The 143,326-nt window shown below is 39.8% G+C and overlaps 9 protein-coding genes across 16 annotated transcripts; 5 read left to right on the top strand and 4 right to left on the bottom strand.

Moving 5' to 3' along the window:
- Positions 1 to 3,925: 3,925 nt before the first annotated feature.
- On the bottom strand, positions 3,926 to 10,600 carry LOC127369639 (inositol monophosphatase 1). The gene is made up of 9 exons (XM_051411196.1): positions 10,546 to 10,600; positions 10,126 to 10,237; positions 8,283 to 8,416; positions 7,570 to 7,674; positions 7,269 to 7,314; positions 6,948 to 7,056; positions 6,691 to 6,799; positions 5,642 to 5,793; positions 3,926 to 4,709 (listed from the first exon to the last, which is right to left on the bottom strand). The coding sequence occupies exons 2-9, from the start codon at positions 10,186 to 10,188 to the stop codon at positions 4,591 to 4,593; spliced, it is 837 nt and encodes a 278-aa protein (XP_051267156.1). The 5' UTR covers positions 10,189 to 10,237; positions 10,546 to 10,600; the 3' UTR covers positions 3,926 to 4,590.
- A 109-nt stretch (positions 10,601 to 10,709) lies between these two features.
- On the top strand, positions 10,710 to 19,335 carry LOC127369672 (ADP-ribosyl cyclase/cyclic ADP-ribose hydrolase 1-like). Its single transcript, XM_051411240.1, has 12 exons — positions 10,710 to 10,800; positions 11,112 to 11,307; positions 13,330 to 13,665; positions 14,048 to 14,172; positions 14,286 to 14,409; positions 15,251 to 15,377; positions 15,479 to 15,614; positions 17,035 to 17,117; positions 17,238 to 17,311; positions 17,400 to 17,492; positions 18,374 to 18,460; positions 18,665 to 19,335. The coding sequence occupies exons 4-12, from the start codon at positions 14,064 to 14,066 to the stop codon at positions 18,762 to 18,764; spliced, it is 933 nt and encodes a 310-aa protein (XP_051267200.1). The 5' UTR covers positions 10,710 to 10,800; positions 11,112 to 11,307; positions 13,330 to 13,665; positions 14,048 to 14,063; the 3' UTR covers positions 18,765 to 19,335.
- A 2,844-nt stretch (positions 19,336 to 22,179) lies between these two features.
- Positions 22,180 to 29,992, top strand: LOC127369633 (ADP-ribosyl cyclase/cyclic ADP-ribose hydrolase 1). Its single transcript, XM_051411188.1, has 8 exons — positions 22,180 to 22,435; positions 23,461 to 23,587; positions 23,690 to 23,825; positions 25,039 to 25,121; positions 28,417 to 28,490; positions 29,166 to 29,252; positions 29,368 to 29,451; positions 29,544 to 29,992. Exons 1-8 carry the CDS (start codon positions 22,257 to 22,259, stop codon positions 29,599 to 29,601), a joined length of 828 nt encoding a protein of 275 aa, XP_051267148.1. The 5' UTR covers positions 22,180 to 22,256; the 3' UTR covers positions 29,602 to 29,992.
- Positions 29,993 to 39,560: 9,568 nt separating this feature from the next.
- LOC127369661 (TNFAIP3-interacting protein 3-like) lies at positions 39,561 to 43,842 on the top strand. Its single transcript, XM_051411229.1, has 10 exons — positions 39,561 to 39,766; positions 40,626 to 40,744; positions 40,881 to 40,959; positions 41,194 to 41,268; positions 41,355 to 41,420; positions 41,527 to 41,640; positions 41,751 to 41,879; positions 42,011 to 42,079; positions 42,450 to 42,575; positions 42,682 to 43,842. Exons 1-10 carry the CDS (start codon positions 39,764 to 39,766, stop codon positions 42,820 to 42,822), a joined length of 921 nt encoding a protein of 306 aa, XP_051267189.1. The 5' UTR covers positions 39,561 to 39,763; the 3' UTR covers positions 42,823 to 43,842.
- A 660-nt stretch (positions 43,843 to 44,502) lies between these two features.
- Positions 44,503 to 47,411, bottom strand: LOC127369815 (cocaine esterase-like). Its single transcript, XM_051411550.1, is given in 8 exon segments — positions 44,503 to 44,704; positions 45,486 to 45,619; positions 45,828 to 45,966; positions 46,807 to 46,862; positions 46,864 to 46,951; positions 47,072 to 47,094; positions 47,183 to 47,199; positions 47,399 to 47,411. Coding segments are annotated over 8 exon segments (672 nt in total).
- Positions 47,412 to 47,583: 172 nt separating this feature from the next.
- Positions 47,584 to 73,509, bottom strand: LOC127369658 (F-box/LRR-repeat protein 7-like). Its single transcript, XM_051411223.1, has 4 exons — positions 73,021 to 73,509; positions 68,270 to 68,359; positions 50,517 to 51,134; positions 47,584 to 49,071 (listed from the first exon to the last, which is right to left on the bottom strand). Exons 1-4 carry the CDS (start codon positions 73,055 to 73,057, stop codon positions 48,335 to 48,337), a joined length of 1,482 nt encoding a protein of 493 aa, XP_051267183.1. The 5' UTR covers positions 73,058 to 73,509; the 3' UTR covers positions 47,584 to 48,334.
- Positions 73,510 to 75,084: 1,575 nt separating this feature from the next.
- zgc:111976 (uncharacterized protein LOC553663 homolog) lies at positions 75,085 to 81,594 on the bottom strand. Of its 7 annotated transcripts, none has more exons than XM_051410689.1 (18): positions 81,444 to 81,594; positions 80,588 to 80,633; positions 80,292 to 80,383; positions 79,068 to 79,143; positions 78,933 to 78,987; positions 78,715 to 78,841; positions 78,616 to 78,644; positions 78,373 to 78,444; positions 78,201 to 78,275; positions 77,849 to 77,925; positions 77,709 to 77,771; positions 76,970 to 77,084; positions 76,733 to 76,857; positions 76,488 to 76,609; positions 76,165 to 76,363; positions 75,963 to 76,058; positions 75,607 to 75,709; positions 75,085 to 75,530 (listed from the first exon to the last, which is right to left on the bottom strand). In XM_051410689.1, exons 3-18 carry the CDS (start codon positions 80,373 to 80,375, stop codon positions 75,173 to 75,175), a joined length of 1,776 nt encoding a protein of 591 aa, XP_051266649.1. In that variant the 5' UTR covers positions 80,376 to 80,383; positions 80,588 to 80,633; positions 81,444 to 81,594; the 3' UTR covers positions 75,085 to 75,172. The 7 variants fall into 7 exon arrangements, with proteins under 7 accessions (XP_051266649.1, XP_051266647.1, XP_051266648.1 ...); XM_051410687.1 differs by having other exon boundaries at positions 81,319 to 81,594; XM_051410688.1 differs by lacking the exon at positions 81,444 to 81,594 and adding an exon at positions 80,837 to 80,939.
- On the top strand, positions 80,929 to 87,167 carry ralaa (v-ral simian leukemia viral oncogene homolog Aa (ras related)). 2 transcript variants are annotated; one of them, XM_051410695.1, is made up of 5 exons: positions 80,929 to 81,078; positions 82,899 to 83,145; positions 83,285 to 83,493; positions 83,732 to 83,906; positions 83,988 to 87,167. In XM_051410695.1, the coding sequence occupies exons 2-5, from the start codon at positions 83,032 to 83,034 to the stop codon at positions 84,108 to 84,110; spliced, it is 621 nt and encodes a 206-aa protein (XP_051266655.1). In that variant the 5' UTR covers positions 80,929 to 81,078; positions 82,899 to 83,031; the 3' UTR covers positions 84,111 to 87,167. The 2 variants fall into 2 exon arrangements, with proteins under 2 accessions (XP_051266655.1, XP_051266656.1); XM_051410696.1 differs by lacking the exon at positions 80,929 to 81,078 and adding an exon at positions 81,190 to 81,282.
- Positions 87,168 to 87,869: 702 nt separating this feature from the next.
- cdk13 (cyclin-dependent kinase 13) lies at positions 87,870 to 97,422 on the top strand. The gene is made up of 14 exons (XM_051410686.1): positions 87,870 to 90,018; positions 90,469 to 91,032; positions 91,141 to 91,299; positions 91,420 to 91,559; positions 91,735 to 91,905; positions 92,000 to 92,189; positions 92,266 to 92,322; positions 92,436 to 92,537; positions 92,655 to 92,732; positions 93,279 to 93,395; positions 93,489 to 93,620; positions 93,716 to 93,912; positions 95,019 to 95,519; positions 95,877 to 97,422. Exons 1-14 carry the CDS (start codon positions 88,895 to 88,897, stop codon positions 96,575 to 96,577), a joined length of 4,233 nt encoding a protein of 1,410 aa, XP_051266646.1. The 5' UTR covers positions 87,870 to 88,894; the 3' UTR covers positions 96,578 to 97,422.
- Positions 97,423 to 143,326: the final 45,904 nt, after the last annotated feature.

Consider the following 143,326-nt stretch of genomic DNA (forward strand, 5'->3'; position numbering starts at 1 on the left):
CATGTTTGAAAAAGGGGGGTAGCAAACGTAATAATAATGACCCCCTGTCCAGTTTTGTGTATTACTGAAGAGATAAACACTTTAAGACACAGAATTAAAATTACACAATAAAACATGGATTAGGTTACACTGTCTGATACCCTCGTCTGTGTTAGTAAAAATGCAGAACTGGTCTTTGTGTGTGTTTTACCAAGGCTCGTCCAGACATGATGTTCATCATCACCACACCTTGCATAACTCAAGTTTATGAGTGTTGAAATACCCTGAACCTGTTTTGGCTGTTTGCTATTGCACTAGCAGTGACAGGATGAGTGCAAAAGCAAATGTTTAAGGAGTACATATTATCCTCTTCAAGCAAGTTAGTGATCTGATGGTCATCATCACATGATTTGACTTTATTAAATATGACAAAAAACACTGTCATCGTACTACACAAGTTACTGCATTCACAAGCTGTGCATTTAAAACAAACAGACCTCTGTTGAACTGAACACATCAGTTCGAAGGGAGGATTTGTTGAAAGTTTTGTTTGACCGGGAGCAGCAGGCGAGCAGTTGTCACCCTGTCCCTGTTGTGCACTAAATATAAGACGGTCTTCTAAAATGCTGGGAGAGGCTGAGGGAAGTGATAGGACAAGCAAAACAAATACATCAGTCCTGCCGTCTCCCTGGCAGGTCCGTTATGAATAATTTATCCAGGATGACGGATGTTTTGGATGTTTGGTTCCCTGGAATCACAGCTGTAACTGAGGCCCGCCATGATCCTGAAGTTTCTGAAGGTCAATGGTGCACCATGAAAGATGAGCAGGAGCTTCAGACAGGTTGTTTCCTGTCTGCTTTATCATCTTGCCACCAAGCCTCCTTTGCCACCAAGCCTACATCCATACTAGGGGGTCCGTACTACAAATGGAGGTTTGAGCTCAGACCTTTCTCACAGCAGCCATTTTCGACATGGCATAGTAGGGTAAACACAGGCGTTAGCATCTGATGCTAATTAAGGCTCCATTCCATTCAGTGCACCAGAGCCTTTCCAGTGAGACAACATGCACAACAGTAGGAAGGGAACCTTAATGACTATAGCTGCTAACACCTGGGTTTCCCCTAAAAGGTCTGTGGTCACAAATAATATGTTAACATGCTGATGTTTAGCAGGTTATGTTTAATGTGTTAGCTGCATTTGCTAATTAGCACTAAACACAATGTATTGCAGAGTATGACGGTAAAGTCATTATTTTTGCAGGTAATTGGTCATAAATCAAAGTTTGGACAAAGTTTTGACCTGATAATGGCGCTAGATGAAAAGACAGAAGATCAACGTTATTACAATTCTTCCTAAGGAGGGCACGGATATCAGTACCAAATGTGATATGAATCTATCCAATAGTTGTTGGGATAGTTTACTAAAATCCCAAAATGTCAAGTTGCTGGTGGCGCTAGAGGATACCTCTGGGGATCACCAAAGTCTGATGAATGTCTGTACCAGATTTCATGGCAATCCATCCATTAGTTGTTGAGATATTTCAGTCTGAACCAATGTGGAACTTACACCTAGAGCAATGCTGCTAAAAATAAAAGGGTCTCTGAAGAGCCAAAATTAATCAACAAGAATTTAATAATTTAAGCATGGGTTAGGTTGGCTATTGAATAAGCTTGGGAGGATGATCACTTTATAGATGAAAATGTGAGACTTGATGGATGATCTAAGACTTATTTGAAGCTGTCAGCTCCAACCTTTCTTAGAATTGTTAATTACTTGCTGTGAACCGGCGAGATGCAAACACAGTAAGCATTGAATGGAAATTTGGATTCAAGTCAGGATCTACATTCTGCAACAACAATACGTTTATTAGAATTGTTTGGCCAGTAGGGAGGCTACCTTCAGCTTCCCTTGAGGTCTGTGACATGTAGTCAGTAATCTGCAAAGAGGGCTTGCATTACTATCATACAAACATGCAACTGAAGTCATGCAAGGGAAAGTGTGTCACATGCCCAAACCATATCTCACTAAGTGAACAAGTCTAGCAGGTTAACCATCTTAGTTTAGTGTGTAAGCATGCTAACATTTGATATGTTGCACTAAAACACAAACAACAGGCGAGGCTGATGGGAATTCCATAATTTTACAGGTATATGGTCGTAAATTAAGGTACTGAAAAAAGACCTGATGTTGGTGCTATATGGAAATCAAAGGGGTCACCAAATGTATTTCAATTCATCTTGAGGGGAACATGAACGTCTAATGTCACGGAAACTCATACAAAATCAGGGGATTGTGCTAGTCCACCTAGTAGCTGTTGAGCCATTTCATTGGATGAAAGTCAGTAGGCTTCACGCTCTGGGCACCACAAATGTATGTACAAAATTCTACAGAAGTCCATTCAATAAAGGGGCATTTCACTGAAAATGAAAAAATGTCAACCTCATGGTGGGGCTGTAGGAAAGGTCAGAGGATCAGCGTAGTCGGTAGAGCTTCGTCATCTGAGAACGGCGAATAAATGTGAATGCAACTTTCATGACAATCTATTATCTATTGAAATAAATAGTAATAAATATAGAACATGCATGATATTATGGCAGCTCAAGCCAAAGACAGAAAACAAAATGGCACACTGAGGTATAGAAACTAAACTGAAAAAGTAAATGAAACCAACATTGTAATGAATGTCCTCAGACTGTGACTCTATTGTCTCAGGGGCCACATTTTGGGATGTAGCAGGAAAACACGGCCTCGCCAGCTTCTCAAAGAACAATGGTTGGTACTTCCTCTAACAGCAACCAGGACAGGATGGTTGACTGGCCCATTAATAATGTTAAGAATCATAATAATCTTGTTTAGGAGCTGTTGGTGGAGTTGACAGAGGAGGTCTTCAGCTGCCTGACTCTGGAAATCATTCCCAACACTGGTGATTATGTCTGAACCCCCCTGCTGCAGACTAACATGGACCATTGATTTCTGTGGACGGTGGGGGGGGGGGCTGCAGTTTAAGACCTGAGTTTGCTCAAGTGAAGTGTTTTAAAACCATTTGTTAGTCATCAGCAAACACAAGCTGAAAAATAGAGACAACAGTCTGTGGAGAGCAAAACTCAGAGCTATTTCATAGAGCACATCCGCCCAGGGGGCAGCCCGCCGCTCTGCATGTGCAGTATCTGAGGCAGTGAATGAAAGGGCAGAGGAAATGCAGCAGAGAATTTTACATGGTGTAATAGCTGAGAAAGCTTTTATCTCTCTACTAAATCACAACGGTAGCAGTCGGTGTGTTTTTTTTCTTCCTTCTGTTTTATGGAGTTTCAGAGGCCTGTTTTCTGTTTATTTGGTTTCCTGTTTGTCGCCAGAGACGCTTTTCTTTCTTCATATTTTTACTTTATGGGTTTTATAAGGAGAAAAGACCGTTCATCATTTATCTAGGTCAAAGCAAATACGGACATTTATTCACGGTCTGATTCAGGTCCCTGTTAGGATGTCAAGAAGATGTTTAGGAGCCTTGCTGGTGATTGAATACAGAGGGATTTCCCATTCTCCATTGTAGTTCTAGATAAAATCAGACTTCAGAACCTTTTGGCTTGTATAGCAGCTTTTTTTCCTCACAGGGAAGGAGCTATAATTGCAAAATAAAGATTTTATTTTGCATATTGGTCTCTTTCTCTTCTCGTCTTTGTTGTTGTGGATAGTTTATTTGCGCATTTCAGAGGGAAAAAGTCACGACACTTAACTCCAATATTTTATCAAAGACAAAATGGAATTGCTATGCCAGCATTTTTCTGCACAAATGTTCGTACTCAGGGCTTTACTTCCGTTGCCAATTATTGTCTTGGGTTTATGAGTTAAGCAACATGTGGATGCATGCTGACGCCTGTCCCTGCAGGGCTTTAATGGCATGGATTTATCCATCTGTAGTGTGTCAGAAAGAGGCTGGGCAGGAGCTGGAGATATTTATAGTGCTTTTTATTTGCTGCCTTCATTACATACTTACAAAAACACATTTAATATTTAAACACTTTCAACATACTGCAACATGCTAACCATAGTGCAAACTAGAGATGGCACTGCATTTTTTTAAACATATAAACTACAACCACCGTGTCTTTAAACTAAATACAAAATCTTAAGAATAAAGCCCCAAAATCCTATATGGAAAAGCAATATTACTGATCAAAACTTGAGTACTTTAGCACAATTATTGTGCTGTGTGGAGGTATTTTATCTGTGAAATTGCTCAGACGGCACCGTAATAAATAAATAATAAAAAAACGATGTCTGATTATAAACAAGACCATAAGAACAGGCGTGTATTAAGACACAAAGACTTAATTCCATCATCACTAATCACATTATTACTGTTCAAATAAGTCACAGCAGAATAGAAAGTCTGAATCTGTGGATGTCTGAGTGCAAAAATATAACGATGACTTAAAAGCAAATAAAACAGAAAGAAGGCTGAAAGTCTAAGCGCAGAATACTTAACAAACCCACTCAGCTGCTCTCCAGAGGTAAGTGTATCATTTTGGTTCTTAAGGCAAGGATGGAATTGGACCTGCTGAGTTACATGTTCTAAATAACCGTTAAGTTGGCTGAAGAGATGATGGAAGTCTACTAGCCGTCTGTGTCGTCCCTGCCGACGTGGAACTCCGTTATCTCCTTAGCAATGCGTTCTGCTATGGCTCTGCTGCTGGCGACGATCAGCCTCCGAGACATCAGATCAAACGGCCCACCTGGACCGAAGAGAAAATAATAAGTGAGTATTGCTGTAATAAATTTGAAGATCTTTTCACGTTGCATGTGATAACCTGGATACAAGACTGTTACATTTATGAATATTATTGCTGCTGATGTTTTTTAGAGCTGGAAGTTTTCTTGTTTCCTTATAAAATAAACTTTCACTTTTTTTTTTTAGGTGTAAATGTGAAAAATTCATTAGGTTTTCACAATGTTAAACCCCAGCAGAGATGAAGCACGTAGTGTGGCATTTGAAAAAGTTGTTTCACCTCACTAGTGTTAGTATACACCGTCAGTGTCATCGACCAAATATATTATTTAGTCAAGAAGCCTGATAGTTCCTACACTCTTGAGTAATAACACCTTATTTATTTACTTGATGCATTCATTTTGAGATGCTCCTTTGTAATGTACTGTTTAATTAGCACAGAGAAAATGAAGACGCTGTTCTCACTCTTTTACCAGCACTAATTTTTTTGTCATTACTATGCGACACTGGTGGTTTGACTTGACAAACAGCGTCCTTAGCATCTTGAATCTCAAGACAGCCGTTATGTCAGTGGCGTCAAATTTCTCAAAGCCCTCTGCTTCCCCTTTTTTTCAAACACAAAACCACTAGCTGCCCTGCTCTCCTTCTTTCACAAACTGTGTTTCACAGGCATTTGTGGGGAGAGAAAAAACCAATAACAATGAAAATTAGCAACAATAAATAATTCATAAACATTAATAACTTCTGTTGTGTTTGCGCTGAAAGGACAGCAGCCCGTTCTCACTGCTTGATTCTGTAAAGCAATCTCCCTCAGCCATCCTGCAGTTGCTCCATAAGTCAATCATCCTGTTGCCCCGTTTCCTTCATTTCATCCAGTGACTCAGCAGCCCTCTGAAAAGTTGGTGTTTGAAGAGCTAACGTTTTTTCTCAGTAACTCACCTGAAATGTCCATGATAACTCCTCCAGCTTCAGTAACAACCGCTGCCCCTCCAGCCATGTCCCAACAGTGGATGCCCATGTGGTAGTAAGCATCAGCCGACCCGCACGCCACCAGACACATGTTGACAGCTGCACTGCCCGGGGAGCGGACACTGTGGATGCAAATGGGATGTCGGCTCTGAATTTGACTGCACATGACACACTGTTAACCTCCAGATGGTGCAGTAAAAGTTTAGTGCGTGTTTGTGAATGTTTAAAGTTGTAATTCTTTAATATTTTAAAATCAGAAGCAGTTTGCCTATTTAAATGGTGCCATATGTGAGCATGTGTGCTCACATATGGCACCATACATACAAATACATATTATTTGTATGTATTAATCACTTTTATTGCCAATTTGTGACCGGTTTGTAACATAGCTTAGAAAAGAGACCTTCCCCAACCTTCTCAGTTGCCTATAACAGCCTGATTTCTATGTTAAAACTATTGGGATGCATTTTCCAGGAAAAGGATGTGACATTTTGCATGCTGCAGAGTGCCTGCTTACCTACAATGTCAACAGTGTGTAACACTACCTAATGTTAACATAATAATGGAGTTTCTTAAGATCTACAAACGACCAACACCCCCCACAACACAAAGTCATATTCTGTTTCTGTTTAGTTAAGCGTTGCTTTAGGTAAACTTTATAATATAAATAACATAGCCATCGGCAAACACAAAAACAGCACCATCTTACTCCTCCTCTTCCTCCTCCTCCTCCTCCTCCAACTACTACTACTAGCTTTTCTCACTTGCAGTCGCCTCCTCAGCTCAGCAGCCTCCTGCATATTGGTAAAATATACTGACGGTAGCTGCTGATATTACCCGGTCCAGCTTTGATTTTAATATTTACCTTAATTCTTTAAATCAAACGCCTTTAGCAAATATACACGTGGGTGTGATTATTCAGGATACTTAATCCTTCATTTAGTAGGCAACAGCAGTGAAAGCACTCAACCAGGACTGAAATGTTAAGTATTACAACTTGTGCCTAAATGTTTATTTACCCATGTACAGGGATGGTGAGGATGGTCTTGACGTTCGCCAACATTGTTTTGAAATGCTCGGCGTCCTTCTTGAAGCCCATTTCTGTCAGCACCAGAGACTGGGTGATATCTTGGATGAAAAACACAAAAGCAATAATGATCACATCTGAAAACTGAGCTGCTGGCTGTTGTTGAGACTCTTGCTGTGATAATGCCTCCACCTGGTGGATTTGTTTAAAACTGCAACACAGAAGCAGGGTTGAATTCTCAATATTTACCCTCCTGTCCAGACACTTTGATGGGGACTCCATTGCAGAAGGCTCCTTTGCCTTTCCGTGCTGTGTAGAGTTTGTCCTCGATGCAGCTGTAGACGATCCCAAACTCTATCTGAAACCAAGAAGCAGCACAGAAGACAGCAGGGATTAATGTGGAATGGGAGGAGGGCTAAAAATAGAACAACAGCCACATAAGAAGAGAAAGCTATTGTACTCATAATACATTCACTAGGTTACTGGGGCAATTACTATGTTGATGTTTCCTGTAATTAAGACGTTACAGTGTCAAAAACATAAGTGATCTTACAAACAATAAAAACCTACCTCTTTCTTCACAGTGAAGCCAATTGACACAGACACAAACGGGAACCTGCATAAAAGAACATTTTAAATATAAAAACATTAATGTAATGAACTCCCTCTAGGTTTAAACTCAGAGGAATCAATTTCTATTATCAGTTCAGTTTCATCTACATTGTCTAATTATCCCTGACAGAGAGGACAATCCAAGAGAGAAGCTAATTAAAAGATAAAAATAGTTAAGGAGCGACAGAGATAAAACGAATCCAGTGCCGTATCAGGTTCCTCAGCGGTTTCTGCAGTGTTTCTATAGCGCGGGCAGTACCTGTGAACGAAGTTGGTGGTGCCGTCAATAGGGTCGATGATCCACGTGGGATCGTCTGTGAGAACACTGGGAGCACCTGCTGCTACCGACTCCTCGCCTATGAAGCTTCCAAATCACACACAGAAAAAAACAAAAAACAAAACAGAAGATAAACAAATTTTTATGCATCATACAACTGTTACCTCAACTGTAAAATGAAAGATGCTATTCTCTGCCTGCTGTGCCCCTTCACTTTTCTATTAGAGTCTATAATAAAATAATGTGATGTGAATGTGTGTTTCTTTTTTTTTTGCCTGGATGAAGACATGAGGTCATGTACTCACTAGCTTTTCCTTCAATTTCCTGGAGGAAGTTTGCGACAGCATTACAGATAGCTGAATAGATTAAATGTTTAAAATCCAGATTATTATCGTAACATTTGGATGTTTTTTTTGTGGCTCGTGACATTAGTATTTATGAATTCTTAGCCACAGCCCTACAAGGACTGGCGATAACACATCCAAGTTACAGAAAACTATCATCCATATTGCAATTAAAATAAGCAAAGATAAGTGAAGCATTAAATACTGTGAAACAGTTACAAATAAAAGAATAAAAAATAGCATAAATAAAGACTAAACTTTGGGAGAATACACTGACAAAATGTTAAGTCCTACAGCATTACCAAGCAGTTCATATACCACCTCTCACGTCCACATTTGCTTGTAAATTACCTATGAGTTGGGTACTTTTCCTTGATGGAGGATATAATGAGCTGTTCCACTTTCTGATCCGTCTCGGTCACCAGGTCAACCGGTGAGCTCTTCTGCATGACGGCGATATCCTTCTGGAGCGCCTCGCGGATCATCTGGCAGGAACACAACAGTGACGAAGTCAGCGAGAGGGATTTCTTGGATGACTGACTACATCTACTTTAATTAGCCTAACGTATGTTATGGTTACATCTTGTTGGCAATGACGGGTCAGAGTCGATTGGGTGAAAGCTCCAGAGCCCAAATACGATTATCTGCTGTGTTTATTACACATTACTGAAACTTTCTCCTGAAATCATGCCCATTTTGTACAAGTAGATAAACCAAATTCAAACCACAGATGAATATGAATTAGTCTCAAACACAATTACCTTGGAATATAACTGCAGGACAATCTAACTTTCTATACTCATATTGAAAACTTACTGTAGACCCAATTTAGGTTCTTAGTTTTAGTTATTTTGATCTGCATCTAACCATTACCCTGCTTACTTTCTGTGATCATTACTGTTAACTTATTTACTTTGGCATTGTGTATATAGTTTGTATTTGCACCTTACTGTTAACCAGTTTATATTTATGTTATGCATACTTTGCAATGTGTACACCTTGTAATAATCTGTATTTTTTATATATTTGCACTCTTTTCTACTTCGTACTGCAACTGCTGCACAGTAATCTCCCTCAGGATAAATAAAGTTCTACCTTATCTTTCTCTGTGCGGCAAGAAAGATTCAGTGTACTTTTTCTCTGTTCTTGATTATGGTGACATCCGGTGGATGCATGTATCAGGCACACTACTGCACAGACATGATCCTGTCCATCATTCAGTGCTACGTTTTAATTTAAATGCAACTGGACTGACCTAACTAAACGTAAAAAAGAAGGCTCATATGTACCTTCTCATATTTAAAGCTTTTATTTTGGGGTAAATGTCTTTTCTGTTGTACTTTAGGGCTGTGTATTGGCAAAAAATTGGCAATACAATACAAATCACAATACGGGATTTCAATTCAGTATATTGCAATTTTTTAAAATCTAACCACCATATGCATAAAATTGTAAAAGAGTGAAAAAAGTACTATGGGGCGCTCTGTTAGCTCACCTGTTAGAGCCTGCAACCCATATACTAAGACTGAAGTCCTTACTACAGCAGCGCAGGTTTGATTCCAACCTGTGGGCCTTTTCTACATGCTTTCTCTAACCCCTTTCCTTGCTGTCAAGCTGTCACAGTAAAAAAAAAAAAAAAAAAAAGCTGAATAAAGTTTACTGTTTAATGCAACCAGAAGAGTGGGATCTGCTGTTGTATTTATCACAATCCCTATAAACATCCAACATCACAGCACTCAGATTACGCTGCTGGTTGGGGGTTTAAATACGAATACCGGTAGTAGATTTTTGAGAATCAATACAATATTTCTGAGAAAATGGATAACCTTCGGTGTTGCCAGTCTGCTTGGAAATTGGCAAAACTGCACACATAACTTAGAATAATTACCAAGACAAACTTAATTGGGAACTACCTTTATTTAAAGAACTCAAACCTAACTTTTGATATATGTTTTACCAGGAAAATAGCTGTTTGAAAATGTCAAACCCTATCCCATTTACACCTGTCAGGTCCTTCGGCATTGTGCTATATATATGTGAATGTTGTAAATACATCTCTTTACACAATGTGACTGAATGCAAAACGTCACATAAGCTCATGTTTCCACCCAAAATAAAGGGATTTTCTGACCACAGCATTAAAGAATAAAACAACCCCATAAGAGTAGCATTTACAGTACTAATACTTCCTCACCTTCCCAGCCTTTTTGGTGACCTCCACACAGTGATCCATACACTCCTGCCAAGCATCACTCATGTTGTCAGGCAGCAGCAGTGAATGTATTATCGGACAGATTATGTTCCTGCTGCAGGGGGAAGGAAAGAGACACAGATTCATTCACAGTGGCTTTCCCTTCGTGTAGCGACAGATACAGATACAGATACAACACAACTAGCTTTTATAGTTAGTACATGTGTTTAATAAACGTCGTCTCTTTAGCTGACTTAGCTCCCTGTGCTAGTTAGCTTTCCCAGGGGGGGTAAAGCACGAATAAGCGGCCGCTGAGCGTAACGACAACTACGGGTAAATGCCTAAAATGAACGGCGTAAATCTGGATTTAATTAAAATAAACAGCACAAAGAGTTTCAATGAGCTATTGCTGATTCAACCCACCTCCAAACGGACTGACTTCTTAGTGTTCACTTTTAGCTTATGGAAGGGTGGGACTAAAGAGGCAAGGCTCGCTCTCATTGGTCAATAAATGCCGTCGGATGTGATCTCGCCGCTCTCATTGGCTAGAAGGTCATTTCTAGCCAATAGGAAGCTGATGAGCAAGTGCCATGGCTGTCACTGAATGAATACAGGAGAGGACAGCTTCTACTTGTTGACATCCACAAGAGGAAGGAATAAAGGATGGTTTCTGTAAATGTGAGATTTTTTTATTTCTCCTTTTATTTGTATATATGTTTATAAAGCTGTAGATGCATATCTGTCACATTCAGGCGTTAAATCTTTGCCTTTTTACAAACTGCAAGCTGTGTTTGAAATTACATTATAGTCTAGTTAACAGGGATTTTTATATATATATATTTAAACACAAAAAGAACATAAATGTATTGGTGGCAACACACAAAATGTATTTTATGTGTGTGCATCTGAAGATATGGGGGGGGGGCATGAGTGGGTAAAAGAAAAAGAAATCAACAAACTTGTAACTTTTATTCCTCTTTTTGTCTCAGATTGGAAAGATCTCACTCTGGATCCAGACGCAGCCCACCCTGAGCTCTGCCTCTCTGCACTAAGGGCCACATACATCGAGCACCCCTTCGCCAGTCCCCGAACCACGCAGGGAGCTTTGACTACTGGGAGGAAGTGCTGTGCAGCCAGGGCCTGATGGGACGTTGTTACTGGGAGTTGGAGTGGAGAGGGCAGCAGGTTTGCATAGCAGTGTCATACACAGGTATAGGCAGGGAAGTAGGAACTCTGTCCTTTTACAGCATCTCTGACTCAGTGGTTCTCATGCACAGAGTCCAAACCACATTCACACAGCTTCTTGTTCCAGGCTTTGAGTTTTATAATCATGGAGACCATGTTAAATGTTGCCATCTGAAAGGTCATTATGAATGGTTTCAAGACATTTTAACTTTTAACTCTTACAACTGCAGATAAGTCCAAAGTGGTGCCCCAGAGGACGAGTCAAGGGTGCCACTGAATTTGTGGGTGAACACATTTTAAAGTACATTTTTAATGTTTGATGACAAAAAAAAAAAAAAATCCCTGAGAAGCTATCAGTAGTAAAGATACAAACACATACCTCTCTAGACCAGAAGGTGGCAGCAGCACTACTGTATGTGACAATGCATGTATGTCGGCTGCCTCTGTTGTTGTTGTTGTTGTTGTTGTTGTTGTGTAGAGGCTTTTATTTCTGCAGGCGACTTCAGGTATTGTTTTAATATTGACCCGTAAAGCTCAATATGCAAATACTAATATGTGCCACTGTTTATTTTAAGACTTTGCATGTAATTTCATAACTTGAGTCAAGTTAACCAAAAAAACATTTGTAAGTTATAGCTTCACAAATGTTGAAATGTGTTCTGCATTTCTGTTTTTGTTTTTGGCTCCTTGTGTTTCTCAACACTTTTAGGACTCATCAAGTAAGGCTTATGATCCGAATTCAATTGAAAAATGCTGTCATGAGTTAGAGTTTGGAACTGATGTTGCTAAGCAGCAACACTTTAGTTGTCAGTTTGTGCGAAATTAAGGTCAAAGAAGAATACACTGTGACTTGACTGCCATGCTTAGTTGCACTTCAGCTCGACAAGTTAGCCTCAAAGCTAATTTGTTTCCCCTGTTTAATATCTTTTTCGACTACGTCTCCTGAGCGGGAAACAACAAATAAAAGCCCAAAGACCCAAGAACAAATTTCAAAGCAATTGTCAATGACAGGGAGAAGACGGAAAGAGGGAACACATAACACATTTGTGTCTAAGCATGATCACTCCTGTTGTGTCATTTTTAATGTTTTCCCTTCATGTTTTCAACTGATGATGGTTAGAGAATTATTGCTGTATAAATATACTAAATTCTTTACTTTTTCTTATTATTATCGTATTATGTGAGATAGTTAAGTGTCTTAATATCTTAACAGAAAACAGAATTGTCAATGTCATGATACGTTTGAGATTTAGAATGATTTCCTCCACTTTACATGTGTATATGGACATTATTTCTATTTTTTGAATTTGTCTCACAGGCATGAAATAGTTAAATGGAAAAAAGGAAATGGGGTTTAGATAATGAACGTTAATAAGCTTCCTTCTACTTGAGTATATTTTTCATAAACTACCTATATTGGCAAGATGTTGGTTCTGCTTCCTCGAAAAAAATGTACACAGACTTTACATGGAAGTCATTACAAAAACAGATTTGCTGTGTTCAGCTCGTGCTTTACAGTTTATTTTTTTGCTTCCTTCTCTTCGAGGCTATATTTGGCAGCTTAACCTCAGAGCATTTCATGTCAATAAGCTCGGGCAGACCTGTGGAGAAGCTCTGCCCTCCTTTGCTAACAGCGCAATTAGCCTTAAAATCACAAGGGCACCGTCTCATCCATACAGATTTACCCTCAGACGGCCTTTATCTTACAAATGAGGTGGCAGAAATCCAAAATGATAATTTTCCTTCAGCAGTTTAATGAGGAGTCTGGCAGAAATTAGGCATACATTAAATCTATTTCTTCCAAACCCAATTGTTTCTTGTAGTATGTCTTAAGACAAGGAAGTATAATAAAAAAAAAGACTAGATTAAGATCTCTATATACCTGTCACACGGACTTGTATGAACAGTTTTATTTACGTTTTACCGGTAAAACCTGATTCACAAAACAACATCTACTATCTTCATCATAATACTGCAGAACTCCTTTTGTCCAATAACACAAACATATATGTCTCCCTTCAGCCCACCATGGCACCATATCCCAGAGAACAGTGCTCACTCTATGTGGGGAGATTCTTAATGGCACCATAATGGGAGTCATGCGGATCTACTCTTTGCAAGAGGAGGCTGGAAAATCATCCGTCCTTTAAGAATGTCTCTGTGGGTTGGAAAGAAGCTGTGTTTGTCGACATATGAAGGCGAGCCTCTCGGGCATGACAACCATTAGCCCCGAGAGGAGGTTACACATCAGATCACACCACAACGGGGCTCAATTTGTGCAGAAGCCTGACCTGAGCAACGCATAACATCACAACCATGGAGCCATTTCTTGCACTTTGACCTTCTGCATTGAAAATGGTGAGCATCTACTTAAAATATTGCATTTTAACACTGAATTACAAAACTGGGCATTTGTACGAATTTGTCTATTCACACGATATTTTATATTTGCATGTGGTAACCACTGTCATTTAAAAGAAATGTGTATCTTTTGTGTCTCCTTTAAATGCTATGAGAGGTATTGTTTTCTAAAGGTCATGTTTTTTTTTTATCTGCCATGCTTGAAAGCTCGAGACAAAAAAAAAAAAAAGACGTGGGAGGAAGTTTTGTACATGCCACAACAAAATTACATTTCAGTCAATCACGCAGTAACACACTCCCTGTGACCTTCCAGGAAGTACCTGTTTCCCTGTAATGGTTGATTGATTGATTGAGAATGTTCTTTGCTGTTGATCTACAGTAAGGCAGATTAAGTCATGTACACACACGCATCTTTTCTGAGGCGCAATGAAGCGGATCAGGGTCTTACTATCATCAGCGCCCCTAAAACATCTGCGTCCTTTGTAATGATCAACGTGACATTATGTAAGTAATTCCTCCTGACATTCCCACAGTTATTCCTTCTTCCTTTTCTTTTGATGTGCCCCTCCCAAATGCAATAATGCAATAATTTCTCCTTTCTTCTGTCCGTTTCAAAGGGTTTATTATGCTCCTGCTCTGCCCTGGTCAACTGAAAGCCCAGTTCGGGACTACCCCCAACATTAAACACATAGTGGTTGGAAGGTGTTACAATTACATCACACTAGTTAACCCCAGCTTGAGGTAATGTACTGTCCCGCAATCTTGAGTGAAAATCAATTTGCAAATTAAATTTACCTTTTGACTTTAACAGCAGTGACTAGAGCTGCAGAACTTGAAGACTTGATTTCCTCCTACAGCCCAAAGTAGAAGTAGTATTTTGTCTGGCCAAGCAAATTATCAATCCGGTGTTGTACCACTTGTATTGATGTGGTGTTAAATAAGTTTTCTTCTTTTCTGTGCTTCAGTAGAAAAAAAGAAGACAAAGATGGTTTTGGTGGAAAAGAGGGCATGTACCGATACCCTTTGTATGAAAAGATGTTTTATCTCGTGGGAACTTTTAGCTTTTATTTACATAACTTGATTTGTAATTGTTAAGTTCAGTGATATTTACTTAGCCCTTATTTGACAAGGGGTTATTATCTAGTTTCATGTGTAGTTATAGTTAGGGTTATCACTACCAACTATTATCCAGTGTTTACATTTTCAAATGCCATTCGGTTTAGTAAAAAAACATATTAGGACTTTATTTCTTGATCTGATTTGTTTGAAATGTAATGGCAATTTGCAAAACAATGACTATTCCAAACTTTATCAATTAATTATTAATTAATTTTTGAATCACTTGGTCTAGAAAATGTTTGAAAATGGTGACAAGTGTCCATCCCAGCTGGTGAGGTCTTTAAATACATAATTATACAATTGTATTAAACTAAGTAAACCAGCAGCTATTCACGTAAGAAGCTGAAACAAACAGAGAATTGTGGCATATTGAACGATTAATCAACAAATTTTCCGTCAATCGACCCATCGACTACTCGCTGCGTCCCTAGAAGATATAAAGATATTTCATCTTTACGTGTAGGTATGACTGTGAGGACATCTGGAGACAGTTTGAGGAGGCGGTGGCACGTCAGTCCTCATGTAACGTGACGGTGGAGGATTATCGTCAGATGTTTTACGCGATGCCGCAAACCTGGCCTTGTGATAGGGTGAGCAAGAGATCCATTATTAGATACATGTTCACTGTTTTTCACTGATACCTCATTAAACGGAGTTAAAGTACTTTGTATTTCCCTTCTCATTCGTTTAGTTCCTCTTCTGGAGTAAAACCAGGACACTGATGCACAGCTATGCAGCTGTTGTACGTCACTTCTGGACTCTGGAGGACACACTGGTTGGCTACATGTTCAACGACCTCATCTGGTGTGGACAAGAGGAAGACTCTGGTAGGTATTTTCTGGTTATAACAAGGCAGAGGCAATCAAAATAACTCAAAACACTGATACATAATTCTTGTCCTAGTAAATGCTAGTAAAGAATGCCCCTAAAACAAAGACAGGAGTAACCCAGTGGTTTCCAAGCTCTTTAGCTTTTGAAAAAATGAAGCAGCAGAACAACATTTTTTTGTTCTTTCCTGTCCAAATAATTAGCACACAAACACTCCAATTTATCTCATTACAGGGTCATGAACTCCAGGTTGGGAAACACTGCAGTAACTCAATCATGATCCAACATTTCCAGTAACTGGATTTGTTTTTGGTGACTAAATTGGGTGACATGGTGTACCAAAAGTGACACAATCAAGTTTACTTACTTACATACAACTAAACAAATACAATAAAGTACAATGTTATAGAAAAGAAATGGTTTATTTACTAATGAGTATGAAATTGTTTTGTATTGGCTCATTTGAGATATGACTGATATACCCTGCTAACAACATTTAGCAGCTTAATATTCAAATCGTTCCAGGTAGAGACCAAAACCAGAGATAAAACAGAGTGAATATTGGACCTAATTTGTCAGGTGGCCAGAAATACAACTCCAAATCAATGCTAAGCAGTTTGCTCACTAGGCATGGGACGATATGAAGATTTCATGTCACGATTATCCTGCCCAAAATAATTGCAATATTATCCAGATAATCATCTGGTACTAAAACTAATACTGGAATTCCTTTATCTCCCTCTTGTTTAGTTTGGAAACCATAGTATTTCTGTCTGGTTTAACTTTTTTATGTGGGATACAAGGAGCAAGCCCAGCCTTCAGCCACAGTGACAGGTTTAGGATTTTAGAATGACTAGAAAGATGGGAGTTCCCCCTTGAGGCAATTCAACATGAATCAGGAAATCAATATAGAGCTGTACATTAGTGACCTAGACAGCTTTTTCACCACACTCATCAGGATATTCACGATAATACCGAAAAATAAAAGTTCACCGTGATATGACTGTTTTTTATTGTGATACGTGATAATATTGTATATTATATATTATATTATACCATTACTACAAGTTTACCATGTCATCTTAAATGTCAGAAATATGTCAGTGTGTTTCTAAACTACCAATAACCCTTAATATCTAACAACAAACAGTGTATTCAACTGCAAAGACGTTTTGCTTTTATTCATGTATTTGTACTGTGAAGAAACTTGGTAGCATTGGGATTCAAATGAAACCTCAACACTCAGGCAGCTGCAGCTGTTCTCCCAAATGCCTTTAGGGTTTTTTTTATTACAGTCATACTGCTGAGTGATTAACCTGCCAACACATCACTTTGTTTTTACTATCCATTCTCATGTCTCATTTGAATATCATCAAAGTGACGATTCCTTTAACTGATAGCTGTGAATTTGACACACAGGTTTTGATTTCAGTTCTTGTCCGGAATGGTCAGCATGCCGAAACCATCCAGTGTATTCCTTGTGGAGGCAAGCCTCACAGAATGTGAGTCTAATGTCCTAACTGCGGAACCAGCTGCATTGTTTATCATTCATATGCCAAATACTCTTCCAAAGCCAGCAGTGAATTATTGCTCTCATGTGACTTTCTTCACCCATTCGTTAGTTTGCAGAAATGGCATGCGGCAACATCACTGTATTACTAAATGGGTCTATTGTCAATGCCTTCAGTAGGAAAAGGTAAAAAAAAAAAGATGAATGAATCAAGCAAATATTTTAATAATGGTGTTTACTATGTGTCTATAAAATAATCTCTTTTATCTCACAGCATGTTTGGAAGTGTTGAACTGGATGGTCTGAACCCACGCAGGGTGGATTATGTCAACATAAAGGTGGTGACCAATCTAGAGGGACCCTTTATGTGAGGATTAAAACAGCTGATACTTTGTGTTACAGTAAAATATTCAAATGTACCAAATAGCACAAGGGTTTTTTTAAGTTAAGTTTTCATGTCAATGCTTGATAGATGAGTTATAAGCAATGAGTAAGAACAACTTTTGGGTGGCCAGATTGTGAACAAAATCCTCTGTCAGGTTCCTCTATCAGAAAACTTCGCTTTAGCTCTTTAATTCATCAGGAAGACTCTTTAATGGACAACCTCTCGAAAAAAAAGGGAGGATCTGGACTGAAATCCATTTATTACCATTTAGTAACATTCAGGCATCATACATGAAATAGATTACCAAGTTTCATTGTATGCATGAATTATAGATTATTACCAAATAGAAAAGATAAACACCTACCAGATGGATTTTTCAGAACCTGTAACCAAAGTTCTTATTAAAGGACCAGTGTGTAGAATTTAGCGGCATCTAGAGGTGTAATTGCAGATTGCGACCAACTTGCCACACCCTCCCTTTCCAAGTGCAAGGGAAAAACTAATTCGCAAAAAAATTGGAGCAGTCCTATCTAGAGCCAGTTTTTGGAATGTCTGTTTTGAGCTACTGTAGACACATGACGGTTCAACATGGCAATCACCATGGTAGTTTACACGTGGCGTCGGTAGATAAAAACAGCTCATTCTACGGTGATTATACTAATGAAAACATACCTATGAATATTAAATTCCCTTTCTGCCAATGGATCCTCTTAAATGTTACACACTGGACCTTTGATGTCTTATGATCAACCACTGATATTGCCATTTATTGCAGCTCATATGCCCATTATAAATGGTGACTTATCAGAAAGTGATAAACATTTTTATCTACGAATCAAGTCCCTTGTTTTTCTCTTCTACAGAGAATCATGTAGTGAAGGATCCATTGTGGACCTGCTCCAAATCCTCCAGTCCAGAGGTTTCCGCTGGACCTGCACAGACAACGACCAGTAAGTGACTTCCAACAAGTCCTCCAAAACTGAACGCCAAAATACGTTGTTTGTCCGTGTCTCTCTAAAATGGCGCGTAGAAGCATTTCCTGACCTGACACAGACAGACAGATGACTTGTGAGACTTGTTGCTGATAATGTTTATGACTTAATTATGAACTTCCTGATGAATCCTGGACTAACAGATATCATATTTTTCCACAGGACTCTGATGATCCTTCAGTGTATCCAGAACCCCAAACAGTCCTCCTGCCAAACATGTGCAAACAGCCTGTTACACAGAAGGAGCCTCGTGTTTAACTGAATCGCCCACTATTGTGGTTTGTTTCTTTGCCTCACTACACCTTGAGTAATATCTAACTGACTTTAAACTTTTGGCTATCTTACTATCGTGACAGACCACAGTAATTACCACACAGAAATTGTGACACAGACTCACAGATTACAAATAGAACTGAGTTTCACTCCATGTGTAAGGTGTATTTGCATCAAACAGGATACAAGAAAACTAACCTGACAAAAATCAACTGACATGAACAGAGTCATCATTCTCTTTTATACCGTTTACTGATGATGACTAAACAGTGTCATAGCACACCCAATATTTCACCCATAGTTGACAAGGATCTTCCTGGCCATCCTAATTGTCTTCAAGTACTTCCTACAAAATTCCTACATCCCCTTATTGTACTGTACCTACCCGTGTTATTTCCGAGGCCTGATTTACATCTGCTGCGTGCTCTCCTTAGAGTTACACTGTACCATAGTTTCTTACCTCAGTCTCATCTCTTTTATTTGTTTTTCACCTTACATAACATGTGCATATGAATTTGTATGAATGTATAAATGTGAATAAACATAAGCATGGAATATCAGTACTGTTACATAACACAACAGAATATTGTTTACTTAATGTTCACGTTACCTCTTGTTTTTTTCCCCAGTAACATGGTACATGAACAATATCAGGAATTGGTTACATCAGTGCTTTAAAATCACGTCCCCCTTGTTACTTCGCGAGCCACTTAAGATGACTACGTAGCATTACAGAATATGCAGTTTTATCGGTTTTACAAACTGGTAATCAAGCAAGCATATATCATATAACAATGGTAAGGAGATATAATTAAGACTGGGTACATTACAATCTATGTGAGTATCAGTCGTCTTCCGCCTGATCTATCTGTGATCATGCAACTGCATGCCAACCAGTCACGACTCATACTGGGACTAACCTTGGAAAAGTCAGTTCAGAAGGAGATGAACTACCACACGAGACATTGCGAGAACTACAGCAAGGAAAACAACTGTGGCATGATCAAGTGACACACTGATTGCGACAGATGGGGCGAAAGAAGGTCTATATACAGGTCCTGTCTAGAAGAGAGACAACTTCTGGAGGGAATGAGGGACAAGGCAGCAAGGAGACCGTTATCCAGTATGAGAACATGGAACCACCAATTTCAGGACCCAGACTGCTGTGCAGCAGAGACAGGTAGCACTTGATTGATGAATGGAGCTGTGGTCTAAAGTCCCAATAGCAAAGCTGCTGACCTCCTGATCAGACACAGAATCATTAAAAACTGGCTGCTCAAAAGAGTTCCTACATTAAAGCAGAGTGTTTTCTTTATACCCAGTACTTGTCACTGATCCCAGTCCATTAGCAGATTAGGTCAGAATGCCTTTTGGACTGCCAAATGTATCGGTTACTCAAAGCCAAAAACTCCTACTTTACTAGAGTATGCTCATTTTGAAGCTCTGGTCTTGTTTGAAGACTTTTTTTCAGCTTTTTATGCATTTTTCTAAACCAGTGTGTTTAAATAAAAAAAATTACCACACAGCTAATCTGGGGCAACTCTAGCACTGAAAACCTGTACACATTTCACAGAGGGTTGAATGAACAGGGGTTAATTGAAGTCCAGCAGCTAATTTTCGCCTCGGGCCTCATAGCAGGTTTATCACCTGTGTGTGTTTATGGGACCAAATGTCACAAAGGAAACACTGCAGGCCCTGAATGTGTAATCTAGTTAAGAGTTGTAATAAAAATGAAATATTATGTAATAGTTTTAAAAGTCTGACATAAGTATGATTCTGTTTTTGTGCAAACCCTCAGGCTCTAAAACACCCATACGACATACTGACCTATTTTCCTTTATTTGTTTCACAACAGGTAGATGCCAATAGTATCAAAGCTACAGTCTGGAGTTTGATTTGAACTTGCAACCATAGCTTACTTATCAATAAACATGTCATATATTTATGGTACAAGATCATTAAAGCAGGACACATCAGCAATTTAGAAATATACAAGCATGATTTCTAGGAGACAGGGTTGGCAAATGATATGTTATTGGATCATTCAGTCATTAAACAGAGTTGGAGAACTTGTTTACAGGAGTGGATAACCTTTAGTTAGATGCATGTTGCTTGCATGTTTGTACTTACATGTCTTCAGTATTTCTCAACATGTTCACCATTGATTGACATTGATGGCCATGACCTTTGAATTACAGCGCACAACCACCACCATCTCACAGCTTTTAGTAGCCGATTAGTGTTTAATTGCATGAACTTCACCCAGCTACTGTAACAGTTTCTTGGTTTTAAATTCTATCATTGACCTACTTACCATATACTGAAAGATTCAGAGCCGCCAACTGTAAAACCCCCACAGTGGGGTTATGTTTTGGGTTGTACAATGAGGGGGCCAGACTCTGTATTTAGTTCATTTATTCATATTTCTTTATTTTTAATATGGATATGGCCCTGTTTACACCAAACTATTGAAGCTAATTTCTAGGGAGTGAAATTAAAGTCAAACAGTTAAATAGTGTATAGTTTGTTAGAGATTTCTGAAGCACAGTGGTGGAAGAAGTATTCTGATTATTTACTTACTCCATTACAAGTTCTGTTACAAGTGCATTAGTAAAAGTACAGATGCATTTGCAACTAAATGCATTTAGATGATTAAAAATAAATGTATTCACTATGTAGAATTGACATTTTTAATATACTCTTGGGTAGGTTAATTTAAAAGAAAAATCATCATATTTGATACATTAACATGTTCTGTATGTACATTTTGTATCTGAATAGTACAATGACGTATATATAGTAGCGTAACATGTTAACAGAGATGGTAGAAAGTAATTAAGTGCATTTACTTAAGCACAATTCAGACATTCAGATTAATAATACGAAATATGATCAACATATAAATTATGATGTAGCCTTATGGTTAAAGATAATGCTTTATTGACCCCTTGGTGATATTCACAAGGTAGCCTCATAAGATTTTACCAGCTGCAACATTAAAGTGATGTACACTATAATGCATCAATAGTTATAATTCATCAATACAATAGGCCTATATATTATACCAAAATGGGCCATTCTGAATGATAAGTGCTTACTTTTTTTAGTTTCAGTATATTGATGCTAAAGTTCTTAAACAGAGTATTTTTTACACTGTAGTGATATTCATTTTAGAAGTAAAATATCTGAGTTCTTCTTCTTACACCTCTGGTTAATACCCAAGTACAAGTGTCACTTCCCGCCACTGCTGAACGGTCTTGTTGTGATCCTCGGACCACAGTTTGGGCAGCTCCACGGTGACAGATAAGATTCCTGATTGGACCAGACCTTAAATGGCCACGAGCCAGCGCACGTAAGCACGCACACGCGCCGTGATTGCGCTCCTCCATAAATAGAGGTCGGAGAGCGAGCGCCGTCTCAGTGACAGCAGTTTGACGGCCAAACTTTCCGGTGACATTTTAAATCTGTGAGGTTATTTTAAATGGAGCAGGGAGAGCCTCGACTTCGGAAGAAGAGTTGGAGGAGACGCTACATTTGTATTGGTGTCCTCGGCGTCCTGGTTCTCATTGTTGTCATCGCCGTTGTGGTGGGACTGGTACTCCGTAACAATACACAGCAACTTAAAGGAACATTTATTGACAGGTGTAAGAAGTTCAACGTGTAAGTCTTTTTATTTTTAAACCGTCTGTGTAAAAGAATATAAAATGAGTCTCAGCCGACGATAAGCTGCTTCTTCACACAACTTGGAGAGTGAAAATAATTCAATTTAGAATAGAATTTAAGATATGTTGAGTATAGGTCGCAGTAAGTTAGCATTTATCCTCAGTACAGCCAGCAAAAACAAATGCAGTCTAATAATAGTGTGAGAACACAATGTGCCATTTTTGGGTTTTTCTCTAATAATAAGAAATAATAATAATGAAAAAAAATAAAAAATAATAATCAGTTTATAACTTACCCACATCAATAATAACCTTATATCAAACATGTTACATGATTATAAAAAGACAAAAAAATCTAGAAATGCATGGCAAACATAGCATATTTTCAATATTTTAGAGAGCCCCCCCCAAGATTTCACAAATCATGTTTCCAGGGGAGCTCATGTGCTTTATATTAGAAAACAATCCTTTTAGCTAAGTGCACCTAATAAACTGGTAACAGAGTGACTGTTAACACACACGCTCTATGGAACAGACTGAAATTCAGAAGTTGTGATTTCATGAATGGGATATAGCGTGCATGCATGCTGCTACGCTTTAGCAATATCAGTGTGATTCATCAGGGATTGTATTGATAAAGTGGGAGTGTAATAACAAGTGGGCCACCCAGAAAGAGTGAAAACCTGTAAGTACATTCAGTGTTAAAGTTTGAGTCAGTTTGGCACTCCAGTTAATGATTAAGTGGCTGGCCTCCTTTCTGCACTTTCTGCAAGTTTGCACATTGTTAGTGTCTATCCATTCTACTTACACTGTAATGACAGTGCTGTTTTCTGTATTATTTATTGTATCTATATTGACTGGACATACAGTGTAGGGTGTTTTTCAACCATGACACGGTTTCTTTTTAATGAAAACTGTGATCATAACTGCTAACAAATCTGGTCCTACACTTAAGCTTTTCCCATCAGAATGAGTCGGATCCATATTCCTGAGACTAAGCAGTACTGTTGTCTATTTTTTCAGATCCGACTGTCAAAAGGTCTGGGATGCATTCGAACAAGCCTATGTAGGGCGGGACCCTTGTGAAGTTCCCATGGAAGCCTATGATCCTTTCATTGCCGCAGCGCCCTTCGAACCTGCATGCAACAGAGTAAACACCACCCATCACAAGACTTTCTGTGAGCACATTATCCACTCATGGCTTCTTTTATAATGCGAAATAATACATTTGACAATATGATGTTTGGGTTAGATGATGTTCTGGAGCAAAACGAAGGATGTGGTCCATGAGTTCACTGCGAAGAGTGATTGTTTTGTCACCCTGGAGGACACTGTGTTGGGAGCTGTGGCAGATGGTCTGACCTGGTGTGGAAAGAAGGGCAGCAGTGGTAAGACTCTACCTAATTATGAGGTTATCTATTTCCTGGAGAGTTAAGTTAATTGTTGTAGAAAAATTGATTAAAGGGACACAAAAAGAATTTAAAAGCATGTTTTAAATTATCTGTGGCAACAACTTCATCTCTTTTTTTAAACCTGTTATTAAGACCTTACAGGCCCTTTGTGTGTGTGTGTGTGTGTGTGTGTGTGTGTGTGTGTGTGTGTGTGCCTCTTTAGACATGTGAGGGAATAAGAACCAATATCATAATAGCTGATGTCAAATGCCAGAGGTGTTATTTCAATATCTGAAGTTACTTTTACATAAAGCGTGTCAAGTCACGTCAAAGAGGCAATTATCAACAGATCCCAGACTGGCTCATGGAAGGAAAAAGGTCAAACAAAATTGGCACGTATGGAAGGTACAATGCAATTTGATCTTGCTGGGATTGTAAGCACCCACGCCTCTGCAGTAATTCTACACAATACCTTATCTCGAGAATTATCATCATTGTCCAGGAGCTACCTTTGCTTGCTAAATACCATTAGGCCACAGAAAATGGGACTCAAGATTAAACAAGAGTCCTCTCTCCCTGCCAAACATCTTTTCAACCTCCTTCATTCCTTTAAAAGACTAAAAGGTATTGAAACACTCAGGTTCTTTGACAGCAAATATCCGGAGGCTCTTCTTAAAGTAATAGTTTGACACTTTGGGAAATAGACATTCGCTTTCATGCAGAGAGTTGGATGAGAAGATCGATGTACTCCCCTGTCTTAACCAGCAGCTGGTTAGCTTAGCTTTTAATTGAACCCATATGATGTGTTTATTAGCGATAGAGGTGCTGGTATGGAAATTTAGTTACCTTTGCTGTAACCAGGCTAGCTATTTCCCTCTGTTTCCAGTCTGTGCTCTAAGCTAACCACCTGCAGGCTGTAGCGTTTCATTTATTAAACAGACATGGGAGTGGCGTAGATCAGCTCATCTAATTCTCTGTAACAAAGTGAGTAAGTGCATTTCCCAAAAATGTTGAACTCTTCCTTTAACTCCCAAAACATCAGAGGTGTTATTATTCTCATCCATAAGGTAATGTCATTGTATCTATTTTTACCACTTATTTTCTGTCTCACTTTGGGTTTGTGATGTCCTGAGATTATTGTTTTGCTTCATGTGAGCAGCTCACCGGAGCAAATACTTATCAACACTGAAATGTGTGTGTGTCGTTCTAGAAACATTCACTACCGACTGCCCAGGATGGGTGGACTGTGTGAACAACCCTGTTCGCTCATTTTGGAAAAGAGTCTCAGCTGCTGTAAGTGAAAAACTAGAATTCACTAGTTTTGCCAAAAATACAACAGTCCTGGGATCAAGCAGTGGTTAAAATAACAAATATGTGGAGCATAAGGTCTCTCCTGAAATCTCTCCTGAATATTACTGATTATGATGGAGAAGAGGAGAAGAAAGGTCACTCGGCCGGGTTCTTCATCAATGAGGCTTTGTGCTGGTCTCCATGGAGCCACATTGCGTAGCTCTCTCCTGAGCGAGCAGTGGCAACCCACACATTCAGAGGGGAGCCCCGGTTTGGTTTGGCTGGGAGCAGATGCAGAAACACAAGATGAGCAGAATAAAGCAAACCATAAAAGCATGTAAAGTAAAACAAAAGGAAGGAAGAAAATTGACACAGGATAAAAAATAAAAAAGATAAAAGTTAAAATAACAGACAGATTCACAGTACAGCAGCTATAGTCGGTGTGATAGGTTGACAAATCTAACCTTACATCACCTTAAAAGGTTTGAAGACTTTTATTTTATTTTCTCCTCAGCAAGCTGTGCAGCAGCTTAAAGTGGCTATAACTAATATTTTTACCATAGCGACAATGTGAAAGGAGTCGGGAATCTCAGAACACACACTTGTTTGAGGGGGAGAAGGTGGTTGTCACGGTTTTGGTTTCGATCAGCAAAACATCATAGCAACCTGCTTGGACTTTTTGGTTGGCACAATTTAGACTTGGCACCGCCAGAAGTACCCTGAAACTAGATTACAAATGAATGCACATTTCATATCTGTCAAACAGCTGCGTGCAGGGGCGCTGTATGGGAAGTTAGGACAATTCCAAGGGCCCATGACTGACAGGGGCCCCAAAAAATAGGTAAAAACTAATATAAAATTATTAAACCATCATCATTATAGTATCAGTATATGTGTTTCAAATATAATAATACATAAATTATCTTTTTGTTTTTACTTGTTTTTGGCAGTAAAAGTTAAATATCCCCATTGACCAAAAAGTAAACATCCATATTGACCGACCACCCCCCTGTATCTGCATGAAATGGATTGGTCCTGCCTTAGCGCACTTCATCAGTGACGGGGATTAGTTGCGGTCAGTAGAACTACAGTGATCAAAATGTTAACTAGTAAATCAAAATCTGCTTTTCAAAAAAGGAAAGAGAGAAAAGAGAGAGAGAGGAAAGACAAAGGAAAGGATGTCAATCTGTAACCCAGTGTTTCACCAAGAAAGGAGCCTATAGTCTGTGAGTGCTATTAACCTGTTGGCTTAATGTCCATAGGGAAATAAGATAGCCAGCTACAGACTAGTGTTTGCCTACATTTAATCACCATTTAATCAGTTCAGGGAAACGTTTAGCAACATATTCATATTAAATCATTGTCCCTGCCCCTTTTAGCAGACTTAACAACAGACGAGTCAGCAGCACCCCTGTCTCCCCATCATTGTACCCCTCCCTGTCCCAGTGAAGAAGGTGAGCAACATTGTGTTCAATGACAGGCCAGTTAGCATCATTGCAGGGAGTCTGTGGGGATTTCTGTCTCTCTTGCTCTTTTTACCATTACAAAAAAGAAAATGAAATATTTATTAATGACAGAAATTCAAACACATTAATAACAATCATTTTCTCACATAATGCTCATTATGAAATAAAATAAAAAAACAACAACCTACTGTCAGCACTGAATGCTGGACAATAATAATTAATAATAATAATTAATTTCGTTAAAAGAATTTTCCATTTTGAAATTTTACAATAAAAATACATTGAGACTGTAAAAGATGGCCTTTAGCACATTGTTTATGGTTGCTTTTAATCTTGCATCAAATAGTGAACTGCATAGTGTATGCAGTACTGTATGCATGCATGTACAAATCACCAGCAGTAAATATTGTGCTAGTACTAGTATTGAACTACAAGAAGCAAGACAGTTGCAAGCCTTTAATTAGAGTTATGTAAAGCTTTTGATGGGACAGTTAGGTCCTAGAGATGTGGTGACAACAGCTGCGCAGAGGGGGCCCAATTTGATATTTTTGTCATGGGGCCCAAAATTCCTGGCGGCGGCCCTGGCTGCGTGATCTGTTATTTCCACCAAATAAGAAGTGAGGCATTATCTGACGGTTGTCACACAGTCACACAACTCTCCAGTCACAGGAATAATCTTCTTGAATGTTGCTTGCTAGTTTCACACAGACGTGGTTAATGACAGGAAAATATAAAAAATATTATTTTAATTGAAGTCTGTACCGGATTAGATTAAGGGTTTACCTCGCCTGACCTCCGCAGCTCTCTGTAGGATGAATGACAGCCTTATCTTATGGTTAATTTTCTACAGCTATCTGTAGATACAGTTGCACCGTTATTGTGCATAGACACTTGGTTAGTACCTGCACTGTTCTTACCTCACCGTGGGTAAATCATTATCCCGACACATGAGCTTTGTTATCGAGCTGTGTTGATTTCGCTTTCGTGACCAGATTACATAAAAAGGAGAGATGAAGGACTTTAATCTGAAATACAACAGGTTGCAGGTCTCTGGCCAACAATCTGTGTCTGACCTTAGGTCCCAGAATACCGGGGGCAACAAAAAAGACTATTGTCATTTTAATAAGGTAGTCTGGCAATAATTCACCTCTATGTAGCATGGCTTACTACGAGCTGAACATGCATTTTAAATGTCAATATTGTAAAGATCAAGTTAATTTAATCATGAAAAGTCAAAATCGTGATTGCAATTAACATTCGATTCATTGTGCAGCCTTAAAAGGCAGCAGGGCCGCTATGTCATTCTATGTTCAGTAGAAAGTGCTCTCACCCCCTTGTAGCACTTTGTGTATAGTACCTTTCTATAGTCGTGGTACTGCACATAGAAAAGGTCTGTTTTTATATATACTATATCTACCTCCGTTTCTTCTCCCCTACAATCGTTTTTTTATTTGCCCCTAAAAAACTGGAAGAAACCACAGAACTGGTTTTAACAACTGAACAATGAATGAATTTCATTAAAGCTTGTCAGATCGATGGTTTCTTCAAAGAATGAAGTGTCTGAATATGGCATGTTATGTGTCATTTGGCAGTTTGGTAACATCGGCTGGGGAGTACAGAATTTGTAGGTGGGGTGGGTGCCCTTTTTTTTCTTGAACCCCCCTGCTCCCCAAAATGTCAGTGCACGTCCCTGTTGGTTAAAGCATTCATTCTGAGAATACTGTAGTCCCACAAAGTTATAGAAAGATATACTTAAAAAATATATACAGGAAATAATGTAAATTAAATCTTGAAGTGAGACTGTAGTCTAAAGTGCAATTTCTTGTCTTTAGTTTGCAGATGCTGCCTGTGGCAATGTCACAGCAATGCTAAATGGATCCATCACAACCCCATTCAGTTCTCAAAGGTAAGTTGCACTTGTTGCAGAAATATCCCTTTTCTGATGTTATTTCATGCAACCAAACAGATCACACACCACAGAAGCTAAAGACATACTAATAGTTTCAGGTATGGCTTCATAATATTCATAGTATCTGATCTTTTACTAAGTGAGTGAGTGAACAACAATCTTGTATCAAATCAGCCTTAAGTCATGTTTCTCATGTTAGACGTGTACAGATTTTTGGGGGATTCAGCTCTCTGACCAACTTCCCTTTGAAATTATGTGAGTGGAAAAAAATATTAAGGTGCTCTTAAGCAAGAAAATAATTGTCTGAACTTACCACACATCTTTTAATTAGCACCTAATGAGCAGTTTACAGCAGAGGTTTGTGCACTGCAGAATTCAAACATGGACAAACTGAAATGAAACGTGCAGTGTTAGTTAAGACTGTATGTGGTGATTTTACCTCAAGTAATTTAGTCTGTGAATAAAATAAAAGGTCATATTATGAGAATAAGGTATAAGAAACATCTCTGTAGAAAAGGCCCCAAAGTTGGGACATATTATGTTTAGTGTGTGAGTTTGTGTTCTTTTATATCAAGTTATATCACATCCTGTTATATTATTTTATATATTTTACTTTAGGTTTGTACATGTCACAACTTGTGAACTTTAGAACTTTATTTTTTCGGTTGTCAGTATTTTTGGGAGCATCGAGTTGAAGAGGTTCAACTCCACCAGGATGGAAAGCCTGAATGTTGTAATGGTCACACAGAAGAACCCTGTGTAAGATTTTCTCCTTATGCACATGATATCTGCAACATTATTCATTTTGAATGTGATTAGTTCATTAATGATCTGTACGTTCCTCCTAAATTCATGTTTTCTGCCTCCTCTTCAGGGCAAACTGCACAAATGCATCTCTAAAGATGTTAAAGGCAGAGCTGGACAATGGAATTCAATATTACTGCAAGGAGGTGTCTGAGTGAGTACAGCGTGTTTGTATGAGAGGATGTGACCACATGTTTCTGTCCTCACGCGGTCTGTTGACTGCCTGTCCTCTGTCTGTCTCTGCAGAGCTCAGCTCAAGGAGTGCAGCAACAATCCACAGATAACCTGTGGAGCCTGTTGGTGAAGATGTGTGAACTAAACAAGACTAACAATAACATGCTATAAAATATATTTTTATAGAGTTCAGTACTGTCTTTGTTAATGAACTAATGTTTTGTTATACTGCACATTGGAAATTGTAATTGTTCTTGTAACTGTGGGCCAGTTTGACTTTTTTATATAAATGTCATTGATACATTTTTACAATATGACAATGCACCTTTGTATCTTTAATTGAAAAAGTTTTTGGGTGTGATGGGGCAGCTTTTTATCAAATGTTAAAGAGTTGAGGCAATTGTCATGTACTGTAGAGTGAAATATATGTGCTGCTTTCTAATCACATTCAATTGACAATCTCATTCCTACCTTGTGGGAGAATTTTATTTTTATTTTTGAAATAAAAGGTTCAACTATGAGGTGAAGTGGTCTTTGGGTTGTTAAACCTTTGACCTCAAATCAAGGAAAATGTTTGTGGGGGGGGGGGGCTTGACACTGTCACAATAACTGTTCCTGTTCGCCAAGGTTACCGCAAGGGCAGGACCCTGCTGGTTTTGGGGGGCCATGGGAGAACCTCAAAACAGTGAAATAGTAAAACAGCATAGGAGTGATCATATATGGTGCACATAAGAAACAAAGGTCATACAGAGGTCAGAGGGTGCCTTGACAGAGAGACTGCGTGTGTGTGTGTGTGTGTGTGTGTGTGTGTGTGTGTGTGTGTGTGTGTGTGTGTGTGTGTGTGTGTGTGGGAGCAGGGGGGGTGAGGTTAATAAGATTATAAAAGGTACCAGAGCTGCCCTTTCAGTGGTAGAGGTACAGAGGTCATGGCAGCAAGACTCACTCTTCAAGAGGTCCTTGATCAGAGTGTGTCAGAGCAACAAGAAGATAACATAGAGGAAAACTCTGATTACAGCCAATTTGATGAAGATGCCTCTAAGGGAGAGGAGCAGGCAGCAAGAGAGATGTTTATGACGAAAAACAATGCCATCTGTTGGTCAAGTTTCAGGCAGGATGGCAGCGGAAAATGTCATTCGAATGACTCAAGGACCCACAAGATTGGCCATCTCTTATGCATCACTATTAATAAAATATATTTAAATCATTGTGGCTGTTACGTTTTCATGTCTTAGGTAAAACAGGACATGACATAGTGTGGTATAGCTGTTTTTTTCTCCAAAACGAGTGGTCTAGAACCTAAAAGATACACTCATGCTATCTAAAATCCTAAATTAAGGATTAATAATGAATGTATTAATGTAAAATAGGCTATTTACATATTCTAAATGGATCTGTAGTTCAGAATATGGTATAGACACTTTTTATGAGGACGACCATACTGTGAAGCCATTGGATATGAACAGTTTGTAAGGGTTAATAAAGTATAATACTTTGATGGTTACTCCATGACCTTACAGCTCTGAATGTATTGCAGCAACAAGCCACACAGTCAGTGTGAGATAACACCCAATGGAATTCCCCAAACCTTTTGGACGTTTAATGGAGATTAATTACAGTTAAATTACCGGGATTTTGGGGGAAATGCGGATTATATTATTAGTGTAGGTTTTAAAGATACTTTTATGTGAACATTTGGTGTTGGCAGTGACTAGTTTGAACAGTTTCACACTGCTTTAATAAAAATATAACGTGATCTTGGCACCAGTATGTTTACTATTCAATTCAATTTTCAATTCAATTTTATTTGTATAGCGCCAATTCATAACAGAAGTTATCTCAGGACACTTTTCAAATAGAGCAGGTCTAGACCGAACTCTTTAACATTAATTACAGAGACCCAACAGTACCACCATGAGCAAGCACTTGGCGACAAGGGCAAGGAAAAACTGCCTGTTAAAAGGCAGAAACCTAGGACAGATCCTCCGGCTCTAGGTGGGTGGTCGTCTGTCTCGACCAGTTGGGGTGAGAGAGAGAGAGAGAGAGAGAGAGAGAGAGGCAGAGAGAGAGAGAGCGAGAGGGAGAGGCAGAGAGAGCGAGAGACAGACAGACAGACAGGTGCACAGCAACAACAGTATTGGCAATGGCAGTCAAGCAGGACCATGGCAGGAGGCTCCACCAGGATCCATGAGAACCTGCGAGACGAGAAAGCACAAGAACTCCGGGGAAGAAGTGGAGTTAGTAACATGCATTAATGGGACATGAATGAGTGCATAAAGAGAGAGGAAGGGAGGAGCTCAGTGCACCATGGGAAATCCCCCGATAGTCTAGGCCTATAGCAGCATAACTAAGGGATGGTTCAGGACTCACCTGATCCAGCCCTAACTATAAGCTTTATCAAAGAGGAATGTCTTAAGCCTACTCTTGAATATGGTGAGGGTGTCTGCCTCCCGAACCACAACTGGAAGCTGGTTCCACAGGAGAGGAGCTTGGTAACTGAAGGCTCTGGCTCCTGTTCTACTTTTAGAGACTATAGGAACCACAAGTAGCCCAGCATTCAGAGAACGTAGTGTTCTAGTGGGGTAATAGGGTACTATGAGCTCTTTAAGATATGAAGGGGCCTGACCATGCAGAGCTTTATAGGTGAGGAGGAGGATTTTAAATTCAATTCTACATTTTACAGGGAGCCAATGCAGAGAAGCTAGTACAGGAGAGATGTGATCTCTTTTTCTAGTTCCTGTCAGTACTCGTGCTGCAGCGTTCTGAATTAATTGGAGCGTTTTAATGGACTTATTGGGGCAACCTGATAATAAAGAGTTGCAGTAATCCAGCCTTGAAGTAACAAATGCATGGATTAGTTTTTCTGCATCTGTCTGTGATAGTATGTGTCTATTTTTTCTAATATTACGTAAATGAAAGAAGGCAGTCCTAGAGGTCTGCTTTATGTGGGAGTTAAATGACAAATCCTGATCAAAGATAACTCCAAGATTCCTGACAGTGGTGCTAGAGGCCAAGTTAATGCCATCTAGAGTGACTATATCTTTAGACAATGAGTCTCTAAGGTATTTGGGGCCAAGAACAAGAATTTCGTTTTTTTCTGAGTTTAACATCAGAAAATTGCAGGTCATCCAGGATTTTATGTCCGTAAGACATGTTTGTAATTTAGATAATTGATTAATTTCATTGGGTTTGATTGATAGATATAACTGCGTATCATCTGCATAACAGTGAAAGTTAATGGAGTGATTCCTAATAATGTTGCCTAAAGGGAGCATATATAAAGTAAATAGTATTGGTCCAAGTACAGAACCTTGTGGAACTCCATGACTAACTGTAGTATTTATTGAAGATTCATCGTTAACATGTACAAACTGCGAGCGATCTGATAAATATGACTTAAACCAGCTTAGTGCGGTTCCTTTAATGCCAATTTGATGCTCAAGTCTCCCCAAAAGAATATTATGGTCAATGGTGTCAAATGCAGCACTAAGATCTAATAATGCAAGTACAGAGACAAGTCCATTGTCAGAAGCAGTCAGAAGGTCATTATTAACTTTAACCAGAGCTGTCTCTGTGCTATGATGAACTCTAAATCCTGACTGAAAATCCTCAAATAAACTATTGTTATGTAGAAAGTCACACAACTCTTTGGCGACTACTTTCTCCAGAATCTTAGAGAGGAAGGGGAGGTTAGAAATCGGTCTATAGTTGGCTAAAACCCCTGGGTCAAGAGTGGACTTTTTAAGAAGGGGTTTAATTACAGCTACTTTAAAGGACTGTGGTACATATCCTGATAATAAAGAAAGATTAATCATATCCAGTAAAGAAGTGCCAATTAAGGGAACAACTTCTTTAAGCAGCCTAGTTGGGATCGGGTCTAATAGACAGGTTGATGGCTTCGATGAAGAAATGATTGAAGTTAACTGATGAAGATCGATAGCAGAAAAACAGTCTAAATATATATCTAAGTTTACATTGACAGAAGTCCCTGAACTTGGAGAGCCACTGATAACTGTTGATCGCAGTTGGTGATAAATTTTTTCTCTAATAGTAATAATTTTATTATAGAAGAAGCTCATGAAGTCATTGCTACTTAAGTTTATGGGGATATGTGGCTCAATAGAGGTGTGACTCTCTGTCAGCCTGGCTACAGTGCTGAAGAGGAACCTAGGGTTGTTCTTATTTTCTTCTATTAGTGCTGAGTAATAGGCTCCTCTTAAGATTATTTTGCCAATTTGAGCGATATTCTGATAATTTGGAAGAGCGCCATTTCCTTTCAGATTTTCTAGCTATTTGTTTTAACTGGCGGGTTTGGTGGTTATACCAAGGTGCTAGTCTCCTATGTTTTAATAATTTCCTTTTTATAGGAGCGATAGAGTCTAATGTTGATCGTAGTGAGCCTGTAGCACTATCGACAAGATTATCAATTTCAGAGGGACTAAAGTCGTTATAGGACTCTGTTAAATTCAGACATGGCATTGAATTAAACACTGAAGGAATCTCCTCCTTAAATTTAGCTACAGCACCGTCAGATAGACATCTGCTGTAGGAAGTTTTGCCTAATGGCTTATAATCTAACAACATGAATTCAAAAGTTATTAAATAATGGTCAGATAGGAAAGGATTATGTGGGAAGACTGTTAAATGTTCAATATCAATGCCATATGATAAAACAAGGTCAAGAGTGTGATTAAAACAATGAGTTGGTTTATTTACACTCTGACAGAAGCCAATTGAGTCTATTAATGATATAAATGCATTACTAAGGCTGTCATTGTTAACATCCACATGAATATTAAAATCACCTACAATAATTACTTTATCTGATTTAAGGACTAAACTTGATAGAAACTCTGAAAATTCAGATATAAAATCAGAGTACGGTCCAGGAGCGCGGTACACTATAACAAATAGAACTGGCTGCAGTGTTTTCCAGTTTGGGTGAGAAAGACTAAGAACAAGGCTTTCAAATGAATTATAATTTAGTTTAGGTTTAGGGTCCATTAAAACGCTCGAATCATATATGGCTGCTACTACAAAACTATAACATACAAAATCACCCTAGAAAGTATAAAAGCATGCATGAGAAGTGTTGCCCTATTAGGGCAACACTAGAAAGGTCAGACACAGATTGTTGGCCAGAGACCTGAAACCTGTTGTATTTCAGATTAAAGTCCTTCATCTGTCCTTTTTATGTAATCTGGTCACGAAAGCGAAATCAACACAGCTCGATAACAAAGCTCATGTGTCGGGATAATGATTTACCCACGGTGAGGTAAGAACAGTGATACCCTCTTCTTTGTTTTGGCTCTATACTCACAGTGTATTATATTTAAAATTAAACCCTGAAGTTACACTAATGACCCAAATAGAGGCCTCTCATTTACCACCTGCCTCTCGTCAGTGACTACATCAGTTACTGAGTTCAGAAGCTCACCATACGTATAGACATACTAACTCAGTGACAGGCAGATAAAGATAATAAATTGTTAGTAAGACTAAAGAATATTATGGAATAAATACATTATACTGTATTTACATTTGGGAAGGCTATTCTTGGGTAATCTCAAACAAGACGTGAATGTATATTACAAAATGAATGCTTATGAGATTAACTATTGCTTTTATTATGTAAGTAAATTATTTGATATAATCCTTCTAAATTGTGTTATTTTATGTCTGCTGGCAGCCAGTTGCAAAGATTGAGATAGAGAGACTCAGATACCCTCTAGTGATGAGCCTGAATGTAATTCTGGTCACAAGAAACAGGTATGTGTAAGATTTCCGCTTAATTTTTATGTAACTTGATTTTATGTATATGACACACATTTTCCCCGTTCAGTGAATGCGATGTTGAAACGTGGGATAAAACACAGTAGTTAGTTTTCGGCTGGTACAAAGAAGGAAGACAAACTGGGTAAGTAGAAACTAAAGCTTCCCCCCCTGACTCATTGTACCGCTGAGAATTTACAGGTGGACCTAGGGAAAGAACTGGATTCAAGAATTGGTTTTACTTGCAAGGAAGTCTGTGCAGTGTGTGTGTGTGTGTGTGTGAGACTGTAAAAACAGCAGCATTGGTCATTTATTTAAACTCTTACAGCAACCACTGTTTAGGTTTTTGCTAATAAATGACTTAGTCTTAGTCCTAGGATAATCTGGGTAACAGAGCACATGACTTTGACACGAGAAACCAGGTGTCCATCAGTAAACACTGGTTTCTTATAACCATGATGGCAAAACGTTTCCTTAACCTTGACCACGAGCATGATCTTTCCCTGACCATCACCGAGCATTTATAGTTGCTTAAAATGAAGACCTTAACGATAAAGGAGGCACATCGGATAATATACGTGTGCTGTATGTTTATGTGACACAGTACATTAACTAGAGATCTCAGACTGAGGAGTGCTCCTCAAATACAAACATGTGGAATGTAAAATGCCATATGACGCCAATAAACAAATAAAACACAACGGAACGCAGCTGTTCAATTATCCGTCTCGAGTTTCCTTTTGTTTTCCTTTTGTGCCTGTGTAATATGTTTTCAATGAAATGTAAAAAAAAATAATCTTGAGGTAACAGTTTTGGTGAGCAAAAAGAATAGATCCCAGAGCTTTTAGCATTACTGTCGATGAAGTTTACTGAAATTAGTTTTGTGGCCGCTTCTGTTAAACCACACCGAAACATTTAATATGTGACCATTTAAGCAAAACGTGCTAGGTTGATTTTCATATCTCCATTCTTTTTTCAACGCCAAACACAATTTTTGCTTTCGTTTTTGCTTCACGTGAAACTGGAACCTGCTGCCTAAGGTTAGACTAAGGTGTATGCAAATGCAAAATCCCTTTAACCACTGAGAAGAATAGAAAGTGCTCATAAAAATTCACACCTGCTTATGGTTTTTTTTTTATATATATTTGTAGGTGTGGGCCGCAAAATGTCTTATCTATCATCTGTGTGAACCGAGGGCGTGTGCATGGAGACAGGAACTTCAGAGAGCTTGTCTGTGTCTAAACCTTAGAGTGAGATTGTTGTGGCAGGAAGAAGGAGGCCCGTCGAGCGCAGTAATAACCTCCTTTTTCCTTTCGAGTGACTTGCTGCTGTGTCACACGTACCGTAAATGTGTCTGTGCTGGGAAGCGATGTCAGGGGTTCTCTCTTTACAGGTGTTACATAAAGAAGGCCCCCCTCTGTAAAACCACAACATGGGGTACTGTGACAAGTACAGTAATGTCGGTAAACACTGTCACAGTTTTAGTCACCGCCGCTGCCGTTGTACTAATAATACTCTTTATGGCAATGTGTTAATGTGGTTGCAGTGTTTTTTCACATTTACATGTTTAATGGACTTTGAATTGAAGGGAATTTGATGTGTCAAGAATAATAAAAAGCGGAAATTATTGACATTGTTTTTGTCTGTCTGCTTGGCCAAGGAAGCTTTATAGCACACTGTAAAAATGTTAGGTATCATATTGGATATGGGGCTGTAAATAAATGTGTGTAATACAATATCTGTGTTTTTTGGGAAGAGCATTGTTCAGGTACTAAAGGCACATTTTTCTAAGCCTGGATGGGGCCTGACAACATGTTAAATTAAGCAAACAGGTTCCAAACATACATAGTTTTAGGGATTAAACTCTTAAAACAAAAGTATGCCGACACTTGAGAGAAGTAGGCTACCGTATGTGGAATATAAATCTCTAGCCAACAGCTTAGCTTAGCATAAAGACTTGAAACAGGGTAAAACGCTTCAGCCTGACCAAATGTAAAACTAATCTGCCTAAAAACAAGACATTATGGGCCAGACTTTTTGTCTTGGAGAGCTGTAACTTCCTGAATTCTTGTTGTCACGGTGAGGTTGCCGTGTTTGTCGTGTGTGTAGCGCCCCCTACAGGATAAAAAAACAGCAGCCCCGGCGCCACGTTTCACCGATATGTACGAAACTCGGTAGGCACGTGTAACATGCCGGGACGTACAAAAAAGCCTCTTAGACCCATACCCGAAACCCCACAGGAAGTCGGCCGTTTTGATCTAAAGTTTCACTTTCGGCCAACTTTTCGCGTTGTATTTGAACGAACTCCTCCTAGGGAATTTATCGGATCTGCTTCAAAATTTGTGACTACAGTCAAAAAATGGTTCTGATTAAAAGTTGTGCTATTTGTGCCTGTTGCTAGCTCTCAGCCGCTTGTTTCAGTGTAAGCAAACCGGCTGCCGGTGGTGACTTTATGTTTAATGTAAAGACGATGGTATCAGTGAGAAGACGAAGCCCTTAATTGTCCGTCAAGTTAGGGCTTATAGTATATCCAGCTTAGCTTAGCATAATAACGGCAACAGGGGGAAAAGCTACCCTGGCTCTGTCCAAAGGGTTGAAAAGATCGGCCAGTGCATTAAACACATAATATCTTATATTTATCACCTCCTCTCTTATTCTCGGAAAGAAAGGGAATAAGCACGGGCTATTTCCCAAAATGTCGAACTTCATTCTTGAATATTTTACTATACAGGCCACAAAAAACTGCCACAGACTAAATATAGCTACACAAAAGTACTGAAACCATTGGAATCACCACCAAGACCCGGAGTTAAATGAGCGACTCAGACAGACCATGTAGGCTATTTAACTTAAATAAATGTTTCTTTATTTATTTATTTCTACATGGATGCAGTGATTTGCATTGAATACAGAAATATAAATAGACATCCTTATTGGGGAGGATTGTGTCTTTTATTTTTGACTTGAAAAGAAGATAACAGTTGTGGGATATCCCAGAATACACAGCCCAAAAACCTTGCTGGCATCAGCTAAAGAGAATGGAAGTGGAAGCTCCCACTTCCATTCACTTTACAACAACAAACAACAACAAAAAAAATCCATGCTCTCAACTTTAAAAAATTGTAATACAATTAATTATTCTAGTGTGAAATGTCAAACGGAAAATCACATTCAGGAATTTTTTTTAATTTATTCTGGCATTGGTTGGTACTTTTTTTTTTTTTTTTTAAACAAAAAAAAAAAAAAAAAAAAAAAGGGTGGTCTTGGTGTGTGAACAATTAGCCAGGTTTCTGTGAGAAAGAACTGGCTATGAGCAGCAACGGGGTCGAGCCCTCTGCACTCAGTGCCGGTTACTGGAGGAGGAGCGGCGGCGTATTTTCCCCTCTCCTCCTTCCCTGAAACAAGTCCGCTCTGAGTCAACACCCCTGAGAACAGCCTGTCAGAAGATTGAGTAACATGATAAGCCTGCCAGATGTGTGATTTTCCCGCAGTTTAAGATTTTTTTTTTTTTTTTTCTTGTTTGGACAGTTTGAGCTTGATAGTATTAAAAATGTTTTCCGGCTTTTTGAGTGCGTTTATTTCCGCAGGTTCACGCACACTGCCGGCGGTCCGCTGTAAAAAGTGACGGGCTCTTAAAACTCCGCCCAGGCTACCATATAATCTCACTTCACTGCTATTATATTATGTTATGTCTGACTTTATTTCACTCATTTTTAATAGATTTTTGTCATTTTGAAAAATCTCCAATCAAAAAAAAAAAAAATTTATAATATATATATAATTATACTGCAGGTTAATAAAGATTATGCTTAATATTTTTTATTTCCTGACACTAAAATAATATTTTAAAATATTGCCCATATTAATGACAAAGTTAATAGTTAGTAAGTAAGTTTATTTCATTTTAAAAATATTTCTTATTTCAGTAATCTGGACATTATTGTTTTTTATTTATTCAAACGACATTTATTAATTATTTTTGTCTATATTAGGTATGTATGTATATGTTTGTATTGTGTTAATATTATTGGAATGTATTGTTTTTAAATAATGAATGTGAATTAAAAGGCGAGTTTCCCTTTAAAACAACACAATCTAGTACAGAGAAGCAACGTATCAGAAGGAAACTAATACAAATCTGAATCAGCATTATTTCATTTAAGAAAATTATACATGCTGGATTTAAAAAACAAAAACGTCAGTGAAACGTAAGCCCTTTCGCCGTGTGTCACTTCTTACAGTGCGGGGTCAAATTTTTCTCTTAGTCATCGATCCGTACCATAAACACATCGTTAATTACCGCTCGTGCTGCTGATCAACTACTTGTACTTTCCTTTCCTTCGATATGGGCTCAGCACTTGCGACCGCACGGGGCCCGCGAGGGAATCCCGGCAGCTGATTGGATAATAGCGGTTTTGCCACGTCACATGGGATCCTTATAACTATAACTATAACACAACACGCGAGCGAGAGTCACCGCTTCAAACCTGTAGATCCGCCGAGGACTCCCAGAGGAGAGTAATATGGTGAGTGAGTTTGCTTCTTTAAACTCTTCATCATTTTCTGTGTGTCTTTAGTTGTTTTTAAAGCTTTTTATGGTGTTTAGAGGAATCCCACTCCTCCTTTCCCATGTCACTTTATTGTGAAGGTGCGTGCTCCTCCATGTGCAGCCTGTGAGCTTTGGCTGATCTCGTGACAGTGTGGAGATAATTCACATGCTCCGTGGGTTTGAGTCACCTGTCACGTTGTGCCATTTTCAGCCCTTTTATACAGCCTGCAACATGTTCAAAATCAGACAGCAAATGAGTATTTTTTTAAATTTTTTTAGTGACTCTATCTGTTATTGCTTGTTTTGATCTGTGAACAGTGCATTTAATTTATGGTGGTGTAAAATAGAAGCATCACATCCACATGAGACTGAAGCAGTGGGTTTGTCATTTTGCTAAGAATAAATAATAATTAACTGATTATTTATTGTTGTTTTTGGGGGCATTTTATGACTTTATCAGATAGGGACTGTGTACAGGAGGGACTGTAATGACAGGAGGGGGAAGAGAGGTAAAGGTCCAGAACTGAGGACCTTGTGGCTCATTGTCAGCACCATAACCCCTATAGACCACCAGGAGACCCCTATATTACTTGTTGTATCCATAGTCTAATGTATAATGCATGTTTTGACTTTATACTAAAGTTTATTTATGTTGTTTTTTTATGTATTTTATGTTATTTTCTAAGGTCCTTCTTGAAGTTTGTTTTGTTGCTAGTTTTGGTAGTTGTGCTTTTTTTTTGTTTATGAATTTATATGAATATTTATGGATTTGTTGTATTATTAATGATTAATGATTTTTAAATGCCTAATGTGTTTCCTCCTGTGTGTTTCGACAGTCCCTACATAAAAACACAACAGACAGGCCGTCTGTGGAGAGTTCACAGGGCGGTGAAACCGTCACCACAGACATAAAGAAGACTCACAGACTCTATCCATCACTGCCAAACATGGACAGGTGAGGCACATCACATCATCTTCATCAGATACATAACCGCATGCATGCATATGACCGCCACGTCCTATGAGCCGGTGCTATTAATAAAAAGGCCGTTCATTCAAGTCTTTTTTGTCACGTGATCAAATGTTTTCAGGTACGAGATCCACTCCGTTGGAGAGAAGCTTCACACGGGAGCAGGTCATCATCCTCACAGCCTGCTGGGAGACACGCAGGTAATTTTAACAGATGCAACATGGGAAGATACGTCTGACAGAACTATAGTCATTGCCATGCTGTCACCGTCTGATTACCAGACCGCAAATAAAATGACCGTGTTCTTTGTGTTACTGGAAACACTCCCAAACAAAAATTCCAAAAATGTGTAAAAGGAAGTTAGTGGATACAGTCATATTGCATAAATGCCCATGTGCCACATTTGAATAGTTCCTCTTTTTTGTTTGCCTCAGTCAGAAGCGTTGGCTGCCTGCTCTGATGTCAGAATGAAAGCACAGATACTTATCTTGGAGGAGCAAAGGCAAGAGGTGAGTACATTTCAGAACCGAGATTGATGTTCATCCCACAACACATGTACCTTTCAGTGTTTAAATGTTCTTTCTCTTTTACTCAGCTTCTTTCTATTAATGAGAAATGGTCTAAAGAGTACCGAACCATGAAACAGTACTACAGAGAGAAGGTACGAAAAGGAACAAATTCATCCAACTCGTTGTTTGATTACTTTACTTATACGTAATTTCGCTGCTTTCCGCCTCGTGTCACATGTTCTTTCGTGTTTTCCTCAGGTCCAAGATTTAAAAGCACTACTGCAACACGATTACAGTCACTTTGAAGAGGAGACGTGTGAGGAAGGAGAAAAGAACATGACATTATATAAGAAAGATAAGGAGAGAACACGGGTAAGTAAACGCAGCCATATTTTAAATCCATATACAAACTAAGGCATTTTAATGGCTTCAATCTATAAAACGTGTATAATAATTTGATCCTCGTGGGGAAATTCACACAGACTGGAGACCGTGATGTCAGCTCTGAGTTACTAAAAGCTCAGAAGGAGGCAAAAGAGCTGCAAGCGCAGAACAGCACTCTGGTCCGAAAAGGGCAGCATCAACAAGAGGAGATCAGACGACTGAACAAGGTGAGTCCTGACATGTGCTCTTGTTTTAGATCGAGGGAGCAAAAACTGTTCCACATCGAGGTGTTTCGAGTGTTTGTTCCCTGCAGCATCAGTGGTATTATAGTTTCATATACTTCCATGTGTTTGTGCAGGCTCTAGAGGAGGCACTGCAACCTCTGGACGTGAGCAAGGAAACACTACAGGATCTCTGGAAACATCAGGTGAGCTTTGTTCACCATCATAAATGTTTGGTTATTTCTTGCAGGGAGTTAGAGGATAAGATCGATACCACTCTCATGTCTGTACGGAAAATATGAAGCTTAGCTTAGCATAAAGACTAGAAATGGGGAAACAGCTAGCAGCTGTATGTTGTTTGCTTGATCCCTTCAGGAAATGCAAAAAATGTGGTTTTATGGGGTTAGATGCTTCATAATTAGCATACAGACATGAGAGTGGTGTCAATCTTATCATCTAGAAGCAAAAAAGAGAATATGGGTATTTTTCTCAAATTGTCAAACAATTTATTTAATGCGTTAGCCCAAAATTCCCATTCAAATCCTCATATCATGTTTCCTTGTCATCCATTTCTAGGCTGAGGTCTACAAGGAAGACTTCTTGAAGGAGCGGAAGGACAGGGAGAAGCTAAAGGAGAAGTATCTGGAACTAGAGAAGAAGTTTAGAAAAGTTTACAGTGAGCTGCGTGTCCTCAAACCTCAGGTACAACATAGCATGTGGAGTTTGTGCTTGTATTCGGCGATGTTCACTGCGTTAAATAGAGAATTAAGGCAAAAAGACTTTAATATAGTGTCTCTTTTTTCCCCAGGTGGATCGGACTCAGCCACCAAAGCCTGCACTTGAATGCACCTGCACAAATCGAGCCAAATCTCCAGACTGGGAGGTCCGTCCCCTTAACCAGCACCACGTGCAGTCACAAAGACGTTACACTCTTGATAACAAATTGTGAAATTCGAACGACCTCCTCGTTATTTGTGTGATAATGTACGTTGCACTTTATGAAAAGTCTCAGGTCAGTGTTTATCATTAGCAGGGTGCGACTTTGCTAGTTTATCGGGCAGGACCACATCCCGTATGTGAGCCCTGTTCTGTTTCAGCCCTCGGCCAACCGTCTGCTGAAGGTTCAGCTTCAGGTAGCTCTTGTTTTGGTCGTACAGAGGCCATTCCACCAGCCCGTGCCTGTTAGGCGACCTACGTGGAGGAAGCAAACACACACACAAAAAAAAACAAAACACTTTTAACAGCCTGTGACATAAAAACGAGAACCTCTGGTTTAAACACTTCCCAAGAGGAGAGAAGCAGCTAAGAGTGAAATCAAATACTCTACCCATTGTGTGCAAAGTTCGCTAGGTAAGCCATGGTGAGCTTGCTCAGCCCCTCCTCTTCTCGTGACACAGGTCCTTCGGGAAATATCAATTATTGCACAGCCCAAACACTATTGACGTGGATAATGTTTATGAAAAGGTACAAAATGAACGAGGGGTCTTCCGGTTTCAAGTACCTGTAACCACGGTGTGCCTGGTACAAAAGGGAGATCTATCATCACAGCGGTCTGCTTTGACAAAAGCGGGTCTCATTCCATTGTACATACATACACAGGCACACCTGCATCTGTCAGGGGGAAGTAAAACTTAAGCCATATTGCGAATGTAAGGGCTGTAATTCTTACTTCTTATAAAGCATGTTCACCTCGGTGGTATGCAGACACTTTAAATATGGGAAGAACAAGGACCAAGCATCCCGTATGTTCCCCGGAGAGTCATTCTGTTGCAGGTGTTCATTCAGTATCAGTTCTATTGCACCTGAGGCCTGCCAGAGAGGAAATATAAAGGGTTATGGGGGCGAAGAGGATAAAGTATATTGGAACATTTATTTTTACAGCATATTTATTAATGGTTGATGTAATTCTTTGGTACATATTCTTCCTGTTTCTTGTTTATTTATCATAAAAAATAAAGCATTGCATGTGCGCGTGTGTTGACTTTTTTACAGTTAGAATAATAGAGATATAATGGCGGGGCTGTCACTTAAACGAGAGGGAAGGAACATGTCCATCACTGATATCACATCTTCCCTTTTCATACCTTGATGCCATCCAGTAGGTCCTAACAACTAATCACAAGTACATTTCAACTCAAAACAAATTAGTTTTAAGGCACATAAATACTACATTATTATTATAATTATTATTATTATTAAGTAGTATACTATAACACTAGAAACATTATATTATCAAGGTTTCACCTATGATACACACAGTGACCAAAAACCACATATTTCATGCTCAAATGCATGTAAATGTCCATGGTACTACCACTGCCAGTCCTCATAAGTTAGTGCTAGAGTCCTGCAGTAACATGTAAACAAATCAATATCAGTGTATAAAAGGTTTTGAGAGTTTACCTCCGGGTATATTTGAATGGGTTGTAAACCAATCTAAATATAATGTTTTTGAAATATAAGCTTGTTTTTGCAGTGTAGTACTTAAGTTTCTCATTGCTGTTGCTCTCACAGTCAAATTGGCAATCATCTGCAGGAAGAATGCTTGAAATTAAACATCAGCTGTAAAGAAACTGATTCTGATGATTTATTTATTTATTTATTTATTATTATCATTAATGTATCAGTATCATAGGTTGGCACCTGGGCCATAGGCAGTGGGTTGCCGGTGTAGTACCAACATAGAGACACTGATGCCACCTGCAGATTGTCCAAAGACAGTGACTGAATTTGGGTCTCCATTAAAGGCTGCTATATTGTCACGAACCCACTGGAGGCCGGCTATTTGATCCAGGAAGCCCCGGTTTCCAGGTGCATGTTCATCTCCAGTGCTTATTTAAAAAAACAGGAAATAATCATTAGTTGAGTAGTAGGAATTTCGCACCAGTACACAATTACTCACAGCAGCACTGAGAAAACTTGGACCTCTAGGGACCTCTACTGGTAGACAGAAAGAAGTGCAGCAATTGGTTTTTTTTTTCTGCTACACAATTCTCTGGTATTTCCACCGCAGCTTGACACTTCAGTTTCCTTGAATTATAAAAATTGTAATCATAAATATGTAATTAAACCCTCCATACATCCAAAACATAATAATAGGAGATACTAGATAATGTTATGATGTCCCATATTGGTAACACTTTATCTTAATCCCCACTATTTTCCACTCATAAGCAGTAAACATATGTAAACAATGAATAAATGGTCCATAATGCTCTATACAACACTATAGCAGTTGTAAACAGATATAAAGATTAGTGTTAATTAATATAAAGCATTTAAAACACATATATAAATTGTTGTAAATCTTCTTTACATGTGTGGGTTCATACAACTGTCCATGAATGCTTTATAACACTCTTGTTATCAGCCAATATACAAATACATTTCAATTGATATTCTTTATAAATAAACCATAAATATTTCTACATGTGTATAAAAACTAAATACGTTTATTATACACTATAAAAATCTAGTAAGCTATCTTTAATTTGAATATTCATATTATGTATCCATCCATCCATTCATTCCAATCCTTCCATTTTTAAATAAGCTCTCAAAGTCCAGGACAATAAACCTAAAACATAAAATGAATTTCAGTCTGGTTCGAACCTTAGGAATCCCAAAATACTGAGACGATACTGAACAACCACCACCACCACGTTCTGATAAGCTGCCAGTGGTGAACCATCGTACTGGAAGGCCCCTCCTGAAGCCAGGCCTCCCCCATGGATCCACACCATCACCTGGACAACACACCAAACAAACACTGACTCAGCTGAAACGCTTTTCCTTGTGCTCTTTTTAAGCTTGTATGTCTCTGTTCCCAAAGCCTGTTTTCCATTTATACGGTTACAGTTATTCACTCCTTGCAGTTAATTAAGTTACTACCTTTTTTTTTTTTTTTTTTTTTAGCTGAATCATTATGCATGTGTGCACGCTCAGCCTACTAACTGGTAGATTGTCTCCAGAGGCAGTCCCAGTGGGTCTGTACACATTAAGGTAAAGACAATCCTCAGACATTTCCACTGACGGATACTGAACAGGGAACGTTTTCCAGACTTCCTCCACAGGTGCCGTATCCTGTAGGCACCTTCCCAGAGGAGACAGAGTGTGATTTAAACAAGACTAAGAGTCTACAGCCATCCTGCAGTTATCTTGAATAACAGCACGCTCTTATTTTGAAATAAAGCCGAAGATGAGTAGTGAGTTGAAACCATTATCATCCTTCATCTGACTGATCAGTGCTGATCATATGAGTTATATGACGTAGGTGTGCATGCTAGGCTCCCCAGTCTATCATCCTCTGTGGGTTCCTGTGCTGTTAGGTGTTATTTCTTATTTATTTTACTTTAATCACTGTTAAACATTAGCTATTACCAGTGTGATCAGACTGCGAGTGATAGTGGTACATGATTGTTGAAGTTCTCCACCAATGGACATGTTATGAAAAATAAATCTTACTAAAATCTCTTAAAAAAGCAGCTTCAATTGCACACAGCTTGACAAATTCACATTTTAATCTCAAATTGAATGCTTTATCTCACGGCTTCATGGGTCTTCAGTCAGAATCTTTAAGTTGAGGTTATTTCTTTTTGCTCAAACTATATTGTATTGTATATTTTACCATGTATATGTATAGGTAACTCATCATTTGTCAATTCAATTGTGATAAATACACCAACAGATCTTCACTTTTACGGGTTGGAGCAGTTCCAGATACATTTTAAACAGACTTTTTGTCAATAACTTTTGTCAATATTTATGGATATTATACATAGTTTTCCCCATTAGTAACTGCACTGTATCCAAATATGTTTATCAATTTTAACCATGTATAACCATGACAACCATTATGAGCTGGAACAAGTTCAGTCCATTGTTAAACGCAAAGCTCTGCAGCAACCTTCTACAGGAACCAGTGTATACTCACATTTTAGGCATTTTGGTGGCATCCCTCACTCCTTTCCAGGGCCCACCTGGCTGGGGGGGCAGCAAACCGCAAGGGACCCAAAGGTGGGTGAGCAAATGGGATGCCTAAATACTCCACCATCTGCTGCACGGCACCTCTCAGCTCTCTACCACACAGGAGCACAGACTGTTTTTGCCACAAACAAAACTACATTTAAAATCTGGATCCACTCATTAGCAGTTCAGATGGGTTTGGAGATTTTTCTCGGTTGCGATTGTGAATATACTCGCCAGCTTGAGCCGAGGAACGCTGCGGAAGCACAACAATCGAGAACAGAAGGAGGAGGTTTCCCATTGCTGATAGAAGCCTGATTCTACTAAAGACGAACCCAACTCACGTTCACCAGTAGCAATTCTTTTATACAGAAACAGGAAATATGACTTACAGACAATCTTACAACTCTGTCCCAAACCTCATCAATCTTACAACCAAAGTGCAAAGTATATATATTTACAAATATATATGTGTGGATGACACTTTTGGGCTGGACAGACAGGTGCACATCGAGTTACAAGATTTAATTCAGCCAATGGTCCGAAAGCAGAAAGCAGACCTGTTCCAACCATTCGCGCACTGCCATTTGAACCCACACGATTCAGTCCTTAAAGGGGAATAAAACATTTTACAAATCCATATATGGCATTCCTAGATATTCCTCAGTTACCATAATGACTCACAAACATGTGCAGGCTTAAATCCTTTAAGACCGTAATGAGGGTTTGAGTAAAACACTCGCAGTTGTGGAGGCGGATTTTGAAGAAATTTATTGGCACAGTTATAGCAGCAATGTGTTCTTGTTTATTTTCAACACTGTTCCCATAACAGTTTGTTTCTATTGGGCAGTAAAAAGAAAACAACCTCTGGCTAATAGTAACGTTTAATTTACAGCAAATCAGTTGACATAATGATGACACTTTGAGCTCAGTTGAAGTGATTGTCAGCACAGTTGCGTAAAGTGCATATGCACACAACATAAAGAAAGTGAAACTGAGAAATATTCTAAATCACCAGATTTGCTTTAGTTGCTGCTTTATAGCTACATTCTTAGTGGTTTAGTCTGAAGATACTTGCTGTTTATAAATAGATGTAGTAATGTATGGTAATGGTTATGTTTCAGGGCCTTAAGGTGATGACCCAATAAAATATATAACAATGCTTTTTAAATGGTAACACAACTGTACCCAGTGCTCAGTGTTGTAGCATGTTGTTACATTGTGATGTTGAAAAAAAAGTACTAAACTGAAATACTGCACTTCTCTGCTTTTTTACAGATAAATATGTTAAATACATTCTACGGAAGTATTTTTTTTTCTTTTTCAAAGGACAGCATTAACAGCCACCAAGCGGATTTAAAGAGACAAATTCTGGCCAGTATTGCACACCAGTTTTCAACCAGTTCTGACACATCGGCCGCTGAACTCTGCCAACTCCACTGCAGGAATATTAGAACATCCACTTGTCAGAGGACCAGTCCAAGAACTCCCCCGTCTCAGTAGAAAGCGGGGTTTGTGTGCTCGATGACACAGCGCCGGCAGTGGCGTCTGACAAACCGCAGAGCCTCTGGCGACACCTCGCAGTCCTGCACGTTGAGAAGCTGCAGCTCGCAGCAGTTGGCTGCCAGAGCTTTGAGCCCTCTGCCCGTCACACTCTCGCAGGCTCGGAGACTCACTCGCCTCAGGCCTTGGCAGTACATAGCCAGCTGCTCCAGCCCACTGTCCGACACAAGCGGGCACTTACCCACATCCAGAGACTTAAGTTTGGGGCAGCTCCTGGCCAAGTGGCTCAGACCGTGATCTGTCAGCCCCTCGCAACCCCTCGCGTTCAAGTAGCGCAGTCTCGGGCAGTAGCGAGCCACGTAGCGCATGCCCACGTCAGTTATGCGGGTGCAGTGGGCCACGCTCAAGTAGCGCAGGCAGCCCTCCAGGCGGGCGACTTCGCGCAGGCCGAAATCCCCTACCAAGCGGCAGTCACTGAGACTAAGCTCCCGTATTGATGGGCAGTGGAGAGCCAGGTGGCGCAAGGCTTCATCCGTCAGTCTGGTGCAGCGGCGCAAATACAGATGTGTTAGGCGGGGGCAGTGGGAGGCGATAGTTCGCAAGCCTTCATCCTCGAGGGAAAAACAATCGGTCATGTCCAGGTAGTGAATGGAGATCTGCTGGCCGTGAAGGGGGGACAGCTGGAGCGAGGCCTCCTGGGTGAGGCTGATACATGTCACCTTGGAACAGCCTGGAGGAAGAGGAAGCAGAGGTTACTATCCTAAAGTAGACGTTCTTATTTAGAGGATAAGGTTAAAAGTTTTCAAGTCTGTCTTAAAACAACCCATATTCTGCTTGCCGTCATCTATAAAATTGAGAGCTGGCCAAGTTAATTCTGATTTTGTCTGAGGGATATTACAGTAGCTGCAGTGCATAGACCTTTCATTACAAAGATGGATGCATATTTGAGAGTTCAGTGGTACAAAAACCATAGGCTCTGGTCTACAGAGATGTGGAAAAAAGTGATATGATCAGATGAGTCATCCTTCACCATATTCTCAACCAGTGGGAGAGTGCACCAAGAGAAGGCCCGAATGCTTGACCCCGACAGTGAGGGTGGCTCTGTTTGGCTGTGGGGGCCTGACTTCGTGTTGGTTTTTCCTTTAATTTGTCACCAGTCTGTACATTCCATGGTTTAACTGAAACTAAGTTGAGGCTTTAGCAGTCTGAGTTAGCTGAAGGAAGTATTTTTTTCCCTCTTTGGATCAGTCACTCCACCACAGCTCAGGAAAGACAAAAAAGACAGCCAGCTTCAGCCCCATGAAAACATTTTTCATTAAACACGGACAGTGGATTTTCTTTCCCATCACTTTTAAAAGCACATTAAGAAGGGATCTCTTGGTGGCTGGTATGAACAGGAGGAATGATGAGAGCAAGCAAAAACAGTTTCATTTCATTGTCCATACGGGCATGTGTGTATTGTTTTAAGACGAACATGAAAAAATGTGGTATACAAGGCAATTTCACTTCTGAAGGCTAAGAGCAACTGTGAGTTACCACTCGAGGGCGCCAGAGTAAAACCTGCTGCACCTGACTACATGCATGCAACTAGAAGCAATGAAAATGTTTGAGTGCAAACAACTCCATGAAAACCAAATTGTGATCAGTTTTCAGGGGGGAAAAATCTTAACCGCTAACAACCGATGTTCTTAGCGGTTAAGAGACTCGATTTGATTATTCTGTGCCTTTCAAATTAAACCCAGCAGATTTTTAAAAGGCTATTTTTACAACAAAGGGCTTATTTCCTGATGCTAATGGTACAGACCTTGCTCTGCCACCAGAGTTCTGTCCAACTCTATGTTATTTGTGTCACTTCCTTAATGAAAGCAGCAGACCGCTCTCCTTACTCACGTTGAGGTAAGTTCTGCTTTCAGCTAAAGAAAGCCTTTCTTCTCCCACATGGGAGCTTAAGGTTGGCAGAGCTTCTCCTGCTCCTCTAATGATTTTCCCAGCTTTACTAGAAATGACTGAGAGCGACTGAGGAGAGGAATTCTTTGAGGTAAAGCCACACATGTGCGTGATGTAGGGTAGCAGACACTCCTCAATAAAACCGAATGAGCCTACCATTAGCCACCAATCGAGGGAAGATGGCTTTGATTTCTTGTTATAATGTATGACAAGTGTATTTCTTTTTACCTGAGAGGTTCAGGTGTTCCAGGTTGGGACAGCGAGACACCACCTCAAACACAGCATCGTTAGAGATGTTATAACAGCCGGCGACCTCCAGGCGACGTAGCTCCGGGCAGCACTGAGCCACCACATGCAGCCCTCGGTCGGTGAGCCTTTTGCAGCCATTCACCATCACCGTCTCCAGGGTCAGACACACATTCGGGGTGTCCTGGCACAGCCGGTGGGTCAGAACCCTGATGGCGCGGTCGGCATGGAGCAGCTCCCCCGTTAGCCGGACGGTGCTCCACAGCCTCGGGTCCCATGCCAGGTTGTACCAGCGGCGGCACACGCGTGCGCAGCGGCACAGCTGATTGGTGGGGAGATGTGAGAAGATCTGCAGAAGGGTGTGGTCGGGGAGGAGGTCGATGGGTGCGTGGTGGTGGCTCTTCGACTGGCGGGAGCGTGTGTGAGTGCCAGGTTGAGGGTGGACCACGGCGACGGTCTCGGCGGGGGCGGAGGAGGAGGAAGAGGAGTTGGACTCATGGCCGTTACTGGAGAGGGCTGGTGAGGAGAGGGAGGAGGACTTGGATGGTAGGATAAGACCAGGGCTGGGGGTGCTCAGAGTCCGTGTGCTGGAGTCTAAACCTGAATAAAAGATGGGACAGAATTAGTGTTTGAAGACCAAAAAAAAAAAAGGTTCTAGAAAATCTCGCCCTTTTAGGTTCAGTTAAATCCCTTTTTTTAGAAGCTCTAATTACAGTCACTCCCAATTTTTTGGGCTTATTTCAAATGTCCATGAGCTCTGAAGAGATAAAACTACGTTGGTCTGGGTTCTTTTGTTTTAGTTTTCTTATTTCCAACCATGTTAATCATCTCGGGACCCATCAGTTTTATCTTCTGGGAGGTCCCAAAACCTCTTCTCACACAGAACACGCCTTTAACATGGTTTAACAGTTTTAGGTGTCATGTTGACCTGGTCATTTGGGGGACAAAAAGCAGTTTCTGATCATGTTTTCACAAAAAGAATAAAGGTCTCTCAAATGTAAAACTTTTAAACTTAGATTCGGACCTTCATTTTCAGCGACGTCCTTGAATGTGGAGTAGACTGCAGCTTCAATTAAAAGACAAATCCACCTTAAGAAATATTTTTTTAATATCATCGTGAGGTTCAGTGCTTTCCAGGAATAACTTTGCAATGAAAACTGTGATTTAACGCTATACTTAAATGTGACTCATGCACTTTTAATTTCCAATATTTCCCAGAATGACTTTTTCACAATATAAAAAAAAAAAAAAAACATGCCCTCAATGACCATTCTGTCATGGAGAGAGCAGCTAATGGTGATCCCGTTAGTGAGCTACCGCGAAGCAGAGAGTTTCCATGCAATAACAAACTAGCATAGCATTTTAAAAGGGTACTGCAGTATTTTAGTGTTTTAGCACTTCCATAAGGTCGGGGAATTCACATGAGATAGACGGAAAACAAAATGGTCAAAACTGAAGCATGAGAGGCTGACATATACAGGCAATCTTATTTGTTAAGTACATTTCATTCACAGGGAAGACTATTATAATAAATACTCTAGCCTTAGTGGGGTCAGATACCAAAAACATAAGCTCCTACAGTTCCAATAATGCAACCTATAACATCTTTTTTATTAGATCCTCCCTGTCTGGTAGATGCCAACATCTTCTGAACTCCATGCTCCCAGTTTTTAATGCAAGCTTTTTGTGAAGACACCATAGTCTCCGAGCCCAAGCTGAGATAACCCCGGGGTTGTTTTCTCAAGACTCGTCAAATCTCCCTTCAGAGCCAAAGAAGACATTATACAGCTGTTTTCTCAAGCTGAGTAGGACTCTCCTCAGAAGAGTACTTTTTAGCATTTAGCATAGCACAGATTCAGCAGCCTACGCCACCCACATTGCAATTGAACCAACAACTCGCAGATTGAGATGTGTTATGCTAGTAGCGGCTGCTTCGAGACACTAGCCTCAAGCAGAGATGAGGAGTGGGCTTCAGAGGTCTGGGAAGCTCACTTTTCCACATCCCCGATTTTTTGTCATCCTCAAACTTGTAGTCTTTAAACCCAACCGTCGATGACTCAGGTGACATCACATGAGGACATTTGTCAGACTTCACACAGCTCCCCTGGAGCCACAAAGGGCTGTATACAACTTCTTTTCTAAATATGCCGTAGTGCTTCCCAAGAACGGTAAACAGACTTTGATGTGTAAAATTGGTGGAGTTCCCCTTTATCCAGTAAACCGATGCTGATGTGTTAGATTGGTGGAATGGCCCCTTTAAAACATAATATGCTTTGTGGCTACAGGGCACTCTGGACACTAGTCTCACTTCCTCTATTAGTATGACTCCACAGTGTTGTGTTTCATACCAAATCCTGATCTTTACCGTTGCTGTTTTAGATCACTGAAATTCATTTCTTCCATTAATCTTCACTGCATCCATGCTGGAAATGACATAATACCACATTATATTTGTGGGAACAAGAGAAATAGACAGAAAGCCAAGAAAATGGGTCAAAAAGTGCAGGTTTCATCGCGATGGGGCCATAACCACACCGGCTTTTATCATCAATGGAAAGGACTTTCCATGGATCTTGTTATCATGTTCTTGGATGTTGGGGAAAAAATGTGTCACATTTATCTTCCCGGCATTCGCGCCGCAGTCACAGGGACTGTACATCAGATGAACTCTGTGGCTTCAAAGCGACCAGCTGAGGATTTTGGTGCTGGAGCTGTGAATGTACAGTTAGCCCTGTGTAAACACTGAGGCCCTCCTGACAGATGTGCACTGATTGCCGCCACGCCTGAAGCCGCAGCTGTGAGAAGTGGTGGCTGGATCCCATCACCGTGGCGTGAGACGGCGGAGCCCCTCGGCCTCGCGAGCCGGGGCATCGGATCTGATTCCCGGGACCGACCCATCACACTGGGACACTTGAGCGCTCTTTTTCTGATCCTATCTGTGGCTCCCCACCCGCCCTCCAATTTGTCTTGTCCAATCTCGAGGAGTTCAGTTGGATTGATAGTCATCGCTAAAAGCATTTCAAGTAGTCACGAGTATGATGTCACTTACAGCTGTCCAACTACGAGTCTGCAGGCTTTATGTGCATGAAATGAGGCGTTATCATCTTTCAAAATAAAGATCAGTCTGTTTGAGACCAGAGCTGTGTAATGATAAGGGCACGTCTAGAATTAATTCATTTCTAGTTTTCAATTTTCTCCAGTGAGTTGTCTTAACAAAACATTTACAAAGTGCTGAAACTGTTCTTGAGTTAAGACTATTATTCCGCAAGGCAATATATTCTGATGTCCTGATTTAAGGCTTTTACTTATGTGCCTAATATTATTTTACTCCAACAAATGTTCCAAGAACTCAGAAACTTTTTTGGGAACATACCTCAAAAGATAAAATTTATGTTGTTAGTATTAAAATGCAGTGAACATAACAACAAAACACCAACTGGCCCTTTTCCACTAAACTAGTGTTTCTGGGCTGTAGTTCCTCAAAGTTCCTGATCTTGTAGAATTTATGGCTGTTGTTGACTTGTTGACAGAACGGTAGAGAGTGATGACGCAATTAGCGCCACATGGGGGGAAAAAGACAATTAATCCATTTTGGTCAGTTATTTCACTTTAGTTCTTACCATTAAAATGTGTTGGACACAATAACAAGAACACCACATGGTCCTTTAGCAGCACAAGAACTTTTCCAGAGATCGAAAAATGTTCCTGCATTTTAACTTACCCTGGTTTGTAGATCTCCAAAACCCCTAAAACAGTCCATGTTTAAGTACTTTCTGATGATCTGGGAACTATTGGAGAGGAATTAGGTGGGGAAAGACAAGCCCTAAGTGTATTAAAGTAATTCAGACTGTAAGCAAGGCGTGGCTGTCACTAGTATCGAAATGAGTTGAGTTATGGAGCTGAATTCCCAATAAGGCTAACTAAGAGCCAGATAAAGAGAGACAAACAGAGAAAGCTAGTGGGAGTAGCTAAACGTAATTGGCTAATTATTTCAATGTGGTTATGTACAAAACAATGGAAAAAAAGCCACTCATCAGATCCTCGATATTTTGCAGGAGAGGCCACAATTACTCTTGTATTGTTGTCTCGACGTGTGCCAAAACTGAGAGAAACTCAACTCAACTCAAACAAAGCCGTCACTTTTTAATCCTTCAGCAGTCTAATTTCTCTAATCTTAGTTTTTCAGATGGTGTGGAATTATAAACAGGAATGGCTGAAATGGACTTTTGGCACTTGATTTTGTTTCTGAGTTGAGATCCTGTGGCTCCTTATATTCAGGGTCCAATTGTGGTCAAGAATAGTCCAAGTCTTGAGTCACCTTTAGGTATTTATCGATATCCACCTATGATTCCTGTACACTGCTAAAACTTTATCAACACTGTGATAACTTTGTAATAACTTTTTTCATTTCTAGTCCTGCTCATGTAGATTGAACCGTGTTGGTTAATGGAAGCTTCAGGACCGACAGTCAGCTGCTTCTACACAGTGTATGTCAGCATCTTCATGACAAATGGACAGCATCCTGCTTGTCATGTGGATTTGTGTGCATGGACAGACAACTGGGCAGTGACACCGTCCTTATGACTGTCCTGCAGATCTGTATTCCAGACCTTGGCCCAGTTTGCCTCCCCGCCCGGCCTCTGATGACATCCACAGACTCGTCCTCTCGGGAACATGTCCACCGATTCACGACTACTTTAAAAAATCCCTCTCGTGTGCCTTAAAATTCTCACTCGCGTCCAGGTTCGAGCAATCGCTGCTGCCTAACCGGCGCTGCGTGTTAATCAAACTAATTTCATTCAGCTTATAGGAGGACGTTGGGATTTAATCATTCTTGTGGGATACAGTTGACCTCAGTTTGGGGTTTAATCCATCACATTCTGGTGGGTGGTCTGCCTATTATTAGTTAAACTTTAAATTTGTAGGATTATTTCCTTGAGGTCATCTAGCTTATCTTGGCCCGGGTTCATTAGCTTAATACAAAGGATTTAATGGTCTGAGGTCATTATAAACACCTCATCTATTTCAAATTTCACACACCTGTCCAAATATGTCATGACAATAGTGGTGCAGGGTTTTTTTTCCTGTTTATTCAAGTACACTGCAAATATTGCAAGATTCCTAAGGTAATACCTAGTGATTGTGGATTTATCCAGCATGCCTGGAACCACACACTATGCAACACAGAGTTAGACAAACAAGTGGAAATCTGTATATTTTTTGCCAACTGTTCTATTCAATTGTTTTCATTAAATAATAAGAATAGTAATGATATAATCTCATCTATTTAGGGTTACGAATCTGGATTCCAATATCAGTCCTGTGACATCAGAACAAAAAGATCTAGTCTTTCTGATGCAAAAATCGCATCAACATCCAGCAGATCAGACTTTCCACAGGGCCGTGTGCAGACGCATTTCTTGAGTCATTAGTTTTGATGGATGAATGAGGCTTTTTTTTATTTTTTTATTGTCCAAATCCAAACTATTGTGATGGATTCTGCACGCAGGAGACAAACTCTTCTGCCACTGGCTAATGAGCAACTTCCAAATTGCGTAATTACATGTGTCACTGATCATAAGAGTGCTCCAATCCCGGGGAGAAACACAGTGCTACTAATTAGACTACACCCACCCCATCCCCCCACCCCCCCCTTACCCTTTCCTCAGTCACACTTCCACACACAGCTGGTGAGAGAAGTTAAATGAAGACAGATTCACAGTTTCTTGGTGGATTTTGGATAGATAGCACCTGGGTCTCTTTAAGGACACCCAGGTGTTATCTATCTGTTTTTTTTATTTCTAGCTTAGCACGGCATCTGTTTATCCAATCACCATTAGCCATCGATGCTGTACACACAATAAGAACTGTTCAAGTTGCTGACAATGATCTTATGACCAAAATATTCACTTTTCATTCACTTTTTCATGCATGTGTCACTTCTGGATATGAAATATTTTTTTTCCTTTTAGCATCTGAAGAACCTCTACTAGTTTTTTTTTTTTTTTTTTTTTTTGGTGTGTGAACCTTTTTGCTGATGCATTTGCAATCCACATTTTCCCATATTCTCACACAACAGACATTTGCAAGGACATTCAATCTTAGCAATTAGACACACAGTCCCGGCTCTATAGTAAGAAAACATATTGTTTCAAAGCAAGCCATGCAGACAATGTCTAAATGAAGAGCCGTGGAGGCTAAATGCAAAACAATTTAAAAATAAGGAACAAACACAGTTAATCAAACACAAAAAATATAATATAATTTCTTTTAAAAAATGAAACACTACTATTTCGGGTGTGACTACTAATATCGTTGTACTGTATATTATTTAAAAAGTCAAACTAATTTTGTCAAATAAAAACTATAAACTATAACTACCCACTGTGTTAAGCAGAGCTGTTACTGTAATATTGTTTTATAGAGCTTTCAACTGTATCGCATGTGAGTGGCCCTTGAGTTAATCCCACTACAGTTTCCAAGGACAAAAATGAACTTCATGCTTAAATTCCAAGGCAACAGACATGAGAAGTCCTTGACGTGCTATGGCTGATAACCATAACAGCTGATGAGCTTGCGTGTCAACGAAAACTCTATCCGTTAATAAAGACCACCTGATACAACCGAAAGCTCCGGATAAAGCCAGTAAGTCGACCATGAGTTAGGAGTGTGCAGAGCATAGCCTACAACTTGCAGCTCCAAACTCTACGCATGTAAGAATAAACGTTCTTGTAACTCTCCGTTACAGCTGAAATCTGTATAAATCAAGCAGTGGTGTTGTGTTTTATATCTCTGTATCAGTGCAAACCTATCATTAACAGAACAAATACCATGCAGCTGTTAAAGTGCTCTTGAAGGGAGTGTAAGTGCACATGGTGGAAGATTCAGTTTGGTTTAGGAAATCAAAGGAGAAACAGTGGAACATCTGGTCTTTACCCTGGACAAAGAACAACGGAACAGTGGTGAAATGAAAGAGAAACTCATGCATTTTGAATGTGCATATAGCCACAGCAAGGCATACTTGGCTGAAATCATTTGCCACTAATACCCAAATCTATGCTGATCCACAGCAGTGCTGCAGCAGGATCCTATTAACATCAACTTAGCCTTACTTCTGAGACACATCTGGATCGTGCTTTGAAACCAGAAGTTTAATGTAAATCAATCGAAGTGATCACTGAAAAGACAAAAAAACGCCTGCGTGATGAAGAGGACGCAGCTGGATGTTCGGAGTGATGTCGCCTTAATGACAAAAACCTGATGAACTTTTGAAAAAAAAGAATCGCACAAAAACAGATTTCAGGGAGTCATTTGAGGGCCTCTAAAAGAAAATAGGGGCAAGAGGGAAAGAAAGAGGGAAGATAAATTGGCAAAAGAGTCTGCAGACTTTACCAGAGACAGAGACAAGTGCACAGGCAGGGTCAACCCAGACTTTGACGCAGTCTGGTCATAAACTAAAGCTATAGGGATTCTTTTCAGGATCTTGCAGTGCTGTGAAGCTCTGCTAAGACCCTGTCTGGAGCTTGCAGGATTATTACTGCTGCATCTGGCAGAACAGACCAATCCATTACCTCAATGCCATTAGCCCTGTGACATGTTCCTGCTCTGCAAGCTTCACTGTGCTCCTCCCTGCCAAGACCGTGACAGGGTGGTGTTGTGCATCTGAGAGAATCAAGAGATTCTCATTTTCTTCTATTAAGTGATGAAATCAAATCCATATCGATACAAGAGGGGTGAAGTGTAAGAAAAAATGAAGTATCGGCTAATAAAAAACAACCAGGCAGTAAAAGAAAGAGAATCAAAAGCACAATTGATTTATCAGCACTAAACGGTTACATGCTCCAGTTTTTTAAAGGGAAACATCCGACTGAGAGAGAGAGAGAGAGAGAACTCCTGGGATAAAAAACATCTGTCTGTCTTGGGTTTTATTGAATACATGGAAGTTGATATTAGCGTACAGTGTGGCGGCCGGGCTATCAGCAAAGCCTTCACTACAGGAAGGTCTTACGTCACTGGACAACCTGAAAGACAATAGGGCCTGCTGGTTCCTTTACAATGTGCACACTTGGACAGGAAACAGACTCCTTCTCTCCACACAACCCCCACAACTCCAGTACTTCTGGACTGCAGCTATTCTCACACTCACTCAGTCTCGAGATTCATTTTCGGAGCTCGCGCAGCAGCAGATTCGGCCATACATACGCCAACAATCTTTCCCCACAACACGACTAATTTCCTCAAGGGAGTTTTCCGCCTCTTAAAGCTCTTCTGTCAGTTCAAAAGACACAAACGTCTCCCCACTCTGCCCTCGTCACTTTATAAATCCTCAGCTGAGGAGGACAGCAGACGCTCGGATATCTTAAAGCCACATTTAAAGACGTGATCTGCTCAAAGGCACTCCTTCAGAAAATGAGCACTTGTGTCGGTCTATTCATCACAGCACAGATTTTTCCAGAATAGAGATGACAGTTCAGATCCAAAAGCAATTTGGCACCATGCAAAATGGATCTGGCCTTTGGCAAATCACTGAAATTCAAGATGATGTAATTTTTTGTTTTTTTACAGGTTGTTAAATCAGGATGTCAAAGATTGGGCGAATATGAGAATCATGTGCATGACATGCCTTTCTGTACAGTTTATCTGGTTTGGCAGCAGTGTGAGAGGAGGGTTAGAGTGTGGAGTGACAGTCATGTTAAATAGCAGAGGAGGGTAACGTTGGCCACGCACAGCACCAAGAAGAAGTGCACATCAGACAGGAATGGAAAAAAAGCGAGCGCTGGCCTAAACGGTTGATTTGGTTGTGATGAGGAGCAAATGTAATGATCTCATGTGGTTGAAGCAACAGAACAAGGGAAGTGCTGGAACTTTTGCGGTCATAAACGCCTGACAAAAAAAAAAAAGAGTTCACTTTAACTCCAGAAAGACGTTATTTTGTATCAAATGGTAGAAGAGTCTTTATTGAAAGAGAAAATTTCTTCTATTTTTGAAGAAAAGGGTATAGTCTCACAAAAATCTTTTTATTTTATGTGTTTAAATGAACTAAAAGAAATAGTTTGAGATATGTGGAATACGCTTATTCTTGCCAAGAGTTTGATGAGAAGATTGATTTCACGCTCATTTCTGTAGTAATATAAATATATATAAATATGAACCTATTGCCATCAGGTGATAAGCTTACATTGTACAACTGGAAGCAGGGAGAAACGGCTAGCCTGGCTCTGTCCAAAGTTAAAAAAAGTGACTCATAATTCCACAATTTGCCCTTTTAAAATTTCTGTAAACAACATACAACTTGTTTATTTGTGCAATGTAGAGCTTCTAGTAGGCAGGTTGCAACCTAGCCTGTTTAACTAGACTAACTAGTCTAGCCCTCTGCTTAATTATGCTAAGCTAATTTGCTGCTGGCTGTACCTCCATATTAAAATGGTATGAAATTCTTATCTCACTTTTGGCAAGAAAGCTAAATTTACTAAATGTGAAAAAAACGATGAATTTGCCTCCCTGTGTCAGAATAAATCATGTTTCTTTATTACTGTCTGAAAGTTACCGGTCACATCTGCATTTAAAAAAATATGCATGCATTTTAAACCATATGAACTTATTGTCCCGGTAACAAATACTATATATTATGCTAACAAGCTCTGCTAGCTTGGAGAGATTTTTTCCATCCTAAGTAACTTATGTTGACAAAATGCTAAGTGGGAGTAAATGGTAGAAAATAAATAGAGAGAAGCTCAGAGAGCTAGCATGTTCCAGTTCCAGTTCGGCTGTCAGCTATAGTTCACCACCGACACGCAGAATAATTCTGCTAGGCCACTTTCAGGCCTCAAAAGCCCTTAAAGGAAGTTTGCCTACCATCCAGGAAGCCTGTATTTTAAACATTGTCCCCGTAGTGTCCAGGGTCTGTGATGGCTATCAAGGACCTGACACGTATGATGTTCCAGGCCTAAGATGGAACCTGAGTCATGAAAAAGGACAACCTGGACAACCAAAATGAATGTTTTTTCCATCAACAAAAGCTTTCGAGTGATCTTTTTCCTTCGTATGAAAGTTCAAAGTAATTCAGTTGCTCTGGTTGTTCAAAAAACATGGTTCAATTTATCCAACCAAGACACCTTCAAGAGCTGTGTAGATTTTCCCCTCATTTTTGTGCCATTGCAGCTTCAGCCACAACTGACACTTCCATGCTTACGTAATGAAACAAACCACAGGATGAAAAGAGGGGAGGGGAAGTCCAATGTGTCAGTTCAGCTGGTTCACAACTGTAGCCGTACTGCCACATTAAAGCCCGAAGACCCAGGTGTATCACAGTAAAAACATTGCTCGCGAGCCAAAATCTTACAGGAAGCAAGCGTGCGTTTCGGCCAGGTGGCGTCTTTCCCAACTCCTGTCAAACATCCTCCTGTAGTAGAACTGAAAAATGTGACCCTGTTGAAGAAAATGGCAAACGCATTCAAAACAACAGGGCCAGCTCTTCCTCCCTGAGACAGAGAATGAGAAGACGGAGCAGTAATCAGAGAAGAGTTATGAGATGGAGCCCACTGAACTGCCTTTCCTTCGCTTCACCCCCACCCTCCTCTTCCAACTAAACTGCTTTCACTTGTTTTCTTTTTCTTTTCGCCGCCTTGTTCTGTGCTTTTTCGCTCAGATTTCCTGGCCCTTGGAGCGGTAAAAAGGAAGGGGGAGGAGCGAGGACAGCTGATGGAGAAAATCTGGGGAAAACAGCTTTGGCATTCTTTGCCTCTCTGTGTTCTCTCTCTTCACGTAGACAATTTCCAATGAGGATGAGAAGTAAAGCACTGATATTTCACATTGCAATTGCTATAGGCTTGTTGAAAAGGTCCTAAAATAACTGCAGGCGGCTGCTTTGTGTCCTAAGTCAAAATGGTGAAAAAGGCTTTTCCTTCCACCAGCACGGCCTGCATTTACAAACTTCTCCAGGCTGCGGATTTATGTGCATAAAGCAAATCTACAAAACAATTTCCTCTAATCCTCAACAAGATAGTCAATTACCTGGCAAACATTTCCCTTGAAAAACATCGAAACAAACTTCTCTGCCTGTGAGAGAACTTCCAACACAGCAGAACAAATGCAGGATTGAGTTGTTAGAAAAAAAAGATACATTTGTCACAGCAGCTCAAAAGATGTTTGGCTTAAAAGATATACTGCAGTAAAGACTACTGACGAATGATAGAAATTACTTTTACAACATAAGTGGGGGACAACAACTTAAATCTTCTCCCTGCAGTTAAAATGTCCCAACGGCAACAACACACACAAACACCTCACTGCAGCCTCTTTCGTATCTGGCAGGGCAAAAATCAACAGTGAAACACTATATATCTGCTTGGGTTTACACAAGTAAATGGGTCATCAGCGTGTAAGGTTAGTATACAGATGGAGTGTGAGGAATCTGTTGCCTTTGGGAGGGCAAAAATATTAACATGTTGGAGACAGGAGGTTTCTGGAGGGGCTGTTTAGACTGCGCAGCTGACCCTTGCACCGCCGGCGCCTTCACAACAGCTAGGGAATACTGTTAACTATGACTGATCAATACTAGGAGTGTGTATTGCGATAATGTTATTATATTAGAGTGTGATTCCATCATTGTCTTCTTAAAGTCAAATAAAAAAACATTAGGTCAAAAGTCACATTGAAAACACCTGTGTGGGTGTAGTAAGCAAGTAACTATAGCTGTCAAATACATGTAGTGCAATAAAAACTACAATATTTCCCACTGAAATGGTAAAGTATAAAGCTGCGTAATGGTAAAGTATAAAGCTGCGTAATGGTAAAGTATAAAGCTGCATTATATGGAAATACAAATACAAGTACCTCAAAGTTATAGCTTTAAAGATTTCACTACATATACTCACGAAAACGCCTTAGTGAACAACAAATAGGTCAAATTCAAAAAGTCCGTCAGCACCCACCTCCGGAGGGCTGAGCTGGGGGGGCCGGGTGAGCCCTGGGGTGCCAGGAGCCAAACCAGGCAAGAAAACCCCCTTGGTGATGTTGGACTGAAGGCAGACTGGAAACTACAGTGACTCACAACCGTCTCTTGAGGTACAAAGAGGTATTATGAGACAGGACAGGCCGAAGCTAGCTGATTAGCATGCTAACTTCAAAAGTTTTCTCTGCAATGCAACACATAGATGTCTTTGACATAATGACACAACTGTTATTTCTTCACATTCTGTCGATCATTATTGTTTTAAACTTTTAAACAACTAAGTTGAGTAGGGGGTCCTGCGTACAAGACCTCCGAATGTTGTCTAAGCGGTTGAATCTCAATGCGTCCCAACGCATTCTCACCTGAACTTAGAGCTGTTCACTTGTGATCGGATCACCTAGGTGTAAACAGGGCCATGGCTTGAGTTAAAATGATTGATTTTGCAACCAGCTTGACATGCAAAGTTGAATGGGTATATATATCGTATATGTTTGTATTTGTGCACTGAAGACACGGAACACCTTGTAGATGTTTTAAAAGAATTTCAAATATGCTAATCTTTATGTCAGGGACTTGTAAAGCATCCTGCAGAATTTGATGTTTTGCACTATGACAAATACAAATTGTCATGTTTGACTGGTCCATAATTGGCCTGATATTGAGTCCTCTAATCTTGGCATTAGGTGCTTGTACAGTAGGGTTGTATATATTGACTTTAAACAGGAAACAAAGATCTGTGAATCGTGACATTTGCAGTGTAATCTTCTACTACAGTGTTTTCTGGTGTGAAACCGACAGAGTAAGATTTTCCCCCCTCACTGTTATCACTGTTTCTTTGGTCCTTGGCAGACAGAAAGGAAGCCAGGACGTTCATTGTTCCCACCATTCCCTTTTCCCAGCTACCTTCCTGGTGCCATTATAAATGGGTGAAGGAGCTGACCCCTATAAGCATGGCTGCTTTGACATGATCAACACCCCTGAGTCTGCGTTGCATCAGTAGCTAGAGCTTGGCACAGGGTCCAGCAGATACAGGAGGATCAAACCGGTCTTTTAGAGTAACAGCAAGCGGGCCGAACATCTCGGGGTGTTGTCAGTTGAGCTCCTGCCATGTCTGAGCCACATTCCTAAGGTACCCTGAGTTCGGCGGTGCCAAAGCAAACCCTTGAGGCCCAGACAGGGTCACAGTGTAACCCCTGCTGGGAGATACTCAGTTTCATCCCACAGGAAGGATTTACTGTCCAAGAACTGTGCCTCTCAGTCTGCAGCTAATAAGAAACTCAACTGGGTCAGGCCACCACAAGCCCGTCTAAATAATAAATGAAAACAGAGACGCGTCGCAAAAACTTGCCAGATGACTGCCCGCCTCGGTTTGTTTTCGGGAGTAGAATGAGTGTAACTTCCTAATGTTGATTTTGTGGGAATACATATTGGACCAGTGAAGGAGGATAGGCCTACTTTCCATCTGTATGCTGATATTAGTGTTGGACAATATTTCAATATTATGATTTATTGACTTTAAAGTCACTACATGAAGAGTTTGGAGATGATTATGGCATCTTTCAGATTCTTCTGGTGGCATAAATTTTGATTTGTAGAAAAATGAAACAATTTTGGTTAGAACTGGTGTAGTTTCCAGCCATTCATTCTCAGTGGTGCTGGTTTGGAAGGCTTTAAAGGAACATTGGGCATCTTTTGAAAGAGGGATTAATCTTTCTTTTACAAATGAAAAGTTGAATCTATAAGCATTAAAGTGTGCTCTTTCTCAATTCAGTACACTTTTGCAGGGGTTTTGCAGATACAACCGTACTTGTTCTGGTATGACCAGCAGCTTATGGTGGATAATGTCATTGTTAGTTAACTTATAGATAGATATTGCTGTGAAACTAACATGACTTGATGACTCTTCTCTGCTATTACACTGTGTTTTAACATTTGCCATTATCAAGTAATTGATATTTATGGGCACCAGGTCAAAAGTTATATTGTGGCTTTAAGTGGGATTGTATGGTTCAGTTGTCCAAAATATAATTTCAAGCAAGCCGTAATTAAAAAGAAAAGGAGAATGATGTTATACATAACAGTGGAGCACAGTTCACTGCATTAAATATCAGTTTGACTACTTTACATGTAAAAAGTATTTTCATAACCTGAAGTGTAACAATTTTAAGAAACTGTGTGGTATCGGTTTTAACTATATTCCTCTGCTCTATGTAGAAAAAAGTCTTATTTATTTAGGCAAAAATTACTCAAAACTGCATCGCCTTACATGAATAATGCTGAAACTGCGTGGTATGTCAGTCTGGATTTGTTCAATGTGTCAGTGATATAGAAAATGACTTTGTTTTCTTTTGTCAATTTTACTGGGAACCACAACATACGTTTTTTAATAAGATAAAAATGGACACAATGTTAGATGTTCATGGACAAACCAGTTACCTTAGCCAGTTACTTAATACATTTTCTGCTTGTTTCATTGATTGTTCTTTCTTCTGTCATTCAGTAAACAATTTGTTTAGAAATGTGCATAAAAGCATGTTAGCTCAAATAATGTAGATGTATAATACTGTGACTGCTACTAGAAAATATTTGTCATTATATATAGTTATATTTGGATGTTTGATATTGCAGTGAACTCACTAACTAACTTAGTAACTAACTTTATTAATGCAGCAGCAGTGACAATGCTGCAGCATGAGGATGCTGTGTAAGACCCTAATATGAATACTCCCAGTGTGTGGTGGGGAAACAGCCCAGACTGCTTCCTGATTAGTTTAGTGGACCACAGGACGAGGTGGGCAAAGACTGTGTGATCTGCCACTGTGTGTGTGTGTGTGTAAGTACATGAACTCACACACGGTATGCATGTGTGTGTATTTGTGTATGTGCATGTGTGTGTGTCTTTTAAAGGAGGGGGGATTTGCCTGTGGCCGTGGCGGTTCCAGACCATGTAATTACTCCCACTTAGCATGGAGAAAAAAATAACAATTTCAGTCATAACACAGGAGGGAAATTATGGTTGGGAAGCCACTGGCCATGGTCTATACTATATATTCCTATCTGCACAGGTTGTTCTCCAAACAGACACATTCAGGACAATTATCAATTTCCCCAAAATACTCTGGGTGAACTTCCAGCAGCTCCTCAATGGACGGATCCGAGTGAGTCAGCATTTCCAGTGGAGTTGAATGAGTAACAGCAATCTGCCTCGTCCTAATGCACACTCGCAGGAGGACGGTACATCTTACCCTACATTTAGTGAGGTTAATCAGTGAATTAACCTCACTAAAACAAACTAATTGACACACATCTTGCGTGAAACCAAAAAGCACATCGGATGTCTCGTGAGGAGCTGCTCCCCCTGCTCCTTTTTTCCTCCTCTCTCTCAGAACACCTTGAAATCTTCAGATGAGTGGCAGTTATAAACACAGGCTGTAGCTGGTATTTGTTTTCTTGTGGGCAGCTCCAAACCACAAGAATACTACATTCATCATGCCAGAGCAAATTTAAGATTGGTGATGACAATGCATGAGAGGAACGGGGTGAGTACATATGTGTATGAGCGTGCAAAACCGGTCGGTGAGTCACTGGTCAACTCGGAGAAAGACAAGAGACCACAGAACAAAGGGAGAGAGACCTAACATAATGTGTCTGTGGAGGGTTTGATAAGGTTTTTGATCAAAATCAATGAGTCATGATTACTTCACTGGGTTCTGAGATTTAATTTTCACTACTGACTTCTGACCCATATTCCTTTAACATTTCCTGCTCAGTGGAAGTTTAACACACTCAGCGAACCTGTACAGCATTGTGAGACATGCAGTGAATGAGCTGTAGGATGCTATATATTCATTTTACTGATAACTGCAAGGACATATTTAAAAAGTGCTGTATAACTAATAAAAATGAGTCTGCTATACTAAATGCTTAAAGGTAACATTTAGGAGGATCTATTAACAGAAATGGAAAATAATATGTATAACTGTTTTAGTGATTTAGTGCATAGAATTGTGTTTTTGTTACCTTAGGATGAGCCTACAAATGAAACGGACTGTCTTCAGGGAGGCCACCATGTTGAACTGCCATGTTCCTATAGTAGCCTTCGCGCTTGGAAGGGGAGGGTGAAGTGAGGGAGTTGCAGTCTGCAACTATACCACTAGATGCCACTAAATCATACACACTGGTCCTTTAAAGTTTAAATTCCCACACCCAATTCTGCAGTTCACCTCAGCGCGACGCAGCATTAGTGTCCCTCAGCTCATTGCTTTGTTTATCATCTTGTTTCTCATCAACCTCGCATCCAGCAGCAGCAGCAGCAGCAGTAGTAGGCGGTTTTCTGTGTAAACACACTTTTAAAAGCTCAGTGTACACTATCGACAGCTGCCGGTCAAACTTAGCGTCTAGCTGGTGAACACAATTGAGCATTTAGCAGCTACAGAGCCAGACATTTACCTCGGGATGTGGTGGCGAACAAAAACAGAGCTAAAATTCGGAAACATGACATGCCAATGAATGCTAACGCTGCTCTGTGTCTGCTGGATGTGAAAATGAGCAACTGTTTGCTAACTATATACCAACTATAAGCTTATAGTATGTCCATGTTGTGTTTCTAGCTTGTTGCCCTACCAAACCTGTGGTCAAAAGATTGAATTAATTCAGGTTTAAATGGTGAATATCTCCTTACAGTGATATCCTACAATAAGTTCAAATGTTTGTACCCTGCAGAGTTTTCTTGTAAACAAACAAACAACAAAAAACAGAAACACATGGGGACTATGTCATAGAAACTCTGACTCATAGCACTAGTAGTAGTAAACTGGTTAGGGTAAACCAAAGGTTGGATTGGTTTTGCTCAAGATTTTGCTCATGTAAGCAAGTTTATTGTAGAAGTGAATTAAAAAGGCATTTGGTTGAGAACTTGTGGTCTGAAATATATATATATTTTTATGAAAATACAAATGTTTTTTATAACCAACTATGATTTCCTAGAGAGAACAAGCTCAAATTGAAGTTTTTTTTACAGTGGGGATATACAGTAGCACTTGGCACTGCAGTACCTTCAAGCTTCAACTACGGGATTTTGTTTTGTTCTTTCGAAATAAAAGAAGTTTGTGCTTTGACAGACTGGTTAAAATGTATCAGAAAGATCCACATTCAAGACAACTGCTGACAGGAGGATTCAAAAAGCATTAAACTGCTGCAAATTATTTTTGAACTATTACAGCGAGCATACAGTTTACATTCGAAACACATACACTCCTGACAAAGAGGAGTGTTTCCTACAGTCGGTCTGCCAGGGTTGAAAGATTGCCTGGCAGGCAGGAGGCTGGGGAGGTAAGAGGGAGCCAGAGAGCTGCATGGAGAGGAGTAACAACAACGTCCGAGCAGAAGGTCTCTTTTCCCATTTTCACTCCCCACACCTTCTCCAGCAAAATCCCTCTCACCCTCCTCTCTCTCTCTCGAGCACACGTACCTCCCTCCCTGGCAACGCTTTGAGCCTGATACGACCACAGTTTAGATAAGCATTCTTCCACAATGAGAAGCCAGAAGTGTTTTTTTTCTTCTCAAACAAAGCCCAAGAAATGCCTTTGGTTTCTGGGTTCTGATGGGAGCTGTGAGTTTGTTTTCAATTTAGGGTTATCCCAGGAACACGCAGGTTTCTCTCCAAAAATAGGCAGTACATAATAGTGGATGAGGAGGAAAGAGAGGGGTGGGAGGGGGGAAGAAGAAGAAGAGGGAAAGAAGAAGGGAGGGGAGTTTGGTTAATGAGCACCAGATGCCTTACCTTCGGTGGTAGCCACATTCTTTGGGGCTTTAGTTGGTGTGTGATCTGTGCTCGAACTTATGTCAGAAGAGATGCTTGAGCTCCCTTTACCTGCAGGGGGAATGGGAAGAAAAACAAAATTTGCTGGGACACAGAAACTTCAAGATGACAAACTGCAGTCCAGATTTATAGGTTCTGCCCTTTTGATTTGAGAAAACACTTTTTATGCTTAAATCCCCAAGAGTGTCTGTCTTGAGATAAGGTGGAATTGAACTGTGATGATGTATTCAATATGGTAAGGAGGTATTAAGTGTAAGGAAATATAAAGCCCATCACTCTCTGCTTTCATGACTTTTATGTTCCTCAATTTTGGATGAATGGTTAGCCCTGGCACACGCACAAAGTCTCTGCTGGTTAGTGTCCGTTTTCTGATGTTTTGGACGAAGAATAATGTCTCCTGAAATCCCATTCAGCCTTCGCATCCACAGAGGTCGAGTTTGGAAACACTCCTGCCGCTAGATACAAGCATCAGTTAATGAATGATTACAAATAAATGTCATCAGCAGCATACGTCTTAGGTCATACAGACACATGAAAGTGCTTTTTATTAGGTTTACATTAATTTACAACTCTTACTTTATGAGCTATCCTTGTATTATTGGATTTAGGATTTGGATTTCTATACAGGCACACAGGAGAGCTGAGTTTCAAAGAGATATTCTCTGAATGTGTGCCCCTGTTGCCAGAGTACGACAGGCTCGACTGCCATGGTGACTGCAGGCTGCCTGTGGAGTAGTTGTTTATGGCATTTCATTCCTCTGTCAGATCATAAATGCAGCTTTGTGGCTTTCCTGAGACTGAGTATGCGTCTTTCACCCAGCACGACAGGCCGAAGAGGTATTCCCAAACAGTCACAGCCACATGCACATCAAGCGCAGCCACCTAAACAGACTAGACAGTTCCCGAAATAAGTCGTAAATATGAAAGCTTGTGTAGGGAGGAAAAATGCAACCTGTGACTCCAAACCCAGGCCGCGCAAAAGGCACACGATCACACGGATACGTATGAAATTATTTTAAACCAACGCAGCTCGTATGGTAAGAGTGTGAATGACATTTTGTGGTGACATCACTGAGCCGGCACATCTGTTAAGGCTCCTTCAATCCCCAGAAATGACTCAGAAATTCATGAGGAGCTTGCAGATGTCAACCTAACGCCACTTTTCTAATATTTAAGCAGAGCAGAAAGCATAAGGGTAACTCGGTAAACACAAGCAAATATATTTTAGTATGTAGCTGGTTGGAGAATTCTTTTCCTCAGCATGAGGAACTCTGCAGGGCTGTTTGTTTGACGCATGTGGATCTGTGCAAAGTGGATTGTTTTCTGTCTTTCGTGGAAAAACAACTTGCAGAAAAGCTCCTGCTTCCTGTCTTATGCTTATATAATGTGTTGGTGGAGTTTCTGCATATTTGCGACCAGTGTAATTAATTGTGGAGTCACACTTGAAAACAGATGTGGACAGACCGATTGCAGAATTCTGCACTTGTAAGTGAGATACTGGTCTTAGACACTATCAGGGTGATGACAGCATACATACTGTTCTGTCAAACAAGAGTGGTTTAAATAAATGTATAAATTTGAATGTATGAATATTAAAGTGACTTTAAGATTTTCATGGAATCATATCGCAGACTTTATACTTTTAATGGTCAGTATTTTCTCAGAAACAGCACATCATTGTATTTACAATCTGTAGTTACCTCATAGTATTCACTGTTAGTGGCGGAGTCCGCCATTCCCTACTGTTTTCATACTGCCTACACAGAAAGGGTTCAACAGAAACTACTAGCCTGTGTGTAGCATGAAATCTGATTGTGGTTAGAAAAAAGCTAATTATTGACTACATTTTTTATCAAAACAACTAAACCCACAAATTTTTTAGTCAATTAATGAATTAGTAACAATTGACCGAACATTTATCTGCAATTATCTGATCATTAATTAGGTTTTATGAGTGTTTTTTTAAAGAAAAAATGCCAATATTCTTTTGCTCCAGCTTCTCTAATGTCAATATTTGCTGATTTTCTTAGTCTTTTATAATTGTAGACTGAATATATTTGGGGTGTGGACAGTTGATCAGACAAAACAAGACATTTGAAGATGTCAGCTTGGGTTCTAATGGATATTTTTGTCACATTATTTTCTGAATTAATTGGTCAAATATTCGGTGATGACAAAAGCTATTAATTGCAGGCCTAAACACAATGTGCACTGTTTACAGTGCAGCCAAACAAAGATGCGTGTATTTCTGACGGAGTAGCTTACAGTAGGCACTTTTATCTGCAAAATTATTCACATTAAATGTTATCAAAGCACTTAATGTTACTGTTCTCGCTATAGGCTTACCCCAGAATGTTTTCATGTATCCTTGCACTTAAACCAGAAATATCAAATATATGTTTTTCAGAGTCAGACTCATCAAACAAATGCTTGACAGCACATAAAAGATCATGGTTTTAACTGAGGAAGTAAGACATCATCATCTTAACATCTACCAATTTTACATCAACAAAAAGTCTATGTTTGCACTAGACTGAGTTTGGAGTTTAATGCTTGTGTTTCATGTTGTACATCAAAGAGGTGCAATCTTACCAAGTGCCAACCATTAAATATTTTTTTCCATCTTGCAATGAAAGGGAGAATTAACACTCTGTGAATCACTAGAGGTGATTACAATCTGCATAGCCTGCATCATAATTTCTCCACCCAACTGAGTTATAAAGAGGTTGGTATGTTGCAATTTCAGCTCGAGGAGGACTCAAATCTGCGATAGAATCTGTTCGTGTACCTCAGCAGGCTGGATTCCTAGGTGGAGCTGGTCCACTTGTTATTTTTAACATCATGAGTTCCAATCTTTTCTCTGCAGGTATTGACTTAGGAAGAGAGCACACTGGAATGTTATTTATACAAACATTTCAACTCTGGAGACAGAAGTGATGTGTTTGGTAGAGTCGGACCACAGTTTTTCTGAATAAGTACTGTTGAAGATAGAATTTAGATGAAAAAGCCTGAGGAGGTAAGGGGGGGGTATGGAGACTAATATTCTTGGTACTAACTAAATGAAGTCCATGCCTATAGCAGTGATGGCAAGTTTGACTGTCCAGGCTCATTAATGCAATGGTTGGAGATTGTATCAGTGCTGTGGTATGAGAGACAGCAGATATGGTTTTGGTTATTATAATATCACATTAAAAAAAAAATGTAAAAATGTTGTTTTCCCCCTGAGTTTAAGCTGCATTCCAGTTGGGTGAAACAATTTTCTGGATATATCGGATAGCTGCGTGAGATGGACAGTGAATGTTTCATGTTCTCGTCTAAGGTCTGTCTTGTAGATCAATACTGTCCCCATTATCGATACAGAGTGGGGTCAAAGATCAGTGGTCCATATTGCTTATTTTAAGTTATTTTCACTAATAGATAAGAGAGGAAATCGAGGCTGCAGGGACAATATCTGTGTTTTCATCATGATCAGAATCTCTGCAGTGCAAGTTCATCCTTTAAGACAACAATCAGCTGGAGGAGAGCTAATTGACATAAAAAAAAAATACGTACTGAGCTAAAACATTACTAATAAGTGTGTAGGAATAAATTACTTTGAGGTGTGTCCACTGTAAGAAGCCATGCTGTCTCCTCTAACACTCATCAACATGGCATCTTTCACTAATATAACTATTCTGTGTCTTCCTCAAGCTGTCCTGCTACATGTTTTTGTTTACATCACAATCATATGGCATTGACCAATATGCACAAAATGGCTGCCAACTCAAAGAACAATTGGTTCAGGGGCTGTGGACAGAAAAAATGTCTGGAATTGGCTCTTATCAAGATAAGACTGACTTAAGTGCCCACATGCCCCAAACACTCTCTGACCCACCTCCACTAAACTCTACAGGAATACGCCCTTTAAAAAGAAAATGTGCCATAAATGAAGCTACTGTCTGATGAACTGGCTGCCCTGCTAAGTCAGCTGTTTTGTGGCTGATTATGTGAGCTGATATTTGATTTAAACTGTATTACTGCTCTAAAACATCACCTTTTATACTAAATTAAACTCAAAAGGCACATCAAATAATACCTGTGCAAGTGCTAAGGTATGTTTCCTCCTGCAATGGTGTTACAGCACTATGTAAAATGACTTTTATCTGAAGTTACATAGAAAATAAAAGTACATTTTCAAGGGATTTTTTTTTAGAAGAAGTGGCTGGTCTGAAAGCAGCAGGAGTTTTAGGTTAAACTTCAAATGTTGGAACAGCTCAAGTGTTTAAAACTCGACCACCAGATGTCACTCTTTGTTTTATATGAGGAATATAAACGTTGCACATCTTTAAAAAGCATTTAAAAAAAGTAGGCGAATTAAAGTCAAACGTCGCTATAAGCTCCATATCACTCACACGTCCTCACAATTGGAAGGTTTTTGAATGAAGTTCGGTGTAAGTTCAACCCTACCTAAAGAGAGAGACAGCACTGACTGGAAGAAAATTAAACATATAGAGGGAATAGTGCTAGTTTTAAGCTAGCTCACTAATGTTTCACAGGCATATTCAAGAAAGTGCTACATTGTTTTCTGTCTTTAGTTCGGTTGGACAACAGTGAGAAACAGTTAACAGCAACACAGTAACCTTGGTGGAGTCTAGTTTGATTTAACAAAAAGAGTTCCTTCAAGTGGAATTCAAATAAAAACGTGTTTTAAAAGTGGTAATTGCAGCACTTACCCTCGCTTCCATACTGTTTTCCATTGTTCGCACCCATTTTAAAGAATACATAATCTATGCGCAAAACTCGGGTTATCAAAAGGAGTTAAATTCCAGAGAAAAAGGGCAGTCTTTCCATAAAGATAGGCTAGACAGTCAAGAGTTTTGTGTCGGGCCGCTAGCTCTGACTCCAAATAGTTAATCCAGATGTTGAACAGAGGACGCCTCAGCATTACGCAAAAAAAAAAAAAAAAAAAAAAAGGGGAGAAAAAAGAAAAAACCTAGAATCCGGATTTGAGCTTCCAGCGGTGCAGGGCTTTCTATATCTGAGCATCCACAGACACACACACACACACACACACACAGAGAGAAAAAGAAATCCCGATTCGAGGACTTTGGAGGAAAAGTTCTGTGAAGTGAAGCTAAATGGTAAGCAGCTGTTTATCAGGCTGAGTGCGGGCAATCACAGCGGCCAGACAACTTTGTGAGGACGCGCAGCTCTCCGTCCACTGGATCTGGATTTAAAGAGACCGCAGACCAGAGAGAGGGAGATGTGGATATTTAAAAAAAGATAAGGCAGAGAGACAGGCCGAGACTGTGACTCAGATACAGTGAAACCACTACATATTGCAATACTGTGCTCCTTTTATATACAAATGCTTGTATACATATAAGGCAGTGGTGGAGTTACCTTTATTTACTTGAGTATTTCCATTTTTTCCCCCCCACTACAATTATTTGACATTAGCTGCTAGTTACTTTGTAAATTCAGGTTATTAATATAAAATATAGCCTAATTTAATTCATTAATTCTGATTATTATTATTAGAGATTAATAAAGTACATGAAATTAGCCCCACCTTTACCATTAGTGATGCTTACTCATTACTAATTATAATCCAATAATATATCTGAAATAGGCCATTCTGCACAATGAGTACTTTTTCTATTTTGTACTTTAAGTATATTTTGTTTTGTATGCAAGGACTTAATATTAGAGTCTGTGGTATTGCTACCTTGGAGTTCTTCTTCCATCGCCGCTCTAAGGTGACCCATCAAGTTATTTTCCTTCTTATAGCTCATTAATATTTATGTATTACAGGTGTGACTTTTATAGATTCACACTGAACCAACCAGACACTGAGGACACATAATCTCTTAAATATTCAGAGCATATTATAGACCTGCTGAAAGAAGAGAATGGTTTAACCACACATGTCGGGAATCTTTCTATGAATAGCAGTCATACAGGTCATTGGATACCTACAAGTGAAGGCACCGGACAAAACCAGTTGTCTGCTGCTGACAGTTGACTTAATATTCTGGATACATGTTGAAATTCCTTTCTAAATGCACACAGACTATAGATCTACAGAGGATTACATTTGGTATACACTGACTTATATCTTCTAATAAGATCAATGTTCTGGTTTTAACTCTTGAACTATTCGCAAAAGGTCAAGTTTTCTTTAAAAGTGCATCTAATTTTGCATGGGACTTTTTGTAGGCATATTGTGCTTCTTTTTATTACATAGTAACATTATACATTATATGTGCCTACAGACAACTCATATTTCAGCTATATTGGGAGTTTCAATTCGACTACTCCTATACTTTCATACCAACTGCCATTTCTTTACTTGAGCTTGAAAAATGCAAGCGTGCCAAAAGTCATGACAGAGCTATTATATTTTTGATCAAAAATCAAGCCCTACCCTACGCATTCAGCAGAGCAATTTCTTTTTTTGAATGTGAAGTGTGTGTTGATCTCTACTTTACTCTTACAAGCCATCAAGAATGCATCATGTACTTTAACAATGTTTGATTGGCTCACATGGTACCAATCAACTGGGCTCTTGGCTGTCTGAGAGAGGTCAAATGCCAAACCTCAAACCTTTACAGCCGGCAATCTCTGCCACACTGGAATGCATAGTAAGAAACTATTTATGCAGAAGATGGAGGAGGCTGATGTGATCATACACCAACTGAATTAACAAACTCAAAACTAGAAAAGAGACTCAGAAAATGACTAAAGATACACATGGCATGTTTCATAGTAATCCTGAGTTTGTGTGAAGAAAACAGTAGCTTTACCAAAACATTTATTCAAGTCTTAAAAAAAAAAGGCACATTTTAAAAGCTTAAACTCATCACCTACAAAGCGAATGCAGTTTCAGATCAGCTCTGACAGTTGGCTGTTTTTGGTCATCCAGTGTGAGAACACACCCACAGGAGTGAAAGGGTAAGGGTTGACAGCAGGACTTATATTTATTTCAGGAAGGAGCTCAGATTTGGCTACAGACATGGCATAGCAAGCCGAACCAGAAACACTGAGGCCGTCCTCTGGCACAGATGCACTCTCGGAGATCGCGGTCAAGGCGCTGTTGGGGTCAGTCGCAGCGGTGCTCGAGGCAGCCGAGTGGTCATTTTCGGCCTCTGTGGTGGCCGGGTGGCGGGGAGAAAGTGGGGCAGAGGTGATCTCCTCTAGCTTGCTGTGTAATGTCCTCAGGGTGACAGGAAGGGACATACACCTGAGAAACAGTATCAGAAGAGACATTAAATTATTCATCTAAAATGGTAGATATACTGCAAGGCATGAGGCCATACCTCTTCATGACAGTGGAAAGGTATTCATCCAAAGAGGGATCCCCTATTCCTGCGCCGAACAAAGTGCAGCTAATCTGATGAGAATCAGATACATTCACCAGCACTGCAGCATAAAAAAAAAGCACCAATAAGTCATACAAGTTTCTAGTTTCTATGTCATTATCTCAAAATTATACACCCTATGGTCTTTAAAAAAAAAAAAAAAAAAAAAAAAAAAAATCCAAACCAAATCGAATACATAAAGGCCATTGTTGTTGATGCTGAAAAGTTGACATTTTTAAGATGTGGAGCCTGTCAGGCTCTGTCTAAACAGTGATACTTGCACCTGAATATAAAAATGTGTAATAAATGCTCACAAACAGCGAGGGAGTCAGTGTCAGGTCGGTGGAAGGTCACAGAAAAGCTAGTCTCAGACTCTGGAAGGACTTCAAAGTGCAGGTCACGAACCGAACCTGACAGCAGAATCCATCAGTAAAGCGTCACATAACTGACTGACAATCTCTCCACTTTTCCATGGATGGTCTCGTCGAATTTAAACATATTGTGATGTTCTCTTGCCTGTTCTGGCACGCTGAGACGTGATGCAGCTCCTCAGCAGGGTGTTGATGGCACACTGATGTCGGAGCAGCTCCAGTAGGGCCGGGACATGGGCAGGGTGGGTGAAGGGAATACTGTCCACTACGGCCCCTCTCTGAGCAGGCACCTCCCATGCAGCTCCAGGGAGAACATAACTGTGCATCACACCACCAGGAAGAGGCTGGACAGAAAGTATTGATTCTGTTTATGGTAAGTATTGATTCTAAGGCTGGCATAACAATTTAGTCTCAAATGAACCCAATTGCCATTGGTATTCAGCTTAAAACAGTGTTAAAAATACATACCACTGTAAAAATAGGATCTTGTTCATCTAATTTCTCCTTGAGGCTGTTAGTGCTTGGTGAATGTCTGATTAGAAGCTTGGGTAAGGGTGCCCACTGCAGGTCAACATCTGGTATGGTCACATCTATGAAATATCAGAGGGAGCACAGTAAGGTGATGCTTGTGGTGCTATTAGCTCAAATATAATTTGTTTGTGGAAAAAAACAAACACATTTCATAGATTATTTGTGGTGAAAAGCTGCCCAACCTGTAATTTGACTGAGCTTGTTTACAAAAGACGGCATCATCGGTATTCCTGGCTGCAGTTTCAGGAGAAAGCAGGCCGGCAGCATCTCATACTGCGCCTCAATCAGCGGCAGGAACACAGGATAACTGCCACGGGACACAATTTATTGAACACTACTGGCACTGACATTCCTATTCGCTGCGGGATGTAAAAGGAACGGTATCCTGTTGAGTGAGAGATTAAACAGTAACATGTCACCCCTGGGGATCCAGCTGTGGAGGCTGTGAGATCGCAGATGCCATCTGAAGCTTGTGAGCCACATCACTGGCACCTACAGTCACCTGGGCTGCCTGGACAGCTGTATCTGTCAGATCTTCAAAAACAAGAGATTTTTTGGGGGAAATACAAAACCCCTCGAGACATGTATTAAGCCTGGAACAACAACAACTCAGATTTTTTTTCCTGCAAAAAGGTGAAATTTCTACATTAAAAATCCTAAAAAAGGCTACTCCTACCTATTAAAAATACAATCTATTAATATGCAAATATTGCTTAGTTCTAAAGGTTTTCCTGCTGGACACAAGATGTCTCCTACTTCACTATAACATCCATTCTCAGTGTATGTGCACTAGTGACTCAAAGTTTCTACACCACACTTGTATAAATATGCATACTGGACCAGGTTTGACTAACAAAATATTAGTGACGTCACAAATCGTGCTAGTAGGCCACGCCCTTTTAAAAAAAAAAAATAATAATCACATCTTCAGTGAGCACAGAGAAACTTTCCTCTCAGCAGATGAATGTGAAAACATCCTTTTAGTGTCAAATTCTGCACATACATCACTCGGCACAGCTCAAACATTCAACTGTTGGAAAAACTTTAAAGGCCCTTTAAAGACTTTTTGGGAATGTGCCTCATGCATCCAAGCATTTAACAAAACCGTTTATGTTTACAGGCCAAATGTGAATCTGTTTGCCAGCTTTGACATCTTACATAAATCCGATGTCTTCATTTCATCAGTAGGGCTGATATAGAACTGGATAATCAGGGGGCAATCTGGAAGGATAGATTAACAATCAACCGAAGAAAATATACATACATAACTTGTGTTTTGGCTACTTGGTGTTACATACCTTCTTTTCCAGCTTTCAGATACCCAATCCTGCCATTGTTGATCATGTCCACTTGGGGGTCAGACTCCTTTGGGACGCTGAAAGCAGAAAAACTACTGATTCCATTTGTATTAGGGCTGCAAGAGACTCTTATTTTCATTATGATTAATATATTTTTTTAATCATTTAATTCATGAAACATCAAAAAGTATTGACAAATGCCCATCACAACATCACAGAGCTCAAAGTACAGTCAGCAAATATTTGGCATTCTTGTTTGAAAAATGACTGAAACAATCAATGCCAATTAAATTTTCTTCGACGCAGACTAATTGTCACAGGTTTTTGGCATTCTTGTTTTCATGTCACTTACTTTGGCAAACGTGACATTTGCTGTAAGTCGTTCCCGAGACATTGTAGAGATGCAAACAATTTTAATTGGATTTCACTTTAAAAAAAAGAAAAGAAAAGAAAAAGATATGAGCTAAATGACTGCAAGAGGCCCAACATTTTGAAGATTAAAAAGAATATTTCAAAGTAGGCACTTGTCTCCAGGGATGTTGTACTGGGTGAAGACGCCTGCCAACTTCATGGAGAACTCAGCAAAGTCTTTTGACCTGTGCCAAAAAACAAACCACCCCCGAAAACAGCCCAATCAGCATCTAAAAACAGTTTCTCTTAAGGAAATAATTTAAATAGCACTGTCATCTTTATCGCTGTAGTTTACGGGATAACAGTGCCGCCGGTTGAAAGCACATTTTAAAATGTACCATCGTGCTAACGCTTACCTCAGCAGCTGAAGAAGGGACTCGCTGGGCTGCAAGACAATTTCATTTTATTATCACGCACAGTAAAGGGGAATAATGTGAACAGCGCCGTCCACTTACAACAGGAGATCCTCCGTGTGGGGCCACTTTAACGTCCTCCACCCCGCCACATGGCAACAACACCACCTCCAGGTAGAACAAGTCGGCTGTCAGGTAGCATGTGGCCTCAGTAATGTGAAAACCCATTCTAGGGAGGATAGTATATTGTACCACTGTATTATATTACAAAAGAGATTAAAGCATATATCACATCAGACAGGGAAAGAAAAGCTCTCTACCCTTGTTGTTTGGCAATCATTTCCAGACGAGACTTCATGGTATTCATAGAGGACACTGAAATACAGAACGCCTTATTCACAGGTGAACTCAAACACTAAAATACATCAAGAATCATTCGCACTCTCTCTGTTTACCATTAAACACTTCCTGGAGCCTTTCCAGGGATCTAACCAGCGGCTCACAGGGTTTGGATTTATCTCTGGATTTGTCCTATTGGGGGACAAAGGGAAGAAAAAACAAAACACAACAATGAACCCGTTGTGTGGCAATGTCATCCTTGTGTAAACAGTCCTTGGTCCTCCCGGCCCATCCCGCAACACACAAACTGCACGACACTTTTGGTACAGGGAAGCGTTGACGTTTGTATGTTTAACACTGCGGGCTGCGTCATTGCTGCACCTGAGAGTGTGTGAAAATATACATTGTGCATTGCTCACATTACTTCTTCTTTGAGAAGTCTAGTCATACAAAAGTCCTTCTCAGTGTCACTGCTGGCAGGAAACTGCATGACTAGCCCCAGCTGTCTTATCCCTTTGGACCACACATCACTTCAGACCACCAAGTAATCAAGTTTTTTTTTAACCAGACTCCAGAGACTGACCACTGCCAAGCTCCACTTTGTATTAATCCAAAAGTATTATCTACCCTTCTGGTCCACCCATGATAAACCTAAAGAAAACGAACACACCCTCTCATAGCTTCAGCATACAAGTTAGTATAGCAGTGTTAAATACACTTAAGAACACTTGGCACCCTTCAGAATGTATAAAGCCACCCAGACAAATGATACACATCTGCAAGTGGAACATCTTACAAAGAACTGAACATAAAAAAGATATAAGAGGGTAAATATTGCAAAAGCAAATAACTGAGGCCAACGGATTGTGATTGGCTTGGCAAACAGGATAGTATTAAACATACTAGAAAGAAAGCCAAGGCCATAAGGCAACAACAACAACAAAAAAAAACAATCAAGCAACTTGAAGTGAAGTGAATCCAAGTCACCATCAATGCACAGACTGCTGATCCGCCAACAAAGACGTGTGTGTTCCAGGATAGATGATCTCATTCTCAGTGCATCACCACACCAGTTCCTGACTTGCAGCACATCATCATATTAGAGGATCATCACCATCCAGTGACGAGTGTAATGACTTATATTTAAGCAGTCATCACATTTTCTCTGCGTATAACTAGTAAGCTGCATATATTTCAAACAACCCTGCCAATGGGAATGTTGTGTGATTCACTGTGCTATTTAAAAAAGTGAGTAAAAAAATTAACATGCTGATAAAAAAAAAAAACTGCATGTATGCAAGAAGATAACCAGAGGTGGTGGTTACTGGAATTGGTCTTACCATGCATCTTCGGACAAGCTGAAATGTCTCATTCCATGTCTTCTCTGCAAATTTCAAATGCAGGTCAGAGATTATGGACTTCATAATTTAAGCTTTAAAAAAAGAAGAGAAACAGCCCATTAAACAATGTCAAATATTAAAAATATAATACATAAAAATTTAACTGCATTGCCTACCATTTTAAGACATTATTTACATCTTCGCATTAGACAAACAGTTACTTATTTTGGGGGATTTATTTATGATGTATGCATTCAGTCGTTTATTAAAAATAAAATAATTTAAACCAACATTACCTGGCTTTTAAAAATCTGTCACTCTTGCTGACTTGAGTTTCCCCTCCTGAACAAACGTGCAAACATTTATGCGGATTAGCCAATTAATCAATTACCTGCCATGTTCAACCACACCGCCCTTAACCTGTATTTTATGCGCAACAAGGGAGAAAATAACCAAAAATAACTTATTATATATATATTATAAAACCCCTCATAGCTGCATGTTTTCTTTGTTTGTCATGTGTGATAAATTAACGTTGCGTTCACATGAAAAGTGAAACAGAGTGTGGTTCTCCCAGGCGGGCAGGCGGGCAGGCGGGCGTTGTCAGACGGAGCCGAGCCCAGAGGACGTGCAGTCAGTCCGCCGCTAACAGCCACCAGCCAAGTCTCTGGAGTTAGCTCGGGAGCTAGCCATGAGCTAACAAGTAGCTAACGCTGACTCTCCCCATCTTTGCCACCACAGCTCAACCTTCGTGAAACGTCAAGGGGGAACCCTCACTCGTTTACCGGTAGGGTGATGTTAATTGCCACAAATACGGCCGATGTAGCTGTGTGTTGTCTGCCGTGCCACGCTAGCTCTCTTACGCTGCATCATTTAGTTGTGATTAGCTGCTCGTTATCGCTGGCTAGCCCTCCTTTCTTTTTTCCTTTAGCTTGGCTAGCGAGGAAAAGCTGCTGAGTTTACCAAGGATCGACCGAACATCTGTTGCTGGGTATCCGATTTTAAAGATTTTATCCGAGCCTCTAACCTTCATGTTGAACTTCCTCAAATGTTATCGTTAATTGACGGCCAGGTGATGTTAACCTGCTCGACAGGTTAGTTAGCTCGTTAGCCACGTCGCCCACTGGTTGTCGACCCTGCTAGCTGGCTTACCTGCAGCTGACATGTCGGTAGCTCACTTGCTGATAAGTTAATGTTATTATTAGAGTATTGTGCGTCGTCATGTGCGGTTTCAGTCGTGGGTTGTTTTAGTAACGGGGTGAAATTGACGCTTTGCTCCGCTGTTTTATCCTCGTCGTGTCAGTGTTATTAATGTTATTGAGGGGGCAGTTTCATGATGTACAGATAAATACGTCTAAATACAGTTGCAGCCAGTTTTGAGGTCATCGTTTCAACCTTTTTTGATACTTGTATTTGTGTTTCTGTTTCCTTTTCTTGCTACATTGGGGTGGGAATTGAACATGCCTAACGCTACTTAAAATGTTACATGAGGGTATGAAGATAATCTCTCCTCAGGACTCTTTGTTAAGAGATTTATTCCCTTACTATGGGGGTTTAAGTGGTTGAGGTAAAAGGAGATTTTTTTTTTTTTTTTACGTCAGTAGTAAATCGTAGTATTGACCATCAGTGCATGGACCCTTTCTGTTCATTTGTATAATGACCCATTGGCTGCATTCCCATCTGTATCCCTCATCCCCCAGAGGTCTGTGAGGGCCTGGGATAGGAAAGAGCATTAACACACACTTCAGGACATCATGGTATTCCCATAGTCTTCTCGGACTGTCTAGTATGAGGAACTGATCACTAAAGCGCTTTGGCGTGTGTCAGAATTTATCCACTCCTGTCAGAGTTTGGAAAATACTGCCAGATGTTACCCAGAAGCTTTTAAAAAGTTATATTTCTTTGCTGAAATTGCTTCCACAGGTTCATTTTTTTTTTTTTTTTTTTTAGTGGGATTTGCCTAATGTCTTTCATGATGTACTTTTGCTTACCTGTATGTCATCGATCTTGTCACAAACAGTATTTCCCCCCACAGGCTGCAAATGTGTTTAACATTCAGTGTGTGAAAGGTGGGTGCCAAAAAAAAAAAGAAGCATTGCATTCACAAGGCAGCTCCTGATTTGGCATTTTGCTGATTGATGATGAACGCAACTTTATTCTCATATTCGTGCAGATGTCTGAAAGGAAGATTATAATTGTAAGTTCAAAATAGTGTATTTGTGTGGATCGTTTTTACATGTTGTATGGGGAAACGCTTTTACTATTGCTAGGACTTTTTTTGTCATTGCAAAGGGGGGAAAAAAGTAAAAGGAATCGTTCACTATACCTTTTTTTTTGGTCATTTAACGGCAAGGAGGAGTGATAATGAAAAATACTGATTATAAAGCACTTTCTAATGCATCAATCTAGTGCCAGTGGTCATTACCTCGTTTTATATTGCTGTAGTTTTAACAAGGTACAGAGACTAATCCCTCTGCACTGCATTTGTAGTTTAATGGCAGTTTCTCCTGATTTCATTTTATTGCTAGAAGACACAGTGATGGCGCCGCAATCTGATGATGAAACATTTTAGGATTTCTTTTCTCTTTTCTCTCATTTTCTCCCCAGGAATTATCATCCAGGCCTTTTGTTGCAGCTGGAACCCTCTGAGTGCTTTTTGTGGTCTTCATTTCACTTCCCTCCACCTCCACGTCGAACTTCCTCCCTTTTTTTACTCTCGGATCTCCCGGTAGACAGAGCCATGGCAGCTGCTAAGCCAAAAGGGCAGAACTCTCTCGCCCTTCACAAAGTGATTATGGTGGGCAGTGGAGGAGTGGGGAAATCAGCCCTCACTCTCCAGTTCATGTATGATGAGGTGAGCAACTCGCATCACAGCAGTCAAGTAAAAATTCACACAAGTTGTCGAGGTAGGAAAAGTTTCTCTTTGTTGGCATGATGGGCGACCGAGTTGAGGGAAGTGGTTAACACAAAGCTTTGTTTTTCTTTCCTCGTAGTTTGTTGAAGACTACGAGCCCACCAAGGCGGACAGTTACAGGAAGAAAGTGGTGCTGGACGGCGAGGAGGTACAGATCGACATCCTTGACACAGCTGGACAAGAGGACTACGCAGCCATACGGGATAACTACTTCCGCAGTGGCGAGGGTTTCCTCTGTGTGTTTTCCATCACAGAACTGGAATCATTTGCAGCAACAGTAGACTTCAGGTCCAGTAGCATTTCAATGAGTTTCCCCATCTATTAGCATTTAATGACTGTGGCCATTAGGTATTTTCCCCCTGCTGAAATAAACAAACAACGTACGCTCTTTTGGCATGTCGGAACATCATTACATGCAAATGCATTTTCTACAATTTCACCTCATTTACATTACACTTAGGGCAACTTTAGCAAGCAGTAGTCTGTTTACATAATTCATGGCTGACTGACATTTCCTGTTCCACAGGGAGCAGATCCTGCGAGTGAAGGAGGATGAGAACGTGCCCTTTCTCTTGGTCGGTAACAAGTCAGACTTGGACGACCGACGGCAGGTCAGCGCAGACGAGGCGAAGGCACGCGCTGAGCAGTGGGGCGTGTGCTACGTGGAGACTTCGGCCAAAACCCGTGCCAACGTTGACAAGGTAAATTTGACTAGCTAAGGACAAGCATCTCTGGAAAAGGCTTACGTTGTTGAGACACTTTTTTTTGTTGTGCTTTTACAGGTGTTCTTTGACCTGATGAGAGAGATCCGGGCAAGGAAAATGGAGGACAGCAAAGAGAAGAATGGGAAGAAGAAAAGTAAAAGTTTGGCCAAGAGAATTAGAGAGAGATGCTGTATTTTATAGTGGTAAAAGACAGCAGGGTAGCTGCTTATGTACATATACATTTCTCAGACTTTTGCATTTATTTTGTGCCCATACCTGACCATGACTTTCTGTTCCTGGCTAACAGGACATCTGACCGTGTGTCAGGGAGTAGTAAGGTGGCACTCCATACACCATTTATAGCTCTAACTTTTTATGTGCTGACACTCCAAATAATTTATGTTCTCTCTCTCTCTCTCTCTCTCTCTCTCTCTCTGTCTGTCTCTCTCTCTCTCTGTCCACGTTACAGAGTGTAATAAATGGATGGTGTTTTTAATTTAGGCCTAAGCTTGACAGAGGCTGAGCCTTGAAATGTTACAAAACTCTTTCATTGTAAAGTTTGATGTGTATAATATATTCAGACAACTGTGCAGTTCAAAGCGCTAGAAATGAAGGTGTCAGAGCCAAGGTTTAAACGGGGAAGATGTAACTGGAGCTTGGGTAGGAAATGTTGAAGTGTAGTGTCAGCAGTGTAGTGTCAACGCAGAATTCATCAAGTGCCACCAAGGAAATGTACATTGCACTGGTGAATCTATGAAGCATTTTAATTGAGAGATTGTCGCGTTAACTTAGCCACAGCCGGAAATTTGATGCCATTCCTATTTGTCGTTTTACGCCTCAGTTTTACTACGTTGTATGGTTCTGAACACTTCTTTTTATCTGTGAAGTCAAACGTTTCTCTCTTCTCCTCCTATCATATCAACGAGTATAAGATAAGCGCACTAACGTTTCCCGTTTTCTTTCCCCTTCGCGTCACTTTGTTGAGTCTTCTCAAATGCACAAACAACATTGATCATTACCCTTAAACCTGTGAGGGATTTTACAACACTTGAACTTTTTTCAAATCTCAACATTTCAGAAGTTTTACCTCACACGGCTAAATGAGTTTCATTGCCTTTTTTTTTTTTTTTTTTTTTTGCGAAACAGGAATCCCTGGTGCTCTGATAAAAGGTGATTCCATAACACTACATCCTTTACATGCTGTCTTGAACACATCTTCAAGTTGATAAAATAAATCGCTTCCAGTCATGTAAAGATTTCTTTTTGCCAATTTTACTTTTCCTGGCTCAGACTTTTAATCACCAACCTTGTATTCCTCTGTTTTGTTTTTACTTAAAAAACGTATTTCGTAATAGGGATTTAAGTGGGAATACATTAATGGATAGAGAGAATTTTGTTTTTAAGATAAAATATTTAAAAGAAATGAATGCAGGCTTGATAGAAGTATGGTGGTACCTGTCCAAAAAGGTTGCTCTCAGTCTCCAAAGAAAAAACGCTAGCTAGTACAAACAAGTGCCCACTTATTAATGGAACTTGTTGTTGTGAGCATCAAAAGTAAGCACTGCAGTGTTCCTGGTGGTGGCAAATGTTGAATGGGAAAATATCATTCTGAATGGCCTGGGAAAGAAAAATGTAAGGTTAATTCATGTACAGTGCATCACTGTTGCCTCTGTCCATTGTGAATGTGAATACCCCCCCAACCCAACCCAACCCAACCCAACCCATCCTGTTTGCCTGTAATCGTAGGCTGCCAATGATGTGCAGAGTTTAGAGGACATTGTCATTCTGCTTTGTTCCCCTACCCTTTGCATTAAGGTGTTGTAACATCTTAATTAATTGTTCATTTGATCTAGTAGTTATACTTTTTACTGGCGGGTGAAGATTGAAGCAGTGTAAAAACAAAAATTGGCAAAATGAGAACGCTATACGTGATTATAGACCAAAACACACTGTGAAATCTGCCCCTCCATTCTCTTAGTTACCCCTTTTTCTGACTGAGCCACTACTAACTTATTTAAAGTAATTTATTTTTTATGATTTTCAGTTGTTTTTAAAGTCTGACCACCATCCAGAGGTTGTCGCCACATTTCACTCCGATCCACTTTAAGTAATTAACAGAGGAGTGAATGTGCACCATTAAAGGACTTCCTCAACCAATAGGATGGCCGACACTGGAGTCTATGCAAACAATTATGTAATTGCAACGAGGAAGCGAATGCTGTTATAAGATATCTGACCACAGCTCAGAAAAAAAAAAAAACCCAAAATCATTCAAAGAATTTAAACCATTTTATTTTTCAAGATACTTTATGTTGTCTCGTTTACTCCCTGAGTTAATACATGAACACTAAGTAATCACTGGCTTTGATTACGGAGATTTGTTTGTCATGTAGTTCAATGTGTCCATTGGCAGAAATGCAAAAGAATGTCCGTGGTATTACTCGTTAACTGAAAAGCACACAGTAATGAGAGTTTTAAAGATGGGAGGGTGGGATGGGATATGCGAGGTGAACTTTGAACCCAAAATGTTAGGACACCGTGGCATCAGAATGTTTGGAAATGTAGTTTGGGTTAATATGTTTTTAAGGGCTAACCTCCAGTACACCACACCATGATTGAAACACCCCTGAAAGGTAAAAAGCGACGGGCAGAAACTGACATGTAGTGTAAGAATCCCAGCCTGTGACGGCGTACCTTCCTTAGCTTGTAGCCATTACATTAAGTGCTGTGTGTTCATCGTTGAGGATTGCAGAAGCTAATATTCTTAAAGTGACCACCGTAGTGCTTGCTTACTCTTAACATTGGCTTAACACAGTCTAATTCTTCTTTTTTAGTGCTTTTTTTTCAGAAGCAAGCATTAATCATAATACTTCTACTTCTTTTCTTTGTGTCCATGTATTGTTTTAATAGACTTGATGGCCCAAATATTTTCAGCAGGGTTTAAGGGGTGATACTAAAAACCGATATTTGTGTGAAAGCTATGAGCGAACTGTCCTACTGGGTATTAAAATAACTTGTTTTGCCTTTTTATATAAATACCCTTGGAATTAAAAGAAAAGAAAAGGTATCTATGTCTTTGATTGGATGGTTGTGTATGTATGCCATCAATTAAATGTTTCCTTCATGTTTACTTATTTTGAACATAACCACTAATGTAGCCTATCTGTTTGTGAATGCAAGAGGTGAAGCTTACATTTCAATTCATTTTTTGTGAGTTATTTGGAAATGGCAAATAAAAGTGGATATTACTAATAATAATTTTCCAAACGTATCCTGATATTATTTGTGTGAAGACGCGTGTCCCGGATTGTTAGAATGAGGAGACTCACATTAGTGACACTATCTGAGCAGCTGTAATATATTTTCATTTTATTAATTTAGTTTTATTGTCACTTTACGTCACATTTGACATGTTTGTATGCAGTTTTAAGGCACAATTTAACTGCAGTAAATTGTTCCTGTTGCACTATAGTGTGTCACACTGATATAAGGTCTTCCTAATGCCAATGTCATGCAGGAAGAAAAGGGGGACGTATTGATTTACCACAGTACAGAAGTGGATGTGTGCTCTTTACGGTGGAACTTGAGTGTTAAAAATAGCATTCACCGAACAAATTAAGACAGCTGGTAGCGAAGTCAAATCAGTGTATAATTGACAACATGCACACACATTTAGTATCAACATTTTTTTAAAGATAATGTGAGATACTGGGTTTTAAAAAACAAGAAAAAGTGGAGCGGCGGGTGAATATACTCAGTATTTTACATAACACTAGTAATAGTTTGTGGAGTACGGATAAAACCTACAACGGTCCCACACATGTTCTGTGACTATATCCAATATGTTCTCATACCCTCGTTTATTTTTTTTTTATTTATTTTTATCATGTTTATTTTGTGTTATATTTTGAAGGCAGGGGTTTCCCTCGGCGGTGACGTAACCGCTGAGCTGGATTACGCATACGGGTACCATTGGTCCACACCGACGCACAAGGCCCTGTAGTTTGAAAGCTGTCTGCGGCCCAGGCGAGTAGCCACATTGCGAACAAAGTTACAATATTTTGAAATAAATTCAAGGAATTGTTGAGCTTGTTTTTTTTTTTTTTTTTTTTTACCCCCCTCTCCCCACCACCAACCCACCAACCCACCGGTGTTTGCTACCATGCGGTGGTGAGAGGGGAGCGACCACCCGGCGGGATACGAGGAAGCAGACGTGTGTTTGTGTTGTTTTTGGGGTTTTTTTTTTTTTTTTTTTTTTTTGGAGTAGCATTGTTTTATTGCATCTTCACTTGGAGTTGCATTGGACTCCGCCAGGAGAGAAAGAAAGCTAGCTGGCTAACGTGCTTTAGCTGGCTGGCGGCTATCCGGCCAACTCGCGTGTTCTCCACTTCCTCGTTGCTCGCTGGAGATGAGATGGAGGACGAGAAGAAGTTCCTGAGAGGGAGACGGAGTTGGTTCACTTGCTCTTCAACGCTATCCGGTTAATGGAGTTCCGTGCTTTTTTTTTTTTCTTCCAGAAGTTTCAGAAGAAGTGTGGGGTTTTTTTTAGATTTCGAGGCGCTTCGGGCCTTTTTTTGTGCTTTGACCATGAAACCGAGTGGACGCGGTTAGCTGCTTCGGAGGCTAGCTGGCTAAACGCGATCATTAGCTGGCAAAATCTGGGAGATGTCCGTCCTGGAGTACAATGGTTGAGTACCGACTGGCTCTATTAACGAAACACCGTGTTGTGGATTGTATTTAAAGGAGTCTACAGGCGCCAGGTGTGATGAATTATCGTCTGAGGGGCAGCTCAACCTCAAGCTGGCTAGTTTTGTAATGCTAACGTTAAGCTTGTGATTTTTAGCTAGCTAGCTGGCTGGCTGTCTTAATTGTGCACAGCTAGCCCAATGTTTTGTTCCGCGGCACAGCAAGGAACATAGCTTAGGTAAAAGTATATAATATAAAGATTATTCTCGACGTGGCTGTAGCGTTTGTATTGTGGATAAATGCCTAATTCGGAGGTGCTTCGTGAGGGTCGGGGACGGAGCCCCTCTGCACAGAGAAATGCTAACAGGCAAGACAGGCGTAGTAAACCAGGGAGCGGTGCTGCTCAGCGAGACAGGCACCGTGAGAAGAGGCGGTCGTCGGTTTCTAGGAGAAAGAAACGCCGGCAGGCCCGGGATAAAGACTTGTGGCCAGCCGGTACAACAGGGGACCCTGACAACGACCGGAAAAGCACTTTTGAAAAAGAGGCTGAACTTAGGACATTGGTAGAGTATGATGATGTGAGCTCCCAGTCAGAGCGATTTTCGGGGAGCCCCTCTCCTAAACTTGACCCCCATGCCGATAGACTCTCAGTAGACCGACTCAGCGATGTTGACTATGATGATAATGGACCAGCATCCCCAGACAGAAGTCACCCGAGAGACCGGGAGGCAGTATGCATTGGCAAGGAAGAACAAACAAGAGGACCATCTGAGAGGAGCAAGCAGGAGAAGGAGCTTGCCAGGAAAAAGGAGCGCCAGAGCCGTGAGAGAGACTCCTCAAAAGTTAGAAGTGGAGGTAGCCTAAGTGGCTCTAAAAATCACAGAGACACTACAAGGAGCAATGACAGGAATGGTAAAAGGACGTCTACGTCTCAGCCCTCACAATCTGCAGATAAAAGGGATTCAAAAAGACACAGGAGTAAAACAAGATCTGATAAAGAGCCCCCGTCTGCATACAGAGATGACCGCGAAGACCTCAGGCCATACAGGAGAAGTCCTGGTTTCAAAGCCGAAAGTCCCTATGGGACATCATATTCATATAGCTACCAGTTTCCTGGTGGTTATAACCAGCTAATATCTAGAAGAAGTCCGACTTATGGGAGCAAAAGACTCTCTCCCAGTTCCACATATTACAACCGGGATGGAGACTCGTATGGGGCTTATGGTATGCCGAAGTCACCCAGTTCATACTCCAGCAACAAAAGGAAGCGATCCCCCGCGAGCCCAGCGAACTGGCGCAGGTCCCCGAGTTTTGGCCGACACAGTCCGTATGAACAGGGAGAGTTTGGTTCAAGTCCCTATGGAAACCGCAGGAGATCACGGAGTCCATACAGAAAGTCCCTGAGTCCAAGTCCAGATGTCAGGTGAGCTATAAAGCAGCTAATAGGAAGATGTGGGTTTTTAATTTGTCAGCCGTAGTGTAATTGTGTAATTTGATGACGTACAAAGACAAACCTAACTACTAAATTCAATGAAAACGGTTCTCTCTACAATGTCGATAGTAGCTTTTGAAAGAATCGAGCAACGAAAACAAGGACAAAGTTGTAACATTTATTATTACTTCTTTCGATATTTGCTGGCATTCTTGTACCTTTTGCAAAAGTTTTTGACCAAACTTTCTATTAAGTGAGAAAAGAAGTACTGCAAGTGACATTGTAGAATTTGTAAGATGCATGTAGTAGCACGCTTTCCGTGTTTGTAGTCGTGACCCAGCATTCTTCATATTTAGATTTTGTTTTTCATACAAGACAATAAAACCATACATGAAGTTTAAAACAAAATCTGAAACAGTGTTCTTGTCATTTTCTTTCCAGGCGATCTGCTAGGTCACGTAGCAGAAGTCCATATTCCTCCTCAAGGCATTCACGTTCTCGCAGCCGTCACCGCCACTCTCGCTCCCGCAGCCGCCCCTCTAGCCTCTCACCGAGCACGCTCACCTTCAAAACCAGTCTTGCTGCTGAACTCAGTAAGCAGAAAAAGGTGAAAGCTGCAGAAGCAGCTGCCAAGGCCAAGAACTCCAGCAACACATCTACTCCAACCAAGGGTTCCTCATCTGCCCCCCAGCCCAGCCCCAAATCCAATCACTCATCCAGAAAGGGCCGCCCTCCCTCTCCACCACAACCGGAGAAGGGTCCCAGGACTCCCACATCGAGCCAGCCTCAGTCTCCTTCTGACAAGTCCAAGAGGACCACTGACCACCAGACTAGCAGGGACAGAGATGGAAAGGGGAAAGATGACTCTGTACATCGGGATAAAAGGAAAGCACCAGTATCTGGAACGAGCAAAGAGAAGGAACGAGCCACTGGTCCACTCATCTCAACTCTATCATCCCTACCATTGCCCCAAACTGTTCTTGAGCACATGGATAAAGGAGAAAGGTATGGGTGTGTTGTTATGACAACTGACATACAATTTTTATGCACCTTTTATACTTGACTGTCAAGGCTCACTCACACTCTCTGTCTCTTTGTCTCCTACATCTTCAGCTTGAAGGACAGCTCGCTCTCAGGGAAGAAAAAGTCAGAGAGAAAGGCCCGTCAGCTTCTTTCTGACTTGCCTCTGCCCCCCGAACTTACCGGTGGCACGTCTTCTCCGCACAGCCCGCCTGAGGATAAAAAGTCCCAAACACTTCGCCGAAGACCTAAGTATGTTACCGTACTCTTAGAGCCATATAGATGTTGTTTTCTGCTATTGTTTGCTATACTACATATATTCACTTTGCTTCCACTGAAATGTTGTTGTTTTGTTTTTTTTGTAATTTCCAGAATTTGTGGCCCAAGATATGGTGAGATTAAGGAAACTGAGATAGACTGGGGCAAACGCTGTGTGGACAAGTTCGAGATCATTGGAATCACAGGAGAAGGCACTTATGGTCAGGTGTACAAAGCTAAAGATAAAGACACCGGTGAGTGTTTTGAAGATGCACATTCGTTCAACTTCACCCGTCCATTATCCTCATTAACATTTTCCAGAGGTGAAATAAAGGATGGTGGTGATGATAATCTCTTATCTCTAAAGTTCTGTTAAAAATACAACTCGTGAAGTGGTCCTGACACTCTGTTCTTCCTTCTGTTTCATAGCTGAAATGGTGGCTTTAAAGAAGGTTCGGCTGGACAATGAAAAGGAGGGCTTCCCAATCACGGCCATTAGAGAGATTAAGATTTTGCGACAACTCAACCACAAGAGCATCATAAACATGAAGGAGATTGTCACAGACAAGGAAGATGCTCTCGATTTCAAGAATGATAAAGGTACGTTGTTTTTTTTCTCATCGTAGTGGCTTCATGGTCCTACCACACAACGTTGATTTGTTTAATGAGTAAAATCTTTATTCTCTCGCCTCAGGTGCTTTCTATCTTGTATTTGAATACATGGACCACGACCTGATGGGTTTGCTTGAGTCTGGCCTGGTCCATTTCAACGAGAGCCACATAAAGTCTTTCATGCGACAGTTGCTGGAGGGACTGGATTATTGCCACAAGAAGAACTTTCTGCATAGAGACATCAAGTGCTCTAATATTCTGCTCAACAACAAGTGAGTCCTCAATACTGAACAGTATTTATGTTTTATTCCCGACTACATTTAATTTCTTCTTTCCCCTCCCAATCAGAGGTCAAATCAAGCTTGCAGACTTTGGTCTCGCTCGGCTGTATAACTCTGAAGAGAGGTGAGCCTCCTGTGTACTTTGCAGATGTACACCACTCCTGTTAATCTTCACAATTATTTTCACTCTTGTGTGTGATATTAACAGACCCTCTTGTCTTTTCTTCTCATGTTCAGTCGTCCATACACCAATAAAGTGATTACACTATGGTACCGTCCCCCAGAGTTACTTCTGGGAGAAGAGAGGTACACACCTGCTATTGATGTGTGGAGCTGCGGGTAAGAGCACAACTGATATCGACTTATATTTACTTAATGTATGTCACTGTATGTTACTTGATTATCTGCCCACTCATGTTTCTTTGTATGAATTGGATCTTGTTTTGTCTGTCACAGATGCATTCTTGGAGAACTGTTCACAAAGAAACCAATTTTTCAAGCTAATCAGGAGCTCGCCCAGCTGGAGCTTATCAGGTGAGGTCAGACTGAATCAGGCAAAACATGTTGATGTTTAAAAATTTAGATTGAGTTCTGAGCTCTTGGTGGTGCACTCAGTCACATAGACTGAGAAGTGGTTTTTGGTTATCTGAAACAGCAAGAGAAAGCATCACTAATTTCTTCCACTGATCGTCTCAATCGACCATGATGCCACGCAGCCACAAGATGCGTTTGGATTAATAGGCCCCACTTGTTTTGTTTTGCGGGGAACCCTGAAAATGTGTGAAAATCTTTTTTAAGCTTTGAGCTCTGAGCAGCATAAAATGGAAAAGAACACAGCGGTATCCTTTTACTCTCTCTTATACTTTCCTGACTTGATTCACTTACAATATCGATGGTTGTGTGGGAGGAGAGGAAATAAGCTCTAATGAAGGCAAATGTGATGAACTTTGAAGAAACAAGTCAGGCCAGTTCTCTGGGTGTTGTCAGAAGTTATTGTGGGACATGCAGGATATCAGTGTTGCCGGTTATGTACACACATATGCTGCATTCTGCTTAAACAAATGAATTTCTGTCTTTTAGCCGAATATGTGGCAGCCCCTGCCCTGCTGTCTGGCCAGATGTAATAAAACTTCCCTTCTTCAACACCATGAAACCAAAGAAACAATACAGGAGACGGTTACGGGAGGAGTTTGCTTTGTAAGTCAATGTATATAATGTCTAATTTAATATTCAAGGATTGGGCCCTCCAGAAGAGCACTGTTCTTATTATTGTTGGCTTCTGTTGTCCAGCATTCCTCCGTCTGCCCTCGACCTGTTTGACCACATGTTAAACTTGGACCCCAGCAAACGCTGTACAGCTGAACAAGCGTTAGGCAGCGAGTTCCTCAAGGACGTGGACCCGGACAAGATGCCACCACCAGAGTATGTTTTTCTTCATGTTGCATCAACATGTTTATCACCAGGATTACAACATTGTTAATGTTTTTCACCGTGTTTAACTGTTTCCATCTCTCCAGTCTTCCACTGTGGCAGGACTGTCATGAGCTGTGGAGTAAGAAACGGAGGCGACAGAAGCAGATACCGGAAGAACTGGCGGCCCCTAAGGCTCCCCGTAAAGAGCTGGGCCTTGACGACAGTCGCAGCAACACCCCCCAGGGCTTCCCAGCTCCTGGAGGTATTAAAGCTCAAAATGCGGCTGCTTCTGCACTGCTGGGTGAGGTTAACTACTGTTTGTATTTCTACTGTGTTGTTATAATTGGCTTGTCAGTCAGTGGTAACAAACTTTCAGTTGCACCTACTTGTATGAAAGGTGCTTTACACTGTGATTTGAGTGTGATGCAGTGCATCCAAAACGAGTACATCCGGTGTACATGACAAACGGCTTCCAGGGAAACACGGATGCAAAATATTCAAATTTAGTTGAACTTTAATACTGTAGAGGTTGTAAAAGCTTGGTTGCTTCTTGGATCCAGAATGTAACTCATTCTTTCACTTGCTCAATTAATCTCTCCTTTACTGAACCACACTGTGTGAACCTGTCGCACACACAAGCTCACATTATAGCTGAACAGTACACTAAAATATGTTTCTGAAACAATTGAAGGTGAGAAATAGGCAACACAGTAGCAGCTGCAGCATTTGATCAGCACTGCCTAGTTTGACAGTTTGATCTGAGTTTCGTGCTGTACACTGGACAGGCTCACTAAGAATGACTTTAAAGTAGCCACGCCCAAAGGCATACCCTGCTTTATCGCCACTTTAGTCTAAATGGGACCAGCGTTTACTAAATGAACATCATAATGTATGGAAGAAGAATTGAAACAAGCAATTAGGACATAAACTCATGAGGAGACTGTTTACTGAGCTCATACATCAAATGAGAAGTCAGGTCATTTCTGCATAAGGTATCACATTTTTATTTCAGCCAATGGAACTTCCCCTGCTGGCCATAATGAAGAATGCAGGTTTAAGACACTTTGTGTTGGCTTTATATCACCCTGGAAGCTCTGTCCATTATATATACCATCAATGGTTGGTCCTAGTGACAGGAGTGATCCTGTAGTCTAACTTTGTCCAACTTGTTTTCATTTGTACATTAATTTCCACATGGGAGAGTGTTTGTCTATGTAATTTAAATTTGTATTAAAAGGCCTTTTAAAATGTTGATATACAGCACATTGTTCTGTGATTTAAAATATTTTCAATCGGAGCTTTCAGTCAAATCTTTGATACGGTTGTTTAGAATATTTTGTCCTAGATATGTGTTCCCAAGGTTAACAATGAACCTCCATGCTAATGTTATTTTCTCTTTTCCTGCAGACGCAAAGGGTCCGAACTCTCAGTTAACCCAGGAGCAGCTGGCGGTCCTCCTGAACTTCCTCGGCCAGCCCAAGAGTGCAGTCAACACGGCCCAGTTTGTCCAGTCCATGAGCACAAAGGTCAATCAGGAAACATTACAGCAGCTCTCCAAAGCCCTGGCTCCCAGTGACCCAGCTGAGCCTCCTCCTCAGCCTACACCCACCAAACCTCCCCAGCCCGGTGCCCCTGCAGGCGTACCCCGCACACCCCCGATGCCCAAGCCTCCATCACCCCCCATGTCTGCGCCGTCAGGTATTCCAGAAGGAGAGGCCGCAGCTGCCACGCAGACAGCCATGACAATGCTGCTGGCTCAGCTCCTCCAGGCTCAGCAGGGTCAGAGACAGGAATCAAGTGACGGTGGAGAAGGGGCGGAGAGTAACAACCCAGCAGGGGGAGCACCAGGGGGACAGCTGCTACCTCCAGAGGTCAAGCAGCCTCCGGAGCCCAGCCCAGTCTCTCCAGGTAGCCCTTCCTCCGTTTATCTTTTCAGGGAGACAGCTGAACGTAGCGGAATATATCTCTTCCTGCAAGCAAAGAAATGTCGATGTGAAAATTGTCATTGACATTAAAGAACATTGGTTTACCAGATGGATTCATGTATAAAGAAAACAGATTAGGCCAAGAATCAAGGTGGAGTTTGTCATGTATGAGCAAGTGAAGTACAGTAGGATAAAGGTAGTTAAAAGTATGTATAATAAGACTTAAGATTAGATCAGAAGTACAAGAAAAAGTCTAAATAGTTAGGAAACAAAGAAAAAGAATTAGTAAAACAATAAGAACTGAGTACCAAATATAAAGTTGTACTTTCTGTCTTTTTAGTGTCTGAAGTAGGTGGAGTGTCCATCCTGCCTCCAGACCAGAGACCACCAGAGCCTCCAGAGCCACCTCCACATGCTGACCTGGACTACCGCCAGCCTCCACCTGAACCCAAGACTGGCCACGCTCCCCCTATTGCATCTGCAGGTGGCGGCGATGGAGGGAGACCCCCAGAGCCAGACTACCCACCTCTCCCCACTGCAGAAGGGCCTGGGTACGGGGGAGACTACAGCCATCCTCCTCCTCCACCCTTCACTCCTGCAGGATTTGGGGAAGGCTACATGGGTCACATGTTAGGCGGAGGCCTACCACCTCACGCTCTGAGAGAAGTGTTTAGCGGACCAGGCCAGGCTGCCGGATCCTCGGCCGCTGCAGGCGTTCTACCCCCGGCCCACCCAGACCCCTTCCCTCCAGGCGCTGGTGCCACCGGTCCCAGCAGCATGGTGTTCACAGGGGACAAGGACCACCGTTTTAAGTACAATCACAGCCCTTTACCTGTGGAGGGACAGCCTAACCCCAATGCTATCCACCTGTACAACCACGCAATGGCTAGAAAGGATGGTGTACCTCCTCCCCCACCCATCCCAGCACCAGGGCAACCCTGGGGCTCCCCTTCCCAAGTCGGGGCGCCACCACTACCCCTCGGCTTTGTCCCACATGTGAACTCAACAGCAACAATCAGAGGACGCGGCCTGCCTTTCTGAACAACTGGAAATATGAAATGGCAGTCTGTGACAATGGACAAAAGGCTTGAGGACTCAGTGTTGAGCCTGAAGCCTCTCAGGCCAGACCAGACAGATCTGGAGATGCACACTCAGTTTGTAATAACTTAAATCTGTGTAAGGCATTGTATTCCTACTCAGTCTGGAATGTGGAGTATGTTGTAGAAGGACAGCTAAATAACACCGGAGGAGCTTTTCTTGCTCATACCATTTTCATATTTTTTTGTAATCTATTCTGCTGTCTTTTAAATTAAACTTTTACCTTTTTTGAGTGTACATTTATCAGGCCGGGTAAATTTTAAACTTCTACCTTAGCCTTTCTGTAATTGCTCCAGGGCAAACTAGTATTAATGTTTTGCACTACTGACTGAAGTAGGCGGAAACTATTTTAGCTATGAAAGGAAATGGATGATGTGCTTTATCTGCACAATTAGGAATATGACCAGTAATGTAGTGTCCTCTTTTATTTTTTTTTTTTATGGCCATGATTATGTTGAAACAATGATGGCTCAGTTGAATGGGTTGATGGCTTAGGTATCAGCACAGGGAGCTATTTGAGGAAAAGGACTGTTAGTTCCGGAGAGACTGGTAGCACTTGGATGACTGCAGCAAATTTGATCTGACTTCATGCAGAAAGGCTGTTTTTCACTTTAAATTCCACATGCCTTTCTGCCAATAGGTGTTGTAAAATCATGAGCAAAACAAAAAGACACGTAACCCGAGTTCAAAAAAGGAAACGTTTTTTTTGGTTTTTTTTTTGTACTAAAATAATTTTGTCCCCCTCCCTCCTCCTTTGGCAAATGTTTATTAAAGAAATGCCAACAATGTATCATTGTCTGTTTAATTACTACAAGCATTGCTCTTACAGTTACATATGTATATACATTGTAAACGTCGTAGATGTGACTTCATAGCTCACGCCACTGGATGGCAGTGTGATGTCAAAATCACCAACCCTCACTTACCTGCAGCGTGCGCCCATTGCAACAGATGAATGAGCTTTCTGTGGTGCAGATTGACATTCAGCGCCGCTACTATAGGCAAATGTACTCGCTTATAAGTCTCACTCAAAACCAACAGACCTTAGCAGCCACAATTTCACTGCCGCTAAATCTTGACACTTAGAAAGTGTACGCCATTCATAAGATGACAAGCTCCTTCAGTAAGTCAGTATAATGCAAATGGACATATTTTGGCTGCATTCGTAGCATGAAAACTCTTATCTGCTTTAAAAAAAAAAGACACTGCCATGTCTCCCTTGATAGTCTGAGCAGTGCTAACCTGGCAAAGGAGATAGCAGCACCCATCAACTTTCAGACGCCTAATACACAACCTCAAACGCTGATAGAGAGCAGTGTGACTGTCGGGAAGAAAGGAAACGTTCTAATAGCTGACAGCTCCCAGTGGACTCAGTCTTCAAGCACTTTAACTCGTGCTTTGAACTTAAGGGAAAACAGTTTCTCAGAGATCATAAACCAGTCCCCTGAATGCTCCCTCTTAATGCCAACTTTGATATGAATGTTTCTGGATGTCAGCAGACCTTGTTTTTTTTTTTTTGCATTTTCACTTTAAAAAACAAAAACAAAACTTTGCTCATACATCAGGTTAAAATTAAATGAGTTTTCCAATGTGGCCTTGCTATAGAAAAACATTTAGAGCTAAACCTCTGCCTGTACACTAACTGTTTTGTGAGTTTATCCTTAATTTGATACTTCCAAAAGAACAATGCATAATGTACATCAACACACATTCCGAGATACAAATATATCTAGTAATTGCATATAATTATAAAAGTAAAAAGCAAAAACAAACATTGTTTCAAAGATGTAAATTAAATTCCTTTCCTATCAGCTTCAGTTGAATCATTGTTTAAAAGCTCCTCAACCTCAAAACACTTCCTTACACTACATACAGGAGGATGCAAGTGCAAGGACTTGTACCAGAAAATGTTCAAGTACTGGGAACTGACATTAAAAGCTGCCTAACTGACCTTAAATGCTCTAACACACCACACAGGGCTGTCGCTTCATAACAAACTTGACGCAGAAATCATACTGGAGCCACGGATGGCAGAAGCACCGTCCAATGAATGATATTCTACATGCAGCTCAGCGAGGAGACACACATCTGTCCTTTGTTTTACTCATCATATCCACATCTGAATTTGCCACACGTCACATTGCTGGTGATGAAAAAGTGATTATCTCTGAGGGGTTCTGTTCTGCAAAGCTAATTCAGAACGTGGATGGCAGCTAGTCTGTGATTAATACGGCGTGGATGATGGATTGCTGGGAATTTACGGTAGCTTCGGTGAGACTGGCAGCATCATATTTTTTGTGCAAGTGATTGAAACAACAGCGAGTAGAATTTGAAGAGGAGATGAGAGGAAGGAGACGGGGAATGTATGGAAGACGACGGCTTTTTAACCACAGCAAGACTCAGTATAATAAAATATATTTAAATTGTAAAAGCTTGATTACCTTTATATTTCAAAGACAAAATATATCATAAAAACATCAGCAGCAGTGGTGGAAAGTAATCAAGTACATTTACTCAAGTATTTCCATTTTATGCTACTTGCTACTCTTACTGTACATTTATTTGATACATGTAGTTACTCTTTACTTCACAGATTCAGATTAGTAATACAAAATATTATCAACAACTAAAATATGGTGTTTTATTATAGATGAAGCCACCCAACAGTATATAAAGTTATTAAAATAAGCTCCAGCTTCAACAGTTGATATTAATTATGTATCAATAATTAAAATCCAGTAATATAATAAACTCTGCACAATGAGTACTTTTAGTTAAGGTACTTTAGGTATATTTTTAGTTTATACTTTACTTTTATTTGCGTAAATGAATGCAGGACTTTAACAGAGTATTGATACCATGTGGTATTACTTAGGTGATTAAAAAATGATACTACTTAAAAACAATACATACAGTACATTACTGTGTAAATATGCTAATTTGCTTTCTTTGCGAGAGACCAATCGATACAAACTCACATGTCTGTATCGTACATATGAGGCTAGTGCCATGAGCCGTTCTGGGAAATAGTCAAAACAACCGAATTTCCCTTTAAAATCTTCAAAAACTATTAAAATTATAGAAGTAAAAGCTTTGGACAAAGCCAGAGCTGGTTGTTTGTTTCCAGTTTGTGCGCCATGCTACCCTAATTGGCTACAAATTTACCCGACCAACATGTGAGTGGGTATCAATTTTCTCCACCTACTCTCCTTTTAATTGCACATAATGTTACTTTTTTAACTGCAACATTTAAGCAAATATTGTATGCATCATTTCTCCCAAATTTCCCCCTACAAAAAAAACTGTTGTTAAAATGAACTTCTGTTGGCCTGAGTACTGGTTGGCTGTACCCGGCACGACTTTACATTTAAGAGTAGGAAACTCCACCTGGAATGGGAATAAGGTCAGCAAAAATGTTTCTGCTGTGTGTTCATTCTGCTTTTTTTTAAAAGCTACTTAAGAAATGTCAGACACGAATAACAAATGCAAATTAATATTTAAATGTGGTTGCAGAGAGGGAAGCGCAGCAACCACACTGACAAGAAAATTGGCAAAAAGCGAACCAAAAAAAAAAAAAAAAAAAAAGCTAAATAAAAACATCTCATCGCATAATTGGTCACAGCCTGGTCCCTCTTTTCTGCTCTTTGACAGTGTTTACTACATCCTGGTACTTCCTGTCATTCCCCCCACTCACTGACACACACTATACTTTACTTGTGAAGGCCTTAAATTGTATGGATTCACACACACACACACACACACACACACACACACACACAAACACACACACCCACACACACACACACACACACACACACACACACAAACTGTACTTCCCAGCTGAGGCACAGTGTGGTGCTAAAGGACTGGAAAGAAGACGATGACAGTGAGAAGCACCTCAATCCATCAGCTGGATTTCATAAAACTTGCAAAACTAAAAATGATGACCAAGATATACCTCTCATCCTTGAACCAATGCCTATAAATCCAAACACATGCCCATTAATAGTGATGTGTGACAAGCAGAGCTGGCAGAGTGAATTCATTCTTGACTTGATGACTTCAGCGGAGAGGGGCTGAAGACTTTCTTTAACTTCTTTAGCTGCTGGCTCTCGTTGAAAGTGGAATACAGCCAATTCCATTATGATCCACAAGCTTATCATGTTTGGATAATCAGAGATTCAGCTTGACTTGAGCTTGTTAACTCATAACTGTTCCAAGGTGGCTTGAGGACAGGGAGAGGCGCTACCTGTGCTAACATTTGACAGTGGAAACGGGGGGAAGGAAAATAATTAGGAGTTAAGGATGATTTATTGAAGAATTAATGTGCTGACTTTGAATTAACCTTTGAGATTTTGCAGTAACTGAACCATAATGTGACCAACAGTGCATCACCGTGCCTCGGGCCATACTGCTCCTTGAAGAGGTGAGTCAGCTGAACTAATGGCTGTTTAATGGCCACCGGTCAGAACTTGTTTTCTTTTTGTGTGTTTAAAGAGATTGAAACGGAAAGAGAGAGAAAACGCACGCCGCTGACATTTTTAGATAGTGTTTTGTTTACAATTTTTTATTTTATTTTTTTTCTTTCTGAGCGTTTTCCTCCCGGGGCTGTGTTCAAACCAGTTAATTAAAATGTGAAATCTAAAAGTAGTGGCAGCGAAACAATAGTTGTGCAGTCTTCCACATGCATGCACAGCAAAACTTTTTTATGGTGTCAGTAATTACGCCTGCTGCATATTACTTAAGCTTAGGTAGGATACCAACCATTACAGGGTGTTAATCTCTCTTAATGAGCGGTTTCCTTTAAAGACTCTGAATTAACTGCACAATCTCAAAGACAGCGATTTACCTAATATTCACAGAATGAGGAGAGTAAAGCCTTCAGAGTCGATCCATCATGATGAAGTGTTAAAGGGCAGCTTTTCCACCCCGCTGCTGTGTGTCAGGTCTGTGTGTTCAACAGCAAGGTGACACTCTGCCCAAAGGTTACATGCACTGACCTTTATAGTGCTATTTTCACACATGGTGGCAGGTATGGCCTCTGGTTAGTGAAACTGTCACATAACAAACAAAGATCATGTACTTGATCTTCATGACTGTCAGCTTGGCTTTTGATAACCAGTGGTGGAATGTAACTAAGTATGAGAGTATTTTCTTTTTATACTACTTTATATTTTACTTTTTACTGAACTAAATTTGTTTCATAACTTTTTTTGCTTAGAGAATATGATGTTTTGTAACAACTGACTACTGTACCAAACGATATATTCAATTAGAGCTGAACGATTAGACATTGACAGAAAAAAATTAACTGCAACTATTTTGATAAAATGGTTTCAGCCTCTCAAATTGTGAGGATTATTTGCCTATAAAATATAATTAGTTGCAGTCTTAAAATACTGAAAAATGAACCCCACCTCAGCCAACTGCAAAATCCTGCTTTGTAATAATATAATATATACAGTAATAGTATTATTTTCTGCAGACGTATGATAGCTAAATTACATGTTCCTGATTATACTTGAATACTTAAGTAACAGTGTGGTATTAGTAGTTTTACTTAAGTAAAGGATCTGAATACTTCCTCCACCACTGTCTATTCGCGCTGTGAAACTTCTCCTGTGTTTTTATGAGGAGGAGAATCAGCTAAATTTCACGCAAATTAGACACACAAACGTATTACTTAACCATATGCACGTGTTCGTCTCTGTGTTTCATCCCTTCCACAGTACGACATGGGTTCACCTTCTCCCCGACATACCCATTAACTTCAGCCATGAAGACAAAGGGCACTCCAATCATTTACAGCAGATATGACCCATAAATGTCATGCTCAACCTCACTTCACACCTTACCTCTGACATGTAAGGTCAGACTCCGGTCATTACAGAAGTGAATCTGGCCCTGCCAATCTGCACTGACCGCCTTGACCCTCCCCCAGACTTATTTTAGAAGGGCGCATCAGAGCTGAAGTTGTCAGAGAGCATTCATTCAGAAAGTTTGACTGCATGAAGACAAACACCTCTGCAGCTTGGACCAGTTGTTGCATGTTTGCACTGAGAGCTGTTTGCACTTTGCAAGTGTAAAGAATATTAATGAACATGGAGGATGGTCTTGTTAAGCTACGAGATGGTGTTACGTGCAGCCACGTACCCCTCTGTTCCCCTCCGTCCACAAACACACATACTTTTGCTGAACACAAAGGAGGCACGCTGTGTTTACTGTTTGCTTAGGCTGTCACTCTTTGAAAAAAACATAAAGTTTGAGCAAAGAGAGAATATGAGAAATTGTTCGAAATAATCTGAATGCAGCGCACGTAGCCGAAACATAAACTATATTGCAGAATTAGTGTCTTGTTTATTTAAGCCATTTTTTGTCTCACATTCTGTCTGAATAAACATTACAGAGCCAATATTTAAAGCCAGGGTATTTAACTGTCACTAAACAGCAGAGACTGTGGCCACAAGTGACAATTACAGGGAAATGGCACATTGAATTTCATTACATTTTTCTTTAAAGAAATCAATATTAGGTTATGTGAATGAACTAAAATGCAGTGTAACTGTAGCACAGCTTTAGAGTGGTCATAAACAAACTGACTCTGTAATGGCATTTATACAACAACAACAATATATAAAACATTCACTAACATTAGCCACAATAAGCTACTGGTCATACCAGACCAATTAATGTTACGGCAGCAAAATCCTTAGCAGTACTAAACTGAGCATGGTACAGCTTTACTGCACATTGTCAGCTCAAGGAAAGATTTTTTGATTTGACTTTGATTTGTCATGATTTTCAGGACAGTTTTCCTTCACAAGTGAAGTATTTTTGCATTTTCTGTTCTCTTTGAGTTTTAGTAAAATGCTGTTTTCCATCAGGTGTTTACATTTTGACATTTTCTGCATAGTTTTATTTCTCTTTAAAATAACTTTTATAAGTTGTCAATGAGGTTCGGCTCTGATTGGTTGTAATATTGGTGATCTGCTACTGTATAATGCTATGGATCAATAAGATTGTGCTTAGAATGTAAAGCAGCAGTGTGGTAATGGCAGCAGTGGGTAGTTTTTTGGTCTGTTTATTTATTCATCACTGTGTAATTATATTTTTCAAAGGGTTATAGTCCTTTAAGTAAATAATGTTTGCAGAGTGGACAGTGTAATGTTGTCATGTCAGTAAATCCTTTGCTTTATGCCATGTAAAATCTCATATCTCCAAGGTGAAACGAAGTTAGATGATCTGTGACAAAGGGTACAACTGTTTCTATAAAGCAACTTCCCACACATTATGGCTGTCCAAGCCGTAGCAAAAACAATCTCCACAGCCATTAACGTAAATTGCGTAAGCAAACACAACTTCTTTTCCATAAATGTGGAGAGAAATATGAAATCAAGCGTGAAATGTGAGACTTGCAATCCAGAGAATTATTGTGGCTCAAATTGAAATAGCGTGGGGGGATGGATACCAAACAGGCAACCACTTTGACGTGTGTAAAGGTCGATAAGTCAATAAGACATCTTGTTTATGATTCATTGCTTGCTCTTAGATTAAGCCTTTCCCAAATACTGCACACTCTCTGCTCAGCAGTTCTGTTTGCCGTACTGTAAAACCTTGACACCGCACTGGAAGACGTAGCAGATATTTATACAGTAAGTGTACAGTACATCTTGTTCTGCAGCGTGTTTCTCCGCCGGCTCCTGCAGAAACATACTGTTCCCATGTTGAGTTGCAAGTGTTTTTTCAAAGCGAATATGCTGTAGATGAACCGCTGACATCTTCCTGAGCAAACAACCTGTCAGAGAAAAACACACCACCTCACACCCAGGACGTATATTTACCTGGAGGGAAAACTCACCCCACAGACTCTTGAACCCATCAGAATAAAGAAATAAAACAGTCTGGAGCTGGATGTTTATGAAAAAATGAAATACAACAACAATGATTATGATTGGCTTTGTTTAGGGAATATTTAAACACGCTGTAGGGAGGAATTTACACACTGACATAAAAAAAAAAAACAGGGTAGTAATTAATAAAAAATATAACTGATGTAAGCTTACAGCTAACAGCAACATTACGATATTATGTGGGAAGAATATATTTGTAGAGAATGAAAGTTGGGTTGGGGGCTGATCAGATCCAGGCAATATGTGTATTTTTGGCTGACATTTAATATGTATGTCAGTTTTCATGTTACATAACCTTTCTATCTGGAGCTGTGTGAGACTTTCACTGAATCACTTGTGTATTTGAGCATTTTTGAAGTGTATGGGTATATCTGTATATTCATTGCAATTTGTCTTGTAGGTGTTAAAAAAGGGGATGTCATTTTCACACATTCGCACAATAAAGAGGTACTCAAATGATTCAGTAGCACATTGCACATTCACAAAGTTGAGGGGCACACAAGAGACAGAAAAAATGCAAACCAATCGGCATTCACACACTTAGCCGCCCTAAACAATATCTAAAAAAAGAGTGTTTGGATTCCATTAGGGAAACCACTGCTCCAACCTCATTATCTTGGCTTGTGAACCATGCAGCAATAATGGCTTACGAGTTTAGGTTGCAGGTAAATGACTGCCCTTAGGTTGGTCTTTGAATGTGAAGGCCAATCTAAAGCCGAATTATTAAAGAAAGACGAGTTTTAATCGTACCCTTGAAGTCACAGGATATTATGTATTTCTTGGTAAAGTATGTGTCTTTTCGGTGCCACCTCTCCTCCCAGGAGACCAGATTTGACCCGGCATTTGAGTGGTTAATTACATCAGGCATATTGCCAATTTATCTGAAGTTCTGGTGCGTGCTGGCAGTTGGTTGAACTGATGAACGTTCTCTTCTGAATCACAAATATGCTCCTCCGTCTTTAAAGCTGTCGAAAATTATTGGTACCAGTGAAGCTTGAGGGGTGAACGCTGTCTGCCCTTATTACTGAAGCTGTTTTTTTTTCATGAAACAAAATGTCCTCATTTGCATCCTTTGTCACCCGTGGGTTGGAAAAGTTCATTTATGGTAGTGAAGGTTTAACTTTGGGTTGATACTGGCAGAGTTTCCATTCAGTCTTCTCTAAGGATGAAAATCGAGCAATAAAAACAGTTGTTTGATTTCTTTCTGACAGGGAATAACTGAGTCTGTAGCCTTCGTTCTATCCACACCACAGTCCAAACAGGGAATTGACTGTTCGCTAAAACCCTCCCCTGAATAGTGATTATTCAATCTTAGCAACTAGGCACAGGAGGCTTGTCAAACATTGGATTTCACTGCTCAGGCGGTGTGCATGAGGCTGTAGCCTATTAGTGATATGTGGCATTTTAGGAAAGAGCAAAAGTGCAAGGACTGGATTAAACAAACCATACATGGTGCCTGAAATGTACAGAACATATTCACATGGTGCATTTATGTTACCATCGTACAAATGGAACAAATCATAAGGATCTGTGCAGAATGCTAGCATGTCAGGTTACTATTGGTAGGTAGTTACCCGAACCCTGCGTTACTTCCAAGGCCACGGGGTAGCCGATCATTAGTTTTAACATTCACAGCTAGCACATCAATGGTGTTGTATTTTCCTGGATGCTATAAGAGTTAATGCTAGCTGGTCTTTATTGGATCAAACTCCAGCAACCCCAGACAAACTTGATGTCTCGATAATTGGTCATCATTCTAAAACACTAAAAGTGAAACATACATTTGGAAAGTACAAATTAAAGTACAATTAAGGTATTTGTGTGTGGCTGCTTACCTTGACAAGCAGTAACGTTGGAACAAAATAACTTTCCTTGTCAATGTCATATGGATAATAGCTTCACATTGCACTACAAAAACAAGGCTGTCTTTATTGATGTTTTGCCTGACAGTGAGACCTGTGATTTTAAGACTTGCTAATGCATGAAGAAAAAATCCATTAAAGCACATCTTTTGGAAATATCTCAAACGCTACCTTAAGTTGCAGTATATTCATAGTGCGACTTTTGTGGTGCTCAAATACTCGCTTGATTCTTATTTACAGTGCCTGGAGATTTGTTGTCTGTTCCTGTAAACATTCACTGTCTTATTCAAGCAGATAATAAGATTGATAGCATTGCTGGGATTTGACAAAATTCCTTGACAACCCTGTAATATAAAAGTAATTTACGTACCTGCGCAGGCCCAACTGTTGTTATCCAGATTTGGTTTTCAATAGAAGTAAGGTTTTACATCAAAGGTGGGAAGTCATTGTACGGCCAGTATTGGTAGGATTACTATAACGAGTGCTAGCCAACCCGTAGCCCTGCTCATGAGTCATTTATGACCCTGTGTGGTTTTCTGCTGTAATAGCACTTTGTGTGGAGTGCTGAGATGAGGACAAACTGTATATTTAGTGTTCGGCCCAGTCTCTCGCTGTGTGATTAATGAGCAAGCAGACAGACAACCAGGGTGCATTCTAATCACCCACAAGGACAAAGAGTGATAGAGAGAGACAGAGGGTGTGAAAAAAAAAGCCTCCTTACTAATGGCTCCAACAGCCTGTAATCTACAACAAATTTAACTGAATCTGTAAAGGAAAAACCCACTCTAACGATCATAAAAATAACATTCTCATAAAATGGACTGGACAATTCAGTCTAGTTTTCCAAAAAAAATAATAAACAGATAGGGAACCATTATGAGATAATCTGTACTTTTTATTATGCTAATTTATGCTGCCTCACGTCCTCACTCATCCTGTGACCCGGAAATTGAATCCCCTCCGCCATTATGGAGAATCTTTTAATCCCTTAAATGCACCTCGAGGAGACGAGGAGCAAGGAGAGAGGAGGGAAACACAGGTGTACGTGGAAGTCAAATGGCATGATGTATAAATGCCCCACATGTGGCATGATTGACAACAGCTTAACAAAATTCAGTCATTCTTTATTCACTAAGTTTATTCTCACAGTGCTGCTTTTATAGTGTATTGTATAAGGATCTACAGATAATATAATAGAACGCAATTAAAGGGTGAGATGCAGTATACTGCGCCGTTATCTTCTGTGTGATAAATCTAACTCTAGAATATATAGGATCATTTAATTGTGTTGTGGCATTGTTTGGTTGTTTTTCTCGACATACATTCTCATGCAGCATGTGTTATTGTTCAGATAACAATAAGCCCCTGTAATCATAAATTAGATCCGTACGTAAATTAGAAGAGTTTAAAGCAACATTAAATGATGATTAAACTCAACAACGCTAATAATACGACTAATAATCAGCTTTGATAAACAGTTTACATATCTAAATTTGTCCACATTCAGTCAGTTTGACAGGTGATACAGCTGCGCAGCAGGTCATAAGTATCTGACGTCATTTAAGACTGACGCTATGAAACCAAGCATTTATTTTTTGGCAGCTTCAGCTCCTCCGTTCTCGCATATCTTCCTTGCATCTCTCTCTCTCACATCCTCACAGAGAGGAGCTCAGACGCAAGCAAGAGACGCGAGTGAAGGAAGTGATGTCGCCCAATGTCTTGACCTGTTCTGTCACAGGACAAATCTAACATTGGTTCATTTCCATCTGATAAAATTTATGTTTTTATTCATTTATTTTTTTATTTATTTATTTATTCACATACAGTGTGATGCACCTCTTCATACAGTTTGTAAAACCAAAACAGTGAGCTGAAAGTTGTTAAAATGCTCCAGAGCTGAGGGGAGGTACAGATATACATTTACATCGTAATTCTTTTTATTCCAAATATCAATTAATGCAGCTTTTTACTGTTTATTTTTCCATGTTTACAAATATCTAACTTCCCTTTGGGCCGAATAAAGTCCAGTGTTACATATCTTTTATTATTTTTCATCCTTTTATCCTTTATTTTCCAGATACTTACATCCTACCTCAACAATATTTTCAAGTCATGTTTGCCATAATAGTCAGAGTTGCTTTTCAGGCTCATTCACTCTCAGTGACTTCAACATGGCACAGTAAACAACAAGAACTGCCATCAATCACTTTTTGCAAAGCTGCATTAGACAGCCAATATCAGGCAATAAATTTTGAACATTTTGAAAAGCCCTGCCTCAAATTAATGTGCACATTTGGGAACACAGCAAGAGCCAAAGGCATCTTACTTCCAGTTTCTGCCTCCCTGATTTCCCACAATTTTTTTTTTTTTGTTTTGGGGCTCCAAGATAAATATTCAACTGTCAGTCACAACCCAGTGAACCAGCTGACAAATCAAAAACAAAATGGCTTCCATTAGCTGTAATCTCCAGGATAAATGTAAAATAAAGCATGATGGCATAAAATCAACTCAAAATTGGTGTCCTCTTACTGTGAGGAAGTCTTATTTCAAAATATTTACTTTAAAGTGCATTTTATATGAGGGAAATGTTGCGTGATAAAAGTGCTGGAAAACAGTCTAAAGCAAAGGAAATAAGAATATTAGTGCACTCCTCTCAAAATCATGCTGGAAATGTCGGAACAAGGATGGAAATGGGTTTGTGTGGACTCTGTGATGGTGTCCTTGGTAACATGGCTATATTTACAACTGAGAAAAAATGAGTAAAAGCCAAAACACATATGCACTGTTAAAAAAGTTGAGCCTCTTAAAGGTTCGAATTTGCAGTCTTAAGATATGTTTCCATTATGAAGTGCATTGGTCACCATCTGTTTTTAAATCAGCCAAATGAAGACTTATTTAATGGCAAATAAATTGAGTCTATACTTTGCTTTTAATATTAGTTATATTAGAAAGAATAACTCTCCTTATTAAAAACCATTAATTACAATTCAAAAGCCTTTTGAGCCAACAAGAAACTTTGGGAGAAAACAGGAGTGATGACAGAGATTCGGAAACTGGAAACACACAATGAAAATTGAGTGTCCATGTGTGGGATGTATTGCCAAAAGTCACCATAGATTTAGGTGATGTATCTGCTGTCACTTTGTGCATTAACGCTGTGACCTTTTCTTCCTATTTCAGAAGCAATGTGGCCCAAGCTGGTAAGAAAGATGGATACGTAGAGGATGAAATCTGTCACAAGAAAAGAAATTGAGCAGGCGGCCTCTCTACTGTGGTGGTAGCACATATAAACCATCGCAAATAACTCTGAACTGTGAAACTACCACATGCTATCAAACCAAACTGTAATATACTGAAGTTGCACAAGAAAATGGACTTGAAGTGATCTGCAGAAGGAAAGAGAAAGAGGAAGCGAACATTAAGAAATGACTGAGGACAGAAAGAAAGAGTGAAAGGAAGATGGGTTTCACAGCGGAGGAGAAATCGACTTCTTTCTTCATTTGTGTTCTTTTGTCTGAGCTGTTACATAATAGATCAGGCCAAAATGTGGATTGATCACGCTGTCATTGCCTGTGTTATCCCCTTTTGAACGAATTTAATATTTGATTCAGTTTGTTATTCATGCTCTCCATTCTTTGCGATGCCATTTGGCTCCACCATCACTGTCAATTCATCTTGTGCTGTCCTCACTGTCATTAGCTGAATGCAATATTGAAGAACAGGCTTTTTTCTAAGAATGGTGCACACAATTATTCGGCTTTATAATTGTGTTTTCATGTTTTCTGTTTTGCATTATTCTTCTGTATTTTTATGTTGGAATTAATAAACTTTTCTAGGCTTTTCTTTCTGGTTTTAAAAGTAACTAAGTACATTTACTCAAGTACTGTATATAAGTTAACTTTACTTTATAGTATATTTCCAGTCCAAAATAAGTAAAAAAAAATGAAGACACATTTACATTATGTATCAGAATTTGGGTTTTAGCCATGCTAGGAGCGTCTTAAGTGTCGGTCTGGTTGAGATTTTTACTTAAGTAAGATTTTAATCACATTTTAAGTATTACAACAGAATATTTTTTACTTTACCTAGGCTTAAGTAAACCATACCTGTGCAAATACTGTCAATTGTAACTCAAAAAGTGAGGCTGAAATCGACATTCTTAGAGAAGAAATCTTTCGAGGTCCGGAATATGTCTTATATTTCCCAGCTGAACACTTTTATCTGTGCTCTATATCCACTGCAGGCTCATCTTGCTCTGTACCTGTCCTCACTAACGGCAGGAGGCCGTGCTGTATTATTCTATTTCCATCATAGCCCTCCGATCGCAGGTATTTACTGCCCACAGCACCAGACACAGAGCCACATCATGCAGTAGCTGACTCAAGACCCACTGGCAAACAAGATTATTTGTGTAAGAGCATCGTGAGGCCTTGGGTAGTTCAATTAAAAAGTAAAATATATCATTTACATTCATGGAAATGTGTGTCTGTGACGGTATGGTACCATTAGAAAGAAACTATGTGCTATAGAATAATCCTGGATCAAATTTATGCAAAATAGATTGGTCCAGTTTCTCAGATCTTGTGATCATGGCTTTAATGTTACACTGAAAGATAGATGTTTAACCTGAGAAAATCCAGCACGGAGGAAAACAAACAGACAAATCCTTAAATTGTAACGTTGCAGATTTTGAGTGACTCAGGAAAAGAAAAAATATCCTGTTGATGCACACACAGAGATATAGAATCTTTACTTTGTGATGAATAATTAATGTGTTTTGATCATTTCATGCTGGGGGCTACTCGCTAAGAGGGGAGTGCTGAACTCTTTCATTGCGGCAGCTTTTTGTGTTTTTATTTTTATCCTGGTGGATTTCTACATCGAGCTGGAGGGACTTGGCTCCGTAAAGCCCCAAGAACTTGGATGTGTTAGAGATGCGAGCACATGCTGCGCTAGTCTCTTGGCACCTGAATTCCCCTACACGAGCATATGTATGTTGGAACGGATGCGTGGCTCCAGCCTGCTGAGAGGTGAACTGCATGCTGGGATGGCTGAGGGGCTAGAGAGAGCCTGCCTGCTCATGTAGCCATGGCAGCAGTGGCAGTGAAGGTAAGAGGTAAGGGTGCTGTCTCTTCAGATGACCTCCATTTGCCACGGTGCAAAGTGTGGATGCCAGCCGTCGTCATGGTATCCGGCGGGAAACTTCCCCAGTCAGTTAACAGCCGGGGGGGGAGGAACCGTTCAACAACATGAGCCGCAATGAGAGGCTGAGGAGTAGCTGTGAACCATCCACCAAAACACATCAGGCTGCTTAAACAAGATATGACACATGCCTCATTCCCTTATGCCAGCCCATGACAGGTGATCAGGCAATCTCATAACTCATGCAGCAGCATGGTAGCTGATGCAAACATTTAAATATATCTCCATATACAGTAGCTTCATTATTTCAGCATTTAAAAGTGTGATAGGTTTTCTTTGTCACAGTCTACCTTACCTTTTCTTGACGTGGAAAAAAAAAAAAGGAAAAACACATTTGTAAACTACTTCTATCAGTCGGTGTGTTAGGCTCCAGAAATAAGCCCAGACGATGTTACCAAAAGTATTTGGGAATGCATGAGCTGTGACCTGGAATTTCAAATGTGATCTTATAAACTGCAATTCATATTTGATGGGGTAATAGAACATGAATTTTTCACTCTGCAGAGAGAGGGGGGGGGAGAGGAAGATCCGTGTGGTTTGTATTCATTTCACTCTGCATTTCACATTTAGATTTCAAGGCTCTGTAGCGTGCAGACACACAGGTACATGCACAGAAACCAAACCTCACACACACACACACACACAGACACACAGACACACACACACACACACACACACACACACACACACACACACACACACAATTATGTTCGTAGCTGATGTCTGTGTGGCTCATAGCTGTGTAAGAAGATTCTATCTCTGTTAAAGAAACAGTTTGACATTTTTGGAAATCACTAAATAACACATGATATCTGGTCTGAAAATTTGCAGTTTAACTGGGGTAATGTGCCGGACTACTTCTTGGTCGGGACCAGGCTCTGCTGGTTATCTGGCTACTGGTTTGGCAACAAAATAGTCCATCACCCCGGTAAATGGCAAATTGTCTTTTTAGACTTTAGGAAAAGATGAAATGATGGGGAGAAAAAGCAATACAATGTTAACATGCTCTAAATGTATTTGTTTGCTGCTTTTGTTTCTTTTGGACAGAGCCAGGCTAGCCGTTTTCTCCTGTTTCCTGTCTTTATGCTAAGCTAAGCTAATTTTCTCTCCTGGTTGTACTTTTATTTACCATACATACATGAGAATGGTATTGATCTTTTGCAATGAGCTCTTGGCAAGAAAGTGAAATATGTTCCCAAAATGTCAAATTCCTTTAATGCCACAATATAGTGATATGAATCCATTCCAACCATATCCTCCCTTCTGCAGTGCTGTACCTTTGCCTGGTGATGCATCTTTAAGAAGTACACGTTACTGACGACGGAGATTTTTTTTTCCATATATAGGTCCATGAAAAGACAACAGCTAAAGATTGTCTTCCATGAGAAAGCTGTGCCAAAGTAGTTTCATACAAAGAAATATTTATACCAAGGCTGCTTATCACCCAGCAAATGTTGAGAAGTATTAATATGTAACAACCTGCAGGGCTCTCCAGGACACTTGCCATAGCTCCAAAGAAGGAGAGAGCCTGGTGTTATCGAGGCTTGGCAGTGTGACTTGGTGATGGTATCAGCCATGCCGACTGCATTCCATTAGGCAATGCCCACATCTATGTCTACTGAACATATTGGCTCACACTGCAGGGGGAACACAGCGAGTGATAGGCCTGCAGTCATGACACATGAGCTATCATCCACCATCCAGGAAGGCATATCAGCACATACACATTAGTTTACTGCCGACCTGATGCTGCGCTGCAAAGATTATAGGAAGCCTTTCTCTCTCATATAAATCATACTTTAGTGAAAAAAAGCAACATTTAGGATGATGGGAATATTCTTCAGAGCCTTTTCCCTTTTTACACCCTGACTACTTCCCCAAGTGCCCAGATTTCACAGCACTAATAGGATGAGTCATTTTTTCCTTGCCTTTGTATACACAGAGCTGCTGATTTAAGCAGGAGATTTGCATTGCAAAGACAGTAATAGAAAAATTCAAAAAACAGAACAAGGGTATAATGAGACAGCAGATAAAGGATAAGTAATGAGAGGCAGTTCCCTGTTAAACGCATTGGTCCTTGGAGGTCATAGATGCGAGTTTGACGGCACTAAGCTGTGCATCTGCATCAGGCTTTTGTTTTAATGAGCCTCAGACTCACAAAGTCATCAACAATTAAATGAAAATCAATGGGTTTATATTAAGTATAGTCACCTACTAAAGGTATGGCCAGCTCAAAGCTTTTACATGAGCAATGGATATTAAAAAACTTCAGAAGTAAGATGATTTATGAATTTGATATTTAACATTTATCCATATATAAAGTCACTTTTTTTGGTTTGCTAATGCTCATTCACTTTCCTGCTGAGAGATAGATGAGAAGATCGTTACCACTTTCATATCTGTCAGTTCAGTACAAAGCAAGCAGGAGACCATAAGCTTAATTTATAAAGACTGGAAACAGACTTAGCCTGCACTCTGTCCAAAATTAACAAAATCAGTCGACCAGCAACCCACAAATTAACATATTATAATTAGTTAAATCTGGATGTCGCTGCTCCTAGCCAAGAAATAGTCCAGCATGAAACCCCACAAATAAAACCTACATCTTGTTACTTTTTTTGTACAGATTAAACAACAAGATGATTACATCTAACATATGATTAGTGAGCTTTAAAGGTGGATTTTTCTTTCCTTTGGACAGAGCCAGGCTAGCTGGTTCCCCCCTTTTCCAGTTTTTATACTAATCTAAGCTAACCGACTGCTGGTGCTACTGTAGCTCCATTTTTCCCTACTGACATGAGAGTGGTATCGATCTTCTCATCTAAACCTCAGCAAGAAAAATAATTGAAATGTTTTTTTTTTTCCGAAATGATCTGCAGCCAAAATGTAAAATACAAACAAACATAACAAAAGCACAAAACAAATCTTACACTCTTCATAGATAAACTTTTTTAAAACTACAACTGCTGGACAGATTGAACAACTTTGACACACAAAAGTTTTTTTTTTACACACAAACAGCCTCCAAAGTAATTTCTCTGCTGCAGAACGGAGCAATGCGATGTGTCATCACTTGAACAGCCACCTTTCTGCCTCTGTTTTTCTCTTCCTGCCTCTCTCTCTTAAAGTCTGCTTTGTTGTGAATGTGGGTGTTCATTCATTTTCTTCTGTGGCAGCTTACAGGCTCAGGCTTGAGTTCACAGTTCTCCCATTGCTCAGACAAACACATTGTGTAGCCTGTTAGGATTATCTACAGAGGCAACAAGCTTTGGAGACACTGCCAAACAAAATCCTAATTACGCCGAATGCACTGTGCTCTTGGTGTCTCCAAAATGTTCCTACATGAGCAACTGGGCTCAGTGAAGTGTTGTGACAACAGATATGAATCTTAGTGGATCATTTCTTTAAGAAGAAACTTTAGCTTTTCATTAAAAATACAGCTTATGCAGAAAATTATATAGATATGGAAAAAAAGGTGTGTCCATTGACCTAGTTTTGAAACTCAAGTTTGCTTTGTATAGTTCAACAGATGAAGCCTGATAAAGTGTAAACCACAAAAACCACATGGAAACGTTTGGCACCTTCAGAATCTGAAAAGAAAAATGTCTGTCACACAGTCTGGGGGGGTTGTGGCTTTTACAAATTCAGGCCTTTAATTGCCCAGTGATCTGTTCAACTGTTTGAAGCTTCACAAGTTTAAATATTTAATACAGGGAATGTGAAAATGTGTTCTAGCTAGCTGTATTAACAGTAATACAGTGAAAGTTTCCAAATGTATATTTTTAATAAATATATATTTATTATTTTTTATCAAATGGGTTAACAAAACACTTTTACATACTCTGTTAAAATAAGCAGACGTTGGAATGGCTGTTTAATATTGAATTGTTTGTCTCAAAAGATGGCAAGATAAGGTGGACTATTTAAATAGTATCAATTCAGATTTCTCCAGTATTACAAAGTATGTATTTTGTTATAGATTTAAGAAGTCTGAAAATCTTTATTGTGAATATTAATTTTAATCTATATTTGGAATCTTGCTTAAAAATGTATACACAGCATTATGAATCATTCACTCATATTCATATGTTGAATGTAACTTTCAAAACACAAAGCACCACTTAAACATACCCTGTGGAGTTTTAATCACTACAGCAGCACTATAGCAGCACTATAGAGCAATGTACGATGTGCAGGTTGCCATGTTGTTAGTGATGTAACATGATACACATTTCTGCAGAAGGCACGGCGGTGCTGTAAAAGATAGCATTGCTCTAATAGAAGAGGAGAGGAAGACTGCAGGCTCGATGTTTTTCGTAACAATAAAAGTGTAAAAAAGAAATGAAAAAAATGTCTTCTCACTCAGCAACTCAACCCTCCATGTCTGATCGAGTCCTGCTATTACCTCTACCAGCCAAACAGGTGAAAATGTTAGCAAAACAAGCAACCGTACTGATGACGATAATGGTGGAATATGTCGAGTTTGTCGTGTTCAAACGTGTTTCAAACGAGGCAGACGTGGAGCCTATTTCCTATAGGTTACAGTGGATTCATGTCATTTTTGCTGGATTGGATTCAAACTGGCAGCTGCTGGATGAAAACATCCTTGGTAAGTTGTTTCATGTTCATTATTTGTGACAACAGGCTGTCATAGATGCTGGATATCTGGCCATAAATAGCATTTGTTGCTGCTGTGTTGTGGGCCGCAATATCTGTTTGGTTATTCTAGTAATGGCAGAACACATTGCTTGCAGACTTGTAGCCTAATTTGTTATCATGTGTGGGGTTGATTATGTGGCTGTATTGTGAAGGCTTTATGGCTGTGTGGCTGTATCACTGACAGTATATATAATGGCCGTATGGGCATCCAGCATCACTAAATGTCAAATGCTAAATGCCGGTTGTTTAGTCTATCTTATTTATTTTATCCTTTATCTGATCATGGTTCTGAAATATCCTATTAACAGGGTTACATATCAGCAGGTTGCTGTTTAATGGTAAATCCAAGGCACTGTCCATGGTGGTGAAATAGCACACCTAATTGTAATCCGCATTTTTTCCGTTCCGCCATCACAGCCTATAGGTTGTATAAGGGCCCACTGTAGGTTCTTTCCCCCTTTACAATGAGCCATGGGCTCCGTACTGCTGAATACATAAAAAGTGTATTATATTGCTGCTTTCTACCTCTCTGTGTGAGACTTCCATTTTCTCAACACCAACACATGCTGGAACACACAGACATGCCTCTTTTCTTATCTCTCATTACGATGGTCTCACTTGTGTCGCAGCCAGGCAGCCAGGCACATCAGCTAGTGGCAGGTCTGGGTGCAAGGTAACCTGATAGTCTGATACTGTCACGGTATTTTCTACAAGAAGAACAGGAGGCTGGTGGTGGACATTTTATCCAACAGTAGGCTGCACATTTGCTACAAGACACGGTGTGTCATGCATGTCGTTTTTTCGAGTTGTGTTTGGTTTGTTGACTGTCAGAAAACATGGGTGTAGTGTTTGTAATATCAGATGCTGGTTTGTGGAGAGGCTGAAGAGTGATACTCTTGCATTTAAAAAGAGTTTCAAGGGTGATGTCCTTTTGTAGCATTTCTAAGACCAAAAGCACAAATGCAAAAGTGTAAGGAATTGATTAAAGTGTGTTTATAATGTACTGTACTGTAAGCTGCAATCATTGGAGGGCTTAACTATCTTACTACTAACAGTGGTGTAACCAATCATTACTTCCAAAGGCAATGGAGCGTTTCATGAGCTAAGTACATTAGATTGTGCAGTGACAGGCAGTGGTGGAATAAGTATCCAGATCTTTAATTTAAGTAGGCACTAATACCACAGTGTAAAACTACTATATACTGTATATAAACACACGTGTGAACTTACAAGAAAACTGTCTGTTGTGTCTCCTTGTCGCATTTCAGATGTCAGTGACACTTGGTCCCCATTGCCTACCTGAGCAGCGTGTGACGGCTACAGTACTGAACAGCTGCGTCTGGAACACGCGAGGTGTTGGCAGCCACACAGCTGTGTCAGCTGCTATTTTTCTATACTGAATTTGCCTTTGATAAATACCACACAATAAAAGCCTCGTTAACATATGAATGGATTCTGTCCACAGAAACACCAGAGAGCTGACACAGGAGTTGAGAAAATATATATTTACATTTTTTTCCAAGTCTGTGACATATTCTACAGAGTTAGACATTGTAACTGTAGTGAAAGGTGTATATTTTGCTGATGTATTGTCGACATGACTATGAACAGACCATTTTCGCTGTCTATTTTTTGCCTTTTCACAAAGTTAACCACGTGTTTATTATTTGTTACCATGACAACAAAGGTCACTTGACTTTGTCCTTTCCTGCACATACAAAACGGCAGGGAGACGTATTTTCAGAATAAAGAGCAGTGGGCTTTTGTTTTTGGTGTAATGGGACATTTGTTTAATCACTGGAGTTTCAGAATAATGGGCTGTCAGAACAATACACAGTCCCCCTCATGGGTTGAGAACCACTCGAGTTAAAGGAGTTAAGTGGAGTAACCGAGTAGCTATAGCAGTAAAATGCTACTTACACAATGAAGAAAAAAGAAAAAACTGCTATAAAAATAATGTAGTTGTTTACTGCTTTGAAATGTAACATTTTACCAAGACAGTGAAGTAATATTATTATGTTTACAAAGTGTGTGCAGAGTTCTATTAATTCTTAAAGCCTCATAAGATGCACTGATGTGGCTGTGAGCAGGAACAAAAAAAAAAAAAAAAAAGAATCAATAATACATAAATGTGACTCACCATTGACTGACTGGTGAAGTTTCCTTTTCAGAAGTTGCTTGTTTTGTACATGGCTGAGGGGAGAAAATGTCCAGTCATCCAGGAAATAAGTGAGCAGCCATGTGATTTAGAGAGAAGAGCCTCTGTCGGGCATCCAGTCCACCTGAGACTGAGATCATTCTTGGTGTTCAGCAGCCCGTTGATGGATAGACACACTTCTTTTATTGCTTTTTCTGCCCTTTGATCATCCCATTGTGGACATACTATTTCATGTTTTATCTGCACTGCAACATTATTTGCTATATATTATGTTGTATACCAAGAGACCTGTGGTTTCAGAAGGTAACTTCAAGGAGAGTTTGGTCTTTTCCCCTCTCGTTCATAGTTTGGTGTGTGTGTGTGTGTGTGTGTGTGTGTGTGTGTGTGTGTGTGTGTGTGTGTGTGTGTGTGTGTGTGTTTTAGAGAGTCTAAGTGTGTTTGTGTGAGAGGGAGAGATCATGCCTCTGGTTGATTAAACCTCTGCAACTCAAACCACCTCATGGCCTTGGTGTTTATTGGCAGGCACTTCAGAAAGATGCACTCACAGGTGCACAACACACACACACACACACACACACACACACACACACACACACACACACACACACACACAAACCATACTAACACCCCCCAATACTATTGAGCTTTGCTTCGTAATGAGCATCTAACAGTAATTTAAGGCCATAGCACTGACACCCATATTGATCTGGGTGGACAGGGCATGAAGAACATCCACAAATCAGCGCAGGGGTGTTAAATTACCTCTCTCATCAGATAAATCGGCACTGTAGAATGGCCATAAGTCCATGTCTTCTTCATGCATCTCAGCAATTTCCTATTTCGTGTCATGTTTTAGTACTGTGCCTCAGACTGTTTTCCTCCCCCTGCTTCCTGACAGTGAGTGCTACATTGATTGATTTATTTTTTGCCCATTTTTTATGTTTTTTGCAGGTAAGAATTGTTTTTGCCGGGCTGTGTTTATTTGTACAAGCTTTTGTACCAACTCGTGGAATATATTCCAAATAATCGGCCCCTCCTGCCCTCTGAGTATATGCTCTTATTAGGCCACTTTTTGTCAGTCCAATCTGGAAACACTGACCAACAAAGGCAAGGAAAAAGAAAAGCACTTGCATGCAAATGTGAATTTAAGCAATTTCAGATTCATCCAAAAAGTTTATCTGCAAGACGTTTGGCCTCAAGGATACACTCAAAGTAATGCCTTCATTCAGTGTTTATCACCCCAATGCATTATTTGCCTACAAAATCCCCACAGGGTAGGTATTTGTGGTGTGATGCCAAACGTAAAGAGTTTTTATGCAATTAATGGAAGTAAGAGACCAACCAACATTTATTTTCTTATTAACTGAAAGTTGTTACTGTACATGAAACTGATGTGATGTGAAGCATCACAGGCTAATTAGTGAACACAGGTACACAATGCGAGTTTCCATCAGGTTACATGAATTCTGTATATTCACAGTTCAACATCTTCCGGCTACCATCTGGAGCTGCCAGTGTTCAAAGCTGCTTTGTGCAGATTTACACTTAATCATGAGTGGTGAACAGAGAAACTGTCAACAGAATTATCAGAAAAGGTGGCCACAAGTGAGTCCAAATTGCGGGGGAGTTTTCATGCCAATAGTTTTCAAAGCTGTTGAATGGACTTCTTGTGTAATTGTTCACCATTGTATGTTGTTTTTCTACCTACCTGGGTCACTCTGCCCTGATTATTGCTAAGGCAATCTGCCAAGGTGCAGGAAAGACTGAGAAAACATTTCAGCAGAGACATAACTGATATTTTCACTGCAGGTTACACTGAGAGAATAATAAGAAATAGAGTAATAAACAATTTTCTTGTCTGTCAAATATTACAGTAAGTGTGTGTAGGATTCTAGTATTTTCAGGGACAATTCTCACATTGGCACTCTCCAGTGGTAGTGTTAAGAATGACAGTGTTACAGGCAGCAATGCGCTCAGCCCCATAATTTAAAAGATACTATAATCATATAAAATTCTACATGTAGTAACTCAAAATTATATCATATTAAGATAATACGTCATCAGTCCTTCAGATATAAAAAACATGGTCATAATAGACCATGTCGTATGCAACTATTTTGCCATTATGTAATCTATAATCCACGATGTTTAAATATGGTTTATTGGAATCCCCATTAGTTGCTGCCTTGGCCTATTCAAATAAAATAAATACACATAGTCAGCAGTGTTTGCATTTACACTAGATACAGGAATACAGTTACAACATTAACAATGCATCCAACAATAAAAATACATAAAAACCATACATATACAAAACATTAACACAATTAGAACACTTAACACTGACTCTTAACATGATTAAGGTATCCAATGGAGTTTATATACTAGCAATTGGAAACATTATAGAGCAGTCTTTTTATGAGTGGCTCCCTGATTTGTATTAAATAAAATGTGTGTGTCTGCACAAGATTTAAAGTTTTATTTTGAAAGTTTCTCACCAAAAACTTTTCCTTTAACACTTGTGAATATTCATTTATAACAATACAAGGATACAACATCAGAGCAGCACTGCTATATAGAATTGATGCATACATACATGCATTCAAGCTAATCAGAATCAAGTATGTCTCCATGACCATGATATAAAAAAGGGCACAATCATCTCCTATCATGACATGTAATTAATTTGCTGCATTGCGATGATGGTATAAACATGTCATTTACAACTCTGTGCCCCTTCTTGATACGCACTGACTGTAAATTCTGTGACACATTAGTGCGTCTGGTAGCATAAAATCTTCTAACACAGAGCTTCTCTATTTCTCTGCAGGAGTTTTCTCTTCACCTGGAGCAAAGCTCATTTCACTGGAAAATTGGCTCTACCACTCAGCTCCCCACTCCCCCATTCTCTCCGCCTGCCTCTCTAAATTCAGCCGTTATTGTAGTGCCTTAAGCACTAATCCAATTAGCTATAGGAAGCAAATGGAGCTATCTCTCATTTTAGCTTGTCACCTGCGCAGGGGGCAAGAGGGAGGGGAAGCAATGAGTTTTATGGGGATTGTGACTTGGGGGAATAGATGATACCTGGCATGCAAATTTTTCAAGCCTGCAGATGAGGAGTTTTGACATTAAAGTGAACCATCAACAGAAAATGACTTGGCAGTTGTATTAGAGAGGGGACTGTAGTAAAAAACAGTAAAAATCACAAACATGTCTCCACCACCTGCAAATACATTTTCTTGTGGCTTGAATTTCCTGGACGTCCCTTCAACGCTTCACTGCTTGGTGATTAAACCTCAACATTTCACTCCACTGACTTGTTTGACCCTTGTCTGTGGCCTCAGGTGGATGGTCAGATTCCTGGCACTGTGCCGATCTATTAGACACTGTAAACATATCTTCAACTACAAAGCACTTGCCCGAGTTGCCCTGGGCAGTCAGACATCAATGCTGCAGCCATATTTTCTCAGAGTGCTTCACTTAATGCCAGATGGTGTCAGTGCTCACAATGCCCCAAAACAGTGTGGGTGGTGTTGAATTCAGAATGTACCTGCAGAGATGATTTTGAAATGAGTTAACGGATGGGCTGAGTACCACTTTACAGTTTTTAGGCACAATGATAAACAACTATTTTAGGTCATTTAAGTGGTAGTGTGTTTGGGTTTATTACAGCATAAATCAGCTTCTCTAGTGCAACTTGTGACCACATCATTTGGATGAACATGGTGATAAACCACAGAGTTTATTTCAGACGGATTGTGACACCAGTTTTTAACAACCTGTAAAGACTCTGCATTTGAATATTCAGATCTCACTTTGAATAATAAGTGCACTTCTGGCCAAAGCAAGCTTGATGTTTCTTGTAAATCCCAACCCTTAAAACTCAGAAGCTGAAAATATAAACCCAGCTTGTTTTCATGTTAACTAATGCCCAGTCAGACCGCATGTGGCACTGCGAATTTCACTCACAACTCCATAAAATAGATGCCAGGAGCTTGCTGATTTAGTGACTACTTGCATTCATAGAAGACCCAGATGAGATGATAGCTTCCTTTACTTTGAACTCCCAATTCCAATACAGTCTGCCACTGGCCAATGCCGCAATTTTGCATGTCAGAGTTCACTGAAGTTTAATTCTATGACATGCACATTTATCTCACCTCCAGAGACTGACCCTAACCCACTGATTGCAGTGATTCCATTATAACTGAGTTTATTTTAGTCTAACATTCTGCAGATATAAAAGCTGGTAAAAACCGCCCCTTAGGAGCTGTTGCCAAAACAACTTTGCATTTTGTGTTCAAATGCATAATTACTGCCATAATTGCCAAGTGAACCAAAATATAGCCTTGACATTCATAAATTGGCAGACAATACGTTTGCTAAATTTAAAAATACGAATGGAACTTTGCGCTTGAGTTTGAAAAAAATGTCATCATTTCAGCTAATATCACCTAAAAACAAAATAGACAGTTTGCATTTTCAGTTTTAGAAAAAAATGGCTGGATCTTTTCATCATATGATGATATAAGTCATCAATGGAAACCAGTTGTCAGGCCATGGCATTAGCTAGATTTTTAGACTCCTCCAAACAGGGGGCATCTGTAAACAGTTTTCCGTCTTGAAAGTTTCTGACCGAGGCTGTCATGTTTGTCTTTGGGAAAGTAACTTTACCCTTTTTTACTTTGCAGCATGCAAGCAAAACACTTCAACTCGACATGGCCTGAGAACAAAAGCAACACCACTGTGGGTGACAAAAGAATACATTTCTATATAAAAACCTTACCTAATGCAGGTTGCCTGCTGCACATCCTCCCTCTGTTCTGTGGTATTTTTGCATGAAGGGCTGTTGAGACATTTGTAGCTTTGCCCTGTTCTGACTGTCGCCAGCCTCATATAACACTGGCAGACCTTGCCTGTAGTGCTGCCTGCCCCCTTTGACACCCCAGTGCCCTGTCATGATGACAGTTCTGCCTATTGCCCTCTCTGAGCTTTTATAACCACATATAGCTTGTGGTGGATTGGAACGTGATGAAATGGACACACAGAGAGCAAAGACCTGCTGGTGGTTCACTCTGTATTTTAACACTTGTACATGACTGCAATGTGCTCTGAAGAGGTCAGGTGAGGCTCTTGACAGCACTTTTTTAAAAGTATATAATACTAACACGTTATACTATACTAATGTATATGTGTAGACCTATGCATGAGATGAAAGCTTATCCTCCATTTATTTGATTCTAGAGAGGTTTGGTTGTCCTTTATAGGTAGTATGTACTCTGGAACCACCTGTTTGATAATGCATGACAAGAACGACTTGTGGCCTTCCCCAGACTAACAACAGGGGGGAACAGCAGAAATAAAGACTGAAGACAAAAGACAAATTGTCATAAGTGACTTATCAAAAGCTGTCAGCTATCAAACCTCTATCAGAAGCTGCTTTCACAGAAGGCAGCAGATGTTACTGCTGAGTTTCTTCATCAGAAAGGATGCAATTTGTTTGCAGATCACAAATTTCGACTGTAGAGCAGCATCTTCAAATCCAATGCTTTCAGTTCAAAAGAAAGCTTTTGAATGCTTCCTGTTTTTTTTTTTTTTTCTGTGACATTTCTCTGTTGTGTCAAGGAGAGGATGGGCCCACCAGCTGTATGCAGGACAAACGCCAATCTCCATGCTACTGATGTCTTTGGAGAGAAAGATGAAACAGAGCAGACTAATTGAGACAAAGTCCACCCCCTGCCTGTGTGAGCTGCCACTCTCTTGGCTGAAGACACTTACTGTAGGTAATTACAGTGCTGGAGAGCACCAGTCTCTCAGAGCTAATGTGCAATCACAGGTTGGAACCTGACATTAAAGAGAATCTTACCATATTTGGTTCACATAAGCATCCTCATTGTGTCCCCGCTGCCTCCCTGCAAATCACTCATTTGTATCCCTGCTGTTTTGTGATTGTGCTATACAGGACAAAAACTAAATGAAAAATAAATTTAAAAAAAACCTTTCACATCACACAATTAGTACAGACACAGCAATTAAATCTGCAAAACACTCCATATTTTCCAAAACATTTGGTATATGTAACATATTCTTAGTTATCTTACAGATACTGTATACACAAAGAAATGTCTCTCAATATTTGATAGCTGCCTCACGATGTATGAATCTTGCAGTATACTTTCCACGTCAGCAGGGTGCTAAATTATTTATAATGAGTTGAATGGTTGCATGACAGTGATTTTAACAGATGGCTAAATAAGGCTGAGATAATAAGTGACCAGTGTCACGCAAAGTAATTTTTGCACCATTCATTTTTCAGTCTTTATTGGAGCCTTTAACCCATTTTTTCTCCTTTTTTTTAAATAATGAAACATACAGGATTAGCTGTTTATTTAGCAACCACACACCAAATAATCAGAGCTGTGATCAGCGCAGCAGCCGTACGGGACTAACAGCATAAAAATGTTTATGAGGTTTTGTATGCAGTGTGGCACAGCTCAGTGGAGGGATATGGATCCCTTGAGCTCCCTAAACAGTCACTGGTGCTTTGCAGAGCATATTATTCTGGGATTTTCACTGATGCATGTCCTTTGTAAGGCAAGCTCACTAAGTGTACAGTCTAATACAATACAAATGTATGACATCAGACAAAGCCCATGTCAGTCTAAAATGTGTATCCTCCAATCAGATAATTTGATGATATTGTTTCCTAATGTCACAGAAAAAAAACCAAAAAAAAAAACCAAAAACACACACACACAAAAAATCTTCTGCTTTCATCGACAGGCCATGCCCCAAGACAAGAAGTTATGACAAACATCTATTTCGGCATATTAAATATCTGAGTTTTACCAGGCTGGCATGCGAGGCGATTTTGGCCACAGTTGGTACTGCAGATCACATGATGCACTGGAATAATGAATACATTTGTCCGGGCATCACACACAGTGAAATGGCGTGTTCCCCATGTAGGCTGAGTCCTTACCGCAGCGGCCCAGGTTTGATTCCAACCTGCGGGCTTTTGCTAAGAATTGTTATGTTCTTGCTAACTTACAATAAGCCATTTTTTCTACAATCTCTTCTACCGAATCCACCAATCTGAACAGTCACGTTTCTACAGTAGTCCAGAATGGACAAGCCAAACACTGGTTCTAGATTTTTAGATTCTAAAAGTTTTTTGCAGGTTTAGTGGTCTCGCGTAGTTTTTTCCAGATGCTTGGAAGGTGACTGATATTAGTAAGTAGCTGCAATCTGCAACTTCACTTCTAGATGACTTTAAATCATACACACTCTTCTTTGAAAGGTACTTCTTGAAAATCTTTGACTAAAATTAAGTTTAAGGTCTGTAGTTATGGTAGATATTTGAATTTTGTATTTTAGTTCACTTGGAGGGAAGCTGTTTTTCTAAGTCGTATTATTCTTCCTGATGAATTTTATGGTAATAAAATGTGGACCGACTTATGAGAGTGAACTATTAAAACAAGAAAATAAAAAAATATTTTTCAAGTCAGAGATGGTCAATGAGCTTTAACAGGAATATTTCAAAGCCCGAAAAACATAAAATATAAATCACTGTTTGGATAGGAACATCAAAAAGACTTTAAAACAATTGCAAGGTCTTTAGCCTGCAGCCAAAAATGATGCTGAAAATCAGAACAAAGGTCAACCAGCTGGCTTTATTCATAGTTCACAGATTTAAAAAGGTGGATCTATTGGCAGAAATGGAATATAATATTCATAACTATGTTTTCATTAGTGTAATATAAACTGAATATAAGAATCATCATGTTTTTGTTACTGCTGTTTATATCTACAGACATTGCGAGCATCGTCCATGAAGTCCGCCATATTAATCTGTTTCTACAGTAGCTGAGAGATAAAACAAACATTGGACACTGGCTCTAGATAGGGGCAGCCACTGTAGGTTAGGTGATATGAAGAAGTTGCGATCTGCAAATACACCACTAGATGACACCAAAAAATAAAATGAAAGATAAAATGAAAACTTTAATATTCCCATATGTTGAAAAACTTTGAAGAATACTACTCTGAATGAACTCCACCATAGGAACCACTGGGTGATCGTGAATATAGATTAGGTTGTTGACAGTTGTTTTGTGCATACTATTGGGAAAATGGTTTCAAATAAACCACTTGCCTCAATGAACAGCTGAACTTTGGCTACATTAAAAGTAACACTGACAAATGGGAATTCATTAAGACCGGCTCAGCTTTTGTGAGATTAGTTTTTGTAAAGATTTAAGACGAGAGCTGCTAAGAGTTTAATTTTTTTCAGTGCAGTAATAGGTAAACTAACGGGGGATTGCTTGTCTCTAGATATACTGGGGAAAGAACAGACTGCCTGGAGTTTCATTTCTAACTACTGAGCTACTGATTACTATAGATAACAGTAATGGGCCATGGCAAAAAGATAAAAAAGTAGCGGTAGCAGAAGGACTTCTACATGCAGATACTGTAAAGTTCGACCTTCACCCCGGAGCAGGAGCGCTGTGTGCACTTCTGGCACAAGCAGCAGATTCAGCAGCCAAGTTACTGCAAAAAAAGTTGGAGGCTGGGGCTCCAGCGGGGACACCAGTCAGGGCAAAGGGATCATCGAGCTGGTGGGCTCTCCATGGTTCAAAACACTGCTGGCTGAGTGGCTAACACGTTGGACTTCGGTGGGCCGAGTTCTGGGAATTTTGGTTAAAGATAGAGACAAGTCACAGCCCCAAAACGCCCCCCTCCCAACAAAACATGAGTTCGTTCTTGTTCAAGGTTAGACAACAAAAACCACTTGGTTATGGTTAGGGAAGTCTAAGATGGAAACACACACACACACACACACACACACACACACACACACACAGCAAATAAGTGTACCATTTATGTACTGTATCATGCATTCAGCTCAGATTCACCGTATGTCAGTCTCCTTACCTCTTTAATGTTGACAACAGTAAATGCGCTATACATTTATATTTTTCTTTTACTGAAACACTAATCTTGAATCTCCCCAGCTAGGCTAGCTATTAATTCCAAATCCAAAACAGTAAAATAGAGAATTCAATAGTGCGTGAGCAGATTTGTTTGCTTTCATCACCAACGCTGCTGGTTTACCAGAATGATTGATCTCATATATAAAGCTCAAATATGTTATGCGGCTACGGATTTTTTATTTTTTTTGCCAAATATTTGTCTTTTGGTGAAAGGTTGTTGACCCCTGGTCTATGTAAGCACTGAAAACAAGTATCATATTATAATTAATATTTAAATTGTGGTGAAAAAATTGACCAGGATATTTCAGTGTTTTACAGTTATTTGTTGGGATTTGGGACACCAAGCTTGAAACTGGAACAATCCTAGACAAACCGGGATGTCTGGTCACCGTAGGTTCGCTAGCAAGTTAAACAAGTACTCATTTCACAGATTAGACATTTCGTTATGCCACTTTATAGATCGTAATATATAGTGTATATAGCAGCCTATATACTAATAGTAATTGATAGTAAAGTGTTCCTGGAGTCACTATTTAAGAAAATTATTATGTTATTATGTTATCAAACAAATTATGGAAAGCTACTGCCAATTTAATTTATTTAGAAAGAGCATTTTTTTCCCACAATTTCCATGTCAAGTTGTCTCACGGTGATCAACGTTTTACAGGTTCTACATTTCATTTATGCATTACAGAAACAATGTCCATCAACATCACCCTCAAATCTGCATGCATTCTGACATCTTTGACTACAGTTAATTTTGAGACTGCATGTGAATGCAGAAAGCTATTTTCAGAATTGACTATGTTGCATGGAATTGGGACACAGTGTAGGTACTGTACACAAGCACAACATTAAATCTGCCTTGGGGGCAGGGGTCTACAGAGCCTAAAGTGCCTTCTGGGAAGCAAACTGTGAAGAAAAGCAGAGAGATGTTTAAATAGGCCAAACAGCAGGTGCACCAAATCGTCCATAATGAGCCTCAATTGCTTGAACTATCATTCCTGCTAAGAGGGCAGGACCCTGAGCTTCTACCCTGACAAAACCCACCATTTTCATCCCTCCACTGGCATTTTTCTCAAGGTTTTTGTTATTTTTAAAAAAATCATATATCAGCCGTTTAAGTTTACAACCACAAAATTAGTGAGCAATACATGTGACTATATCTCACTGTACCACACACACACACACACACACACACACACGCAGTTTCAGCTGAATATTTTTAAGCTTTTAAATTAGAGCCGGTCCATCCCCACTGTTATGACTAAGAAAATAAAATGCCCACAAGCTATAGTCATGGCACATTGTATCAGCGTCTAGTGTTGGATGATCATTTCGCTTAACATGAGTAATTATCACATTCGACATGACTAATTTAATTGAACATAAATTAGTGTAGTCCTCCTCAGGCATCAAACTCCATCTATATTCACTTACATTTATATCCAAGCTAAAGTCCCCAATATTTTTTAAGAAATGAGATAGGCAGATAGATCTTTTCTCAAATTCATGTAGCTTTCATTCTGAGCTGTCATTACTGGACCTGCCATTAGGATTTATGGACATAGAGAGCAAATTTTCCAAATGTATCCACACCCACTCCTGTACCACCACCACCACCACCCACCCTTAACTCTAATACCATCACGGGCATTTTCAAATAAGCTCCTGTCCATTAGGCTTGTAGTGAGACAGATGGAGTTTCTAAAGCTGTACTTTCACTACATGGTATGGCTCACCTAGACTCTACTCCATACGTCGTTTTCCACTGTGGAAAGTACTTTGAGTACCTCAACGTAGGCTGAGCTAAGCATCAGAGTGACCAGGTAACCAGGTAACAACACACAGGAGCTTTATTTTGCTCTTGAGAAGACCTGACCACCATTCACAGACTGCATGCAGGCTGCCACAACCAGTGTGTGCGCTTTCTCTATTGACATGTGTATTGTACGGAGGGTAATCCTCCATCTTACCGTCAGCAAAACAACGGCCCTCTCCACTGTCATACGAGCCCTTGACAGCCTGTAGTTGTATATGGCTCTGTCCCAAGAGAGGTTTCATCCTCCAAAGGGTTTCAGGAGAAATGGCTTCAGGGCAAATGCTGCGTCAGACACTAGGACATGTGGCACCTCCCCTAGGAACTCAGTGTCTGGCAGGGAGTTTGGTGGTGGTATTTGGAGGGTGTTGTTCTCCACCCTGCTCAGGGCAGAGTTTTTGAACACACCACCATCACTTATTCTGCAAAACTCCAATACTTACGTTACCAGGAACCTTTACTTTGCTTCCACAAGTACAGTGTGCACAGTACAATTAAGAAGGTCCCTTTATAATTAAAAACACTCTGGAAGCCTTGTTTGGGTTGGAGGTCGAGGGCAGTAGGAAGGAATGGAGACACCTGAGATGGAGAGGGAGGTGAGGGGAAAGAGCAGAGAGAGAGAGAGAGAGAGAGAGAGAGAGAGAGAGAGAGAGAGAGAGAGAGAGAGAGAGACAATGGATTGGCACTCTAAAACCACCACAGAACCCCTCTACCGAAGACTTTTCTGAAATTCTGAAGATTCAACCCAATGAACTGGATGAAACGTTTCCTGCCAGAGTTCAAGCAAATCACAGCCAACCAGGGCCAGCTAAAAGCACAGCTGTTGGCCACAATTTTTAATTGGGTTAGCAACCAGATTTTTCACCCTCCCACCCAAGCTTACCGCCCCATAGCCCTTTCTATTCCTACAACCCAAACAATACCACTTGTAAATAATTGGCCTATATTCAAATTTTCAAGTCTCCATTCTGTGTTCTTGATATTTATTACTCTCTCTAAATGCATTTATTATTAAGTTTAGTTGATGGCTTTATTTGCCCAGGGTTAGTGGAAGCATTTCATATGGAATATATAAAAACAGTTGGCTCTTTGTGGCTTGTCTTTTGTTTACAAAGCTCCTGGCCTACATAGACAACATCTTCTAATTGGGCAGCGCTCAACCTGAAGTAATTGTGGAATCGTTCGCTGTCTAGTGCCAATTCCTGCACGATGTTAGAGTAATCCCCCTGCTGTTCTTGTGCCTGAGTGTGAGGATGGACCCATTTCCTTGTCCTGCTGGAGGTTCTCTGTGGGAGGAGCAAAACAGCAGCCACTTTCCTTTTTGCAACTCCTGCTGTCTGTAAAAGGGTCCAGTTTGAAAACAACAAAGAAAAATGTTAATGCTTGAATGGTAGTGGGCAAGCCTACTTTAACCACGTCCATAGTTACACACAAATATGTCTATTGCAGTCAGGCTAACTCTGGTCTCATAACTGATATTAGCACTGTGTGAACTATACCATGGCTTTTTCGGGGAGCTCCCTTTTTTTTTACTGCGGGGGTCGGGGTGGACGGACCGTGAGGCTGTGTGTGCTGACTACAAAACAGTGAAATGAATAATGGCGATTCGGCTCACAGACTGACTGGGACAAGGGAAGTTTATTTTATGTATATTTTCTGATCTGAAGTTAATGATATTGTGCTGCCACACTTCAATGGTGATGGCAAGAATAGCTGTATCTTTATTAAAGTCAATTAGTGATGAATCACCCTCATGCACAAATCATAAATCAATAGTAGTCCAAGTTTATGCATCATCCATGACGATGAAGATACAGAAAAAAAAGAAATGCATGGCAAAAATAGCACATTGTCAATATTTTAGAGACCCCCCCAAAATTTTACAAATCATGAGCCCATGTCTTATTTAGAGGAGCCAAGCTCCCCCTGGCTCCCCTGTAGTTGGCACCCTGGATACTAGCTATCAAGGTAAGCTGGAGTGGCCTTTTCAAGGTAAGTGACCATAATGACAACCTACTTGCTGCTGGCTATATTGTATGTATGCCTTCTGTGCACTGCTGTTAGGTATAAGGTTTGTTTAAATGAGGTAATAAAAAGTTCATATTTAATGGATTCAGTGCGAACAGAAAGTGTCCGATGATGAGTGAGATGAGTGAACAACGGATTGCTTTTGGTCACAGACATTTGACATGCCATAGCAAGAAAAGCACATGGGTAATTAATTACATTATTGGTGGATGGCTGCACTCCACATAGGGGAGCCAGTTCCAGGGCTGAGCTATCGCTAAGGTTCTTAGTTACACCTGTGCTATTCCTGCTATGACAGGTCAAAACACCTGCAGTGAAAAGGTCTACTATATGTAGAGCCTCACAGGATTTAGTAACCAAAGAAGAGGGGCTTGGATTTAAAACCATCTCTGCGTAAATTTGAGACTAGAATTAAATATAGTTTTATTTATGACCATACTGAAAAGATTTATTGCCACACAACAGTCCTTTTTGGCATCTTTAACATGGTTGCATTTAGCAGTGGTGGGATCAAGATGCACAGCAGACTCAGTATCTCATACAGGATAAACTAGCAGCACCTTGCAATTTCACAATACAGTGTTGCTGAGAACAATTACATTATTTTGCTTTTATCACACTCTGATTATTTGTCTATAGAAATACATACAGAACAGGATGAAGATGTGGGTTGAAAGGGGTGAAATGAATGTCAGCCACAATGTTATATCGGCCAACTTAGTCCAAATGACACCCAGGCTTTTTTCCGATAAAGAAACAGAGTTATCAAACTGCTTTGTATTGCTGCTGCCATGGTGACAGGAAAGTATAGAAGAGGTGAATCAGAGGCAAATGATAACACCCGGAAATAGATGTTACCGCTGCGTCCACACTTATCAATGCTGACGTGGCTTTGGAAATGTTTCTGTGTATAAAAAAAGAATTGTAATGTGTAAGAACACATTAGTCCTTTCACACCTTCTGTATTTAGCCACCTGTCATGTTCAAAGCCCTTTGTTTATGTGTTGCACCTTGCATCTCCAAAATGTTCAACTCTGTTGTATTTTTGAGTTTTTTCAAAGGGATTTGAGAGGATTTCACAATGACCATGAATGGCACAATTTCTAAACCCACAATAGACCATTTAATCCCTTGAGTGGAAACACAAAAATGAAACAATGCCTTAATTCCTAGGTTTTTAGAAAGAAAATATAATAGGAAAATCACCACTGTTTCTTAATTTAAATATTTTATTCTTGCAGTTTATGGCACAGATGATAACGATGATAGAATAATCTTATATTAACAATACCCAATAGTTGTATTTCAAACTTGTTAAATGGACTGGGATGATGAAATATAAGCGAATACTTCCTAGCACTGCACTAACTGATGCAAATATTACACTATGCAGAGAATAAGCTATTTTATGCTTGTGTATTTAAGACATTATTCAGAGAGCTGTGAAATCAAATGGCTATCAGGTATCACAGCTTGAAAACTTTTACCTAAAGGTGTCATTCATTTTCTCATAATTAGCATACCAGTGAAACTTCCTTTTATGTATTCTTTGAGCCACGTTTTTTGATTTAACATTAAAGTAGAGATTTCATCAAGATTAGCTCTAAAACAATGACAGTTTAATTAACTTTTCTGCCCACAAAAAACAGGCAAGTTAAACACTGATGATACAATCACACATGGATTTACTGTAGTGGGTGGATTGTTATTTGAAATATTCAGACAAAAATGCCTGACACTCTAATCACTACGTTGTTTCCAGTTGAGTAATTGTGTTTGTTAAGAGCAGCCAAACAACAAAGGCATTATTTCAACATGTATGCTCTTCCCTCTCACTCCACACTTCCTACACTGTTGCTGACTATTGTTGTTGTTGTTAATGTTAACATTCACACACAAGCACCCATAATCATGCTTGTCAGTGCCAAAAAAGAGGAAATGTGGCTCCCGTATGGTTTTGATAGGGATTAAGTATAAACAGAGCCCTCATTCTCCTCCCTGACATATTTATTTTTTTGCTTCAGCTGAGAAAATGAAGCAGTAAACTTGTTAACATGAGGAGAAAAGCATAGATTTGAAGTGTAACACAGAGCAAAATGCTTCAGTAAGTGTGCAAGTGCAGCCTGAGGAAAAATACATAGTCTTTAATGATTGTTGAAAGAATGTATTTGTGTGTCCCAGCTGGATAAGGCACATACTGCACAATATTAGGTGTGATGTGTGATTTGAATCTAGCCTGGGACCACTGTCACATGCTGTCTGCGTCTTCTTCCCCCCCGTGTACTTACTGTTAAAGGGTCATCCAAATTACAGAAAACATATTTTTTCACCCATACCTTTCATGGTATCGAGCCATGCAGATAGCTCTGGCTTGATTGGGCCAGGTTTTAATATATACAATGTTAAAGGCTGCACAAAAAAAAAAAAAAAGTTGTAGTCCCTTCATGCTACACACACATATAACATACCATATACATACATACACATATACACCCAGGAAATGTAAAGAGCAGCAGCGAGATAGTGATGATAATAATATGAGAAGGTTTTCGTCTTCACATAAAAGGTTTGACATTTGAAAAACAACTACAACAGTCATTTCCAGTTGTTTGTCCAGCCTGAGTCCCATTACGTCTGGGCTGGACATTAACTAGCAGCAGCCTTATGTTCAAACTCTGGCTCTCTTCTCTCTCCTCCTGGGGCAAAAGCACCAACCGTGGTGGAACGGTCCCGCTGATCTGGCTCGGTGGATCATCTCAAGGTCTGCTGCTCTTTAATCCAAACCCCATACTTCCTTTTTCACTGTCTGTAGACTATTTACGTCATAGGTAATACGTGTTTCAGCAATAATGCTGGAAAAAAATAACAAAAATGTTGCAAAGTTTGAAGGAGCTAGTCTACCAACTGCAGCGTCTGAATGCTCAGCCTTGATCAAAATCTCCTGGTCCAGTTGATTTAAACTATTTTGGCTTAGTCCTTTAATATCAGATCCATTATATTCAATGATGTTTCAGCAATAAAGCCAAAATAACAGATTAAAAACAAAACTGTAGCAGGTTTGCAGGAGCTACAGCCGCTGTATGTGCAGCCGTTGCCATAGAAACCACAATATCTCTGAAATGTATTTTTACAATACCGTGGAGGGGAGCCGAAATTTTTTTTGGTGCTCATCGCATTAAAAAAAAAGACATTTAATAATGCAACAGAAACATTGTTCTGGTGGAACTGCGATACATCAAAAAAACTGTTTGGATTGAACTTTTTGACAACCAGAAGATCAAAAAGCAGTACAGTGTAGAGTAATGTATACATTGTGGTAATGTATAATAAACAGTAAGGGGTAGATGGGAATGTGCTATATATGTACCACAGTTACAGTAGGCTAAATATACAGGGCAGGTATAAGTACAAGTAATTACAATACTAAGACATTATATACAGAATGAAGAGCTGGAGGTATGATATGAATATGGTGTATACACTATAGATCAGATATATACAGTTACTATATACTATAGGTCAGGTTTCCATAATTGACAAACTAGATTGTCAGTGTTTTCTAAAACAAACTAACAAACTAACTCAGAAACAAAAGCATTATTTATTATACACAATACATTATTATGGTTTAGATTAACTAGGAAAACATCGATGTCAAATTAGATTTTTACTATGAGACAATTAAAGTGACATGAAATCTCAACTAGCCCTCCGCCTTAATAGTGTGAACTTGAGTCCAAAACAAACTTTTATTTGACCCTCTTTCCACTGTCCATAAACTGTCCATAAACTGTGGCCAGTACACAGAAAGGCGTGATTCATTTAGCAGTTACAAACCTTGGATAAGATTAAAAGTGTTTTATTAAATTGTTTTGTTTTGTGTCATTTTGCCAAAGTCGCTCGAGTGGAATATCTCAAACCACACATGAATTTTGCTGTGCTACTTCACAGTGTGACCGGGCAATAGCAATGCCACTTCTGCCTTTGCTAATTGGACCTATAAATGCAGTTGTTTTTCTTGTAAAAGTCTGTAGATTATCAAGTGTAACTACGGCATTGTGTCTGGGAAGAGATGTTGCTGTTTAATTCTTTAAATGTCTTTTTAAATGCTGTGAACACCACAATTCAATCCACCATAATTGTATTGCAGTGGCAGCAGAAATCTGAGACTGTTATATTTTTTTATTTTATTTATAATTTAATAAATAAAAAAATATGAAATGAAAAGGCTAAAAATCAAATTTTGGTTCTGAACGTGAGTCATACATTGGCAGCAGATGGGGAGCATAAAGTCAAGACTAACTCTGGATTTCTACCGTTCCCACGGATACATACATTAATTTATAAAACAAGAATGCACAGTTGATTGGTGTCTGTAAGCTTATTTATTCTGCATTACATGCTGCATAATGATGGAGACAGAAGCAGACCATGATGAAATCCAACCATTCTCTCTGCCTCCTTCTCTGAACACTCAGTCATTACTGCATGTTTATTTTCAGTCTCAGCCAGTATACCCACATGCGTTCAGTGTTCTCATAATGCCGATAAAGGGTTGTAACCGTCATTCATCTTTTGTACATTTTTGGTATGGAACACAATGAAAGGTTCAAAGACTGCACTTTACTCTTAAGGAATTAAAATGAGTTTAATTCAATCACTAAGCAAATGCATAATGTTTTATTTGTGTCACATACTTATGCACCACTATACAGCCCATTGATCTGATACATTGAGCTCACATTAACAAACAGGACAAGTACATTAAACACAACACTCTCCAGCAATCTTGGTCCTCCAGTGATTTCAAAAGCAGTTTGTGTCATGAGAAAAAAATAGTCCTTTTCTCTACACAGCATTTTCTCATATGAATGGCAATTAGATATCTTCAAAGGCCCCTTTTATCCTAAACACAGAACATAACCTTGAAGAACCTCACATTTAAAACACGAAACTAAAAGGTCTGCAAAGGTGCAAACCCAACTGTGGAAAATGGCAAAAATCACCTGCTCTCGTGGTTGTTATGCCCTCTGATTTGTTCAGGCGCATTAACAGGCTGTGTTTGCCTCTTCAGAGATCAAAGGTGTGCGACTCCTGTCTCTGCGAGGACATTGTAAGAACACAGCACCCAGCAGACTAATCCAATTAAGTGTGTTTGTTCAGGTTGTGATGTACCCGAGCCAAAACAGCGATGAAGGTTGTGCCGTAGCTCTGCAGCAGCAGGAGGAGGAGGAGCGGGAGCCTGATTAGACTGATGTGTCCTCGGTCCACGCACGGCCAGCCAAAATTGAGCTTATGAGCATATTTACAGTGAGCGCACAAGGCAACCAGCAGCTCAATTATTCAGCATGCGGAAGAGATGTAATGACTTTCTCCTGTTATTAATGACCCACGCCTAAGCTTATTTATGAACGGATACTTGTGTGTATTAGGCAGAAGATGAAGGAGCATGAGATTGAAGATGTTCGCCTTTATAGTGATTCAGGCTTAATTAAAAAGTTTTGTGAAGCCCAAATAAATAGATGGCCTCCTAACACTCTCTCCTATGTACATAAAAAACTATTTTCATTTCAATTGTAAATGCTAGATTGCATAATTTCAATAATTTATGAAATATAACACTTTTCTTGAAGTGTTCTGTTGCTGTAAGTTAACTTTTGATCAGTCGATATCAAATGCAAGCTCCTACATTAACTATCTTTTGGGAGAAAAAAAAACGTATGTTAAACAGTGATCTCCCTTTGAGTAACAAGGGCTAAAAGGAGTGTAACACACCATATGCAAAAGTGATTTCCAGTCCTCCTCAATAAAATAAGATGCAACCTTGAAACCGGGGTGTCCTTGTGTTAAATCAGGGGATGCTGAAAGGTAGCATGTTCAAAACTGCATTAATGAATACAGTGGTGTGATGAAAGCAAAGTTTCCCTCAAGGCCTGAATCCCTGTGTGACTCTGAAAATATTATTTCATCTCAAAAAATTGTCTTGTTGCATTTGAATAACTCAGAACCCACATTAGCAGCTGCTTATAATTCCTGACGGCAAAATAAACCTTTTCTCCTTTTTTAATTTAAGGTGAAAGCGTTCTAATGAAGTTGAAATGATGGTTCTCACAGGACTTGCAGAGCTGGTTGGGATCCATTTCATCTCTATTAGATGGTCACTAAACATCCTGTTGGAAATGTTAATTATGGACTCACATGGCGTCAGATATTGCCCCAACAAATCCACATACACAGGCTCGCTCTCGAGAAATAATCTGCTGATTCAGAAGATATGGTGCTGTAAATTGAGAGCAGTGAATAAGCTGGATTTATCAATACTAATTGAACCGTGGCTTAAACTGGATACATTGCTGAGTATCTGAAGTATGGACCAGTAATTAGTCTGCTTGTTAAACATGAGAGGAGGTGCACGCTGCTGGATGCATTTAAGTACAAGCTTCATATTAGTGATGCTGTATATAGGTGAATATTTAATATATAAGCAAAAACCATGCATGAGCTCTGCATTGATGGTGTGCCAGTGCTGTGATCTATATGTTTTACAGAGTTCCCATAGGTTCTGTAAAATCTGTTTTCTGAATTTAAAACGTCATAAGCAACACTAGAAAGCACTCATCGAGCACATGCCTCTGCCAAGGCTGTGAAAGGGAGGTAATATTTAGACATTTTTGAAGGGGCACCCCCACTGATTTTACACATGAATATCACTCTATTTCTCATAAGGACTGCTTCTCAGCTTGCGAGGGTGTGGAGTTTAAAGGAGTGTTTACCAGACAGGGAGATTTTAAAAGGATAGTTTAGGTTTTTTTGAAGTGGAGTACATATCCATTGTCAGTGTATTACCTGCAGTAGACAGAGGTCAGTGCACCCTAGTTGGGGCAAGAGTCCCGGCACAAAGGCAGAGTAATGCACTGCTGAATACAGGGTCAGCAGAAAAACATATTTTAGTCACGTGCAAAAACTCTATGTTAAGAACATTTTCACCGTTGTACCTTGCCATCAGACAGCCCTTTCCTTTGGCTTTACATTACCTCAGCCTGCTCAGTATCCATCTGTAAAAATTCTTCTGTATAATCTGGTTCATAAAGGTATCCTCCATTTCGCTGTCACTGTCATAATCATTCATCTTTTCATTATCTTTTATTATCTTAATTTGTTTTCTCTTCCATAAACCACTGTAATCCGGTCCAAACAGCTGATCTGTGGTGTAAAACTGCGTGCACTAAGGCGTAGGAATACTGCAGTTAGAGGTTAAGACAATGTAGTCAGTGGCCTACAGTAGCCTAATTCAACAGCCTCGTAATAACCATCATTTAGCCTAGCCTCACTGATATTAATGGGATATACAAATAATGAATAAAAATGCATACTTACAGTTACATTATGGGGAATATAGGATTCTGCATAATTGGAGCTTAACTCATACTAGGGCCTGGAAATTCTGGATATCTCAAACCCTGCTACTTTAATTTAATTTATTAATCTCTCTCAAGCCTTGTGGAAATGCTATACTAAATCACTGGACTATAAGCCTACATACTTGTGCACATTAGATTAGATAACTTTATTAGTCCTTAGAGGGGAAACTAGGTTACTTGCCCATTCACAGTCACAGTGGACAACGAAAGAAAGACATACTGCTATTACAGTAGCTTACTGTGCGCAAACTATTCCAACATTAGCGTAACTCAGAGCTTTCCTACAGCAAGTAGAAAAGAACAGTGTCTTGGCATCCATAACTGGTCACACTTCACACTTTTTAGACTCCTAAATAAACTTAACAGTGGGTGACCTTCAAATCTCATGAATCACGAATTGGCAGTCAAACCAATTATAAATCCTGCTTTTTAAAATTAAATTCCTGCTCCTATCATTGGCAGAAATGTGTTTACAGCAGCATAAAATAAGGCACTTGCCACAAAACCCTGAGAGAAAATTTAAAAGCTTCCTACTGACCTCAAATGACTGTGCCTGTTTTCCTTTGCCTTTAAGTGAGTCCAGGTTCATACAACAAAGTATAAATACAGATACTGCATATCTTGCACTGTTACATTTAAAAAAAAAATATTCCTGGTTCTGCACCTGCAACCATCAGCACTGAAAACTAATCACTTAGCAGGAAAGATAATGGAAAGGTAATAGTATTATTTGGTTGAAACGCAGCTACTGAAACAAAACGTAAACAGTTATTGTGTCTTTTACAGCCTCTTAATGTAGTTACAGCATTTTAAATAATTTTGATGGCATACATGTTTGTGTTTGTAGAAAAATAAAACCATCCTGGTGATAAGTGGTGCAGTCTATGTGCTGTTAATTCATCTCAGCATTTCTAAGTTGGATCCGTAGGGAGTGAGGGTTTATCACATTGTTGTCTACAACAATGTATTTTTCAACTTTTCTGCTAAAATTTGATATATTAATTCTTTCAATTCTCTCAGGTGCTGTCCTATACATCACGCTGTGCACTCAGTCATGCACAAATTAGAGCGGGTACACAGCTTGATGTGTGATTACCAGCACACACAGGAGATTGCAGCAATCAAACATCTTGAGGAGACTCACCGCAGCTGAGCCACCAGGTAACCATTTTGGTCCATGCATCAGTCGGCCCAGTGAATAGCGAACACTCACTCCTGCTCCAATAATGTGTGCTCCATATAGCTAACCTCACCGGGGTGAAGCATCAAACCCAGCAAAGTCAATTTCTCTCTGCTTATTAAATCACCCACGGCACAATCAGCAGCAGGGTGTTGGAAAATAAACATCCTGCTGATGGTGTGTGATAGAAGGTGTTAGCAGACTCCTGGGGAAGGGATTTTCTGACTGCAGAAACACATGTTGACTCTTTGCTGTGCCATGGGAAAAAGCTCTCAGTGCAAAGTATATCGGAAGGTTTTTGTTGTTGTTTTTTTTAACAGTCAGTGGCCATAAAATGATCAAAAAAGTTTCTTCATCGTGTTCCCTGCCTTAAAATCCCTGGTAACATAACATTTTTATTTATATTCCCATCATAATATGTGCCTGATTAGATTAAAATCATTTTTTTATGCATCACAATCATATCAGTGTAGTTGAAAGTTATTACTTTGTGAACCAGACTTCATATAAATATTTGATTAATTAGTAACAATATGTGACAAATAAATATTCTGGATAATAGGTAGGCATTTCAAGAAACTGAATAAAAATAGAACACTTATTTTTTCAATCCATCTTGTCACTGTTTAGTATTTCTGTAAATGTTTCTAATACAGTTGCCTCAAGTTGTGTGATTTCCTTTAACATTTGAAGCATAAAACAACAAATATTTTGGTGCTGGTTCCATTATGGATCCTTCCTTGAGCCGGAAACTCAATTAAGATGCGATTTTCACATCAATTTTCTCTCAGAATGCTTCCTCAAGAAAACGCCACAGGCAACTAATCTCAGCGTAATAGCAATATATCTGTTTTCATGATTAATATGCATCAAAGAAATCACATATATTTTCATTTCCCCGTTACCAGAGATTATGTTTTGATAGGTCAAATATCTAATAGGTTTTGTACAGGCAATCAAGCTGAAGGCTTCATTTCCTTCTCTTGGTAATTTGTATGAGGGAAGAAATTTGTATCCAGTGAAACTCCCGAACACATCTCTGATTTAACGGACCCTGCAACAGAAATAACTCGATGACAAATGCCTCAAATAACAAGTTACAACTACTGCCTTGTTGAAGTGAAGAACCACAGTGTTGGTTCTAATAACTTGTATGTACAAATAACTCTAATCTACTTGTTGTATAATAGATAAATGTTCCAACTCATTTGTTTATAGACCTTGATAACATCAGGATTATTGTACAATGAGATTAACACTGTAAATTGGGGAAGACAACTGCCAAACACGAGGATTATGTCATTAATTATGCTTCAAATGAAATGTAATAATTACTGTAGAGTTGTTTGATTAGATAAGAGATGATGGAGAAGAGTGTGGGAGTATCAGGAAATCATTTTCTCTACGCATAAATGTTTGACATATAATTGATATGCAAACAGCAAGTACATTTGTTAAGAAAATAAAACATGTGGCATTAATGAAATTAAAATGTAAATTGGTATACATTAATTTAAAAAAAATGTCTCCCTCATGTTGCCCTTGTGGCTAGGTCTGTAACATTTTAATGTCTATTTTAATTAACTATGTAGTAGTCATCCTAGATGTTTTAAGAGCTGCAGTTTCAGGGTCCTGGTATTGTGCATGCTGACTCACTGTCACACTGCCAAAGCTTACTGGGACACTTGAATACAGTAGTGCCATCACTGATGTTATTAGTGGCACTTGTGCTTCTCCTACATTGACAAGTCAAAGCCCCAATTTACACTTGTCCTTTCAAGTGTCTCATAGCCAGATAAAATCCAGATGAGATTTAAGACACTTTCATTTAAACCTAGCCACATACAGATGGATGACAAATTAGCGGAAAAACCTCAATGAATGAGTGGAGAAATATGACAAATGCAGATTTGACACAAGGCACCATTGAATGGTTTGACGAAAATGATGTGACTCAATTGAACACCCATGGGAGATTGGAGAGGGTTCTTTGGAGGTTTTTTTTCCTTTAAATTGTCACCCATCTGTATATGTCTCACCATCTGTGTTGGCCGGACCACAAATCTGATCACAATCCATCTTTGTTTTTCCAGGCTACATTCATAACTCGGGGTTGGCTCCCCTCCAGTTTTCAGAAGGAGGTGGTAGTGCACCTGAAGCTGTTTGGTAACTGCCAAAAATACCAAAAGAATAAATTCTGCAGTCTGAATGGGGTCAAAATGTATTCTGTGAAGAAGGCCTTTTATTCCCATGGCTACGGTATAAAACAGTTAAAAAGGATTATTATTATTATTATTATTATTATCCCAAAACCCGTCTCTGGATGTGCCAGAAAGGACGTAGTAAATGGTATGGTTAGATTTAGGCATCAAAACTCTTTGGTGAGGTTTAAAATAAGTAGGACAGTCATGTCAGTTAAGTTACATACGGCACTACGGACAACCCTGTTCGGGTTTCGGAATAATGGCCTGTCGGAGCAATAGCATGGCACAGTTGCCCCCAAAGTTCCTATCAAGTAAAAAGTTAATGAAAATTTTTTTTCACTGTGTTGTTATTTTCATTACACACACATAGAGCCAAAATACATCTTAACCACCCAGAGAAAGAGAAACACACTCCAGGGCATAACATTACATTTTTATAAATTAGTTTATAGTAATTTGATGCAACACACCTTTATTTATGAATATAAACCATACAGTACATGCACCAAATAAATTGAAATAATTAAGGTCTCCAAGCAACAGGGCCTTGTATAACACCACAGGAGCAGTTTAATAATGCATAATAATAACATTTGTAGCCGATTTACAATTGAACTGACAAACAGTGAATCTGGAGCATTTGGGGTCCTGGGCAGTTGCCCACATTACCCAGCTGGTAATCCAGCTTTGTTCATGATCAACCTTAAACTGTCTGTAGCTGTATTTTATTTTCGGTTTCAAGTTGTCTATGAGACTGGAGTAGTCCATGGACACTCTCAATAGAAGTTCAGTGATAGATGCTGGCCTGAAACTAAGGCACAAACGTGGACAGACTCTACTCACAGCACTAAATGGATCCAAAAGGCCATGAATAAAATGTATGAGTAGTTTGAGGGTAGACTCATTATTAAATAGCAATTACCTGAAACTAGACAGTAATTGACAATGACTTATTATAAGGAGATTGATGTGGCGGTTACCTCCATTAACAGTCAAATGATTTAAAGGGTTACCCATAAACCAATAATTAGATTATAATTTTACAACTTTTGCTGATGGTTGTTTTAAAAGTCTTGCTCCAAGACACTTGTGACATAAGAAGGTCCTTTACTTTTAAATGTCATGGTGTTTGAATTTAAAATGTAAATACTTGAAACACCTTTTTTCTCCCATCACTGTAATTCTCTGGCTGCGGTCCAGACCGTGTTATCCTAGTGAAGCCCGGTTGATTTGTTGCACTATGACCCCCTCCACTT

This window comes from Dicentrarchus labrax, unplaced genomic scaffold (genome assembly GCF_905237075.1).
Source record: "Dicentrarchus labrax unplaced genomic scaffold, dlabrax2021, whole genome shotgun sequence".
Lineage (NCBI taxonomy): Eukaryota > Metazoa > Chordata > Actinopteri > Moronidae > Dicentrarchus > Dicentrarchus labrax.

Excerpts from the sequence above, each read along its gene's own strand:
- cdk13 (XM_051410686.1), top strand. The coding sequence starts at position 88,895 with ATGCCTAATTCGGAGGTGCTTCGTGAGGGTCGGGGACGGAGCCCCTCT. Across the intron at positions 92,323-92,435 it reads CTGTATAACTCTGAAGAGAG|TCGTCCATACACCAATAAAG; the intron begins GTGAGCCTCCTG and ends TCTCATGTTCAG. Across the intron at positions 93,621-93,715 it reads GACAAGATGCCACCACCAGA|TCTTCCACTGTGGCAGGACT; the intron begins GTATGTTTTTCT and ends CCATCTCTCCAG.
- zgc:111976 (XM_051410692.1), bottom strand. The coding sequence starts at position 80,375 with ATGAAGTCCATAATCTCTGACCTGCATTTGAAATTTGCAGAGAAGACA. Across the intron at positions 78,842-78,932 it reads ATGATTGCCAAACAACAAGG|AATGGGTTTTCACATTACTG; the intron begins GTAGAGAGCTTT and ends TATCCTCCCTAG. Across the intron at positions 75,710-75,962 it reads CACTGACTCCCTCGCTGTTT|TGCTGGTGAATGTATCTGAT; the intron begins GTGAGCATTTAT and ends TTTATGCTGCAG.
- LOC127369661 (XM_051411229.1), top strand. Across the intron at positions 40,745-40,880 it reads TCACTGCCAAACATGGACAG|GTACGAGATCCACTCCGTTG; the intron begins GTGAGGCACATC and ends AAATGTTTTCAG. Across the intron at positions 42,080-42,449 it reads AGGATCTCTGGAAACATCAG|GCTGAGGTCTACAAGGAAGA; the intron begins GTGAGCTTTGTT and ends ATCCATTTCTAG.
- LOC127369633 (XM_051411188.1), top strand. The coding sequence starts at position 22,257 with ATGGAGCAGGGAGAGCCTCGACTTCGGAAGAAGAGTTGGAGGAGACGC. Across the intron at positions 23,588-23,689 it reads TCGAACCTGCATGCAACAGA|ATGATGTTCTGGAGCAAAAC; the intron begins GTAAACACCACC and ends TGTTTGGGTTAG. Across the intron at positions 23,826-25,038 it reads TGGAAAGAAGGGCAGCAGTG|AAACATTCACTACCGACTGC; the intron begins GTAAGACTCTAC and ends GTGTCGTTCTAG.
- LOC127369658 (XM_051411223.1), bottom strand. The coding sequence starts at position 73,057 with ATGGGTGCGAACAATGGAAAACAGTATGGAAGCGAGG. Across the intron at positions 68,360-73,020 it reads AAAACAGTATGGAAGCGAGG|GTAAAGGGAGCTCAAGCATC; the intron begins GTAAGTGCTGCA and ends TTCCCCCTGCAG. Across the intron at positions 49,072-50,516 it reads GGAACACCTGAACCTCTCAG|GCTGTTCCAAGGTGACATGT; the intron begins GTAAAAAGAAAT and ends CTCTTCCTCCAG.
- LOC127369672 (XM_051411240.1), top strand. The coding sequence starts at position 14,064 with ATGTACACACACGCATCTTTTCTGAGGCGCAATGAAGCGGATCAGGGT. Across the intron at positions 15,615-17,034 it reads TGGACAAGAGGAAGACTCTG|GTTTTGATTTCAGTTCTTGT; the intron begins GTAGGTATTTTC and ends TTTGACACACAG. Across the intron at positions 17,312-17,399 it reads AATGCCTTCAGTAGGAAAAG|CATGTTTGGAAGTGTTGAAC; the intron begins GTAAAAAAAAAA and ends TTTATCTCACAG.
- LOC127369639 (XM_051411196.1), bottom strand. The coding sequence starts at position 10,188 with ATGAGTGATGCTTGGCAGGAGTGTATGGATCACTGTGTGGAGGTCACC. Across the intron at positions 7,675-8,282 it reads GAAAAGTACCCAACTCATAG|CTTCATAGGCGAGGAGTCGG; the intron begins GTAATTTACAAG and ends GTGATTTGGAAG. Across the intron at positions 6,800-6,947 it reads CAAAGTGTCTGGACAGGAGG|ATATCACCCAGTCTCTGGTG; the intron begins GTAAATATTGAG and ends TTTTCATCCAAG.
- ralaa (XM_051410695.1), top strand. The coding sequence starts at position 83,032 with ATGGCAGCTGCTAAGCCAAAAGGGCAGAACTCTCTCGCCCTTCACAAA. Across the intron at positions 83,146-83,284 it reads TCCAGTTCATGTATGATGAG|TTTGTTGAAGACTACGAGCC; the intron begins GTGAGCAACTCG and ends CTTTCCTCGTAG. Across the intron at positions 83,494-83,731 it reads GCAGCAACAGTAGACTTCAG|GGAGCAGATCCTGCGAGTGA; the intron begins GTCCAGTAGCAT and ends CCTGTTCCACAG.